Genomic DNA, 144179 nt, shown 5'->3' on the forward strand with positions numbered 1-144179 from the left:
TGGAGAAGTTTCTTCAAACCCAAGGCTAACCTAGTACAAAGGAAACCTTTGTCTGTGGCATTTCAGAAACAAATGCTTACAGCCTGAAAAAGGTGACACCCTTAAGATAACAAATAGCATGGCAGTTACAATTGCATTAATATTTTAAAGGCATTATTCTCAAGTTTTTAATGGATGGGCTTCAAGTCCACCAGAGCCCTTAAAATTAGGTGGTATTCTGAATGCAACGGGTAGTTGCATCCGATCTGCTCTAAATGAAACAACATATAAGTCTAGTTTTGTTGTAAGAGAGCTAAAGCAGCAGGGTGCAAAAGCCATCCCCCCCACCCTTTACCCTCCCCCCCGCCCCCCACCCCCGCCCCGCACCTCAGGTAGTTTGTTCTTATCCGCATCAGAGGTCTTGGGTTCCCTCTTCTCCAATCTTCCCTTGACCAGGTTCCCTGGGAATGCATGTCCACCATTAAAATATCTCTTTGCCATCCCCCTCCTTCCCTTTCTCCCCCTCTCCCTTCTTGCCTTTCTTCTTCTCACTGTCCTTGCTTAAATGGATATTCATTCATTGCAAACCCCCTGAGTCCCAAGCACGGTCCAAGGTTCTTGGGATATTGCCGCGATCCAGCTTCGGCTCTTGAGCAGCCTATCCTGTGCCACCCCCGTGAGCTTTCTTTTACAAATACCATGAAGGTGCCGAGCCTGGCATCCCTCCTACTACTTGTGAATTTGTTTATCAGATTGCTTCTCGCAATAGCACTGGTAGCTCTGTCAGGCCGGGCTCTCCCGGTGAGTGGATGGGACAGGGCATGCGTACATGTGTGCATATAGATATGTGTCTGAGAAGGAATGTGACGGGTCCAAACCGTAGCGTCCCTTGAGGATTTCCACGCGTGTCATTTGGGGACCCTCTCTGTCGTTCACAAGTGCCTAAAACAGTGTCTGGCACGGAGTAGGCAGGCAAGTAGCTGCTGAGGGCATGGAGACCGTGGGCAAAACCGTGAGGTCCGCAGCCTTCCCGAAGGACCTGTTTCTGTTCTGGTGATTTTTTTTTCATTCCAAATGCCTCAACATATATATATATCCTCAGGCCCCTCAGTTCCTCCCCCCCACTTTAATCAAGATCTACACTCGGAAATCACTTACCTTACCTCCTAAATCATCATCATAATAAAATAGTGACTGATGGATATTGTTCCCCTCCCTGAGGCATTTGCATCATAACAGGGAGGGGGGATTTTCAGAGGAAGGCTTTTTCAAAACAAGGGCCAAGAGGTGGTATTGGATGTGACCCCGCATTCCTAACTCCCCAGAGCCTCCTGGGAGAAGGTTCTCACTTGTTTCCAGTGTCTGCAGCTCAGCGCTGTAGCAACACGTCAGCCCACATGCAATTCCCAGGCTCGCAGCTAGTGGGGTTTCCACTGTGAATATTTGTATTCTTGATCCTCAGGGTCTGATTACAACTTCAGGTTTAGTCTCTCCATAACTTTGATTATACTTTCCTTCATCCTGTGTAATCAAGCTCAGATTGCTCCAGATGCACACCAGAGCGAGCACAAGGTGGGCAAGGTTAAGTGTGCAATGAAAAACTCTGCTCCCCAGACTTTGGGGCTCCTTGTTAACAACTATCTGGGGAAAAAAATAATAATTTCTCTTTTGGTACCTCAGATCAGCAGGCTGCTCCTCTCCTGCGGCCAGATGCTGCCCTATACGCCATTGTTAAATACTAATAGTGAAACTTAAAAGATGTTCTCTTGCGAGACAACAGGTGGCCACTGCACCCTCCAGCTCTGATTGGTGGAAAGACCACAGGCGCCCAGTGGCCCAGAGAAAGGGCCTCCACGTCTGCAGTTTCAAGAACCTGCTCAATGGGGTGTTGTCCTGATAATATCTCAGCTCGCTGCCAATTTGTGCAACCCGCTGGGCCATTAGGGAGCGCCGCTGGGTTGTCAACGTTAAATGGAGACCCGGGAGAGAGGACCTAAGCTTTTTCGGGAGGGGGGATTGGAGTCAACCTAGGGACAATATGAGCAGTTGTTCCTTCCCTGAATACACACCGATCTCTCGGGCAGTATCCAAACACACGTTTCGGCTAAGAGAAGTGCAAATACACAAACTTTCACCTAATTGACGTTTATTTTTCCTGCCTGGTTCCAGAAAGACAATATTGGGAGAAGGTACATACACAGGTGTCACCAAGCTGGAGAGCCTACTTTGGAGAAGGGAAGAAAGGAAAAGCAACCCATCTGATGCTTGTCTGAAAAAGTTCAGGCCCCGGGGCCAGCCAAGTGTGTTCAGGGGACGAAAGTGTTTGTGAGTGTCCGCTAAAATATTTGAAAATTTCTCCCTTCCGGTTAAAGCAGCTTCTAGATAACAGAACTGGGGAGGGGGGCAGAATCCCACCGCCTCTCCCTAACGTTCTCATCTAGCAATAAAGTCACTTCCCTTCGCCAAGGCTGAGGGCCAAATTAACCCAAAGCAATAAAGCGGGGGGGGCGGGGGGCGTGGAGGGAAGGAGGCGGAAGGCGGGGGGAGAGACAGAGACAGAGAGAGATGTAGCTTAAAGAAAGAGAAAGAAATAAAGAGGAGGTGGGTGAGTGCAGTTTGAGGAAGTTAATCACCCAGAACCTTTTAGGAAAATGGGGACATTTTCTCTCCGAGAGCAGTGAATGATCCGCCTAGATCCAGTTACTCAAATGCCTTTCGAATACAAACAAGAGCAAAGGAAATACGAAGAGAACCGACACGAGGCTTAACCCGGGAAGCTTCAAGTCTGCCTACCTGTGAAAGGTCAGGCCCCAACACCCCTTCTGGAAAATACCACAGGTGTACATGGGGTCCCGGCCCCCGGGAGGCCCTCATGCAGGTTAGCTGCTAGGTTAGGTGCCTCCAAGCAGGGGCCATTCGTGCGGGAAGGCGGAGTAGGGTAGACGGACCGGGCGACCGGCACCACGAGGGACGAATGGGGGCGAGGGGAGGAAAGCGATGGAACGAGGGGTGGCAAGGGAGCGGACGGCGTGTGGACGCCGGTGCCAGGAGCTGGAGGCCAAGGGAAGGGGGGCTCGGAAAGGGGGGGTGGGAGGGCCACACCGGGCACCGGCTGGCTGCCCGCCGGCCGAAGCGGCCGAGGGGAGGAAGGCAGCGAGGAGCGCTCCGAGGCATCGGGGACAAAGAGGACCGGAGAGGGAAGGGGGGCGAGGTGGGGAGAAGAGGGGCCCCGGGGAGGGGGAGGCCGCAGCGCGCGCGATGGGCACCGCCGGGGCTGCGCGAGGCGCGGGGTGAGCCGCGAGGGGCCGCGAGGGGCCGCGAGGGGCAGGGGCCGCGGCGGGGCGGGGCGGCGCGCCCGGGGGCGGTCCGGGCCGAGGAGCGCACCGGCGGGGCGGGCGGCGCGCCAGCTGCCCGCGGTGGGAGGGGCGGAGCGGCGGCGGCGCGGGGAGGGGACCGGCGGCGGAGGCAGGAGGGGGAGAAGGAGGGGAGGGGCCGGGCCCCTTGTCTCCGCGGCTCCTCGCCTCAGTCCGCCCGGGGAGGAGGAGGAGGAGCGGGGCCAGCCGCCGCCGCAGCCGTCCCAGCCTCGCCCCGCGCACCTGAACTCGCCGCGCCGCCCGGGCCCCCGCGCCGCGCCCCGCGCCCCGGGCGCCCGGCCCGCGCGCAGCGCTGCCTCGGTGCCCCGGCGGGGCGCGTCCCCCGGGCCGCCTCCCGCTCTCCCGCGGCTCGCGTGGCCGCGCCTTTGTGTGCGGCGGCCGCGGCTCCCGGGCTCTTCGGGCTCCGGTCGCGGCGCCCCTCTGGCCGCGAGCCCCGCGCGCCGCCCCCGGGCAACCCCGGCCGGGCGCCCCCGACGGTGGATCTAGCGGCTTCGAGGAGGCGGGCACCGGCCCCGGCGAGCCCTAGCCCCGGCCCCCGGCCCCGGGCCCGGCTCCGGCATGGATGTGAGGTTCTACCCCGCGGCGGCCGGGGACCCCGCCGGCCTGGACTTCGCGCAGTGTCTGGGGTACTACGGCTACAGCAAGGTGACCGGGCCGGGGCCGGGGCCGGGGGGCGGCGGGGCGGCGGCGCGGGGGCCACCTCCCCATCCCGGGCGCGCCCCGCGCTCCAGCTCCCCTCCCACTGCACTTTTCTCTTCCCCGCTCCACTCCTTTTCCTTTTGCGCCTTCGTCTCTGTCCAACTCTCTCACTCTACTCTTTCTGCCCCCTTCCCACACCCCTCTTTTTGTCCCTCTGCCGGCGCTCCACTTTCTCTCCCCCCCACCCCCCCTCCATCCCCGCCGACTCTCCTTTGCTGCCCCAAAGAAGCGAAGGAGCAGCCAAAGGACTGAAAGAGGGGGCACGCTTGTGATTCTTTGTTGTTATTAGTAAATACGATCGCAGCGCCCCTGAGTTGGGGGGGCATCGCAGGAGTCCCTGATCTCGTGGTCCGACGACCTCACCGCCCCCCCCCCAAGCCCCTCTTACCTTCCCCGCACACTCGAGAGCTGGACCCGGGGCCGCTCGGGGGAGGAAAGGAACAAACTTTTGAGCGTGCCCTGGATTGGGCGGGGGCGGGGGGGCGCGAAGTGTTGGGACCCCCGCAGGTGGCCTCTGTTGCCCCCTCGCTAGGGCACCTTGGACCACGGAACGGAGGTGCCGGCCCCTCCCTGGTTAGCGCAAGTGGCCTCTCATCTTTCATTTTTTGGGGAGGGGTAAGTTTTGCATTTCGGGGAGATCAGGCTTGGAGACCTCCACACCACGCCCTGGGTCACCCCATCTCCTTCCCCTCTCCCCCACCACCCCGCGCCAACTTCCAGGACCGAGCGTTTCAGGTGGGCGACGGTGGGTCTCAGACGGGCAGCTGGCGCAGCTCGGACGGGCGAGTCGGGGCTGGAGTCGCAGCCCTTGGGCCAGGGCGGCGCGGACTCCCCTTCTGCGTCCTTCTGAAGCCCCCGGGGCCAAGCTTTGGAGGAAACATCACCCCGAGGGCGACGTTCAGAGAAAGAGCTGTGCTCTGGATGGCCTGTGCCTTTTGAATGTGGTTTTTCTTTCTCCTTCCCCCTGCTCCTCCCTCCTCCCCCCCTCCCCTTTTCTTTCAAATCGTAGTTTGTTTATGATTGCTTGGATAACAGGGGAGGAAATAAGGAGCCGCTGAAAGAAAGGTGCTATACAAAACTAATGAATAAATAACAGGAAGAGGAGGAATTGTATCTAGAGTGAGGAACAGTTTGCTGTGCCCCGTGGCTGATGGAAGCTCGTGTTCCTTTCTATTTGTTTCTACTCGGTTCCCAACTCCCGTGCTGAAGTTTGTGAAAGACCTTTGGTGTCTCTCTGCCTAACCCCTGTGTCCCCGTCGCCCAGCCCCGCGCCTGGCACCGCGGGCCTCCCCACAAGTAAAGAACGAAGGGACATTATTCAGTGTGTTTTAACCCTTTGGGGTGCTGGCGGTGGTGGGCGCGGGGTTGGGGGGGGGCGTTCATGCTCTCAAAATTCCGAGAGTGGTACATTAAGCATTGAAAGGGAAGCAAGAAAAGGCCTCTGGCAGTAGCCAGGGTTAAGGTTTTGGTTTCTGTCCTCTGATTTTGGATTTACTCAGGTTATTAAATGCTTTAAAAAGTCCCCCTTGTATGCTCAGTTAGGGACTTAGGCAGCCTAATTAAGTATGTCGTGTTTCTGAGAATCCACCTAATTGTTCCAGTGGGGTATTATTTATTTCCTTACAACTTAGCCTGTGTATGCAAGCCTTGGATAACTGGGCATGCTCTTATTTTTGGAAGCCATTACCTTGCTTAATGTAACTACTTCTTTCTCTGATTTAAGATCAGCAACACTCAAATGACACCAAAATAGAAACCTTTTGTACTAATCCAGTCACTGCAATGCGTGGCAAATCTCTCTGTTCACTGGGATCCCAAGGGTACTTCAAGGGACCAGAGGAAATTGTGGGTGTTTTGTGTGTGTCTCTTTATTTTTTTGAGAAAAGCTATTTTGAGTCCATTTAAACTCAGAACATTTACTTCAGGGGCGTATAGAAAGCTCGACCTCCCCCCATTATTTATTGAGATGCTTGTTCAACTTCGAGAGTGAGGATGCAAGTTGGTTTGTTGTTATATTTTCTTAACGCAGCTTTTTGCCCAAAAAAACCTGGTTTCTTAGTAATTCAGCAATCTGGTGGTCGCAAGTGCTGTGTGTATCCAATTTACGCAAGTTAGACACAGCGCTTAATATTGGCAGAAATCAACACGAACTTCTTTTAAGGGATGTTTGCATTTAATTCCTTGCAGATAAAAATACAATAATCTTTAATTTGAGCCCCAATACTTTATCTTCCTACTCTTAATTTCAGCAGTGAAAAACCCAATTTTATTCCCAGTAATTTTTCTTTATGGGGAGAATGTAGTAGAAGAGGAAGTATTAACTTTATGGGTATAAAACAGCAAGTGCTAATTAAGGATTTATAGCATTTTGTTTCACAGCTAGCTTGTGTGTCTGAAGTGGGCCTATTCAGTACAGATTTATATTGAAATGTAAAAAGTAGCTTACAAAGACATGCATTCATTTTATACGGAAATACCTGTAATTATTAATCTCTTAAGACTTAACTCTCGGTGAGGTGTATTATCACTCTGGAGGGGAAATGATGGGTTTCAAAAAAGTATGTTTCTGCCCTTTCTTGTTTCAACGACCATCTGGGAAACTTTAGAAGAAATACAGAACCCTCTGCTCCAGGCTTAACAAGTGAAAAGTTAGTGCTTATCTTTAAATTTATTTACAAACCGTGAATAATAGGGTCTCATTCATTTCTCTCTTTAACAAACGACCAGAGTCCTTTGTATAAATTATATGTGTGTGTATTATCTTTACATTCTGTGAGTATATGGATCCTTTTTAAATGTCAGCGCTCAGAAAGTGTACTGTCTATGGAGAATGGATGAAAGAGTTTTGAGGGTTCAAAAGTCGTTGCAAGTAGGAGAATAACTTCAAATAAAATATAGCCAGGATCATTAAAATCAGTTAATAATTCATGAACCAGCCACTGATGTATAAACTACAGTCATCTCTGCTTTCTAAGGGCTAATTTCCATTTTAATTTCAAGTGGAGAATCTACTGTTTGAACATTTCTTTTTCTGATGTGGCTAACAAATTAAACTAACACCTATATTTAAAAAAAGGTGGTGGGGGGTGGGGGCTAGGCTTATGTTGCCCAAGGGCGTTAGTGATCCACTGTCTATATATCTGGAATTTTTCTTTCCCTGGGTCCTTTCACCAGTAAGAGGATAATATGCATCAGATCAATTAGCGTGTAGTTGTCAGAGGTCTGCCACCCCAAAATAAACTATTGTATTGGAGGTGGGTGTGAGCCAAGTGAAATCACACAGTGAGTTAATAATGAACTTGGACCAAACTCTAGTTACTAGCTTTTTCTGTGTATTCTTAGGTGTTTTGTTTTGTTTTTTTACCCCCCTCCTTCCAAAATCTGACTATTGACTTCTTATCTTATGCAGAATAGCCTTTTGTTGGTTTTACTCCATCATTCCCAAACCTTGCTTTCTAATTACTGTATGTGTTATCGATCACTCTGCTTAATTAAGGTGTTCTGGTGTGAGTGCCACCTCTTTGGGCCGGCCTCTACCTTGGCCAACCTGAAGAGTTAGAAGACCTGAAGAGTCGTTTGTCATTTGTCTATCTCATCGGAGACCATGGTTCAAATTGAGAACACGCTGAGAGGGGGATTTGATTGAAACTCTTCTTAAGTTGATACCTTGCACTGTCATGACAACCAGTGATTTTGTTTCCAGGGCCTGGTGTATGGGGGGGTTGAATTTTGAGAGCAGATTGAGAGATTTCCATGTGAGGTCTTCAAACAAGATAGATATTGAAGCCATGTTGTGAAAGAGATAGAAGGTTTTTCCAAGGACCTTAGACAAGGGGTCATAAACTCAATGCCTCTAGGGACAGCCAGTTAACCTACATGAAGATAGGGTTTGTGGTCAGATGGACAACATGCCCTGTTTAAAGGGGTAGCCTTGTTCAGCATCCATAGATTGTTGCCATGCCAACGTTTGGGCCCAGTATCCACATCTTGCAGTTATTTTTCCAAGAGAATGATAATCTGAGTTTTTATGTGAAATACCCTGAATTTTAAATGTTGGCAGCAAATTAACACATTATTGAAATCCTTATGTGGGACCCTTAAAACATGCTCGCGTACTGCTTCTTTGCAGGTTTTTTTTTTTTTTTTTTTTTTTTTATCTTAGATAAGCTCAGATGCAGCTGAGGTTTGAAAATCATTTTTTAGTAAGTCATTTATGGTTTATGTTCAACTCTGTGGACAGTTCCACTCTCACGTCCAACTGCGTGGACAATTCAGTTGAGTGAGTACAGGAAGTAGAATCTGACCACTTTCAACATAGTTCCGATTGGATAATTTGAATTCTGTCATTCATTAATTTTGGTCTCGAGTCAGTGGAATAGTTCTAGATCAGGGGTTGGCAAACTGTGGCCCATGGGTCACATGTGGCCCACGGGTCACATCTGGCCCACGGGTCACATCTGGCCCACTGCCTACTCCTGCTTGGTTTGTGAGTTAAGAATGGTTTTTATGTTTTTAAATGGCAGAAAAACCAAGAGAAAGACTATTCATCACTGTGAAAATTACATGATATTCACATTTGTGTCCATAAATAAAGTTTTATTAGAACGCGGCCCCACTCATTTATGTGTCATCTGTGACTGCTTGCATGCTACAGTGTTAGAGTTGAGTAGTCGTGACAGAGATTGTGTGGTTTGCGAAGCCTGAAACATTTAGTATTTGTCCCTTTACAGAAACAGTTTGCTGACCTCTGTTCTAGATAATCAGAGCACTTGATGGTCCCAGGATCTTCCTTTGTTCCAAGACTTGGCAGTAGAAAGAAAATCTAGTTAACAAGATGGTGTAACTGGGGAGATGAATATTTCAGAGACTGTTTTCAAGAATGTCTCTAAAACGGTGGGGGTTTAGCCCTGGCTATACTCTAGCTATGGTGAGTTGGGGGGAAGCTCGTGAAAGATACGCAGGCTCACAGCCTTACCCCAGTGCAGTTTAGTTAGAGCCTTTGGGGAAATGTTTTTGACGCTCCCTAGGTGATTCCAACATGCAGCCATGGTTGAAAACTTTGTTTTAGGCTGGGGATCCTCCTTTGGAGTAAGCAACCTCGAGGGGCAGTAGAACTGGGTAAAGAAGTTGGGGATAGCTATAAAGTAGACAAGACTTACAACAGAGTGATTATTGGTTCCAGGTTGGCACTCAGGGCCTTTTCTGGACCTCGGCAGGTCCTAAGCACTGTGGATCTGGCTCTCCTCCACATCATATCAGACGTTAAAATGCCGTATCCACATTCTGCATTTACTGTGCAGTTACCGAGTTGATGCTGATTAGTTGACTTATGTTCTCATGTTGTAGGCATCTGTTAGTTTTAACTTCATCGTGTGTGTGTGTGTGTGTGTGTGGTGTGGCCAATTAATTGTTTTTCCTCACATTTTAAGCATGTTTGTAGGCCCTTGAGAAGCCTGTGCTTCTAGATGTCCAATCTTCACTGACTGATGGATAAAATAGTCCTGCTGACACTAACTAAAGGTCCATGAACTTACCATTTCGCCACCCCAAACAGGGGAGTGTTGATGAATACTCTGTGCCTAGTAGCAACTGATAAGCTATGGTAAGCCACAGAGAATTTGTCGTAGTCGTTTTAGATCAAGTCAATGAATGTAGATGGCCACAACATTCAAAGTACGTGTACATATTTTAAGAACTTGCTATTTTGGGCCACAAACTGTCAGGGGGATGCTGAGTCTACCTGAGGACTTGTTTTATCTAATTTGGACCAGTAGTTTAAAAAGTTCAGTTAGTTGTCTGTGTCTAAAATCTTTGCACGTAAATCTGTATTTTCAGCTTTTTCTCCTTCCTCCCTCCCTCCCTCCCTCCTTCCTTCCTTCCTTCCTTCCTTCCTTCCTTCCTTCCTTCCTTCCTTCCTTCCCTCCCTCCCTCCCTCCCTCCCTCCCTCCCTCCTTCCTTCCTTCCTTCCTTCCTTCCTTCCTTCCTTCCTTCCTTCCTTCCTTCCTTCCTCCCTTTCTCCCTCCCTCCCTCCTTTCCTTCCTTCTTAAGACATAATCATAAATTTGGCAATCCTAGATGGCATTGTGTTCCTCTCCACTCTGACTTTCTCATACTCCGCCCTCAGTGTCCCTCTCCAGTCCCTGGAGTCTTTGAGTTTGAAAACTTTAAGAAGAGATGAAGTTAAACAAGCAACAAATGTGATGCTCAAACCTAGTGAAGTGGGGTTACCGTCACTGGAGACATACAGATCCCAGTATTCCTTAGGGTATGTAAGGTAGTAGGTGAATGGAAAAAAAAGGTAATTTGTGATCATATTACAGAGGAGTGTTTCGCGAACCTCAGCGGGCACAAAAATCACCTTGAGAGCTTTTTAAGAGCACAGACTGTTGGACCTTACTCCTAGAGATTCTGAATCCTGGGGTCTAAGTTAGGGCTCCCACGTGATGCTGATGTTGCACTGTGAGTAGCATGGCCCAGAGGACCTTCCATTGGTAAGGTAAAGAGTTTGTTCCTTGTAAGAGTTTGTCAGAGTGCTTTGGGCCGTGGGTAACAGAACACCCAGCAAACAGTGGTGTAAAGCATAAGGACATTTGTTTACTAACAAAGAAGTCTTTAGGGAGGCAGTCTCAGGCTATTTTGGGTGAAAGCAACCATGTCTTCAAGGACCCTCTTTTCTTCTTATTCTGCTATTCTTGAAGTTTCAGCAGTCTCCTCACGGTTACAGGTTGGCTGCTGTAGCTCCAGACATCACATCCTCACATGATAGCATACAAAACGGGAAGCAAGGTAGTGGTGGGGGTGGAAGTGATAGCAAAAGTTCTTCTGTATATCTCTTAATAAGAAGGAATAGCTTTCCTGGGAACAGTTCCATTGGACTCTTTTATTTATTGATCAGAAATGGATCACATGCCCACCCTGGGCCAGTCATTGACAAAGAAGAAGGAGATTGCTGTGATCAATTTAGACCAATCCCATGTCATCCCCTGGGGGCCAGGCACATCGTCACATGAGCATCAATGATCTTAATGGTCTATTAATAAGGAAGAAGGCCTTTGGAAAGACAACCGGCTCTATCACTGAGCACAGTTGAAGACTTTGGAGTGGACCAGTGGTGTGGCTGGAGTTGTACATTGTGAGGATGGATCTGACCTCTTGACTAGATTAGTGTGGAGCCTGACAAGAGGTGGGGGGACCAGGGAGGATGCCAGCACCCAGTGGAGATAAAGGTGTGAGAGGATTCGAACTAAGAATATGTGAACATGGATGGGAAGGAGGGGAGGGCACTGAATAGAGCATCTGTTACTTAGAAGGGAGACAGAGGAGGGAGGGGTGACTCAGAGTGTTTGAACTGGGGCCCTGAACAAATGGTGGGACCTGGAGCAGAAGCAGAGAGGTCAGAGGGGAAGATGGTTTTGAAGGAACGGTAAAGCTGATACTGGATATTTTGGTGCAATAGTCCCACAGAGACCTCATGTAGACACTTGCACTAAGGCACTAGAGAACACTCAGGGCTGAGGAACCACGTGGGAGTCCTGTATGCAGTAGAGTGATGGAAATGCAAGTGACTGCCCCCCAAGTTTGCAGACTCACCTCCCCAGTTGGTGAGGCAGTGTTTCAGGAAATAATGTGTGGGACTCAGAAAACTTGGAAATCCTGCTGTACCATTACAACAACAGTATAAAAGGAGTACGTGTGTGTATGTGCATGATGGTATATCCTTTTTATCTCAGTATTTGTTTGGGAAGAAACATTTTTAAATTGTTATTAAGGGGGAATGATGTAAAATTTATAATAACATAGTTTAAAACCGTATCAGCCATTTATGAATTAAAACGTTTCATGTCTTTTCTTTATGTAAGACGTTCCATTTCAAGTTGGATTTTATGACATTAGTGAAGTCATGAGTATCTTGGAGAATCTGTTTTGAGTGTGCTTAATGAGGAAGGACAGGATTTTTGCTAAGTATGCTTATAAATAAAATGTATTTGGAAGGTGGATTGAGCTCTTAAAAACAAAAAAAACACCCTGTTTAAAATAAAGTAGAGGCTTTCATTCAAGGTCTGCACGAGCCTCTGATAGGTTTTATCTTCACCCTTTGTAGTAGATTATTTTATTTTCTTTGTTTCCTGGGTTTGTATCCTTAATCCCTTCCTCAGGGAGGCCATGTTCTCTCAAATATGTTCTATGCTTGTGTGAAGCACATCAGACATTGGGAAATGGCCCTTCTCTTATGACCAACATTCTGTCTTTAATCTTAACTTGATTTTACTTCATTTATAAAAGAATAATTTGAATGTCTTGATAATCCATAAGTTAAACAAACTGGCCAATGCCAAGAAGTATTTGGATTGTGCTCTAAATACATATTTGAATGATATGGATTCCTCTTTTGGAGGAGATACTTTTAAGCTAGGCCTTTCTTTTTTTTTTTTTTTTAAGATTTTATTTATTTATTTGAGAGAGAGAATGAGATAGAGAGCATGAGAGGGGGTAGGGTCAGAGAGAGAGGCAGACTTCCCGCTGAGCAGGGAGCCCAATGCAGGACTCGATCCCGGGACTCCAGGATCATGACCTGAGCCGAAGGCAGTCGCTCAACCAACTGAGCCACCCAGGCGCCCCAAGCTAGGCCTTTCTATTCTAAATGTTGCAAGTTGAATGTGGTCATTTCTACATTGACTCAGTTGTTTATATAGAAGAACTATATTAAATATGGTGAGGGAGGTGAGTTTTTTTAAAACTACCTCAGCAACGGTACCATATTGTGAAAATTTGCAGCAATTTCCCCTCCAATTTGTAATGAGCAAGAGATTTGATGTACTAAAGAATAATAAAAGTTTTTACACTTTCTTTTAAAATCTTCTTGGTATAGGAGGTAGAAGTCCCAAATGCTGACTGACTAGAAAGCTTTTATGAAATATGTATGATTGGTTGGAAGTTGATTTTCTGGAAAAAAGATGAGTTAAACTTTACTAGAAACATTGGACACTCCAGCAGACTCAGTAGATCTTTTTTTTCTTTCTTTTTTTTTTTTTTAAGATTTTATTTATTTATTAGAGAGAGAGAGAGAGAGAGCACAAGCAGGGGAATCGGGAGAGGGGGAAGGAGGCAGAGCAGGGAGCCCAATATGGGGCTCGATCCCAGGCCTCTGGGATCATGACCTGAGCCAAAATCAGATGCTTAACCGACTGAGCCACCCGGGCATCCCTCAGTAGATCTGTCTTGCTTAAAGACACAGTAGATGTGTCTTTAATGAGAAACTCAACCCTTATTATTTGGCTTTTATATAAATTCTGATAAAAATGTTTAATGGAGAGGTAGTTAAAACTGTTGTATTAGTGAAAATTCTTTTGATTGCAAATGGGAAAAAGTCCTTAAACTTTTAATTGAATAGAAAAGGGATAGTGGGTTTTGTCTCCGGCATGGCTGGACCCAGGGTTTCCAGGGATGTTATCAACACTTCCTTCTGTTAGCTCTGCTTTCATCAGCTTGGCTTCCCTGTCAGGCTCCACTCAGTTGGGGGGAGGGTGTCCAGCAGTATCTCCAAGACCTGTCCCCACAGCTCCGCCTCCCCAGGAGGGACAGCTTCTCAGTGCTACTTGTTCGAGGAACTTCTCTGGATTGAGGCTCATTGGACAGACTTGGGTCCACTGCTCAGGCCCAAAGTTGTATACTCGTCTCAGGAGCAGGGGCAGGTGCTGCTATCCCCATGGAAACCACGTGGGCTGAGAGTCTGGAACAGGGCTTCTCCAGAGGGAGAGCAAAGTGCCGGCCTCATCTGGAGGGGAAGTGAAGGTGAGTAGGAGAAAAAGTCCATTTAAACGCTAAATGACATGAAGCCTGCCAAGTTTGAAGATTTCTGAGGACTTGAGTTGTCCGTGCTTATTTTTTTTTTTTAAGATTTTATTTATTTATTTGACAGAGAGATAGACAGAAGAGCATAAGCAGAGGGAGTGGCAGAGGGAGAGGGAGAAGCAGGCTCTGCACTGAGCAGGGAGCCCGATGCAGGACTCGATCCCAGGACCCTGAGATCATGACCTGAGCCGAAGGCAGACGCTTAACCATCTGAGCCACCCAGGCGCCCTGTCCGTCCTTATTATTATTCTTTGTGGAAACCAGAAATAGCCTGTGCTTATTGAGTAAGATACAATGATTGTCATTTTTAAAGTACTTATTGGGAACATACTTCATGTTGGGGGCTGACATGAGATGTGGTCCACCTTAAGAAACCTCTAGTTTGGTAGGGGAGCAGGTGTACGCACATGAGGATTCATGAAATACGTGTGTGTGTGTGTGTGTGTGTGTGTGTGTGTGTGTGAGAGAGAGAGAGAGAGAGAGAGAATATATGTGAACCTAAGGGAGATACTCTAGTAGGTAAAAGAACTCCAGGAACAGATTAGACAAGAGAAGTGGTTTCTGAGGGGTGGTGTGGTCAGGTACAGAAGCTCACAGAGGTTGCCAGGTTTGGAATAGACAAGTTGGAAAAATGGGATGTTAGAGGAGAGAGGGAATTCCACGCAGGGCTTCTGCATGAACATGACAGGCTAGCAAAGGTCCCACTGGAGGCCTGTGTAGGATGGTCCCATGGGACAATGTATGGAGATAGGTTTGCATCTGTGTAGAAGTTTCCTTTGGTGGGAGATGCGGGTATGGAGACGCTCGCATGTCTGGTGGAAGATGTGAGGTTTCACCCAACAGATACTAGTGAAGGATGTGTGTCTGTATGTGTGTGTGGGTGCGTCTGCTTGCGTGTATATGTATGTGTTTCCATAGGTGTGTGTTCATACGTAGAAGATGACCATTTGAACAGAGTGGGGGAGGAAAATGAGAGGATATTTTTTAGACTGTACCTGAGAATGTTTGAAGGAGAGATTAAAGACGCACAAAGAGAGAGAGTGATGTAATGATGGATGGACGGTCAGTTGATGTTGGAATGAAGGCTGTAGATAGAGGGGGATTTGCCTTGAAAGTTGGGTAACCCTTTCTCTGAGATAATTGGATAGAAAGAGAAGATGGTTGAAGATCCAGATACACATTTTAGTGGGAAAGACGGTGGGGAAGGGAGAGAGACAGAGACAGAATGAGAGGGAAGAAGGGAGGAAGAGGAGAACATGAGGAGGAATGGGTGGGGGAGTTGACTGACAAACCCAGGATCCATCCCCTGCCTATTTCTGCCTCGTTTCTGGCCCTTACTCCCTCCACCTTGGCTTTGTGTGTTTTACCACACCAGTGTGGCCTGACCACTTAAAAATATCTGAATATCTAAAATCTCTCTCCACTGCCCCCCACCAACCTCCAGTCACTGTCTCATTACTTCATTCATAGCGTGTATCCCTGTTTGAACTTCTTGTTTGTTCATTCATCCATATATTCCCTGTTTACCTCTTTCCACCAGCATGCAAAACTCTGTGAAGGTAGGGATATTTGCTGACCACTGTATGCCTAGCATCTAGAACAGTGCTTAGCATGGGAAGGAAAATGTGAAAAGGAGCGAACTAGAGATGAGGAAGAATACTGTTGAGTAGATCTGGTCGTAATTTAATCTTTGAATAAACACATGTTGGACCTACTATATGCCAGATACTTGGAGAAAGCGGGAGTGCCATGATGAGGAGTCACTTGTCCTGTTCTTGAGGAGCTGGTCTGTGGTTGTAAGGATGATCCCTCTTGGACGGTTTTAAGTTTAAATTTTATTTTAAATTTCCCCTTTTGCTATTTCATGTGCTGTTGGCAGAGAACAGAGCGATGGGTGGTGAGGACAAGGTGGTGCATCTTGCTTAGGCAGGAATGAGAGAAGAACAGGGGTTGAGAAAAGGGGAATTTGAAACGACTGTTCTCAACCCCAAGGATTCAGGCTGGCCAAGGAAGGTCAAATGGTCAAGGACAGAGAGACTTTGATAAAAGGCAAAGAAGAGTGTGTTAGTTAAGGTTGGCTGGCAGAAAAAAAATAACTTGAGTAGCAATGGTGTAAATGAGGTAGACATTCGTCTCTCTTTTCCTCGAATGATCTCCAGAGGTAAGTAGTCCAGAGGTCTTGTGGCTTCGTAGACAACTGGGAGCGAAGCTACCTCTGACTTTCATATGACCCTTGACCCTTCAGCATAGAGCTCCATCATCATCCGTGATCCAACCAGGAGGAAGGTGGTCAAGGGAAAGGGGAGGTTTCCAGGAGCTGCCATGTGACACTTGCTTATTTTTCATTGGCCAGAACTGAGACGCATGACCACACCTCTGCCTTTAAGGTATCCAGGAAATGTGGTCTGTACTGTGGCTGGCCATGTGCCCAGCATATACGCCATTGCTGTGGAAGAAGGGGTGAGTGGACAGGCAGGACAGACAAAATAGGTACTTTAGCCGGTGCATGGACGTGAATGAATGATGGGTGAGGTCCAAGAAACCCTTGTTGGGTATCTTCATGTTTGAGGTTTTTGTGTACCAAGTGTAGCACTATATTTTGGTAAACCTTATTCAGTATTTTCGTTTTCATTTGCTCTTTGGAGGGTCCCCTTTTGGCGATGCACTGTGACAAGATAGCTTTTCAGTCCTTTCCTCATTTGGGGGGTTTTATTTGGGACATGCTTAAAATACCCAGTGATTTATGTTCTTTGCAGGAACTGCAAATCCTTATGTCCTGATTTTAATTGATTACCTGTATTTCAGGCCCACATTTCTTTTCTTTTTAAAAATACCTCTTGAATTTTTATACTGCCATTTCTCCAGTCCTGACTGTTGCTAACAAAATTTTGAGTACATGTCAATCTTCAGGCAATGTTTTTTAAACTAGACTTTTTTTTTTAATTGATGCTTCTCCTTTTTGATCAAACCCAGCTTACCTCTGACTCCACTGGAACTTCATCCCTAGAAATCTGTGGTTCTTTATGCTCTTGTATGCTCTTTCCTCCTCTGTTCCTCTGCTGGCCGATTTTGTTAACCCTTGACCGTTGGGCAACCTTGGCTACAAAGACATGTCCACCGTCCTCAGTCCCACCCACCCCCTCAGTCTCCTCTCCTTTGGCTGTGTATGTTGTATCAGCCTCCAGGAAGTGGCATTTCTCAACCTGAGGGTGCCTGAACTCGGTGTCCATTGTCCTTACTAACGATGAATACTTGGGCCTTTGCTGTGTCATCCTTTTGGTCATCTGTTGATTCTCTTGGCCATTCTCCACAATGGCTAGTCCAAGACTTTTCCCGTTGTAGTCTAGCCAGCCCTACTTTCTTTCTTAGATGGGAACTCTGATCTTTCACTTTATGGGGAACGTTGATAATTTGATGTCCCTACTTGTCTGGGAAGCAGGTGTCTCATTTTTCCAGACCCAGGGGAGAGCAGTTCTACTATTTGGGGTAAATCCTTCCAACGGTGCTAATCCCTTTCTGACTGTTGCATATTCTTGGTTTTACACACAGCTCCCATCTTTCCTGTTTTGCTCCTTTGTACTTTCCACCCCTGCCCAAGTGTCTTCAGACCCCCACAAGGATTTTCCAATCTTCAGTTTGTTGAGTGTCGCCTCCCTTGTGATGACTTTTGCTCGCTCCTCATTCCATCCAAATTCTGTTACGCTTCATATTTTTTGTTTAACTCCGGGTTTTCCCTTAGATACATGTGAAATGAAGACCACCACAAATGGAAAGCCCTATCACTTTCCTTACACAGAAGAAAATCCTGAAAATAAACACAAGGGGAGTAAACACCATTATCAAAAGCTTACTGGAGACCTTGCTTGCCTAAGGCTTTGCCCTCTGTTTGTTGAAAAGGGAGATTTGCAAGCATGAGGAAGGTGTTGAAGACCCGTTAGCACCAAACTGAGACTTTGTCTTTGATTTTATCTGGGGGAGGGGGGGCAGGCTGTGGGGAGCTTGAAAGGGAATTCAAAACAGAATGACTTTCTCAAGATGTAATTAAAGGCTCTCTTGGTTTGTTGTCTCTACCTCCCAGAGCTGTGCTTCTCCTACTCATGCAAGTCAACTGGGCTCTGGATAAAATGCAGATCAGCAGGTCTGGGGTGAGCCTGAGAATTGGCATTGCTCACACGTTCCCAGGGGATGCAGCTGCTGTTGGCTGCTGGCCACTCTTGGAGCTGTAGAGTCCAAGAGAAAGGACCATGCACGTCCACACATTCGCCTGACTCCGTGGGCCCCTGTTCTAACACCTCTCTGAACAGTTCCTCAAACCAGAAATATTTACCTAGGGTTCCATGTCTTTCCCACCCAGGCCCTCCCTAACACCCTACAGGCTACTTCTATTCTATTACCGAAACTATCTTTTCGCTGTTCCCCAGGGCGCTCCACCTTGCCAGATCTGACTGTTTTCATTCATGCAAGAATATGGAGTGCCTGCTTAGGCCAGATACTGCCCTAAGGCCTGCGGTTACACTTTTCTGATGATCCCTTGAACTCTGCTCTTTCCACCCTATCCCTCTGTCTCCCCTAACTTCCCATGTCCCTGGTTCTCTACTGTTGTATATTTGGATGTTTCTGATTGCTTTTGCTCTGTCATCTTGTCTGCTCTCCCCCCTCTTCCCAAGCATAGGGGGATATCCTCCCAAAGCTTGGGTTCTTACTCTTTTGCCTCTGTATTCTTTTCACTTTGTATGTGCATCTTGTTTTCTGCCTTTAGCTGTTCCTCTTCATGGTGGGCTGTGGGTTCAAGCCCAACATCAGCCGCATGGCAACCTGCTTCCCTTTTCCTTCCAAAGTTCCTCTTCAGGTTCTCGCCATTTCTCTCAGCGCCCCCATCATTCTCAGGTACACAAAACAAATTTTGATTACTTGTCCCCTTTCGCTCCCTTCGTGCATGAGTCTTCACGTGGGCTTTGCTTTTCCTTTTAATGATCTCTTTTGTGTCTGTGTTTCCACGGATCCTAGCTTGGGCCTCTGCTAGAGCCACGGGGTCCTCACTGACTCTCTGTACTCTGGATTTCTCTCATCTCCAGTTGAATCTATGCCCCACTTCTGTTTTAATCCTTGGAAGGATATCAGTCTAAGCTGTCATTCTCCTTGTGAAAACACTTCCAGTCGCTTGTCTTTGTGCAGAGCCGTGCTTTCTCAGACTTGCCACCTCCATTTAGGCCACACCTACCTACCATGGGTATTACTATTTATTTGAATTTCTTTACATTGACTCATTTTCATTTATTTTTTATGTTTTTTAAAAGATTTATTTGAGAGAGAGAGAGAGCGAGCGGGGAGAGGGGCAGAGGGAGACGATCTCAAGCAGACTCCCTGCTGAGCACGGAGCCCAACACGGGGCTCGATCTCACGACCCTGAAATTGTGACCTGAGCCAAAACCAAGAGTTGTGCACTTAACTGACTGAGCCACCCAGGCGCCCCTACATTGACTCATTTTAAAATTTATACTACTATTGCCTAAGGCAACCTTGTATAGCTTGCAATATATAAAAATTACCTATACAATAAATGCATAACTATGAATATTTTGCAAATTTATTTATATACCAATTAAATTAGTCCAGTATGCATAATAGATATTGAGAGCACTGGCCTCCAGGATAAATTGCTGTGTCTTTAATTTGACATTGAAAACCTTCTGAATCTAGCACCAAAGTTACCACATTAAGGAAAACCAAACTTCCTTAGAAAAAACCTGGTGAATTTTCTTAAATTTTAGAGTTCTGTCAAGGTCACTGTAGTGGTTATAGATCAGCACCACAAAGTAGGATTGCCTGTCTTAATACTTTTACATATTGCATAGACATATTAGTTGTTTTGAAAATATTAATTTGAAATAGCTATTTTCTCTGTCCCCTAAAGCCCAGTTGTTCATAATAAATAACTTTCTTGGTGGCATAATAGCCTTGCTCTGTCTTCATTAATAATTTTTCAGATATCCTCTTCAATTCAGGCTTTGGCTTACCAGGGTTTCTAACTGCCAGTGGGCTAAAATCATATTCTACGTATTCCCATTTTTATGGCTTGTCTCAATCTTAGATTCCTAGAAAACTCTGTAGTTATGATACATACGGCTTTGATCATCTGAGCTTCTCTTCATAGGCACTTTGAACTTACTGGTATTTAAACAGGGGCAAGATGGTGGGTTGCCATTGCCATTCCCTTTCCTCCACATTTCTTGAGCCTGCATGCTTCTTAGGGAGAAACTTGTGGAAGCTCAAGGCAGAAACCAAGTGAAGAAACCCAAATCAAGTTAAAGGAATTCTGATAGACCAATGAGAAGAGTAAGAATAGTGATAACAGAAGACAAGAAGAGTGACAGTGGTTGAGAGTGATCTAGAAGATTCTTATGTAAGGGAGAGAGACCAAAAAACAGTATCCAGTTGTGGAGAGGAAAAAGAGATGGTAGATTTTTAAGAATTCAACCTAAAGTTAGCAGATACTGTAGATGACAGGCAACACCTCATTGCCCTCATTGCTTGATTATAGTTGCTAACTAAAATTTCCCACTGTGACATAATCCATACAGGTTAGAATTCAACTTTCTGGGAAATTGTTTTCTGATGATAAGTTTTGTCATCATACTTAACGATTGACATAGCATTTTTGTCCTTTGGTTTCTTATCAGAAATTATGGTCTTGAAGTCTGTTGCCGAATCCTTATTAAAAGCTCTGTTGTAAGAAATAATATATCTATGGAGAATGGCCTAAAGAAGATGTAGTGCTTCCATTCATCCAGAGAACCTAATCTGCTGGGAGGCTTCTGCCAGACTGAGAGCTGAATGCTCAGGATGGCGCATTGCGGTGAATGGCCCTCCACAGTTACCTTCACTAGCTGTCTGTCATGTATGGAATTAGCACACCCACTTTGCACTGAGTGGAATTATGAATAATAGTTTTGTGAACATCCTTTTTTGGGGCTCTGTTTAGAATATAGCCTGTTACATATTGGAGTGTCCATTTTTACAACGATTTACCAGAGTCTTCTTAGGTTACTGTATCAGGAGGAGCTGAAAAAAAATCACTTAGTTTTATCTTATGAGTATTATTAATCTTGTCATTCTCGTTCCCTTCTTGGCATTAGTTTCCAAGAAGCTTGGAGTCCAAACGTGACACCAACATGTAACTGATCACAGCAGTACACGCATTCCTGTGTGCTGGCCATCTTGGCTTTATTACTTTCTTAATTTTATTTTTTCTTTGCCTCAATTCTTTTAAGTATTACCCCTCCTTTTAGAATCAAAAATACTTTAAAAAGTCACCCCTAACTCCCTTGTGGAGAAAAGCAGGTTGTGAATAAATACTTAAAGTACTTAGAATTGCGATGAATATGTTTGTATAGTGTCAAGGGTACTTTGCTTATCTTTCTACAAGAGAAATTTCCACTTAAAAAAACTAAAGTCTACTTGTGCCAATATTACAGAACTAAAAAACTTAACACTTCCCCTTTTGGTCTTTTTATAAGGATGAATGTAATTCTCGACTTACAGCACTTCCTAGAATTTGTTTCTTATAGGATATTTCCCCTGGAATTATGGCATCTCTTGAAACGATGAAAATAGGGAAAACCTCAGGGAGGTTCACTCCCTGAGCCTTTCAATTAAAGTTTGAGCTCCCTTATTATTCAAAAAGTACCAATTCCTGAATGTTCACATCATGCCACAATCAGCATCTATCTTAATTGAGGAAGATGTGTGCGAAGATCAGCCTGGCATTGAGGGGTCCATTGGACCAGTTGTCAAGTGTTGACTGGTCCACACATGCATCCCATGACCCATGAGTTGGCTTCCCAGTGGTTGGAAAGAGTTTCTGCGCTCACCTGGGGCATTTGTCCTTTGAGAAAATACTGCTGACTTGGCCTGGGGAGACCTGCCTGGTGCTTTGTGAGCCCTGCCAAGATTAAAAGAAGCAGTTAACTTCTTGTAAAACCAGCCACCCTCTTAGATTGATTTCAAGTGACTCATGGCAATGCAAATGCACTTCACTATTGTCTTGGGGTCACTGTTTTGTTTAATCAGCTTCCTGAAAAGTAGAAATTTTTATTTGGTAACTTTGGAAAGCAGCCTGATTCATTCCTGCTTAGGTTGCTGTGGGTTTTATTTATCTAAGGTTAGGCCCAAGAAGTCCTTTGGATTTTGATGACTTCAAATATTGAGCAGTTGGCAGGCTGGCAGGTTGTGAGGGCAGAAGCCTGATTTGAATCCTTTTTACCACTTACTGGCGCCGTGATTTCCAGCACATTCCTGAGCCTGTCAGTGTCTTCCTCTCTTAAAATGGGCATTTTCCTCTGCTGGGTGCTTGATAAACAGTGGTGAATGAAACCAAGAAAGTCCTGCCCCAACACATTTAGATTCCGGGGACTTAGAAACCCACCTACCACATAGGGTTATTGTGGGTAATAAGTTAACTGTATAGAGACTCCTAATAGTATTTACAACATAGAGTTGTTGTAAATATTGACTATAACTCTATACGAGGTACTTTGTTAATGTTAGCTATTGTCATCATGGTTATTGTAGGATACTGTTATTATCCTAAGATCGGGTAAATCTCTTAACATATGGATAGATTGCTGACATAGACTATGGGAGAAGAATCGTGCCACAGAATATTCTGATACTTTAACAGAACTCTTTGGGGGGACTTTACACTTTGAGCATTGCTAGGTTGACCCTCCTGTTCTTCACTTAATGTATAACTTGGGTCAGGCTTCTCAGCTTGGGCACTATTGGTGTTTTGGGCCAGATGATTCTTTGATTGTGGTATGTTTAGCAGCACCCCTGGACTTTACTTACCAGACGCCAATAACACCCACAGTGACAACAACCCCAAAAGGTCTCTATATTTTGCCAGATGTTTTCTGGGTGGGAGGCATGGGGGCAAAATTGCCCCTGCTCGAGAACCACTGAGCTAGAGGAATATTTTGGAAAAGCTTTCCAGTTTGGTCATTTCGAGAGTGCTAACGGGGATGAGTTACTCCTTTGTTGCAAAGGGCATCTGTCTAAATATAGGGCAGTTATTTCTCTCCGGCCTGACGGAGCTAAAAGGAGCCTCCATCACTTGTGTGTTCTTCAGAAGGGTTATGAAGGCCAGCGTTCCATTCTGAGGAGTGGATGGCCACCAGGGAAGGAGGCTCCAGGGCCAAGTAAAGGAATCGGCACCTGCCAGCGTTCGCCTTTCATTTTTCTTCTCTCGAATCCTGTTTGGGAATCTCTCGGAGTTAGTAAAAATGTCTTTAATTTTGAAAACTGTGTGCTCTAGAGGATGGAGAAGAGAAAGCCAGCATTTTTTAGAGGAAGGAAGTGACCATCAACTAGGGAATTGGCACCATTAGGGCCTACCTGTGTCTCTAGGTGCTTGAACCAAGTCACAAAAACCATTGGGGATGAATTGCAAAAACACCGATGAGAAGCTGGTGACTAGCTCTGTGCAATGATTGTATTAGAATAATAGATAGGACCTGGCTGTCAAGAATTTCAATTTCTCATCCTGTTTCTTTTCATTTGAGGGCACGCTCAAGTTGACTATTTCAGATTTCTGGTCACTCCCAGTTTATGTGCTGCTTATTTTTGATTTGATTCGATTTGATTTTTTTTGAGTCCTGAGTCACATGGAGCCTAAGAGCAGAAGTCTTTTCTTCATCTATTCCTCAAGTATCTATGGAATGGCTACCGTGTATGGTGTGGCATGCACAGAAATTTCAGAAACAGCAGTGACCATATCTCTTTTGTTCCCTGCCCTGTCTTTAGTGACGGGCATTTTGCCTGGTGTATAGGAACATTTCAACATGTAACTCATTATAAGATTTCATGCCGCTATTCAGTGTCCCTTGCTTAAAGATTTCGTAGGCTGACTACTTTACACAATTTTTGAACCATTGGCAGGATGTCTTAAGGAAGCTGTAGCATTAGGTTTGAAAGGACAAATTCCAAGAACATGTATTGTGGTGGTCCAGCATTATTTCTCAAGCAGTAAATTGCAAAGCCTACCTGGTTGATCTTTCCCAACTCAGTTGTCGCCATGACCCTTTCCTCTCTACCATGCCTGGAATTCCCAAAGGAAAGGGGGGAGTGCTGCAGACAACAATGTCCCCTCTCTGGCTGTGATCAGAGTTTTATTGTCAGGAAATCCCCCTTTTCAGGGACTTCATTGTCCGCATCCTCTAACCAGCTCTTGCCCATCCCCCCCCCCATTCCCTGCCAGCCCACGATTTCAAGGCTTTATGGAAATGAAAAGTTGCTCTTCTTCACAAAAAAGATTGGAGGAGATAAAGTGATTAACACTTATTTTGTTCGGGAATCCATCCGAGCTACCATCCTTGAACACTCATTTGGCTTGTTGGAAGGGTAATCTCTTTCAGAAACATTGGACAGAATTGACCAATTCATTATGTATGTAAGTCTGCTTAAGAATGTTTAATTCAGTGAACCCTCGTCTTCTGGTTTCTTAATCTCCTGCCTTGGCTATTCTGTTCTCTTTGAGTTTCTGCAACTCATTTCTCCCCTGATTATTGAATCTGTCCCTGGACATTCCAGGCTTGGTAGACTCTCAATACATAGATTTATGGGGGGAAAAATTCCATACTCTTTTAGATGGTTGTCGATGACTGAATTGTTATGGGGTAATTAAATTTGGGGAACTACAAATTTAGGCAGAAAAGTAGGAGAGAATACTTAAGCCAGTGGGAATGTTGGAGAATGTTTTAGAGGCAGTGGGAAATTTTTATAAAAAGTAGCTACTTCAGACCTCAGGGGCAGTTCCTGTAGAGTCAGTTCTGGAAGATCTAAATGAAGACAAGTGAACATTTATTTCTTTATGGCAGACCAAGGTTTTTTGCTATTCAAGGGTAGGAACAAATAATTCAAATAATTTAATTTGGGGGGTATCTTTCAATGGGCTATATTACACATTTTTAAAGTTTCTCTTCCTTTTGGGTTTCCCTGGCAGGTGTGTATTACAGTGTTAATGCCCTTATCCCTAATAGAGAAGAAGGGAGTGAGCAAAACATAAAAATACTGGAAAATGTTAGGGTGCGCGCATGCGGGTGCTCAGGCACCTGCTTTCCCCATGGACTTCCCAGTGGGGGAGGGGTGGGGGGAGAGGACCAAAAGCTGGAAAGAGGTCCTCCCTTTTGTTGCTGCCTTTGTAATTCATTCCCCTACTATCTCTGATAGCAAAGAAGCAATGAGATAAATTCATAAACGTTCGACAGTAGCCACTGATTTGAAATTAGTGTTTGCCCCTCTAGGTGTAGCTGATAAAGTTACTGATGGCAGGATGCACGCTTGCTAGCAAGTGGCCGGGATGCCTGAAGTCGAATCTGATTTATTATTTTATTTTGTAGGTGCTATACTGTCTGAGTAATTTAGGTAGATACTCTGGGCTCCAGATAAGTTTTCTTTCCATTTCCTTTCCAATAGGAGGGCTGCAGGGAAAAGGACAAAAGAAAAAGAAAAGGAAGTAACAACCCTGCAAATGGGATTCAAGTGTATTACATCATACCCCATGGATAGTCCCTCCCCCAGCCATCCACCTCTGCATTCATCCAGAAGATTCTCCAGTCGCTTTATTTACTGTACCTGCGTAGGTGTGGTGGGACTGGCACACACATTCCCAGTTAGGTCCTGCAGTTTCATTTTTTAAAAAAAACACTTAAAAGACCCCCCCCAAACCTCTTTTTCCTGCTCAAATAGCTTCCTTTTTAGATGTTTGAAACTGGAATAGGACAAAGTAGAATTTTTCCTTTATCATGATCACTCCAGCTAAAGAAACTGTTTTGGGGAATTTTACCTCAGTGGAAGAACATTGGGGGACGCGTGCTGGGGAGAGGAAAAAACATCAAGCAGGGCATGGGGTCAGGAAAAGGCAAAACTGGGGATTCTCAGAGAGGAGATCCGGGGAGGAGAGTTGAGGGCAGATTTTGGAAGGTCTTAGGCTATCATGCTTCAGAGTTTGGGTTTTATCTTTTAGGTATTTCATAGCTCAATGGGCATCAAGGGACATGCTTAGATTTCTGTTTTGGAAGATCTGAACTGTCATCAAGGGGCATACCTGGGAGAGGAGGAGAGGGAGGAGTGTCTGGAGTGGCCCTGTCCTTATCCCAAGAGCTGAGTCCCCTTTCAGTCCTCTGCCAGAGGAGGAAGGGCCTGGAAGTCTTCATTCTCTTTATATCTTGTTCAGTGAATGCTGAAGTCTTCCGAAATCTCATTAGGAGACTTTGTAATCATGCACACGTACCCCTGGTGATTTGAAATCATTTGCATTTACTGCTCCATACATGTAAATCATAGTAATTTTAGGAAGAAAAAGTCGCAAACATCTAAAAAATTCATTTGAATTCATTTCTCAAATTCCATCTTTAATATACCCATTTCTTTCAGGCAATCTAATGTCCTACGAGAATTTTTTTTTTTTTAAACTGAAATAGACCACTTTTAGGCCCTATTAGATTCAGCGAGTTATTAAATTTCACATCTTCCAGGGTTTTATTTTTTCTGATGCCATAGTTCAAGATAATGTTTTTTTAATACTACATGCAGAATTCCAGAGATTCATAATAGCTTATGACATCTTAATGTCCACAGTGACATTCCACTGGTCATATCCAACTGTGATAAACAGCTCTATACTCCATAAAGACGACAGTCACTAAGTAAAATGCAGGAAGATGCAAACAGTTCCTCAATCTTATGAATAATGTTACAGATCCTGAATGTTAATTTTGAGGAAAACACATGCTTAAATTTAAAGTTTATGCCTTCAATTCATAGTCCTTTTATTCTTCCAGGAAAAAAAAAATATCAAGCAGCTATACTTTAAATGAATTTAATGAACTGCAAAGACTGACATTTTCACTATAAAAGTCACACTTCATTTAATGAGTGGTTAAATATTGATGCTATATTAAAATACAGGCAGAATAAAAATGGCACAATGGATTTCAAAATAGGAATTCAGGGTTCTTTTATGTTGAAAATTTCATGAACGGAAAAAAAAAAGTATCGTTCATCAGAATGTCTTCATAAACACAAATAGCATAGTAGCCTGCCGTACATAAATCCCAGTGGAGGAACTGAGGTCAGACCTGCTTTTCAACTGCCTGATTCTCTGTCAGTCTTTGTTGCTTAAGGACCCCATGATGTTCAATGTGGTTCCTGTTGTTGATGGGAACGATGCTGAAATTATAGAAAGGGGTAGAACCTACCTTTCTTGAACTGACTTGGATATGAAGAAAAGACAACTGTATGTTGGTGACTATTCCAGAAAAGTAATTGAGCTACTACCTACTGTCACTTTCATTGCTCCTGTGCTCAGAACTCTCCAGTGGTTCTGATTTGTTCACGGTAGGAGTCGAAGTGCACGTGCAGGTCTGCACCGCCTTAACTAGGTGACCACCATGATGTCCTTGACCATGACATTTCTAGGCATGGCTCACTCTGCTCTTGCCACACACCTGCTTCCTGGTTATCACTCAAAACTCTAGACACACCCCCCACCTTAGGGCCTTTGGTTTACCTCCCTTTGCCCCCAGCCTTCCTCAGATACTTCCAGATCTCCCTTCTTCATCTTCACAGGGTTTTTTGGGAAGCCTTGTATGACCTACCCTGTCTGAAATTGAACTGGCTTTCCTCTCCCTGATATTCTCCCCCCCCTCCCCTGCTTCATTTTTCTCCAAGTGTTGGGTCTTAAAAAATACTCTGTATTTATTTTATTGATTGCTTGTCTTCCCCCCATGTTGGACAGAACCTTGTGAGGACAGAGATCCTTGTCTCCTTTCTTCATTGCTTTACCCCTGTTGCCCAGAATGGTGAGGAGGCATTCAGGAAGTGTTTGTGGAATGTGTAGATGAATGAAGGAAAGTGTTTTTTGAGGCAGAAGTGGGATTTGCAAGGGGAACGTTCCCCATGATAGTTGGACCAGAGTGTCAGGAGAGGCCCCTGGAATATAGATCTGGTAACCCTATGCAGGGATAGGTTGCCTGCTGTGTTCCGGGTTTCCTGGGACTCTCCCATTTCAGCATGAAAGACCCATGTTCAGGGAACACCTTCGGTTTCGGGCAGGCTGGGACAGTTGGTCACCACAGGCAGAGAACATACCAGCAAATGTTCGAGTTTGCAGGAGGACAGGGCTCACAAACCCACAGGTCACAGACACCAGGAAGATGATACGTGGCGGCAGCTGACCTGCTTGCGTGTGAGGTTGGGGGCTGCGGTGAACAGGAGAACACAGGCCTCTCTGAAGTCAGTTGGTTGCAGCTCTGGGGAATTGTAGGCCACTGTTCTCTGAGCTCCTGGTTTTTCACGGGGAAAGAGAAATTTTCATTCTGGGATAGTTTTTAATTTGTAAATGTTGCCAACTAATCTGGAACTGTCTAAGGATTACATATGGCCCGTGGGCTGTCATTTGGCTACCTCTGCTGAAGTAGACCCAGACTTCAATTCATTAGGAGAGAGGGCCTATGAATCTTAATTTTTAAGTGGCAAACGAAGAGGGTGGTTATTGAATGTATTGTTTGGAGAAAATAAATGTCGTTATTAGCTGTAGGTAAAGGTTTTAGGTAGCTTCCATGGAATGATGTTAATATTTGTGGAGTATTCCCAGAATCTATTCTGAACACTGTATGTGTGTTAGTAAATTGAACCCTCAACAACTCTGAGGCAAGTTCTATTAATGTCCCAATTTGCAGATGAGAAAATAGAGGCTTGGCTAGATTAAATAACTCATTCACGGTCATAAGCTAGGAGGTGATAGATCTGGGGTTTAAACCCAACCCTTCCAGGGCCTGTGTTCCCCACTCCCCTACCCCGTCCCCTCCTCCTCCTTGTTTTTCAAATTTTAATGAACATCAGAATCACCCAGAGGGCTTGTAAAAATCCAGATTGCTGGGTCCCATGCTCAAAGGTTCTGATTCAATTGGTCTGGGGTGGGGCCCAGGAATTTGCATTTCTTTTTTTTTTTTTTTAAAGATTTTTTATTTATTTGACAGAGAGAGACACAGTGAGAGAGGGAACACAAGCAGGGGGAGTGGGAGAGGGAGAAGCAGGCTTCCCGCCGAGCAGGGAGCCCGATGCGGGGCTCGATCCCAGGACTCTGGGATCATGACCTGAGCCGAAGGCAGACGCTTAACGACTGAGCCACCCAGGCGTCCCGGAATTTGCATTTCTAACGGGTGCCCAGATGATGTCGATGCTGTTGTCCTGGGAGTGCCACTGCTCTGAACTGTCCTGAGGCCTCTGAGGGGACCAAGGACCCTTGGAGAGAATATACTGGCATCCACTGGAGCTGTGTGCACACACAGGTGTTCGCAGCTGTCATGCTTGCCTACTCTGGTGATGTTGGTGTCTTCTGTCCAAGCAGCCGTAGACAAAGGCAAAACCTATTTAACAGACATCAGGTGGGTTTTATGGGAAATGAAGCACTTCCTGGACCCTTGTGGTCTTCTATAACTTCAGTTTCCTTTCAGCGGAATACTGGAGACCTCTGTGTGTTTCCAGACATCTGACGGAGAAGGTAGGGCCGGCCAGGGTCACCAGCAAGCACTGGGATGGATGCACTGGTATAGGGCAGGAGGAAACTGGGTGGTACGAGCTTCTACCGTTTGTAGGGTGCAACTTAATTTTTAGCTACAAGGACATGTCATTGAACCATATTGAATTACATAGAATGTGTTTTCTTTCCATTTCCCTTCGAGTCTCTCTTACTACATCAATGAGAAAAATCTGTTTGGTGTCAATCTGTCTTTAACACCTAACACTTGCTAATCTCTTTTTTTCAACACAGAGTTGAGAGACAGAGGGAGAGAGAAGAAAAGGAGAGAGGGAGGGATGAGGAAGGGAGAGAGCAGGGGACTTAGTTACAGAATACTTCTGGAGCTAGAAGTTTGCTAGAATGAAATCACTTATTTTACTTTCATGGTATTTCTTTTGGTGATTATGTTCTATTTATGGCAAAGAATACAGTTTTTTTTCCCACTTAGGATATCAAGTTTCTTTTTGTTACTAAAAAACACAATTGTTTATTTTTTTATTTTTTTAAAGATTTTATTTATTTATTTGAGAGAGAGAGAGAATGAGAGACAGAGAGCACGAGAGGGAAGAGGGCAGAGGGGGAAGCAGACCCCCCGCCGAGCAGGGAGCCCGATGCGGGGCTCGATCCAGGGACTCCAGGATCATGACCTGAGCTGAAGGCAGTCGCTTAACCAACTGAGCCACCCAGGCGCCCAAAACACAATTGTTTTTATTTAAATGGCTGACTTAAGGAGAAATAAAGGTTCACAATACCTTATCCATAATTCCAAAATTCTAAAAGCTCTGTAAAACCAAGTTTTTAAAAAAATAAGTTTATGACAGCACATTTGTAGCAAAACCTGAGCTGAGCTCACGTGAGACTGTTTTCTTTCTGTATTTATCCCCCTTTGTGTGAATATCAAGACATTTTGCTGCAGAAATATTTGCGGGTTATGAGGTCCCACATCAGACCACTAGAGGTATTATATAATAGATGGACTATGCCCTGTATTACTTTTCTAAATCTTAAAAACTCTCAACTGTAAAACATATTCCAGCCCCAAAGTTTTAGGGATAAAGATGAATGTGGATCTGCTTTAAATGGCAAAATGCATAAAGGTGTTGTACGAATAGTTGAAATTTGGCAGACACTGATATAAGGTGAAGAGCTGTGATTTGAGGTGACTATATTAACATGAATGGAACAAACATGACATCTGATAGAATACTCAGCTTTTGCTTGGTCTAAACAATTGGTAGTGGTTGCATCTCTATTTGTTCTGTCTTCTGCATAAGATAAGGTGCTAGTCCTGTTGAACTGATATTAAAATAAAAACTTCTCAGGGAAATTGTAGTATAAAAGAATTACACTACTTTCAATGGAAAACTGAAGACATTCAAGAGCCAGTTTTTAAATAGATGTAGAGGTATGATCTCAAGGTTCTTTTTAATGCACTGATTGCTCTTATGGATCTATTTTTTATGCTTCGATTTTATGCACTGGTACCTCATAGCATTGAGTTTATCTGACATGCGATATCTGCATCCATGTTTCAGTTTCCATTGGCCATTGACCATTGTATTAGTAGGTCTTTTTACTACTGTCGTATTCAAGCATGTCTTCTCACCAGAGAAGAAAAATGGCTGATGGCCCAACCATCTCTTCCTGCCTTAACTTACTCAGCTAGGATTCACTTCTTTCACCCAACCCAGTCCAGCAGAGGGACAGACGAGACAGAAGTGCTAGAGAAGAAAGACTCAGATGCTCACAGAAGATACAGGGAGGGGTGATTGCCTAGCTCAGGGCACAGAGCATGTTGACATGAGGCTTGGTTACCTGATAACCACCTATCTGATAGTAAGACCTAATCTTCTGGTAAGGTTGGCTAATGGATCTTGGTGGGCCAAGTGGCAGTGTGTTTTATCAGTTTGTGTGATGAATGAACTAGCCCTTAACATTTCTAGTCTAAAGAAGATAAAAGTGATTGGGAGTCACAACGCATAAATTTCAATATAACATGCAGGAGCTAATGTCGATTTCATGGGCTTTAAACAGTTTGTAGCCTCCAAAATATTTGTAGATAACTCAAGCCCACTTAGCCCCCATCCGTTTGCCATGGAAGGTCATTTAGTGCTAGGAGAGGTTGGTTTTACATGCCTTGAGTGACACTGTTTCCCTTTGATCTTGGTGATAGTTGTCCTCACTGTGAGGAAGGGTTTCTTGATAACTGACATTTTGCCCTTCTGTACCTTCTTCCTGCTCCTAAATCCAGGCTCCGTAGTCATTGTCCTTTGTGTTTACACTCAAGTGTGAATTTTGGTAGAAAAAAATTGAAATGATTTACTCAACCACAGAATATTAATGATCATTGATATAGGATTCAAATCAGAAACATCCTACCATAGAAAGAGGATGTTTGGAAAAGCGATTCATTGTTCACCATGCTTGAAATCTGTGAGAACTATATCAGGTAAAGTAGTTGTTCTTTTAATTTCTATTGTTCAGGTGAACATTAAGCATTCTAAATTACTGTAAGATACTCTTCATCTCTGTACCATATAACATTGCTACTATTGCATTTTATCAGAGTAAATGTAGACATTTAAGAAATACGTTGCTGACAATTCTTGTAAATATTAGAATTCTGTGTGGGAATATTGATATTAAAGCTGTATTAGGACTGATACCATTAGCAGGAATATTGAGAAGATGTTTTATTAAATACTAATTTCATATGTTATTTAACAAGTAGCCGGCTTTGAACACATTAATCTCTCTTTTTAATTCAAGGTTGATGGTCTGGGTCTTACATATTGTATCCCTGAATAGGCCATTCAATAACTATGCAAAATATCTATTTCTCCCATGGGTATTTGTGCTTTGATATATTCTGATCCTTATTAAATTTAAACAGGATCAAATTTATACAGCTCTGGCAGAGATTTATTAAAATACACTGAATGGACAGCTTGTGGGAGTGCAGGGTACTGTAATAACATATGCCTTTTACCAGAGAATAGTAATTATTGAGAATCAAATAAATCTGTAGGAGGTTAAGTATATATGGAAAAGATATCAATTGCAGATCTTCAAAACTAGCTTGAAATATTACTTGAAGATGTGTTACCATGCAAAATAACGACCCTCATCCTTTTAGACTCTAAATATTTAGCAGTATTTGAAATGCAGGTTTTTAGGGCTGTTGTAAATTCCAAAAGCAGGGGGTGGGGTGGGGATCCAGAATTATCAGAGGGGTTACATGTGTTTAGCATATTCCATCTGTGGAGGCACCTGCTTTTTACTTCGCCCTACTTTTTATTAAATAAAATTGAAAGCACATGTATTATACTGTTTGTAAAAAAAACAAAACAAAACAAAAACTATTTTTTGGAAGCCGAAATGTGTGTCTCCTTTACTTGGGGGTTTGAGAGGGATTGCAGATGGACTAAATACAAATGTTTTCATACTTGCGGTAGTTTATATTTTTTCAATATAATGATATGGTTTGTTACTTTTGTGTTTTCCTGCATACTTTGAAAGTGGTCTTGATGTGTTCATTCACTCTGACTGAAAAGACCACAGTGTTCCCGATTTATTAGTTTGCGTGGTATGATGGCGCTGAAGACAGGTTTTTGTTTATTTATTTTTAAAGATTTTATTTATTGGAGAGAGAGACAGAGAGAGCACGAGCAGGTGAGGAAGGGCAGAGGGAGAGGGAGAAGCAGGCTCCTCTCTGAGCAGGGAACCAGGCCTGGGGCTCAATCCCAGGACCCTGGGATCATGACCTGAGCCGAAGGCTGAGGCTTAACCAACTGAGCCACCCACCCAGGCACCCCGACAGGTTTTTAAAGACTGAACTTGTACATAAGACACATGTAGCCTTTCTATTCTTCCAGAGCTCCCCTGGCTCTAATATTTTATCCTTCATAAATTATTTAATTTTGTTACATTAGTCATTATTAGTGCTTTTCTCTTCTGCTCTCTATTTATAGACACTCTTGGGGGCCGGCCCAGGGCACCTCCAAGGAGAAAGGAGTTATCGGTGTGGCAAGAGGAGGTTTTGCCGTAACAAACCTGGCTTCCCACTGGATCTTTTTCCTTCCAGTATTTGCATTTCTTTCTCTGCCTGATTCTTACTGGTGCAGAGGCAGAGGTATGTATAGGTGGAGGTGAGCCACTCTTCTTCCCTGGTCAAGATCATTCTGAGCGTCAAGTGAGACTAGACAGAAGTGTCTGGGAACCAGGGGAATCTTTGAGGGGTGGGTATCTTAGAGGAAGTGACTTAAGACACTTCTGGAAATTCTCCCAATTCTGCCCCTGGTTAGACTGAGTATGATTAAGGGATAGTTAGGGCAGGGGGTGGGAAATCTGTTTTCTGCTCTGTATGATGGTATCTAGCTGAATTTTTGCACTTACTATTCCTTAACGTGTAGTGTGTGTGTAGTTGTCTAGAAGAACGCTATGTACTTTACGCATGCTTTGTAGTATTATGTTGGATCATAGTATTTGTGTGCACATGATGTTCTAGATAGGTACTCCACAGAAATTATTCTTAGGAGTCATGGTACATCAGGGTTTGGGTTTTTTTTGGCGGGGGGGATTCAGATTTATTGAGATATAATTTACATACAATAAAATTTGCCAATTCTAAGCATGTAGTTTGATAAGTTTTGATAAATATGATAGTTGTGAACAATCACCCCCATGATAGTAGAACATTTCTGTCACCTCAGAAAGTTTCCTTGTGCCCCTTTGTACAACTTACCTCTAACCACTGATCTCCTTTCTGTCTATATAGTGTTTATGATATACATTTATATTTAAGGCAATTAACTTAAGCCAATAAGTATGTAAATGTTTAAATATAAATGATATACATTTATATTTAAGGCAATTAACTTAAGCCAATAAGTATGTAAATGTTTAAATATATCCATGTTTAAATATAATCCATAAGTCTCTATGGATTAGCGTATGTTTTATTTCTTCAGTCTCTTGCTACTTTTGGTCATGTTGAGTCATTATCAGAAAGAAGGAATGCCAGAAATTTTAGTGAAGAAGTTATATCAATTATAGCAAAAAAAGATTTTTAAATACCCCAAATTATTTGTTTATTGAAAAATAAATATAATTATCTCTGTTGCCAGCCTTTCTTTTTCATTGTTGCTGATGAATGAGATAGATTTTTTTTAATTTTCTTATTCTTATGTTAATCCCCATACATTACATCATTAGTTTTAGATGTAGTGTTCCATGATTCATTGTTTGTGCATAACACCCAGGATTTTTTTTTTTTTTTTTTTTAAGTAGGCTCCATGCTCACCATGGAGCCCAACATGGGGCTTGAACTCATGACCTGGAGACCAAGATTGGGATGTTTAACCGACTGAGCCACCCAGACACCCCTGAGATAGATTTTTCTATAATTTTTTTTTTTAAGATTTTATTTATTTGACAGAGAGAGAGATAGCGAGAGCAGGAACAGAAGCAGGGAGAGTGGGAGAGGGAGAAGCAGGCTTCCCGTGGAGCAGGGAGCCCGATGTGGGACTCGATCCCAGGACCCTGGGACCATGACCTGAGCCAAAGGCAGATGCTTAACGACTGAGCCACCCAGGCGCCCAGAGATAGATTTTTCTAAAAGCATTTATGTGATGCATCCAGGTCCCTTTCTCTTGCAATTGTAAATTTTCATTTATGTATTTATTTTTATACTTGGAAAATATAATTTTTCTTTCATAGTGTGTTGTACAGGGCTATAAAGATCTAGTTCCTGAAATTGGAAAACTGATAATAAGTATTAAATGAGGTGATTTTTAAATCTAAATGGATTAATGCTAATCTTTGTTTGGCTGATTTTCTTAGCTGTTATATCCATGACCATGTTACATATCTGTGTGAAATTTGAAAGTTAGTTTACATTTGAGATCATCTGCAACACTAAGAGTTTGGACCAGATTAGCTCAAATGCCTTTTCAGCTCTGAAATATATAATTCCTTGAGGGTTTTTTTTTCCCCCCAAAATAAATGTGTGCATTAGATTTGTGTGCGTGTGTGGGTGTTTAGGGGTGTGTATATACAGACCCCCTCCACACACATGAATAATAAATGAAAAGGAAAAGAGAAAAAACCCAAAGTGATTGTACTGTTGCTATTTTAGAGTTACTGGTTCAGAAGATTGATTATAAAATAATTTAAATAATTTAAAAACATTCTAGATGTTGATTGTGTTGAGGAGAAAGTGAAGAAAATGGGAAGGTAACTAATATAGTTTACTATAGCTATCCTTAATACCAAGAAAAAGGAAGTTACAAGGGCAAAAAGAAAAAAAAAATCAGCTTAAGCTGGTCTTCTGTTTTACCTCCTCCAAAATGAGAGAGTAACATGATCACTAGCTTCATGAATGCCAAGCTCTTAAATCCTTTGCAGTAACAAGGGCATGTTTTAGTGTTGTCAGGACTTTTGTTTGCACCTGGCATTACACTTGATCACTGAATAATTGAGTGATAATGACTGTTATTTTTAAACTAAAGTATAACATCAGGGGAGGATGAGAAACACAAAACGCCCAACTTCCCAAAGGGAGTAGGGAAAATATTTATAAGTGGAGCATGATAGAACTGTTGAAAGTACATGCAGCCAGCAATGGAAACTCAGAGTAGAAGTCAGGGAATGATTTGTTTGGCAGCTCAAAAAATCAGACTCTTTTATTTCATAAAGATGAAAATTCAAACAAAGAAAAACCAGTAGAATCTGGACACCAGTGTACTGGGATTAGGAAACTCATACCTAACCAAACACAACTATTCAGGACCAAGGACAAGGACACAGGCATGCCTCTCCCCACTTAAAAAAATTTTTTTATGAACTCTACATAGCTATGGTTTTAAGTTATCCATTTGCTTCATTTATTTATCCAGCAATACCTAGTTAGTATCTAATATATGACAAAACAAGACAGACCGAAACTCTGCTCTCATGGGACTGTATTCTCTCGTGTTCCTTTCTAAAGTTGGTTCCTTTCTATATATTCTTTCTCTTCCTCTGGGGCTTGGCTCTCCCAAGATAATTCCTATCTCCCATATAAATACCTGTTCTTAGATTTTCAATCTAATTGTCTTTCTCCAGTATACCCATCCTCTCATAGGCTTCTGAAGTCTTCTATTTCCAGCTCTATTGAGCTTGCTAGAACTGTTCTTATCTTTTACAACCATACTGTGAAAACAATACCCATTTCCCCCTTTTTTTAAAATGGCTGTTCCAAAGTTGAATGAAGTGTGCTATGAGTAGTTTAGGGATTAAGTATCAGTCAGGATCTTGCTGAAGACCAGTCATGTGGAATTAAATTAGAAAGCATTGGCTCTTGATTTATGGTTGCAGTGATACCCAGAAACACAAAAGAAGACATAAAGTGTTTAATAAAAAAGATATTTATTTAGGTCCCAATGATTTGGAATTTGTCAAATTTGTATATCTGAGAGGCAATCTGATATAGTGGAAAAACCTAAATTTGGAGCCTAAAAACCTTCTCTTTGACTCCCACATTGTCATTTATTGGCTTTGTGCCTGTGTTGACATTACTTAGTATCTCTGAACCATGATTTTTTCTTCAGAAATAAGAAGATTGTAATATCCACCTCAGTTCCATTGGAAGGTTTAATGTATGTAAAGCATCTAGAAAAATATATGTAAATTCCCTGCCCTTCTGCTAAGTAGTTTTAATGAATCAAATAACTCCTCCTTATTTTGAAAGTTCTGTGTTTTAGGGTTTTTTTGATCGACTTTTCCATTGCAATTCTAGATCACTCTGCTTTTACTCAGAGTTAGCTTTAGAACTAGAGTAGAAGCAATACAGAAAAAATTGGGTTGCTTTTATTTTGGAAAGGAACTAACATTTACTGAACCCTTATAGGATCTGAGGGACTCTGCTAGGAGCTTTGCATAGATTATCCTATTTTAACTGCAAGAGAAACCATTTTCAGTGTATTTTCAATTTCTTTCTCATCTAGGCTTCTGTGATTTTCACTCATGCCTTTACTCTTACAACAGCTCCAGTTTATGTGACTGTTTGGGAAGTATGGACCTGGTCCTAGATATTTCTTTGCATTGAGTGTATAAAGAGGAGATGGTTATTTATCATCCTTGTACCGAATATCCCATAAATCTCACGTTATCATAACACAGAATGTTTCTAGGACACAGGTGACATTGTGTATCTGATTGCTTGGAAGATTACTAGTAGTGATAGCTCTCAGTTGGGCATGAGTGAAAATGGAGAACCAGTTGCCTTTTCTACAGCATATGTCCTTACAAGTGTTTGTTGGATAAGGCTGTGATTTATTCAGCCTTTTGTATTGGTGTCTCCGCCTCTGTTTTTTTAAGATTTTTTTTTTTTTTTTTTTTGAGAGAGAGAGAGAGCTCACGAGCAGCAGGAAAGGGCAGAGGGAGAAGCAGACTCCCCACTGAGCAGGGAGCCCCAAATCCCAGGACTCTGGGATCATGACCTGAGCCTGGAAGCAGACGCTTAACCAACTGAGCCACCCAGGCGCCCCTCCACCTCTGTTTTCTTAAGCCCCTAAAAGAGTCTCTTGCTGTCTATATGCATTATAGCCATTCTTTCCTTTTGATCCACTGCAGTTGTACACAATGTGACATTATGTACCTATATAGTGTTTGGAATTGCAAAAAGAAAATTGATCAACTTTTGGATGTTAACAGTGATATTATTTATTCTTTTTGCTTACCTTGCTTACATTATGTTGTTTAGTTTCTTCCTTCCTGTCCAAGCTCAAGTCATAATTCTTCTTGGCTTTCACTTTGCTGAAACCATATTAGTTTGCTTGCTTACTTGCTTGCTTTTTTCTTCTCTTCTCTTCTCTTCTCTTCTCTTCTCTTCTCTTCTCTTCTCCTCTCTTCTCTTCTCTTCTCTTCTCTTCCCTTCCCTTCCCTTCCCTTCCCTTCTCCTCTCCTCTCCTCTCTTCTTCTCTTTTTCTCTTCTTCTCTTCTCTCCCTCCCCTCCTCTTCTCTCTTCTCCCCTCCTCTCTTCTTCCCTCCTCTCTTCTCTTCTCTTTTCTTCTCTTCCCTCTTTCTCCCTTTCTCAGGTACATTCATTCTTAACTCAGGGCTTTCCAACTCCTTCTTCTGCAAGGAATTCTTTCCCCGGTGCTGGGTTAAGGCTGTCTCCTCATTGTGTGTGTCTGAGCTCAAAGTATCACCTCCTCCAAGGAGCCTTTCCTGGCCCCCCTTTCAAAAGTATCCTTCTACCAACTCATTTTAAGTAATATTATCTTGTATTTTCTTCATTTGCAGTTCTTATTGATTGTCATCTATCTTTGCCTGTCCCCACTTGTCAGGCTCAGGGATCTTGTTCTCTTTTGTTGTTAGTTATGTCATAAACACATAGAATAGCACACGGCATATGTTGTATAAATGGGCATATTAAGTGGTAGCTATGCTCTAGGTAAACAGAAAACAGAGGCTCATGTTGGTTGGAATATCCCCAGAGTAAAGTTCTGGGTTATAGAGCATTTGGGGCTGGAATCATTTTGAGGACATTGACCACCATCTGTCAGCTTTGTAGTTTTTTTCTTCCAGAACCTTCCTGGCACTTTAGCAACTGTTCCTGAGGCAAGTTTTTATCCCTCTGATTCAGTCAAAAGAAAATCAACTGGAGCTAATATTTGTCTTTTCCAGAATGAGTCCTGATTTCTGAAGTATGGTAATAAAAAATGTCTTATTCTTTTAATGGTCCAACTATCTTTTAAAGATGGACCAACAAATGCAATCAAACAAATACAAGGCATAGGGATTGTCGCTTTAAATACATTATTGCACATTTGATCCTTTCATTTTCTCTGAGAGGGAGGAATGTCAGGCATTAACGTTTTTTAAGTTGGGAAATAGGCGAAGTGGTGTTTGAACCTGGAATATCTGATTCCAAGTTTGCTTCTCCACTGTGTTCTGCTGCCTCCCTGAGGATTCTGTATTCATCCAGTTAGGCAGTAGCTATTTTGCTTGCTTTTGAGTATTCTTTGAAATGATAAAGTCCAATGGGATTTTATACTGAAGAATTTTTTTTTAAGGATGCTAAATTTTTAAGTCATGAGAGTGTGGACTCAGAGTTCCCAAACTTCCTGACCCTTTAAGATCACTCTTCCAACTGTTGCTGGGATCCTTCAAGCTTTCTCGGAATGTATTTTACTTTTCTGGAACTATTTGGGTTACTCAGAGTTCCCATTTTCATTCTTCTGTACAAACACAACATAATGAAAAATGTGGATCTGTACTTTATAAAGAGGCAAATGCTTAACAGGAGAAACAGAACATCCCAATCTGAATGCTTCACCACCCATTAAAATTTATTTAAAAATATCTTCTTAGACTCACTCTTTTGTGTTACAAATAACCTTTTTTGATATACTTTACATGAACTTTCCTGTTTTAGCATCTTGAACTCAGACCTTTTTCTAAGATGCACTTGTTCTGATTAATTATACTCTATATTCTCATGTCGATTCTCAGATGGTCACAGTGTGACCTCTGGAGCTCCCTCGGTGGCCCAGTCAGCCTCAATCCCAGGCACTTCTGAAAGCATTTTTGTTTTCTGAGACCCACAAGAAGTTCCAGTCAATCTTGATTTTCTTCTGTTCCAATGCTTGGAATCCATTATTCTCCAGGGAACTCTGAATCTTTTTAGTGGTGAGTAGTATTCAAGTCTAAAGGTTGGCTACTGTTCCATTTTAAGTACTTCAGGAAGGAAGAAATGACTTCTCCATTAGGTCATTTTAAGGAGAGAGCTGAAAAGATAATTTTTGGGTTAAGGTCACGAGTTCAAATAGCTCTTTTCAATTTAAATCCAGCTTTACTAAATCCATTTTTATTTTGTTCTAATATAAATTTTTCATAAGTATTTCTGCTCAACATACCTACTCTAGATCTTTAAGGCCCTCATGCTGAGTATACTTTTGTCTGCTTGAATCTTTATGTCTTGTGCATCATTTTACTGATACAGGTATTTTGAGATTATCTAAGGTTGTCATAAGAGAAAGGGGAAAGACAAGTAAAAAAGAGCCTTGCATTTTATCTTGTAAGTGGCATCATTTTTTTTTTAACCATCTTTGTTCTTTCTCTTGGAAATGCAACATGTATTTTTTGAGGCACAAGGGGAGGAGGTGGGTTGCCAGGGGTTGGAGGAATATAGCTGATTTTGTATTTACAAGCTCCTTCCTCACCATTACCAATAGCAAATATCTCTGGTTTCTGGCAGGTAGGACTTGGGGGGTGGGGTTCCTTTAGATTTATCTCATACATACCTTGACTCACCATTATTGCATGAGCTTGAGAACCACAGCTATGGACCTTTGACTTTGGACTTGCCAGTTCACATCTAAAGGTTAATTATCTTAGTAGAACTGCTACTATCAACCATTGTGTTCAATGTATAAGAAGATGGTATGCTAACAATCTGTTTGACCGGTCCCTAGCAGTTCATGTATTTCTGTGTATTTAAGCATTCTGTGTGTGGTGCGTGCACACACATACACACACACATTAGGCCACACTGCATCCTCTGGAGGAATTGTGAGTGGGTGTGTGTGATGGGCAAGTGTGAAATTGAATTTAATATGAGAGTCTCTGTCTTAGGTAAAATATTTGAAAGAACACTGATAGCAAAAAGCTGTCTAGCTCTGGAAAAATGGCTTATGTATTTGGGGAGCAAGAGATCTGAATGTTAAAATTTCATTTAAATGGCAAAACACTTTTAGGACTAACTGAAGAATTTGGCTTTAGTGGGAAAACTTTAATTTGCTTATAACATGAGGTACAAGTTATTAATTGCACCAAAGATAACACACTAATTAAAAGGTTCATGTCTAGTTGTCAGAGGTTAACAGTGCACCCTGACAGACTTGGAATAGAAACGAATTATATTATGTTCTCTAAATGGAGTATTTTTACCCACTAATGTAGGATACCTTATTATAGTGCTGTTTTTTTCTTAGCTTGGAAAGAAATCTTTTAGATGTTCTTTGTAATAAAACTGCAATGATAAGCATTCAAACCAATATGAGGCTATATACATAGCATTGCTTGCAACATTAGCTTCAAGCATAGTTATAGAGATAATTTCAAGTAAACATTTATTCATACTTGAGGCTTAGAAGAAAGATACACAAAGTGGAACTTTCCCTTAACTTGGCTGTCCTGGGTTGGAGGAACATCACAGATTTTTGGCAATACACTAATGCTTCTTTTTGAGTTACTTGATTAATAACAGTCATCTTTTGGCTGTTCGTATGCCAGAGATTTGGGCTTATTCCCTCTTCGGTTGCATTTTAAGCCTCTTCATTGTTACATATGTCATATATACATGTATATAGAACTATACATGTGGATTTAAATAATGAAATATATTTTATATACAAGAGTATGATTGATGAGGACTTTTAAAGAATAATAGTAAAATGATCACCTCCTTACACAACACCCAACTTAATTGAAAGTTGTCAGTGATTTCGAAGCCCCACCCACCCCCGTGTCCTTTCCATTTGCTGCTCCCTCCATCCCCACCCCCTGAATTTACCATTTCCTTTTCTTTCTTTATGGTTTCACCAGCATCCAGTTATCCCTCAACTATATATTGTTCAGTTTTGCATACTTCTCATCTCTGTAACAGTGGAATTATGCTGTACATTTCCTTCTGTGGCTTGCTGTTTTCCCCCCAATTATTATCTTCGTGATACTCCTCTTGGTTGATGCACGGGGCTGTACTTTTGTTTTCACTGCTCTGTATTCCATTGTATGAATATACCACCTCTGTCAGTGGACATTTGATGTGTTCTGAACATCCCGCCATTAGGAACAGTAGCCCCACAAACATCCGAGTGTCTGCGCCCCAGTGCAACATGCAGGGGTTCCTTTTATCTCCTTACCAAGGGGTAGAACTCATGGGTTTTTAGGTAGGATAACGGGCTTGACTAGGTCACGGTGAACTGTTGTCCAGAGTGGTGGCACTAATTTACTCTCCCACCCAGAATGTATCTCTGCTGGACATCTTGTCCAAATCACTCTCCATAATAATGTCTCCAGATATTTGTAGGCTTGCTTGATCGTCTAATCAAATCAAAGGGAAACTTCTTATAAAATGGAAACTTAGAGGAGTTCTGCTTTGATAGCATATTTCTTTGCTTACCATGCTTCGTCAAAAGCGCTCAATATTTTTAATTAAATATTAAACATGTTCTGTAACCAACCTGAAACTTACAGTGTTATTGTAGGCACGCAAACTCCATAGCTCGGTTGGGATGTAGCTAAGTTATCTGATTTACTTTCTCTGTTTCCTGGGCTTTCTTCTGCCACCCAACATGGTTAGATTATTATTTTCAAATAATATAATCTAGATACCAAAAAGAGGGAAAAAAGATATTAGCCCTTGTAAAATGTAATTCAGATCATAGATAAACTGTGAAAAGTCTGGTGGATTTCATTTCTTAGTGTATGACTTCTAGACTTCAGAACTGTTTCTGGACTAACTGATCTCCTGGGTTGTCTGTGGCATTCCTTTTCTCCATTAACATGGACATATTGAGTATAGATCATTTTCCTTAAAAATAGTCTTTGACATAGTATTTCCCTAACTCTTTCCTTGTTCGTGGAGCATAAATGTTGAAATGAAGATGTCAGTGACTTCTGAAAGACCCACCTTCTTAAACTTTATCACAGAAGCACCCTGATGACAAAGAAGGTAGAGAAGTCCTATCCTTCAAAGTCACTAGCTTGCAACAACTCTTCAAAGTCCCTTGTTTTATTTTTTAATGCAGATTTTACATTCTTTTGTGTAGTGTCTCCGTGTTTGCTATAATACATAAGTCATAATTCCCTTTCTCTCCCCATGCTTTGAGTAAAATTGGTTATTTGGGAACTATCACCTTCACTCCGTAATTCTGCAAAGGTTTTGTATGTATCCCAGGTGTCTGTGTGCCCCAGTAGTGGGGCTCCAGACACCACACATTTTGATAATAAATATGAGCTGTGGGGGTCTCACCACCTTGAGAGTCAGTGACCACTTTTTTGGAAGCTTCGAACACTGAGCAGAATTCACATCTCTGTGGGTGACTCCAACTAAGGCTTCCAGCTACGTCCAGTCTCCATGATAACCTCCTTTGAGAATCTGACACAAACCATACTACATTATAAATGGTAGCACTTCTTACGTGAAGTAGGTTTAGAAGAACATTCTAAGGAAAGGCAGAGTTCTAAGGAGGGGAGTGTTAAGATGTGATTTAGTCATCTTTTTTCGTCTTTACAATGATTGTAAATAGTATCTCATCACTGGAGGCCTCTCCAGCCCTGTCCTCCTGCCCCACTAAGAGTCTTCTTTGCTGTACCTTGTCTGGAGCTTCTAAAGGGTCCTCATTACTTTATGAACCTGACCAATATGCTTCTGGTCATGAGCATCTTATGGTAGGGGGCTGGCCACCATGAGCCTGTGGTTATTCCACTGTCCAGAAACCCTCCTTCTTCAAAAGAAGGGCTATGAATTCACAAAGCCATTTGGTTGTATACAGCAGCAACTTTATATAAAGCCTCTAATCTGTCTACCAGTCCCATTGGATATATTACTTAGTGGGTTGGGTTGAGATGAAGCAGTAGTGACTTTGTGTGTTCTATCCTCTTCACCTTGGACTTGGCTTCTACCAGCTGGTGGAAAATGTTCCTCTTTATCTGTTCTGTTTGTTCTTGTCTTTTGGTAGCTGGACCTTTGGGCGCACGGGTTATTGGAGCTTAAGCATTTTGTGTGTTTCAGGCATGTGCCTAGTGAGACCTGAAACCAAGAACTTCTGATGCATTTTTTTTAGCATGAGAAGTTTTCATTACAGGGCTCCCCAAATTCTTGGATGTAAACAAAATAGCCTAAGAGTTTAATGCTGAAACTCTTCTCCTACAGTGATTGTAATTTTGACTAGAAGTGTCAATTCAGGGCTAAGTTAGTAAGTTTATCATTGAGGTTTCAAACAGGTTTAGATGAAAATTTGAGACCTTCCTAGAGATTCTGAATTCTTATCATGATATAAAATTATTAGCTCATTGAATGTGATTTTGACTGTTTTGCATTCTCCAGGAGGAACTTGGGCCTTATCCATGAGGCCATTCTCTGGACGCCAAAGCAGTTAGTGATTTTTGTGGCAAAATCCAGTCATCAGCTTCATGAAAACCCAATCTAGTTGTATTGTCTAGCATAATCTATAATTACTCCCATGCTTCCAAATTATCAATCAATTTGTTTAATGCTTAGTTTGGAGACCCTGGCATTCAGAATTTATTATAGCTAAGGAAACAAGCAAGTAAGTCATCCCTCTGAAGCAATAGATTTGCCAGATGATTGTTGTTGTTTGAGCAAGAGATTAATGAAATCAGAACTATTTGTGGCATAAATTAATCATTATATCTTAACCACATTGATGGCTAACATGACAGTAGCAAAATGGTAAGGTTCAGAGATTCCTAGCCAGGCCTTTTCTTTCCCATCTATTGCCTTCCTTACCTGATCTTCACTATCCTGCTTCTTTCGAAGTTTCTCTTCTTTTAACACATCACCAGGGACTGCTGTTCCATCGGACGTCTTTCATCTCCTCTTCCCATTTCTCTAGATCGAGCCCCTCACCCTGCCTGCCTTTCTGTCTCTCACACTTGATTCTTCACTTGGCCATCCCAGTAGATGTTTACGAGCTTCCTTTATTCCCTCGGTGAAACAAACCACATCTCTTCTCTTCTTTGAATCTCACCTGTGCTTTGAAATGTTGTCATGTGGGCAAGATAAGAGTATAGACCTGATCATGCTCTCCAGCTAATATGTGTATATGGGGGTGCACGGAGACATTTCCTCATGCTCTGCATTTTAGAATGTGAGCTCCTTCTTAAGGGGAACACGCTGGGCTTTTTCATCATTTCCCAACAACAAAAATTATAGCACAACTAGGTTGGCCTACGCTGCCCTCATGTCCAATGTTGCCAAAAGAAATGACTTAATCCCTGTATTTTCCTGACCTATTATTTGTTAAATATCTCATCTCCTACTGTCGTGAATACGAAAGTGGTGATTCTGCTGGGGGACAAATACCAGCATAGGACCACTGGATTTTGAAAACAACAATGAAGCCAACTTTGGAGCGATGTGTGATTGTCTGGTGCATTCACTCTTGGATTATTGTTGTGTGTCGTTTCTGTGAACGCATAGTTGGGTTCAAGTCATGTTGTATAATAGCAGCTCTTTTATTTTTTATGTCTTCTTTGGGAGTTCGAGAAAAACAAATTATATGGAATTCTCTCTAGAAAACCTACCAATGCAGTTTAAACATTAACGATTACTTTCTGTTGCCTTTCGCTTTTAGAAAACATTAGGAGTTTCAGGTTTTATTTTAACTTGGAAACTAAGGTCAAAATTTGCCATCTCCCTCCGTCCTTTTATTGTTTTCATTTGCTCATTCTTAGCATAGGAGTGCATCCTACTTAGTTATGTTGGCATTGTGCTGGGTGTTCTTTAATATCATCAGAGATCAACTAGAAGAAAGTTGAGCAAGTGGTGGACTCACGCTTTACGCACATTCACTTGTCTGGTCCTCAGGGTGGATGACGCTATAAAGTCAGGATGGTCATCAACTCGATTTTGTGAGTGAAGAAACCCACACTTTGAGATGGTCAGCCACTTGCTCAGAGTCCCACAACTGGCATGGAACCTCGCCCTTGTTTGATGTCATAGTCCAGTGTTCTTTCCTCATTCTGCAGTTTTATACTTTCCAAATGTCTTTAATGAACAAACATAATTTTTATGATGAAAAGAGCCTGATGAACATTAATCTTTAAAAGAAACTCAATAGATACAAATAATAATTTAAAACATGGGTCGGCCAACTATGGCCCGTGGGCTGGTTTGCCTGTTTTTGTCAATAAAATTTTATTGGAATGCAGCCACGCTCATTCATTTATGTACTGTCTTCTGTGGTTGAGTTCATGCCACCTCAGGCAGAGCCGATGGCCCACAGAACCTAAAATATTTATGATCTGGTCCTTTAAGAAAAAGTTTGCCAACCCCTGATTTAAAATAACGTGGAAAAAAATGCGTTGTTATTTTTATTGGTAGCATTAGAATTCTACCGGCAGGCTAATGTTATACTTAATGGAAGAAGCAATATTATTTGACAGTGTTTTCAAATTCCTAGAAACTGAGTTACTGAGATTAGTCTTCAGGAGGATATCATGGAATTCTCTTATGTTAGTTTCTCAAAAAAATTTTTTGTAATGATTGTAAAATACTTCCTCTGCTCTTAGTTTTGTTAAAAAGTAACATTTGAGAGATCTTTGTGGAGTTCTTCATTTTGACTACAATGTAATTTTTTTGGTCAAACTTCAATACTAAAGATTTTCTTAGAAACCTCACTGTTTTTCATTAAACATGGCAGCATGGATCTGAAAATTGTTTCCTTTTCTGGAAGGTCTGTTCTTGTAGGTTTGACTTGCATAGTATTTATTGGTGCTTATCTTACTGGAGGCTGGCTTTCTGGCTAATATTAAGGGAAGACATTTTAGAAGTAAGAATTAAACTTGAAGCATGGGAGAGTGGGGCTTTTTTCCACTAATGTCTGATTTTTCCTCCTAGTTTTGACTGTAAAATCTTGTTCCTGAATGACTATAGCTTTTATTTTTGTGTTCCTGGTACTGCACATGGGCTGGCAAACAGTGGGCACTCAAGAGATGCTTATTGTTTCTCTTATTAGAGGGTGGGAAGGAACTTTCAGGAAGAAAGGGAGTTGTAGTGTCTCAGGATACCATGTATTGATAAGCTACCTGGGGGGGGGGGCTGGTTTCCCCTTTTCCCTTATTGACACGGCCCAAGTTTTATTTGGTGGGTATTCAAGTGACAGGAAACTGTAATATTCTCCTTCCCTTTTCTGTTTCTACCTTCCCTCAAGTAATTGTACGATTTAATTGAGAAGAGTCCATGCTACCCTGGGAAGGAAGGCCAAGGGAGTTTCGTTGGTGGCATCTCGGTAGGGAAGTTTGTCAAAACAAATCTGTTTAGATTAGTGGCTTGGGGGCAGTGGTTTTCCCAGTATGGTTGCCAGAGCTCAGGGAGTGACCTTTATGGCTGAAGAAAATATTAGTAATTCTATATTTTCAGTCCTTTCTTATTATAATTTTTGATGTATTAAAATACGCATAATTTATCAGCTGGCAGCCATTGTGTATATAATTTATAAAAAAGTAAATCTACATATGTTGGGGGTGGATGCCCATTTTTTAGAGAGACAGTACAGAGGTTCAAGAGCGTGGGCTTTGGAGCCCGCTTGTCTGCATCACCATGTAGCCTTGGCCAAGGTGCTCAGTTTGTTCTCCTGTAGAATGGGTACAGTGATAGTACCAGTGTCTTAGGTGGTTGTGGCGCCTTAATGAGTTAACACATAAAAAGGGCTTTGGACTATGTTTGGCACCATGGCAAGTATTAGAAAAGTGTTAACTATGATTATTTCTATGAATATCTTTAGTAGAGGCATGTAATAAAAATAACTGGAGACTACTTATTTAGAATTTAAGATGTCAGAATCCAACCGTTCTCAGTTTGAGTCCAGATTTTCCTGGTGTGTGATTGTGGACAGGTTACCTAACCTCTCTGAACTTTGAGCCTTAGGTACAAATGGGGATAGTAATAGTAGTAGTAATAATAATAATAGTAATAATAATACCGTATTTCATTGACCTAAGCACACATTTTTTCCACGTTGTAGGATATCTGTACTTGGGTTTTATCTTACCATCAGTGGTGTCTTAGATTTTGTGAAACCTAAGATAGTTGTAAAGGAGAAATAAGACAAAGGGACGTGATTAGCATAATACCCAGCGTACGGAAGGTGCTCAGTCAATACTGTTATTAAGACACATTGGCATATGGATTATTCGAAAGCATAGTGGCACTGAGTGCAGAGGTTTGGAGATCAACACTTGGTATCTGGTAGGTGTGTCACTGTCAGCCTTCCCAAGTCTTGGAAATGCTTCTCTGGTGCCCTGCCTGAGAAACTTGGCAGCATTTTAATGTTCTGGAACCCTTTGTGAAGCATTCCAGTGTGATACCATTGGTTCATACGATCCAATGCTGCTGAGGTGGTTGGTACCAGTCCTGGTCGATGAGCAGGGTATTTGTTGATGACAAGGCTGTGTCAGGAGTTAGGGCCTGTGCTGAGGGGGTGATGTGCGTGGGATGTACCTGTTTTATTTACATAACCCTTGGTTTCTGTTCACGCTGTAGTGCTGCCTCCTTCAATGACAGATGTTGAAACACGCGAAGGAAATATGCAGACACAGAGTACAATTGGATGCAATGTGGCTTCCTCTGCCAACAGAACATTAGCAAGTTGTTCCTCTTAGGTCTCTTAAATATAGCAGCATCTCTTTTCTTTGGAGAAGAAAATCCTGTCCTACAGGTAACAGGAGATCCTTTTCCAGTTCTTCAACGCCCCGTTTTTGCCGAGGTGGAAGACTTCTGGCCTACATAAGAGTATCGCTTCTCACATTGGGTCAGAAGCAAGAATTTACAGTTGTCACTTTGGAGCTGGTGACTCTTGTGTTGAAGCCAAAGATTGATGCTTGCCATGGTTTTTGCTCATCTTAGACATCTCATACACCCTTAGTAGATGGAAGAGAACTGACGTGGAAAGAGCTTTTGTAGAGGGCCTTGCATCTTTACCTCATACCTGGGGGGGCGCCAGAGATGTTGTCCAGGGCTTCTGTACTCACGACCACTCCCTGTCCAGGCAGGTCTGTGTTTGAAGCGAGAGGGAAAGCGTATTTTCAGCTTGGTTAGCACTTCAGGCTCCAGGCATGCACTCCCTGCCTGCTGAGCGGATCCTGAGCTGGGTCTTAGATCCTTCCAGGACCGCTAGGGAGGAGATTGGTTTAGCCATGATCACGAGGTTGACATCCTTTGTATTTGGGGGTGAAGGGCAGGGATAAAAGAGGGCCTTTAACCTGAACCCTGGGGCAGTTTTACTTCTATCATTCTCTTTATTGTGGATTTTTAGAATCCGTCTGTCCCTAAAAATCTGGTTCTGGGAACAGTGATGGATTCTTCGTACTTTGCCTAGCATGCTTTCATTTCTTTGAATCAGAAAACCTTGCCTTAACACTACACTCGAACATAGCTTTAGTTAACATTATGAGTATTTGGAACACATGCCATAAAGACAGACGCAAAGGAGTGCGTCTCAGATAATTCACACGGACTGGGTTTTGTACGTCGTCCGAAGGAGACGCCGCCTGGCTTCCTTTGAGCAGTCGCCTGCCTTGCTAAGACCCGTGTGGGAACACCTAATTCTCTTCTTGCCTACTGGCTTTCTAATTTTTCCCCTGTGATCAGAGTTATAAAACCTAATTTCCAGGGGGTCTTGTGAATCATATTAGTAGCTTTGTGTTATAATAGCAATTTTATATTGCACTGGTATTCATTGTCACTATTACGGAATAATCAAATCAGCACCCCTCTTATTATGCCGTTGAAATAGAAAATAATGGGAACTGCAATGTAAAACCACTAATGTGATGACACCCACTCATTGTGCGAGGTAAGAATGTCCTCCTTTCTTGTTCCAGCTCACTTGCAACTGTGATTGAGAAAGGAAATGGAAAGCATTTCTACATCTGTGATAAAGCCCCGCGTATATCCTTCATTTGAATACCTAATTGTCTTTGTACGGCTCAGGGGGTGCGCGTTGCTCCCCCCCCCCAGGCCTCCTCTGCCACCTTGGCAATGTGCTGGCGAGCAGGGGGCTGTACAGCCCCGTTTCATACTACGCTTTCCCTTTTAATCATGAGTAACGTTTGATGTCTCTTTGCATCCAGAGGAATTGTTTGCACCCTCTTTCATGCTCATTGAGGCCTTCTTGTGGCTTCTAAAAAAAAAAAAAATGAAGAGCACATTTAGGCTATATTGTTAGAAAGTACAACAAGCCCCCCAAAGGTTCTGATTTGACAGGGATGTCGGGAGGCAGGTCAAGTGACTGCGTAATGAAGATGAATGGAGAAAATTGCTGGTACCAGGATCACGCGGGGGCCCCGGCCCAGATTGTTGCGAGTGTGATGGAATCTCATCGCTCCATTTATCAGTGTCATATTTGGGCTAAAAGTGAGCAGTATTGTTCTCATTTCTCCCAGATGGATAGGTCAACTTTAATATTTATTGCTCTTGTAGAACATTTGTTTGATGTATTTCCATTAGCTAGGCAATAATAGAAAAGCAGTGGAGAGAAACATAAAACAGTTCTCTTCCTATTCAGTTGAAATACAGTGTACACTAATGTGTAACTATGGCTTGAAGTGCCATTGACTTCCCCCCTTTTGGTTGATGACATGATTGTATATGTTAAGGATCCGCGTGAAAATAATGGGGAGGCAGCATGAATGTCATATATATTGAGAGCAGTTGGCGGGGTATAAATTGTGTTGTCTTTTGATTTTTGTGATTTGGCCATATAATTGGTGCATTTCTCTTGGCTAGATATTAAATTCTTAGCCCACTCATATTTTAGAATCGGGAATAATGTGCATTAGATCGCATCATCCTCTGGGTTCTATGGCAAATCTCAATAAAGCCAGAATTTTCTTCACATTACAGAGCAAATTGTTTTCAGTCGCTGAATAACGTTGATTTTTTCTTTATATCTTTGGAGGAGAAAACTACCTTGCGATGAAACGTACCTTCCCATATGTTTTGAATAGATTCGAGAGAAGACCCTAAACCTTCAAAAGGACTGGCTCCGCAAGGACCTCTAGCTCCCAATTTATTAGCTGATATTCACGTTTTGCAGGAATCTGAACATTGGGCTGGGATTTTATACTGTGGAGCAAACCTAGCTCGTCGTGAGGAAGGTGTTGTCTTAAGTGCAAAGCAAACATCCTAGCCATATGTTTCTATAATTTAAATTAATTTGGTACAGTCATACTGTTAATCTTTAGTGACTTGTTGATTGGCATTTTGCAGACATATTTCTGGAAGGCTCCCAATACCATTTTCTGCAGCCTTTCTAGCAGTAGCAAAGAGCAACATTTCCACAAATTGGAATCTTGTACAGCACTGGGAAGCGAGCCAAGATTTAAATTAGACAATCACCTCTGCTCTGTATATAGCTTCTATTCTTCGGCTGTAGGCAGAGTGATTTGTTTAATACAGTCAGCCCTGTAGCATATAATAGACTGATATATGAGTCACTCCTTGGCAATGTGTGTTTCTTAAATTTATATAGATTGAACAACTGGTTGGTAATGTACTTGGTTACAGTTGTACAAACAATAACTATTAGCAGGGCTGAAACCGGCCTGGAAAAGCTGAACCGGGCTGGTGTTTGTGAGCATCCTGAAGCATTGCCGAATTTCAGAATAATTCCCCTTTTGAGGCTAAGGGAGACTCTATTTCATAAACATGAGTGTGCTTTTTTAGCGAAGTAGCCATAAAAGTTTTATGGTAGAGTTTTCTGTTTCTCATTTTCTATTTGTTTAAAATTGAACTGGGGAGCCTCATTTGCTTCAAAAATTAAACTTAACGTCAGTCTGCACTTGGAGGAAGATAATGTGGTTGCCGGGTTTGTGTGTTTGTGCTTGTGTGTGTGTGTGTGTGTGTTTAATATTCGCTATTTCTTTTAAAAGGACATTGGTAGAAATACAGATTTTCCTTTTTTTTTTTAATTTTCCCAGGTTAGTTTGTGGCTGGCATTAACTGCTCCTAGGTTGAAAGAGATCTTTCTGAACAACAAAGATCTTTTCTTAAGGGAAAAGCTTGTGCTCCAAGTTCAGTTCATGTTTATTTAAAAGATTAAAATCATTAGACCAGATCTCACTTTTTTGTCCCAAGGAAAATTGATTTTGCTCCCCATAAAAGTGGGATCTGAAAGGGGATATTCAGGAATACGCAAATAGAGGCGATGTAGAAATCTGTTTGTGCAGCTGAACAAAGCAATTCTGTTTTTACCACCGAACATTTACTTAGCCTTGGTGTGAAGATTTCTGAACAGAATTGTCACCTGTCTTTAGAGAGCACTTCTTTTGTAAGGCGGAGGAGATCATTTTGATCTGAAATGTTTTAATGTCTTTTTTTTTTTTAACTTATGCCAACTCGAGCATTTATAAAATAACACACCCTGTAAATATTGAACAATACAAAGACATCTTTCAAAACAGTTTATAGTATGTTGCGTGTGCTCTGTGGGAGCCAAGCAGTAGTTAGTGGCAAATGATATGCCAATCAAAAGTTATTATTGCGAGTATAACCTGGTATAATGCGGTATCTTATCTGGAAGTGTCAACTTGATATAAGCCAACTCTTTGTCTTTTAAAGTTAAGCTCTTGTTTGCCCTCAGTTAATTCTGTTTCCCAAAGGCTCATTTGAATTGCATAAAGGATAATCTACTTGACAGTTTTATACATTTAAACAATCTTGATTATATGGTATTTTACATGTTTTCTTAAGCTCCCGGTTACTATTTTATGTAGGCTTTTAAGTCTTTAGTTAAAAAGAATGAGAAAAAACTCATAGGTAGAACTTGATACTCTTTTGTGAACAGCATTTAGTAAGACTGGATCGAGCGCCCCTTTTCACCAGCCTGTGGTTCGTGATGGTAGTATTCGATCATTGTTGATGATGGGGTGGGGGCGGCTGGCTACCTTCCTCATGTCAAAAGTCTATACTGAGAATAAATGGAAGAAAATGTGATCCTTGAGTTTCACGATACCGAAATAGGGCTTTGTGGATGACCTTCTGCTCTCCCCCACACCCCCAGGATAATTTGGAGAAGTTCTAGATGACTCTAGGGGGGGAAATTTTAGGATCCAGTGCCTTGCTCCAAGAATTTGGAGATTTTATGTGTGCCAGCTGAGCTCTGGAAGGGCCACAGTGCATATCAACATCGTGGTGGTGGTTAAGAGCGCACCATCTGGCAATGGGCAGACTGCCTTCGAATCCTGTGTCCACCCCACGTGCGTGGACTATGTGACTTTCGATCAAGATACTGGACTTCTCTGAGAATCAGCTGTGTCTGCAACCAGGGGAGACACTAATGCATCCTTGGGTCATGGTCAAGGTACAGTGTACTGAAATTTGCCAGTAAACATTGCTGTTCATACGGTCTCTCTCTTAGATGTTTCAGAGCTAGTAAGATCTGGAAAAGCTGACTCAGAGTGCTAAATTTGGGACCTAACCTTCCCTTCACTGCCAGAGCCTTTGATAATTATTAGTGAAAAGTCACATGGCTATTCTCCACATCTCCCAACGAATCTTCTCTTCGAATTCATCTTCAGTGAATTTTTGAAGAGAAGTAAGGCACCGGGGGAGTTGCCTTTTGAGGAACAGGAAGATCTTCCCTGTTTCCAAAAGCACTCATGGACTCTTTGGAAGCCGCTATTATGATGTCTTCAAGGTACACAGGGTTACATCTCTCATCAGCTGATGGAGAACAGTCCTGCAAGGCCGACTTCAGTATTAGCTCCCTTGTATACAGGAGGAAGTGGGAGCTCAGAGGATGTAAAGAACTTGTGAAGAGCTTCTATCACCCCAGCTGGTGGGTGGGATTTGAACCCATGTCCCCCAGACTGCAAACCCATGCCCTTTTCCACCACAGCAGGCACTGTTCCCATTTTTAGGGATTCTTCACAGGGGATTTATCCACCCCCCCCCTTCCTTGGAAGGTGCTAAGGAGGGTGTTGTCATAAATAAGCAAATTAAATCCTTGTGGGCCAGTTGACATAAACTCTTGTACCCACAGGCCTGTGACACAGGTGGATGATTTGTCACAGGAAATCATGCAAACGAGAAAAAACCCTTCTTCCTCCTCCAGTATCATATGAGCAGGTTGGTGGAAACTTTGCATATCTGATGTTGAGTATTGAATAAATACTTATTGAGGGAGGGATTGAAAGACTGTTGGAACCAGATGCAAGTGAGTGGTAATGTAAACAATACATGTGTCCAGAGGATGATTTTTGGTGGAAGTTTTTATTAGAGAGGTGGATCTGGTCAGAGATATGAAGGACATGAAGGACACGGGATGATCTTAGTAATGTAGAACCATGGCGATGGCCTCAAAAGCATGAGCAATATGAGGAAACAGGAGACGACAGTGGCCCAGTGAGAATAGCCTAATGGCTGTAACAAGTAGACCCCAATGGTGAAATGGGGTGTGCTTAGTAGAAGTGTATTTCTTGTTCACCTGTACAGTTCAAGGGTGATCTGGTTGGCGGTGAACCTAGGGTGATGGAGGCTCTGCCATCTTCCTTCTAAGTGCCAATAGCCAGCCGGGACAGGACGTGGGAAAGCGACACCTACTTCTCAATCGCTTGGGCCCCAAAGTGACGCCCATCCTTTCTGCTCACACTGCAGTGGTAAAAGCGTGTGCGAGAGCTGGGGGCAGGGCCACACCACAGTGCAAGGGGTTTGCCAGTCCCTGCTACCCGATGGAAAGAGGAGCCCGACTTGCAGAAAACAGTCCGCTATAGCGGCCAATGACAAGCAGATTTGTCTGCCAGGATGGGAGGATTCTTTTGGGAGTTGGAAGAAGAGCCAGGAAAATTATTCCTAAACTTATGGGTGGAACGGTTATAAGGGGAGTTTGGGATTATCAGTCAGAAACGGCCTGCTCTGCTAAGATAGAACATTCGAGCCTTTCAATATTGGTGCAGATAAATGTTTAAAGAGCACACGTCTGCAGGGAGAGTTAGAAAACACTGGAAAAGCATCTTCAAGTCCTGACGTTGAGTAGAAGGGAGTGGCAGTGATGAGCTGTCTGGGTAATTAGGCACTTAAAGGGATGGGAGTTTGGGAAATATCTACCACCTTTCTTCCAAATGAAGGGGAGGGCTTTGTAGGAATGGTGGGGGTTCAAGAGCTGGAAACAAAGGCTCTGCAGGTTTGGAGGAGAAGGCATGTTCTCCAACCAAGGCACGGTTTGTTAAAGAAGATTCTGCGAGACAGACTGGGATGAAAATACGGGGGACATTTCCTGGGGAGAAATAGAGGGGTCGAGAAGGACAAAGAGAGTATTTAGGGCTGTCAGACATTTATCACCAATTGTCTCTCTTTATTCCTGCCAGTAAGTAATTCTCTTCAGATGAGATTTGGTATAAAAAGTGCTTTATTGCTTTTCATCACCCTGTCGTTTATTTAGACGTTTATTTTTAAACCTCTCCTGGGAGCTCACCATTACTACTTTTATTTTATGGTCCAATTTATGGATATGCTGAACCTGAGTAAAGATTGTAGCTCTCACCATTCCAAAGAGCCGGTTTCTGAGAGGAAGTGGGTCGATGGGCATGTGGGCGTGAGTGAGTGAGTGAGTGAGTGTGTGTGGGGGGGAGGGAGGGGTGTGTGAATAAGGTTAAATATTTCTTAACATTTCCTTACATTTATTTCCCCCTTGCACTTTATTCTGCACGAGTTGTTTGCAGTGCTGCTTCTGAGTTCCTGTGCCCCTGTGCCCCAGGGATAAGTCACTGGTTTAGTCCCCCTTTTCCTTTGCAAGACAGGAGTCCTTTGCAGATGTGAGTATTTAACGAAGCCCAGAGAAGCACGGTTCTGTCCACCAGTTCTGTGTTCAGTGAAAGTACAAAGTACATATTTGTTTCACTTGTGAGTATAAAGGGGAAAAACCCACCTGTTTTGCCTTCAGAAAAATTCTTTTGATCTGACTGTTCTCAGAACGAAAGCTGGGTGAACTTTTTTTTTTTTTTGTCAGTTGGGTTGTCTGATCTACCTTGTGGCTCTCATGAAAACAAAACTGAGAGTTGAAAGACTCCACTCTTGAGGAAAAAAAAAAGAAGAAGAAGAAGAAGATGCTTTTCATCATTCTGCAAATCAGAAGCAAAGATACGGCCTTTTATTTTTCTTGTCATAGCCGGTAACACCTGGTAACGTTTGGAGCCCGGACTCAGTTGGGAAGGGGAAGAGGGGCTTAGCTTTGATTGGCCGTCTGTGTTGAGTCCCGGGTACCGTATATTGAAAGTGCAGCTTCTCCGGAATGTTCTACATAAAAGGCAAGCAAAGGAATGTTTTGGAAGTTTTAAAAGTGACTGGCATCAGTGGCTCTGTTAAAACATTTTCAGAATATTGCCAAAAGAATTTGATACCAAAGTTCATTGTAGAGCTCCGTTTTTCAAAATGGATGTAATGTACAAAGCCAGGAACAACTGAGGGAGTACTGTTTCAAGGTCGGCCTTTTGTCCTGTTAAGGGGGCCTATCTGAGCTGTTCAGATGGGAGTCCTTCAAAAGCCCCAACTTTCTATTGCTCCGGGCGACGTGGCATCCAGCCCTGAGCACTGCTTGGCATATGGCTGTGCGTGTCTTCTTTCATGAGAGACAAGAAGTATTCAGAAAATTTGTCAGGGGACATTGAAACCATCCTGAACCATCATCTGAGTTTTGATAGGACACCCCAGCCCAAGTGTTTGTACTTGAGTTTCCACTCTGTAAGGATGAAGATTACACTGTTAGTGACTTCCAGGGTCTGGTGTTCATTGATGCAGGAAACCTTAATTTAGCACCTACCATGCTCCACCCAGTGTGTCCAATACTCAGAACAAAATAGTGAACAGAAAGGGAAGTGGTTCCCTTATGACATTTCCATGGGGAGGGCAAGTATGTCTGGCAAATAATTATCCAAATACATATAAAATTGCAACTATGAAGTTCAGACAACATTTCACATGGTGCACACTTAACGTTCAGTAACTTTGAGCTCTTGTTATAATAGGTATTAGATAGTAAGTCCTGCACTGGAGACACTCCTGAATGAAAACCCATGGTCCCTGCTTATTTAACACAAATTTGAGGGGCTGCTGAGTCCTTAGCTATGCAAGAAGATGATGTGTCTCGTAGAGGAGCTCACAGACTAATGAGGGAGACAGACAAACAGTCACACTCAGTGTGAAAGACAGCCCAGGCATCTTGGCAGCAAGACCTGTCACCATCGGATAGTAGGAGAAGAGAGCACTTCCAGGAGAATGGCCTGAACCAAGAAGCAGAGGATCATGGGAGTAGAGGGGGTGAGGTTGACAGTGGGGGAGGGGAAGGAAAGGGAATGAGACTGTATAGATAAGGTCACGTCCATTTGTGAATGGCCTTTTTGCCCTACTGAGGAAAAGAGCTTGTAATCAGTAAGCTGTGGGCAGCTTTTGAAGGGTTTTAAGCCCCACAAGGACACGCATGGTCAGATTTCCATTTTGGAAGGCTAAACCTACTGAGCACTGATGATGTGAATTATGCCATGCCCATGCGTTGGCATACTGCGTAGCTATTAAAAGTCACATCTTAGAAGGTAGCAGTGAGGAAAATGGTTGGGGAATATCTTTAAGCTTAAAAAGGATTACATACACACTTTGGTCCCAAATTTTATTTGAGAGATTACACCATACACTGTAGAGAGGAAAGACAAAAAACGTTGGGAAAGCATTTTACAAAATACTGAATGGTGTGTCAGGTGGGGTGAGAAATGCTTTTTCTGTTCATCTACTCTTCGGTATTACCCATTTTGTTCTACAATGTGATAAAAATGTTATTTGGAAGATAAATGGAAAGACAGGTAACTCCAGACATGGATTAGAAGGATTCTAATCTGGACTGGGATCTGAGGGCTGACTGGGACTGGCAGTGCCATGAGAAGAACAATGTGAAAGAAGGTATGTGTAGCTGGCCAGGGGACTAGCTGAATGACCTTTCGTGGAAAAAGAGAGAAAGGGTCAAGGATGATGTTTCAGATGGAAAATGTAACTGATAGTGGCTGGTTCCTTGAAGGAAACTTGTCTGCAGTTGGTCAAGAAAAACAGAGGATTGGTAAAGGAAAGCTCTGCGTTGGGTTTGTTGACTTTGAGTTGTTGGTAAGACACGCAACTCAGTATAACGACTGATACTTAGACTGGAGAGTTGGTGGTGGTTGACACATCGGACGTGATGAATTATCAAAGCATGTGTTAAGAAGAAACTGAGAAATCTTCAGGGGGATGAGAAAACTAAGAGTAACTGTTTTCAAATGAAAGTACTCTTTTTCCGTGGTTGAATGTGTCAGAGGAGGAAAAGTAATCATTTGAGACCAAGACGCTGTGGGGAAGTGTCCATGGGATTTGGTAATGACAGGGGTTTATTAAATAGAGGAAGACTGATGGCAGGAGGGTTAAGGATGAATGAAAGATCAGGTGTGCGGATGGGGGAGAGAGGTGATACTAATTTGAGAGGGACTCAGTGGTCTCAGTGGTTACCCCCTCTTCCCCCAGGAATGAACAGGGTTGGAACATTTTTGTAAGTTGAGGGAGGAAGCAGTGGGGTGGGAAAAGCTGAAGAACCAAATGAGAGGTGGATTGATGGAGTCACATCTAGATGGAGGTGGGATTTAGAGTAGCAGTGGAAGAACGTGTTTTTTCTGGCAAGGGAAGGAAAAGGATGATTTCAGGTGCTGGTTTTTGGGGTGACCGGTGAAGAATTCAACTGATTGCCTGTTTCTTGGTAAGGAACAAAGTTCTTTACAGGAGGATGGGAGAGAATGCTGGAGGGGGAAGGGGGAGGGGCAGAGGTTTGATAGAGCTGCTCTAGAAAATGAATAGGAAGAGTTACTAGGGATTGCTGAGTGCTCACAGGGGCTCTGCTGAGATCAGAAACCTAATAATAAAGAGATAGATCGTGCCTTTTGGGACGTACATATTATTGGTGCTCATGTCTCCAAGGCTTATTTTAATCCTTTGTGTGTACATGTATGTGTGTGTGTGTCTATTTATATATTCCGTAATGAAGACTCAGTACACCTTTGTTGAATAAATGAGTCAAATGTTGTAGATTTGCAGACCATTTGGAGGGGGTCTATTTCCTTACACCCAGATATTATAATGTTAAGGCTTGAATCCCTTTTCCTTGTTATGTTTTACTCTTATGACCTTTGTTTTCTTTGTCTTCAGTTGGTATTTCCTCTAACACTAAAAAAAAAAAAAAAAAAGTTCATGGAAAATGAAAAGATAAATCCAAAAACTTAATTGTCTCCCTTCTGTGGATAGTTATTCCTGCAAAAGAGTCCTAGGAGACAAGATGGTCCTTGCCCTTAAGAAGCTTCCAGTGTAGTGGGGGAAGTAGGTAGTGGGGTGAAGCATAGGAAGAATTCCATATTATCAGCACATGCTGAGTGCCATAAAAGAGGTGGAAAGGAAGGGCTTTGAAGATTCTAAAGAAGGAGACGGCAACTCTGGTGGCCTGAGCTGAGAAGGGTTTCTGCCGAGGAGGTGTTTGCTCTGCATCTTGATGAATGCAAGGAATTTCGACCGGAGGCCCCCTAGCTGCCGGCAAGGGCCTGTTGGATTGGGGGTGGAAAGAAGAAGCATTTCAGTTGGAGATGGGGCACGAAGTCGGGAGACTGGGGGGTATGGTAGAGGCAGAAAATATATCCCAGCAGGTCACATATAGGGAAAGTATGTTGTCAGTTACCCAAGTTTGGGGACATGGAAGTTTTCTGCTTACTTAATAGAGCTGACAGGACCTCAGATGAACGGGGAAGGAGTCCATGTGGTCAAATTTCATTCTTTATACAATATCAGAATGGGGAAGGTGAATGGAATTCACTCTTCCCCATTAATCATTATTTTTTCTTTCAGAGTTTATTCCATATTTTCTTAATCATTATATTTTTGGTTCTAAAAATTGTAGCCTTGTAGGAATGCACTTTGCTTTGCAGTCAGTTTAAAAGACCCCCAACACCAACGTTTATCCAAACCAAATTGCTTTGTGAGGAATGGTTTCAAGTTTTACGAGAAATTTCCTCAAATGTCCAGTTACTATTTCCTGCCTTAACTTCAACTATAGATTCTAGTCTGATTCTCTTGTTTTTAAAACAATGTTGTGAAGACACACGACAGTGGCCATTTCCAGCTTACAATTGTTGTCCCAGAGACAGGCGTAATGCTTTTAATCCCATTTCTCCTAGTGGATGTCATTTTCTTCTGAACACATCTGGAAGTTCCTCCTACTTAAAGTGTGTGGGTAAATAAAGCCGGAAATTAGAGGTATTTCTTGTTCAATACGTGGATGTTTAATTTTGAATTGCCCCTAGATTAGTATTAAGTCTTGAGGGTGGAGTCAACCTGTAATACCTTTTAATATGTGACCTTTCCTAACAGTGAGAGGGTATTGAGAAAGCGGGTTTTACTCCCTTTTGTACCACTCCTGATGAAGGGGAGGTCTTTTTCTTTCTCCTTTTTTGTCACCTCTGTCTCAGCTGCTTCAGTGGCCCCTGATAATTCAGGCGATGGGGAGGGATATGAGGTAGAGGCGTGAGCACTGAGTGGCCCTCTGCTTGTCACCACCGGACACCAACAAGTTTCTGGAACATACAGCACTTACAGTTCCTAGGTGAGCAAGGCCATTTCACTAATCCCAAAAGGTACATCTCTGCATTGTTGTAAGAAAATCTTTTTTGTCCATTGATTCTAAGGAGTTTTCCTTGACAGACATTTTTAGACTCTTCTTTATCTATTGAGGGGTAATTTATATGCTATGGGCATAATGCTTACCATCTTTTCTTCCATAATAGATCAAGAACTCATGATGGGTATCCATATTTTCTTTATATAGTTGACCCTTGAACAAGGCAAGTTTGAACTGCCTGGGTCCACTTATATGTGGATGTTTTGGGTAAATACTGTACAGAACTGTAAATGTATTTTCTCTTTCTTATGATTTTCCTAATAACATTTTTGTTTCTCTAGCTTGCTGTGTATTGGAAAAATACAGTATATAATACCCACAACATACAAAATATGTGTTAATTGACTGTTTATGTTATCAGTAAGCCTTCTGGTCAACAGTAGGCTGTCAGTGGTTAAGTTTTTTGGGAATCAAAGTTATATGTGGATTTTCGACAGTGTGGAGGTTGGTGCCCCTCACCCCTACACTGTTCAGGGGTCGCCTGTATGTGTAATTTGTCCTTAGCCACAGCATGCCCTTTTGCTCCTCCTTTTGTATTCTCCCACCAAACCTGGAGTAAGTATTTGAGGGTTTTTTTGGATATGGTTCCATGTTGTTGCAAGTCTGTCTGTCTTGCCTTCACAACAACTCGAGGGCCGGGGGTCCTGTCTGTCCCTCCCTTGTATTTCTGCTCTGTGCTTTTTGTGAATGGCAAAGGGCCTGGGTGTCACTAAAACAAACAGATACACATCAGCCTCCTCGTACTACGAGTTTCTCGGTATTTACCATCGCTCATCCCTGTCTTCTTCCTGAAGCCTTCTCCTGACCTCAGGAATACTACCCTCTCTAAGCTGCCATCTATAACCCTTGCACTTTCACAGGCTCCTTTGCTGGATCTACATCCAGGTCATTAAACACTCCAGTTCCTCAAGGTTCTGCCCTTGGCCTCCTCTCTTGCCCCACTCTGTAGGTTCTCTCTCCCAAGGGCACATTCGTGTCCCTGGCTTCATTGAACATCTGCACCCATGTCTCTCACACACACACCATCTCTATTCCACACCTTTCCCTTAAACTACAGACATCTCTTGGAGCTTCAATCCCAACACATTTAAAATGCACCCATGATTCAGCCCCCCTTCCCCCAAGACTGACTCTTTTTTGCCTCCCCTAGTTCCCTGAATGACATTGTCTTGTGTCCAGTTATGCAAGCTCCAAACCTAGCTGTCTTCCTTGACAGCCCCTTCTCGCTCTCCCCTCTCAACTCACCAAATCCAGGGTCAAAATCCTGGGACTCCATCCACTTCTTAATTTTCCTCATCTCCTCACCTCCCCCCCACCCCCCACCCTCCATTACCTACTTAGTTCATGCTGTCATCATCTCTCATCTGGTCTGTTGGATTATTTTCCTAGCTGGTCTACCAGCACCCATTCTAATCCATTCTGCACCCTATGCCTTTCTTCATGGCATACTTCACAGGTGACATTTCACCATATCTTTCTTTTCTTTTTCTTCTCTTCTCTCCTCTCCTCTCCTCTCCTCTCCTCTCCTCTCCTCTCCTCTCCTCTCCTCTCCTCTCCTCTCCTCTCCTCTCCTCTCCTCTCCTCTCCTCTCCCCTCCCCTCCCCTCCCCTCCCCTCCCCTTCCCTTCCCTTCCCTTCCCTTCTTGGAGAGAGGGGGTGGGAGGGGCAGAGAGAATCTTAAGCAGACTCCATGCCCAGCACGGGGCTCAATCTCACAATTGAAATCGACCTGAGCCAAAATCAAGAGTTGGACACTTAACCAACTAAGCCACCCAGGCACCCCTCACCATATATTTCTCTAATCATGTGATTGCTCTCGTATTTCCCTGCTCAGGGCCATGTTCTCCGTGAAGGCGAGGACTTCTTGGGCTCATGTTGTATTTTCAATACTTTAGCCAACTGCCTGGCAACGTAGATGTTATCAGAATATATTTGTTGTTAGAATGAGTAAACGAATGAACAGTAAAAATTGATTATTGCTGTTTTTATTCCCAGGATTTTTATTTACTTACATGCTTTATGCAGGTAGAGATTAGGGAAATCCTTCCTGAGCAGTTCCATTGTAAATATATTTTTTTCTGAGTACAGAACTAGTAGGTACTAATTCTAGAAAGCATACAAAAATAAAAGAAGAAAAATAAAATTATATCACACTGTGTATGGTTTTGAATCATAATGTTTATACCCTGGCCATTTTCCTATGTCATTAAAACCACTTCAGAACTGTTTAAAATAAAATCAATAAATTTGAGACGTACAACCTTTCTAGAATGTTTATATTTGATGCAGTTAAGCTCTCAGAAAGACCTTGCCTTACCTTAATGAAGTTTCTTTACACTCTTGGAGTCCATAAGGTTTGATGAAAGTTAGGCTCCATTTAAAACCTATTACATTGTGTTTAGTGCCAAAGACACATTTTCTACTTCAGTACTACTGCTACTTTGTAAAACTCCGTGTTATTATCCCAGCCTTTCATCATTCACATTTCTCAAGAGCAGGGTGAGAATGCCTTGGTCAATATTCTTCACAGAGCAACACTCTATATAGTTCCAGATGACCACGTAAAGCATGAACTTCGGGGTCTGCCATTAGAAATGTAATCCTGTCTCTTTGGTAAAGTTACTTTTCTTGTATTAAAAACTGGGCGCCTGGGTGGCTCTGTTGGTTAAGCAACTGCCTTCGGCTCAGGTCATGATCCTGGAGTCCCGGGATCGAGTCCCGCATCGGGCTCCCTGCTCGGCGGGGGGTCTGCTTCTCCCTCTGACCCTCCCCCCTCTCATGCTCTGTCTCTCATTCTCTCAAATAAATAAATAAAATCTTTAAACAACAACAACAACAACAAAACTGCCCTGACTAGGAGAGGGAGCAGCTTTAAAATAAACTTTGGCCAACAGTAGATGCATCGATACGTGAGGGTTTAGCTCATTTTCGAAAGGCGTGTGAAGGGAGTTTGTCATTGTTCGATGCTGGAACGAGATGCGCACTTGGTATTTGCTCTGCTCTGCTCTAATGGTCAATGCCAGGGTCAAGAACTTTGACTTACTATAATGTCTATCCTGTTATCTGGAGGGTTTATTTTCCCATTGGGGAAATCTCATCTTTTACGTTGAACTCTCTTCTCTATGCACTTCCCCTCCCCTCGCCCTGCCCGGTTGTTCATTAGGATGTTCAGCTTCACCTCTTTATCACCTTATGAAAGTTATTAAAACATAAGAGTGAAACAGTTTGGGCAATAAGCATGGCTTTTGAGGCATGGTCTTTCTGTGAGTGCTTATTTTTGGTATGGAGTGCTTCCTCAGCCCAGTGGGGAAGGGAGGAGCTTACGCTCAGTACTAGATGGACACCCCTCATGGAATCTGTTACTTATCCCAGGGGGCCCTATTATACGGGGTTTGTTTTCAATATTAATCTTGATATGAAAGCAGCTGCAGTTCTTTAAAAAAAAAAAAGATCATATCTCTAACTTATTTTTATGATGGCCGAAGAAATTTATAGATAGGCTTTATAGACGGATCTTATTTTTTCCCTCTGTTATTAACCAGCGCTGTGAAATGTATAGCAATTTTGCTTTTGTGCCCTATGTATTCTTCCGCTAGTAGCAATGAGAAACAAAAATCTCTTTCTAGGAATAAAGGGAGTCAGTACAGGTTGGTAATGTGTATACTTGAGTCACCATAAAAAGGTGCTAACATTTTATTTTAAAGCTAAGCAGTTTGTCCTTTTGTAATAAAGTTTCTAAGCAAAAATTTCCTCCCAAATAAGGTTGCATTTTTTTTAACTGTGGTGTGTCAAGAGGGCTGGGCAGTTTTTAAAGATAGTACCCATAAACTGTCTTTAGCTCAAAAGGCAGCCTCACGAATATCTTTTTATGATTGTTTTAAGATTTTTTGCATCTGTTTTACCTTGTTTTTGGTCACTTTTGCATTTACAATTTGATACAATTGTCCTTCATATAGTTGAGTCACTCTTCTGGAATAGAATTGGGATTTTGCTGAAGTGCATAAAATTTGATATATGATTTAAGGAGAGCTGCTTACAAATTGCTGTATAATCACATCTCTTAAATTCATGCAAGGAAATGTTAAGGTAATCTTGAATGTATTAGTATACAATGACTATTTGGGCTTCCAAGAATGAAATGCCTCCTTTACTTAGGAATACTTAAATTCATGGTTATTTTGTATAAAATGCTAGAACAAGTTTGAGCTATCCACCAGATTAACATTGGCATCTTGACTGAATTCCATTATTTGTCTCCCAGATGAAAGCCAATGGCCCGTCTTTGAAGGGATTTTATTTTATGGTTATGTTTAAGAAGCCATTAGCCTCATACTCGAAGTAATTAAAGTATAGGTCTAGGGGAAAAAAAACCAAACCCTCTCTTTCAAAAGTAAACATGTTACGAAATCTTAAATCGCAGATTTTGGAATAGCTGGTTGCAAGGAACGTAATTTTCCTCCCTCCTGCCCCAAGGCCTTATCAGAAGTGGGATTTTGAGTCTTGTGTGAGCCCTTTCCTAGTCAAAGATGCTAGATTAAAAAACAAACATAACTGGTGAGATACAGGAAACTAATGAAAGCTGTACGATCACCCATCTGGTAAAAAGTTGTCCCTACAGAATTCAGGCAATCATCAAATCACAGAAAGATGTATGTAATCAAGATGTTCTTGCAGTGTGAGCAAAACTCCATGCCACTAGGTTATAAAACTCTAGCCCTGACATGTTTCAGTAGCCAGGAGTTGCTTAAATGCTCATTCTTATCAAGTAGCTGAGCCTTTTTTCTTAAACTTTTGGGAAGGATAGAGGTGAATTCATAGGTGTGAATCCTGTTTGATTTAAATGAGGATATATCTGGTTGGGATCTTCTTATCACTGATGATTTTGGAGTTAAGTAGGCTTGCAGTATTTGGTTTATCAAATATGATTGAGACTGGAAAACAAACACATGAAGTCACAATTCTTCAGGAAGAATTTATAGATTTGTTGCTCTTTTTTCAATGTTAGCCTTAGCATATCATGTTACACTATTTCTATTTCTTGATGTATTTGCAGCAAGGGGAAAAAAAGCAACTGACTATGTATGTATATGGAAAGCTTCCTAGCTGACAACCAACTAGTTGATACATATTTGAATCACATTTAAGTAATCCTTGATTGCAGTCAATAATCTTGTAAGTAGAGCTATCCAAAGTCAGCATAATGCCCACTTGATGAAGGACCACTGATTGTGTTTGGATAGTGCAGAAGCAATAATCCTGTAATATTTATTTTTGAAATACTTGGAGTATCTTTTGTTTATGCTTAATGTGTGGACTGATCTATATCAGGGTTTCTCAGTCTTGCTACTGTTGACATTTTGGACAGGATAATTCTTTATTGTGGGAGCTGTTCTGTGCATGGTAATATCTCTGGCTTTTGCCCACTAGATGCCAGAAGCACCTCCTAGTTGTGACAGCAAAAACTCTCTCCAGACATTATCAAATGTCTCTTGGGGGTAGGGGGGCAAAATTGTCCGTGGTTGAGAATTCGTGGTCTGCCTGCTTCTCTGCTTCTATCTGCATATCTACATCTCTGGCTTTATCTGCATCTCTGTATTAGCATATTTGTTCTAGGCACGTGAACACCCTACACTTTAAGAGCACTACATTTTATACTTTAGAGATCAAAGAACAGAAGACTGATAATAGGAAGTCATGGATGTTTTGAAGGAATTCATGATAAATGTTAATTACGGTGACCAACTGAAATGAGAGAGCGTGTGTTACCATTGGTTAGTAGAGTTTAGTTACGGAACTCAAGAAATGCTGTAATCGGTTAAAATGTTTTCATTTAAAAAACTGAGGGACATTTGGCTTCATATGCTGTTCCTTTTTTTACATTTGAAATTTCATATGGTATGCAAGAAGCACCGCCTAGGAGACTTACTAAGGGTATTCGGTATAAATAGGTCACATCGTGAGAGACCTTAAAGTTTGTTTTCAGTGGAAAGTCTCTGAGGCCCTTAGTCATTTGATTGCTGCATGAACCACAGAGTCTGGAAGCATGAGGAAAATAACTCCGATTTTATCTTCTCTGATTTTCCCTTTCTGTTTTGTTTTAAGGCTTGGCCGTACTCCGGCAGACCTTAACAGTGGTTCACCTGAATTCGATGTGGACTGAATCACGTGTAGAAAAAGAAATAGCTTGGTTACATGTTTTTAACCACACCGAAGCTGCCAATTGGAAGTACCCCCGAGCTTGATCCCGAGACACTGCCTGATCACTTGAGTACCTACTGTGTCCATGCAATGGTGCTCAGTGGCCAATGAGGCTCTTATATCTGCCCTCGAGGGAGACAGATGTGAAAGTAGATCACTTGAGCACAGCCCAGAGTGATGCACAGACCACCTTAGAGGAGAACTCGGTGCAGCCAGGGTTGGGCAAGGTGGTCCCAAGGAAGACTTTTCCGAGGGGCTAGTTCCTGACCATACTTGCAGATGATACCTACTGTGCGTATCAGTAGATCCATTTCCTATAAACGAATTCACACTGAAGTGCCCCTAACAGATGAGAGCTAAGTTCTTATTCCTCCCAGGGATATTAGAATCTATCACGAGACACAGCCCTTTCTAAATGTAGGTAAGGCACTGTCCTGCTAGTGATGGAAATCTGCACGTGATGGTCAAAACTTTGGGAGCCAGAGTCTTTCTGGTTCTAATCCTGACCTCAAAGAAAGTAGCCACCTTTTCCATCCAGACTAATCCCTACTCTTAGCTATCATTTCAGTGCTTTTCAAGAAACCAGAACAGACCAAGCACATCTGTTTTACAAGTCTCTGTCGTTACATAAAAGATGCCCACAGTTTGCTGGAAACAATCTGAAACACACAGAATAGACATTATCCTTACTTTCTGGAAGTTATGCTCTGAATCATGTTATCTTCTGCTTCTTGTAGGCTGCTCTTCCCCTCAGTTTGGTGTTTAGTCTTGCTGCCACCTACAAACATGTGCAAATCTCCTTTTATCCATACAGCATGTTTGAGCTAAACCTCTCCAAAATACACTCTGTACCTGCTGGCTCCTGTTTCAACCCTCCCTCTGCCCTCCCTAGCAAGAAGGCTTATATTCCCATTTATTGGTCAGCCAGGCCCACTTTTACAACTTAGGCCTTTGCCCAAGTGGTTTTCTCTATCACGATACTCTTGTCTCACCGGCAAGCTCCTACACATCCTTCAAGGCCCCACTCAGATGGCTCCTCTTCCTTGCAATCTGCTGACCTTTCACGGGGAATGCTTTGCGTATATCCAAACACAGTAGCACCTGCCATATGGAGTCTGAGTCTTACATACTTTTTACCCAATATCCACCATTATCTCTTTTATATTATAGGCACTTAATATATACTACATAAAATATTTCCATCACCCATTTATTTTTCCCAGATGAACAAAGTCCTACCTTTCCAGGCTCCTCCTCTCAGCTTTCTGACATATACCAAGTGCCTTTCCCATATAAGACCATTTGCTGGGGGGCCTTGTGTTGTCTCACTCCTTCTACAGCCCAGTCCCCCCAAAGCTCTATTCTTCTGTCCTCAGAAGTAAAGAAACAAATTCAGAGCGGTGACATGAAGCAACTTACCTGATGATCTCCAGCTTGTAAGCGATAGAACTGGGATTTGAACTTGGATCTCTCTGGCCTATTCATTCACTCACACGTTCAACAAATATTTACTGGGCACCTACATACCGTGGGCCACCCATTGTCCTCGGGCCAGAGGAGACCACATGGAGCCAATTGTGAAGCAGAAACCTACACAGAGTGAGGAGAGAGGGGAGAGTGGTTGGGTCAGGAGGACGGCAGGTGCAAAGGCCCATAGAAGAGAGTGAGGAGTAGTCAGGGCAGTGTGCAGGCCATTGTGCTTGGGGCTTAGTGAAGAGGGAGTTTGGAGAAGCAACTAGCTGCCAGATCATACAGGAACTTGGATTTTACTCTAAATATCACTGGGAAGCCATTGGAGTTCTTTGAGTAGTAAAACTCTCCTGTTCTGGTAATAGAAGCCACGACAGCATGTAAAACAGACATGCGTGGTCTGTTTTGGTGTCTTCAGGGCTCACTGAAATGTCACCTTGCCATTAGTACAATGGAAAAGGTGGCTTTTTAGGTCTATTCAATCCTCAAAACCCTGAAGCACCCAGAGGCCCAGTAGCTCGTGCACATTTCCATGGCTAGCAAGCAGATCAGCTGGGATTCGAACTTGTCCTGAAGACAAGTTCAGTAACTTGCCTACATTCCCACAGCTAGTTTGGCAGGATTGCAGTTCAAAGCCAGTTAGTGTGACTTTCAAGATGAAGTGTTCTCCATATTCGAGTCTTCCCACTCTTGCCTCTGCCCAGTCTAGACACCTACAACCTCATGCCAGTCTCGAAGTCTTCTTAACTGGTCTTGCTTCCAGTTTTTCCCAGCATTACCCTTGTCCATCTCAGACTATCCATGTGCTCAGGGGTGGGTTTTCCATCTCTCTCTACTTCTTCCTTCCAACAAAATCCTTCACAGCCCTTTGGATTTAGTGCATTTCCAAGTGTTTAGATTGGCCTTGGGGGCTCTCCAGGGCCTGGCTGCCTGCCATCTCCCCCAGCCTACCTCCCCCTCTCTCAGTAATGGGCACCTCCCTGCGGCCGCATTGGTCTCTCCATTGTTCAAGTAGGTCTGTAGCTTCGCACACTCCGTTCCCTCTGCCTGGGGACGCCCCCTCCTCCTCCCTCCTTCCTTGGTTCAAGACTTGTTCCTGAGTGGCCATTTCCTTTTGGTTCTTCTAAATGTGCATATCATTTGTCAGTGTGGCTCCCTGACTTGGCACTTAGGTTGAGAAATGTTGTTGCCTCATCTCCCTAACTGGGTTGTCATCCCTTAAAAGCAACAAGAGTATCTTCTACTTCTTGCTGTCTTCGGAAAGGTAGATATATTCCCCAGACGTATCCTTTGAGTTGGCATCTAGTAGGTATTGGGTTCAGTGTTGGTAAGGCCTTTTGGCAGGGGAGGCGAAAAAACCAGAATTACACCAAAGATGTGGCCACTTAGCCGCATACATGTTACAGTTGATTTCTTTTTGTTGGGGTGTGTTTAAGGCAAATCAGGGCTTGCTTTTCCCATTCTCTGAATATTGGTGATGCTTGCTTGCTGGGCCAGTCCCAAAGATTGCTCCATTTTTGTTAAAAAGAAAACTTGATTTGGGAAGCTTAGTATCCTCTCCTCTGCTTCTATTTGTTTTTCTGATATTAAACAAGTGCAGTTGGGTTTGAGAGGGTGTTGTGGGTTTTTTTTTCCCTTGCCACCTCTAACTAGTCCAGATGGTTATGCAATTTACAGACTCAAATGTGTCCAGATCATGCAAATCCAAAGGCCTCCGTGTTTGGGTAGAGTCCATATGTTTAGGCATTGTTGTTCCTTGTGTGGGTCCACAGAACTTGTTGAGAAATCTAATACTGGAACTTGCACTCCCTACTTGGTCCAACTTAGGATGTTCCTGTCCTTTCTTCTGCTTTGAGGGTTGAGAGAGCGGCTGATGGTCACCTCATGGGCGGTTCCATTTTCCTGTAAGTGAGGACGGTAAGAAGAGTTTGGAAATAATTGAGCCGAGCTTTTATTGCTCTAAACAAAACAGCTTGTGCTACATCAGCATTTCAATGAGATCATCATCAGATGTATGGAAAGGTTTATTAAAAAAAAAGAAATTTTCATATTCACCTAGAATGAACGAGGCTAGTCGTTTTCAAATATCAGTGTGTCCTAGAATTCCTGAGAAGCTGGTTAAACATACAGATTTGTACGGTCCCGCCACCTAGAGATTCTGATACAGTAAACTGCGGAATCGAGTAATCCGCATTTTTAACAGGCATCTGGTTAATCTGGTTAATCGGTGGTCCCTGGCGCCACACTTTGAGAAACTCTGACCTAGCTGATAAAGCGAACATTTTTTAAAAACAATATTTTAAATTAGAAAAAAAAATCAACTGTCATATTTATTACTAAATATTTAATACTCAGATTCTTGCCCCCTTGATGTTAGATTATTGGCTTTCTCTTCTCTGGATTCTCTACCTGCAGGCCAAAATCAGTGTGGTTCGCTGCGGTATATTTTCAACCACCAAGGCACACCCCCCTTCACACTCCAACCCCACCCACCCAGGCCTCTCTATCTTTTCTATAAAAGGGTTGGTGCATTTTCTAGGATAAAGCATTTTTTTTTCAAGCTAAGTATCTCTAATGTTTAAAATATTAATTTTATTAGAATATAGAACTCTTCCTTATTTCCCCTTTTTTCCATAGGTGTGGTTTGTCCAGGGACCTGTGGGGACAGATGCTTGGTTTCTCCTTTTGGCTTGAATTTCAGGTGCTTAAACCGGCCCTGGAGCGCAGTTCTGCATACCAGCCTTTCCCATCTAGAAATTAATTTTTTTGTTCATTCATTCAATACAGATTTGTTGAACACCTACTATTTATCAAGCTCTCCTTGGCACTGGGACATCAGCATAAACAGTGCAACACATGCTTATCCTCATTACATTTACATTCTAGTTGGGGGAGAAAGACAATATGTTACGTGGAAAAGTGTCGTCGGAAAAATCAGGATGGGGAAGAGGGATAGAAAGTGGTGGAGGAGGAGCAGGGCTGCAAAGACATTTTATAGCATAGTCAGGAGGTGACATTTGAGAAAAGACTCTAAGGGGAAGTGAGTGAGCCATGAGGTTCCCATGAGTGTCCCATGAGGACATTGATGGGGATGATGGTTCAGGGAGAGGAACCACCTTGCACAAAGGCCCTGAGGTCAGAATGTGTCTGGGGTCCTGGAGGAACAACAGGGAAGCCAACAGGGTTAGGGTAGGATAAGCAAGGGGGAGAGCATTGGCCAAGGGTCAGAGAAGAAACGGGGGGCCATTGTGAAGTCCTGGCTTCTTCCCTGAGGGAATAGGAAGCCATTGGAAAGTTCTATGCAGAGGAGAGATAGGATCTGACTTAGGTTTTCAAGGGATCTCTTTGGCTCTGTGTGTTGGAGCCAGCAGGACCGGCTAGGAGGTGACCGCGGTGACCCAGGAGGGGATGGGTGGCTTGGGCCAGGGTGACAAAGTGGTCAGCTGTGGGGGCATAAGGAAAGATGAGCCAACAGAATCTTTGATGATTTGATGGGGGCAGGGAGAGAGTGGATGATTTGTGGCCTGAGTCACCGGAATGAGTCATCTCCCCATCAAAGGAGATGGGGAAGGCCGCGGGTGGAGCAGGTTTGGGGAGAAGATAAGGAATTCAGCTTCGTGCATATGATCGAGCTGCCTATTGACATCCAAATGCAAATGCTGTAGGCAGTTGGATAGATGAGTCTGGCACTCGGGAGATAATTATCTAGGAGTTTTTAGCATATGGAAAGGAAGGCAAATAATACTTTTGAGAGTTTATTTTCTTAAAAAAATCGTGCTTTATATTTGAACCTGTTAATATATGTATGCATATGTATATGCACACATATGTGTGTACATCATCCTCTCTCTGTATATAACTGTATATACATAATTAGCAGAAGTGTGTGTTTGCGCACTCGTCTGTATATCTTCTCCTGCTAATTATACGTCCTGGTCCATTGTTTGCAGGTTTTGGTTTCCAGGCTACTGTTGCATGCATAACCTTTGGTCTAGGCTGTCTTTACTCCAGATCCACCCCTGATAATCACCAGTATTTATTGTCATCTGCCATACTGCGCTTGTGTTCACTCTTTGGGGCTCTCTATCTTGAAACAGATGACTGCTGGTGGAAATGGTTAAAACTTGATTATCTCGGGTAAGTCCTTTTCCAGGGGGGTAGTTAGCCGAGCCTTTGAGAGTGTGTGAACTTTGTGAGCGAGAGGCACTCTGCCTTCTCATCACGCGACCGTGCTTGGCACGCTGGGGCCATGATGGCACAGTTCATTTGTGTAAGCAACTTGACAGATGTCCTTACTGAGGCATCAAATTGGATGGTGTCTGCTAACAAATCTAATGGGAAAAAAAGAAAAGAGAATTCGAAGGATTATCTTTTTTTTCAGGATTAAATTTGTGCCATTTAGCTGTTTGATACCCTGTAGTTAATGCCGCTTTATTAGAAGCCCATACAATTCTTCACATGGGTGTCAAAATAATTTCAGTGAAAATGATGTTGTGTGGACTCATCAGGCTGAAGTATTCGTCTTGTGATTACAGATGGGTTTTTGTCTGGGCTGCTCTACTTTCTTCCAAGCCTTTTGCGGGACAAGCTAGAATTAACAATCTCCATTAATTTACTTTGGCACTTCACACGGTGAAACAGGCCATGAACACGATGGTCTCTAATAAATTTTTCTAGAAATCCTGCAATGCTCCTTTTTAATTGATGTCCTTCATAAATTGTATTTGCCGAAGCTGTAATTTTTCATCAAGCAGCAAAAGCAAATCTACCTCCAAGTACAATGAAGATGTTCTTTTGTGAAATTATTAAGATACAGAAGTTCGACATGCAGAGTAATTTAGTTCTGCTTTATAATTATATCTTTGGGGATTATATCTTTGGGGATCACATCTATTAGAGCCTATCAAAGTGGAAAGGACCGATCATCCCCAGTGTACTTCATAAATGCCCCTGCCTCGCAGTGACCATTCCCCCAATATATAATAAGCTCTTGGAAACCGTTGGAATTGGCCTATTTCTTTCATAATGTTTTTATATGCTCTTTGCAATAGTAACTCCCTGTTTGAAATTTGAAATATTTTTTGACTCCTGAAGTCACATTATAAAACCTTATATTGGTTGAGTTAGGGATCTTCCAAGGAATATGCATGGAGAGCTACCATCTAGAAAGTTTGGAAATAAGCCAATTAAGATGACCCAGGATGTGTAATTTTTAGAAATTCTTATTCAGGTGATTTTGCAAAATGGGTAAACTTTACCGTGGTACAAAATGGGGATATTAGCTTTAGTAAGGATTCAGGGAAAATAAAGAGTATTGTCAATAAAGGCTTTGGAGCAACGTTTCCCAGAGTGTTCCCAGACTGTTGTGGGGGAAACCAAAAGCAGGGTCCCATGGCAAATTTGGGGGGAGGGAGGAGATTTACTATCTTCCACTTAAAGAAACATATAAGCTCCATCCAGATAGGAACTCTGTCATCTTTCTCACCATTTTGTGGCCAGTGCCTTACACACAGGAGGAGCATAAGTAAATGAATGAGCTGCAGGACTTCTCAGGACATTTAACTTGGTGTAGCAGGCACTGTGGCTCATCAAAGAGGGGCAGTGGTCTGCAGCCTTTCTCAAACTCCTGAGCCTTGGAACTCTTTCCTTGAGGAGCATTCTCCTAGACTGAGGTACCTGGAAACCCCTCCTGGGAAATTCTAGCCCTGAGTAAGACCGATAAAAATGGAGTTTTAACCTTGAATTGATCACTGAGTGAAATGTTCAAGGTTTTGTAGCTATTGGAACGCAAGTGATACATATTGTGAGGCAAGTGGGATCCCATACTCCCATGTTTACATCTGTGATTTTGGGCATTGACCCCTAGAAGCCTCAGTCTGTTTATCTATAAAATAGGGATAATGATTTTTTTTTTCTAACTTGTTCTGGGGAAAATAAATTACATTTGGTCACACTTGGAAAAGTTAAATGAAGTAATGTATGTAGAGGGCTTGTCAGGGTAATTATTAGTATTACTGTCATTATCGTTCTCAATATCATCATAAAAAAGTAAGTGATAAAATTGCTCCAGTCAAGATGTGTGATTATGAGACACTGAAGTTAAAGAAATGTGACCGGGTCTTTCTAACCGCTCCCCCCACCCCCGACAACAAACAATGAAGTGCTTATAATATGCCGGTCATTGTTGTTGGTTTTGGGGGAGACAGTGGTGAACGCAGTGAAGGCCCTTTCCCTCATGGACCTAGGGGTTTTTTGTAATATCTTGTGTTTACTGATGTCAATGTCTCTTAGAACATAAAGTAAATTTAATCGTACACAATTCAGTTAAAGTTAATTGTTCTGAGGTCATTATATTAGAGATCTGCCCCAAAGGATCACTTTTTCTCTCAGAATCAGATCTGTTTGTACACAAAACGAGTAAAGGAGGATTCCTAGGTCACATTTTAAAATAAAACAAATTAAATTAAGCTAGTGTTACCAGATAAGGTAAATCAAATGGAAAGTGGCATCCCTTTCATCCTGATCGGTTTAACCACACTGTGGGGTGGCCAAATTTAGCAAGTAAAAACACACGATAGCCCGTTATAGCGGAATCGCAGAGAAACAGAGAATACTTTTTTAACTATTCTAAGTATATCCCAGATAGTGCGTGGGACATACTTATACTTTAAGTTCTTTATCTGAAAGCCAAATTTAACTGGATACCCTACATCTTACCCAGCTACCCTACCAGGCCAACCCAGGGGCCGAGCCACCTATTCAAGAGAAAGACAGCCCCCCACGTAAGTCAGTATTTGTGGCCATCTTTGTAGGGGAGCTATTTTTACCCCAACCTGAACAGAAACCTTTGCTTCTATTTGAAATGATTTGTAACTGTCCCCGCCTGATCGCCGAGTGTTTCCAAATTAAAAGCCATTAATTAAGGCCTTCTATAGATAACAAAAGATAGGCAAGGAGTGCTTTGTAATTCCAGCTCAGTACTTCAGGTGAGAGCTTTTCAAATTACGTGGACCGCCGGAGCCACCTGCTTGACTAAACGCAGCGCGGCGGGCGCGTGGCTCATCAGCGCACCGCGGGGCCGGTGTGGTTACTGATTTTTCTCATTTCTCCAGGGCAAATACTAATTAATGGATACAATTCACAGCTGATTAGCTGTAGTTTCTTCAGTAATTACATTCGCATACTAACTGTTCAGAAGAGGATTTCTAACCCAGTTCTTATTTCACTCTAAGCTTAATTTGTTTTTTGAATTGTTTAGGCCCTTAGTTTAATAGCCATTTTATTTTTCTTTGTTGTTTTAGGTGCTATTAGATAATAAGTGAGTTTAATCTTAAAAAAAAAAATACTCTCTGATAATGAGCTGCTTTCCTTAAATGGATTTCTAATTCCCCAACAAAAACCTGCATTTAAATAACGTTAAAGCTGGGATGCAGATTGCCGGGATGGGTGACTGGAATGCACGGCGTGACCCAGGTTCTCAGAAATACCCAAAAAGGACGTTTGGAAGGGGGGCCTGAGAGTTTGTCCAAGGATCATTAATTCGTGGAAAATTCCAAGACAGAAACCTGTGCTTTTTCTTGCATATAATTAACAGTGTAGAAAAATGGGGAAAATATGTCTGTGTCTGGGGGCGGGGTGGGGGCGGGGGGGGGGTGCAGCAGTGCATGGGCGTGGGCATCTGCTCGCATACGTACCTTTCTTAATTTTAAAATTATGTTTAAACCACTTTATTGAGATCTGATGGACATACAACAAACTGTGCCTATTTCACGTAGGTACCTTGGTGAGTCTGGAGATAAGTGTATGTGGGTGAAACCATCCCCCCATGTTTTTGATATCACGTGCCTTCAGAGAAACTAGATAAAGGTCTTTGTTGAGTGCTAACAAATATATCTTTCAGAAATCCTCATAAAGATGTTTATCCAAATGAATCTGAGGGCTCATTGTGTGAGTATGTATTTAGGGGTCGTTTTCCAGGGTGGGATTTTGCTTCTGTAGACCAGAGCAGCCCTCTGGAGCCATTGGAGCCTTTCCTGTAAATCCTGCTTGGTTTTTGGATCCCTGACATGATAAGGTGTAGCATGTCAATCCCTCTTCTGTGCACGAATCTTACAGGTTGAGAGTCAGGGGCTGAGAGCCCCCTGGAAATAAGTGTTGGGTTTGCTGAGAGGAGGATTATATGGGTCTTCCATGTCTATGTGTCTGTATTTATTGTCTATATTTATCTGTCTCTCTATCTGTACACCTCTCTCTCTCTCTCCCCTTGGGAAAGTTATGCCTTTTACCTTAAATAATTAACTAGCTCTATTTATATTAGAGAATGGATATATACATTTCACCCTTTGGAGACCAAACCTGTGTGTTATTTGATGCACTGAAGGAAGGAAATAATACACATTATAAAAAAGAAGGGCATTCTTTCACCATTTAAAGATGATGAAAATAATATAGCTCCAAGTAATTATGCTCACAGAGCCTTTCCATATTGCCAGACTGATAACGAAATGTTTAAAGCAACAAAACGTGCCTACTTACACCATCTGAACCTGAAAATACATTTCTGGCAAAATCCAAGTTTTACATTTTGATAACAGGTCTCTCACAGTAAAGAGCTTATGTCTGAAATGCTGATACAGTCTTATTTGTGACGCTATGAATAGGCTATTGTGTTAGGGAATTAAATAAAAATTGCTGTGTTCATAGGATCCCGCTTATTTTTTAAACCTCTTTGCACATAATGTTACATTGAGAGATTAAATATCACTGTTTTCAACAGCTCTGATGGACATAGATACCGTTTTCAACTCTGTTTGGAGATTTAAAAAAATACTCTTTAGTCTCATTACTTATTTATATTCACGCCACACCCCATTCACAAGAAAATAGAACTTGAGTCCCAAGAATTGAATTCCATTCCCTTTATTTCACATTGTAACCTCCTCACACTTGTGACGTCTGTTCCTGAAAAGTACGCTACGAAATCCCAACCTGCTCTAAAAATGTGTCAAGGTGATTTTCTTGGGAACTTTGCCTTCCACCCTCTGACAAATGCCAGTTCAGCAAACCACACCCACTCGTGACCAGTTGGCCAAACGTTTGTAGATTGTCTCCCTTTGCCGCCAGTCTTGATGAGAAACAACAACATGTTCTAGAATTTTCAAGTTAGCTTAACTCTGTGCTCTGTTTTCTGAGAAATGACAGCATGTAGCCCAGAGCCTCTGTCACGGTTCCCATTCGGTCTGAGGAAAACCACTCTTTTATCTCGTGACACCAGCATTCTTGCCAAATCCCACTGGAGTATTAAGTAAACCCCCAGGATTCTTTATTTTTCTGCATATTAACATAAAACAATCTGTTTTCTTTCAGTTTGGGAGTAACAATAATTACATGAACATGGCTGAGGCAAACAATGCTTTCTTTGCAGCCAGTGAGGTAGGTGGTGTCGGTCTTCATATGTCTGTTCATGTTTTGTGTGTCATTTAGATCATTTAGAAGGCTTGAAGGGAAAAGCAAAGTATCGAATTTATCTCTCTTATGTGGTGCAAGGTAACGACTCTGGAGGAGAAACGAGAAAAACCTTTTGGAAAAGAAAATGACCTGACAAGTCTGTCACTTGTCCAGAGGCTGTTTCTCACGTTAGTAATTCACACACATCTCTTGATGAAAAGAAATACGCATGCAAACGAAAGTAAATACGGAAGAAAGTACATGAAATCTATCTACCCGAATTGGTATCTGGGCAAATCAAGTGGTGATTTTGAAAACTAAGGATGGAAGTGACTTTTTGTTAGAAAATATTTCAACTTCACCTAGCTCTGGGGATAATTTCATTAAGATGCCATGGTTGGGGAAATGATGTGGCAGAAAAGTATTATAGTTTCTTGGGTATTCAGGGGGAGTGAGGGCAAGTGAGTGTTTTGTTCTCTTGTTAGATTCCCCACAGCCTGTTACGGTGCCTGGCGCATAGTAGGTGTTCAATGAATATAGATAGAATGAATGAATGAAAGGATATGCTCCAAGACTTGGCCATCGTGGGGGGAAAGCTGGATGGCCGACTCTAGAGGCAGCACCATGGGGGCTCTGGGTCTGTCTAGAACATACTGGAACAAATGGAGAAAACGTCTTCTTGTTGCTGTCTTTACTGCATTCCCTACTTACTGACCTACGGCCGTTGTCTGGGCTCACTGGCCTGCCCTCCAGAAAAACCTCGATCTTGATGAGATCAAGAAAACAGGTTCCAAAAAAAAAAAAGGGGCAAATGGTGAGATTTCAGATTTTAAAACAAGAACACACAGGTGCAAGTGGCCCAAATGGGACATTTCCTCCTGGGGTTCCCGTAATAAAAAGTCCTCATTTTCCAAATACATTCAGATATAGGAAACTGAACTAGCTTGACCCCAGAGGATGAAAATCGTAATGGCTTTGTAAATGATCTTGGTACAGGGAAGCAAGTGGGTATGAAAGAAATTAACTTGGAGAAATTGTTAGAAAAAATGGGGAATTAGGAATTAAGGGTATTCGTAGATTAATCATTTTTTACGGTGACCATCCTCTCTCTCACCAAGAATTCGACCCAGATAAGGGCTAATGTCCGGGACTGGCGGCTGTGTTGTTTGTGATAATGAACACAGACCCCATCTGTAAGGACAACATGATGTTTCATTCTGTAGGATTTTTTCCCTACGTTTGAATCAAACATTGATGAAAGCTCTACCCCCAGCAGCTGTTCAGAGACAATTTAATTCCAGCTGTGATAATTCACCGTGTCAGACATTGGCTGTTATATGTTGATACAACAGTTCTCCGGATTTGCATTTTTATCAAAAGGAACAAATGTTTTGAACATTTCAGTACAGATGGTATTTAACCATGTACATACTATTTTAACATGTTCAAGGTAAACACTTGAAGAGTCAGTGTCTGTGAAAAGGAATCGTGATAGACTCGCGTTAATGAACCTGGTGGTGGTCGTGCGGCAGAGTTGCAAAAGTCAGTGTCCTTTTTTTGTTGGTGGTGTGGCCAAAAGTGGTTATTGCATCATCTCAGACATATCCAGGATTTGCACTTGCTCTTTTCTCTAAGGAGTGCTTAACTGTATAGTTCATATATTACCTCTTTTTGAAAGTGGTTTCAGATTTTAACATTTTCTTGGTTATTTATTATAATGTCGTTTTATTGTATTGTTTTACTAGGTTATGCTATAGTAATGGACTGGATTCTTCCTTAAAATTAATTTGTTTTTTTTTTTAAAAATCACACCACAGGGACGTATTATACGTAAGACATCTCTTTGTTCTTTAACAAAAATAAAAACGAAAGCCTCCTTAATTTTGACCGCCTAGCGGAAGACATGCTTTATGTTAGAGTTTAAGCGCTAATCTGATGCAATGATTTTGCCGTACATCTTTTCTTGAACAAAAAATAATGCCCAAGTAAATGTTAATGCACCGCATTATAGCATGTGCCTAATTTCCCAATCATTGCATTAAAAGTAAATTTATTTGTTTTTTTTTTTAACATTTTAATGAGTGCAAACTAATTCAGGAAGACTTTAGGTTTGAATGCTGTAAAGTTGAAATTGTGTCTGAAACCAATTCCCTTCACATAGATATTGCCCTGTAGATAACACCACGGGGACTCGGATACTCTGAGTTTGAAATTCACACATTTGCTTTATGTTTTCTGTCTGTGTCATGATTACCCTGACCATTTTTAAAGTACTTTAAATATTTATTGAAATAATATTTCAAGTGTTAATTACAGTGGTAATGAAAACAGCCAAATGCCACATATCAAGAATGAGTGTTTATCCGTATTGTTAATGTGATATGTTAGATTTCATTAAGCAGTAATGGGGTAGCAAATGAGTCACAAATTACAGTTGCATCTGTTACTAGACCACATTAGTGCCAGAGTAATGGCAAATGCAGCTATAGGGTTATGTTCATTAGCCAACCACGTTTGTGGCCAATCCATCCCTTTGTGTTTGAGAACTCGGGGTACCGCGGTCAGACAATGACATCTTTTGGGGGGTCAGGATTAGAATAAATATGTCAAAGAATCTATTACTTCATTCTAGCTTTCAAATATGTTTTTATGCTCTCATGTTTTGCATATATTGAATCTGCCAGGAGCCTCAAGATGTTCACTTGTCCCACCATAGCCTCCCATAGCTTGTGACCTCTTTATTTCTGGGAAGATACAATTACCAGTTGACAGGTTCTATATGCAAGGAATGATTTGGTTTTGTTGTTTTGTTTTTGTTTTTCCTTGAGTTCATTTCTGTTTTCTCACAAGTGGTTATTTAGTTTGAAGAATGATGAGTTTGTAGTTCTTAATTAGTTCTCTTTTTTTTCTTTTTTTTAAAGATTTTATTTATTTATTTGACAGAGAGAGACACAGCGAGAGAGGGAACACAAGCAGGGGGAGTGGGAGAAGGAGAAGCAGGCTTTCCGCTGAGCAGAGAGCCCAATGCGGGGCTAGATCCCAGGACCCTGGGATCATGACCTGAGCTGAAGGCAGACGCTTAACGACTGAGCCACCCAGGCGCCCCCTTAATTAGTTCTCTTAACTGATTGTAGCAGATTCAAATTATCTTGCACCAGGTAATTCTTTAAAAAAAAAAAAAAAAAAAACCGCTACTAATAATGGACTATACCTTTGATCCTCTGAGCTAGGAACAAAAATATCTGACCCCTCCACCTCACCAAAACTCGTATCCTAGACCTAGCCCCCCCACCCTGACCCCACAAAATCCAAGTTCTATTTTAAGAAACGTGGTTAGCTGGGCGCCTGGGTGGCTCAGTTGGTTAAGCGACTGCCTTCGGCTCAGGTCATGATCCTGGAGTCCCGGGATCGAGCCCCGCATCGGGCTCCCTGCTCAGCGGGGAGTCTGCTTCTCCCTCTGACCCTCCTCTCTCTCATGCTCTCTGTCTCTCATTCTCTCTCTCTCAAATAAATAAATAAAATCTTTAAAAAAAAAAAAAAAGAAACATGGTTAGCTTAGTAGAACATGGCGGCCCTGATCTGCCTCCAAAGGCCCTATTTTAAAACGCAATCTTTAAGAATCTAAGTAGCAGTGAACAAAGTAGTGCATTAGTTTACTTAGGTCTTGAGAAATAACACTTGTCTAAAGTGAGCAACATCACTGGAGTTAGTACATCTCTATCCGGATATCTCTATGCTCGTTCTACAAATAGTCTCTTTTTGTTTTGTTTTGTTTTAAGTGGGCTCTACCTAGAGTGGAGCCTAATGTGGGGCTTGAACTCAAGATCCTGAGATCAAGACCTGAGCTGAGATCAAGAGCAGGATAATTAACTGACTGGCTGAGCCACCCAGGCGCCCCTAATAGTCTTTCAAAGTTGAAGACTGCCAGAAGTGTTCTGATAAATACATACTAAAAGCATCATAAAAGAAAATAACTCTCCTTATAGTTTAAATAAAAGCACCAGGACCTTCTAATAATCCTTATATAAAATTGTGTATTACAAACCGTAACAATTTCCATAGAAACATTCACTGCCCTTGGGAATATACCAATAAGGAAATGCAAAAAGCAAACCACAAATTTAATATTACTTGTTCTATATGTTGTGGCAGAAAGTAAATATGTGTAATGTTCGCTTCTGGATTAATGTTGTGTGTGTGCACCACAAAATCATCAGCATTTTATGAAGCATGTGGATAATGTAAGCAGTTTGAGCTGTTTCGCTAACATATCAATAAAGTGGCAATTTGTTATATAGCCAAATCTAATGTCGCTGATGCTCCAACTAACAACAAAGACAGATGTTGCTAATTAAGTACGCATTAAAAAACTGTTAATACTGATACTCCATTAAAACCATATGATAATGAGACTTAAATCTTTAATCAGAATGATCAGCAAAACTTTATATATGGAAATCTGTGTTTAAGATGTTTTCATTTGAGAAATAAATATTTGGCCTAGCTATACAGTGTTTTCATGCAAAATCTTTCTTTTCCCCTCCAAGGAGAAATAAGGTGCAGGAACAGAATATGAAGATGTCTCTATTTTGTTTCCTTTTAGCAGACATTTCATACGCCAAGCCTCGGGGATGAGGAGTTTGAAATCCCCCCTATCACGCCTCCTCCAGAGTCAGACCCTGCCCTGGGCATGCCTGATGTTCTTCTACCCTTTCAAGGCCTCAGCGATCCATTGCCTTCCCAGGGAAGTGAATTCACACCCCAGTTTCCCCCTCAAAGCCTGGATCTTCCTTCCATTACAATCTCAAGAAATCTCGTGGAACAAGATGGCGTGCTTCATAGCAGTGGGTTACATATGGTAGGTGCTACATTTATTGTTTGAAAGTGTTTGTTTGTTTGTTTTTTAATCTTTTGCCCTTCTCATGGTAGAGACCTGAGGATTGTTCTTCCCAGTGCCATTTAAACACAGGGACAAGAAGGTTATGGGTTGGTTGACGATCACCTGAAGGAGGATGACCCAACAAGATCCTTCTGACTTGAAATGATTTTCAACAAGTCTGATCCATTGGTTTGGAAGTAGCCAATCTTCCCTTGGCTTTGGTCTAACACAGAGAGGTACTTGAGTCGAAAGTTTGCCCAGGAGAGATTTTAGAAATGGAGGCCCTTACCGGGTACCTAGGTCTTTTGCTTTTGTTGGATTATAACATAATGTTTATGATACATGATTTGCACCTACCTCAAATGAAATCTCAAACTGTGATACAGAGAAAGGGAAAAAAAAAAATTGCTCATAGCCAGCAGAGGAAAATATAGAGTGGGTTATTGTGTGAAATATACCTAATTGTGTTATTTATTGTCATAAACATGGAATAAGGCACTCCAGAGGGCCAAAATCACTAATGCAATAATTTTAGTTCTATTTTTCTTAGTGTGCAATTATAGTCAGCAATCACCAGAGTAAATCTGCTTAAGTATTTTAAACTCTTCTGCTGGGATTGTTTTTTTTCCATCATAGTATATATAATACATTTGTGTCTATCTAGGTGAAGTACTAAGCAGACATCTTAAAACAAGATTAATAGTTTATAGGGCTTTCTTTTTTTAACCCTGCTAAAATGAAACAGATGTGTTGGTATAACAAAAAACAAATCCTATTGCTTGTTTACATATTTCTCTGCACATTAGGACCATGCCAGTGATGTTTATTGGTTTCATTGTTAATTCCCCAGATAACAACAGATGATTGCAAAATATATAGTGGATTAGCGGCGCAAAGATTCAGTGTGCTCTCTGAAATATAAGATTACTTTCCCAAATAGGATTGTGGCAACATAATTTTCTTTGCTTGTGATCTTTTGTGTTTGAGCTGAACATCAGGGTTTTTATTTTTACTTTTTTGTCAGAAAAGAATGCAGCGAACAGTCGGGAAATGGTCATTAAGTATTCATAAACGTTCCTCGCCATCGCAAATAATTGTTTCCTGTGGACTTTCTTACATTTTTGTCCCTTTGATACTGGAATGGAGGGTTCTGTCCTCTGTTCCTCTACAGTCAGGCTTGCAGTTGCTGTGCCTGGAAATCATAAAAATAAAAAGGGTGTTTAGTCACCAGGGGAGTTTACCGGGGTTCGCCATTATTCATAGATGCTCAGCGAGGCTCATTTAAGTTGCAGAAATAGTTAAAAGACCATATAATGCATGCTAAAATGTGTATTTTATTAAATTGGTAAATATTTATTAATAATATAAGAATCTGCCTTTAAATTAAACATCTGATGAATTACCTTGCCTTAAAGCTATAAAACTGTTATTGCTGCTATAAAAAAGTGTAAAGGAGGCATTTTGACTATGAAATTTCATTTCATGGTCAATTGAATTTACTATATTGGAAAGAACTAAAGATGGAATCATAAAATAATTATGATATTCACATACACTCAAAGAACAATGCTTTCACGGACTGGCCTTGGGAGAGAGGACTCAATTTTTAATGCTTCTTTTGTAATGTATTGCTAATCACTAAAGCAGTTGAATTATTTCATTGATTTTTAAAAGTAGAAGTGCCTTAGCTAAGTGCAGGCTGTTGTCATGGTATTTACATGGACCTCATCACATTTATGGAGTGCCTTTCTGAAGTTTTGCTGAACCTGAGTGATATTTATTTTGGCTTGAAACAAACTAATCTTGTTGAAAATTCTAGTAGAATTTCACCTTGAAGAAATGTCATGGGATTTTAAATCACAAATGTTGGAAAAAATAAAATGTGCTCGGACAGAATTATGATGAATACAATGTGTCGTTGGCTTTGTTCTATGTACTACCTGACATGTTCACCTATAAACTGGAATTCAGAATCGCCAGAGGCATGGTTAAAAATAGGCTATGTCAAGGTTCTTCTATATCTCCCTCCGGGTACCGAGTTGGCTGGCTACATCATAATACTCCACAGCATCTCCTTGGAGATTTCCCTTAGGAAGGTCACCAGAAAAATAATAAATAATACTTTATACATCATGCATTCGGCTTCCCAGTGTGCTTTGGATATTCCATACCTTATGCAAGTAAGAAGTTTTATTATACAAATGAGTATGGTTGTCTGTTAAGGATTGCTGCGGTGAATTAAGACTGTCCCAGAAGGAGAAAAGCCAGCTTGTTTATGTTGTATTGAACCAGCTTTTCTTCAGAGCTTCATTGGTTTTCCTTTAGAAAGACTGACAGTTCTGTCACATTACTGATTAGCTGCATTTTTGTTGGCAACAAGCACGTGTTTATCTTCCTTAAATTTATGCCCTTATATGTGAAAACAGAAAGCAGGAACAAAAAGGAGGGATTAAAAAGAGTCCAGTGATTAGGATTCACATTTCAAAATACGCAAATAATGCCCTCGTAGTCAAAAGCAAATTGTTGAAAAATTGAATGTCGATGCATTTGTGACTTCAAAGAACAACCCTGATTTGCGTGTGGTGGAGATGTCTATTTTAAAACAGGACATGGCTGGCCAGTCAAAACCAACAGTATATTCTGGTTAAAAAATCTTTACCTCTAAGCATTATTGTCAGTACAGATGATCATCTGGAAATTATTTTAATCTCCAAAAGATTGCAATTCTAAAAATCTACAACGTGAGCTCCAAAGGGTTTGGTGTTTCATTTTTTTTAACACCTCTCTATAATCTGCCCAGCCTGCTGAGTAGCATTAATATCAGTAGTACATCAATTTCAGAAAGTGGATTATTTTTACTAGACAGCTATTGTGACATATTGGGTCAGTCATAAATGAAAGATATTCATGCAAGCATGCAATACTTGTAATGAAGTCTCACTCTGACCTTCTGTATGATTGATTCTGTAATTTAGTTTTCTGAGGCAGTGCCTGAAATGAAATGAAATCATGTTGAACAAGTTTTGAATACCCACAGTGCACCAGGAGAAGAAAAATCTGCAGCCCTAGAGGCTTGAGAGAGCAGCTGAACGATTTATCTCTCTGCTATTATAGCCTTTGCCAGCATTCAACATTTCTTTCTTTCTTTTTTTTTCTTATTTGGCTTAAGTACTTAATTCTGCAGGTAGCTGTAAATGGGAAAATAAAATGCTGTTCAGATTTAAAATGACAGGACAGGAGTATGTGCAGGGGACTGATAAAATATCTTGAATAGAACTGACCTTTCATGTAGCTGAAAGTTACTGGGGGATTCATCCTCATAATTACCATATAGATTATTTTTATTTCTTTCCTGCAATGAAACATTTCAGAGAGCAGTAGTGCTGATTGAATGAAAATTGAACTTGTTAACATTCTTTTCAGCTTAGCCTGTTGTACATAACAGAAGGTTAGCTTTGATGAATTTCAAAATTCTTTTTGATATCCAAGAAACAGACAGTAAAATAATTGTCTCTAGTCTGATAGTTTGTATGCCCCCCAAAAGAGAATTTATAAAACACACTGATAATTCACATACTTTTTCTTCATACATTATATTTCGTGTTTGGAGGACTGACATTTTTCTGTTTGATATTGCTTTGGATTTAATTGTGATACCGCATATTTACAGAAAATGCTACTCTGGTAATATCAAACATAGAGTTAGGAAATTGAAAAGGCAGGAAGTGAGGGGAGGCATACTGGAGTACGGGAGTCTCTGTACCTGTTAAGGAAAAAGAAAAGGAGAGATAAAAGAAGATATGCATGCAGAGAAGAAAATTAAAAGCTTTGAAGTATTCATAAGACTCTTAAGTCACACTCTGGACAGATAACACTTTTAACCAGAGAAATGGGGCTATATCAGAATAACACATCGAAAACTACCAGGCCTATTTTCAAAGTTTTTCCCACAGTCGTTTGTTATGGCTCTGATTTCAAAGTTGAATTATTTTCGTTTTTACGAAATGACTTTCATGCCAATTTTATACTTAAAAAAAAAAATCTTACATTTAGAGAAATAGCGGACTTTCAATTAATACATTGTTTTAGCCATGTTGCTAAATGTGTTACAGATAAAACAGTTATTTCATGGGTCATTAATGTGTTTAATGCGTGGAACGTTCTATTAAGACAAGCCCTTATTATTGTTATGAACATGTTCATTGGCATTGTCAGTAGGTTTTGTAGAGCTACGTTCCACAGGACAACTGCCACGTAGCCATTGGAGGGACCGACATTCTCTCATACAGATTGAATGATTATTTCAGCTAGATATTATTTTTGGTCAAGTGATGCTCAAAAAAGTATTTTTATTCTGAGTCAACAGTAGAAAAGGCACAACTTACCTAAACAGAACACCCACTTTGAGTGGAGCGGGACCTATCTGTTTCAAGTCCAAATTATCAAATTGAGGGCGCCCGGGTGGCTCAGTTGGTTAAGCGACTGCCTTCAGCTCAGGTCATGATCCTGGAGTCCCAGGATCGAGTCCCGTGTCGGCCTCCCTGCTCAATGGGGAGTCTGCTTCACCCTCTGACCGTCTCCCCTCTCATGCTCTTTCTCACTCTCTCTCTCTAAAATAAATAAAATCTTAAAAAAAAAACAAATTATCAAATTGAAACGGTATGAACCTTTGACAGATATTTGCTGAGACCTACTAAAGTGCCATATATTGTTCTTAACAATTAGAGAGCGGTTATCCTATGGACAAAGTGGCTTTCTTGAATACCAGCGCCTCTTGCAGGTCATCCAAAAACTCGGAGTCTGGTGACTGCTTTAAAAGATGCTTCTCATCCACAGTCACTTTTAATTTAGCAGTTACTACATCTTGACCATTGCCTGCCCCAAATACACAGGCCACAGGCACTTTTATGAGCTGCGTTTTTTTTTTTTTTCTTAAAGATTTTTATTTATTTCAGAGAGAGAGAAAGAGAGAGAGACAGAGCACATGAGAGTGGGGAGGGTCAGAGGGAGAAGCAGACTCCCTGCCGAGCAGGGAGCCCGATGCGGGACTCGATCCCGGGACTCCAGGATCATGACCTGAGCCGAAGGCAGTTGCTAAACCAACTGAGCCACCCAGGCGCCCCTGAGCTGCCTCTCTTTGTAGAGCAAATAGCCTTGTACCATACACAGTTTAAAATCAATATTCTTTATTCTGTCTTTAAGGTTGAGTTAACTTTAGGGTCATCTATTTAAAGGGGAGCATGTTCCAAATTTCTGCTAGACACCAATTAGCTTGTGTGTGAAGTGTGACACGTGATCACTTGCTTGATTGATAACACACAAGGAAAAGTATTGTTAGAAAGTTACGCTGCGATTATTATATCTTGTTTTTAGCCTATATAAACTATATAATAGTTACCTACTATATGGTCATACCGCCAACACCCTGGGTCAAGGACAGGAGAGACACCATTTTAAATCCCCCAGATTGCCGAATAAAACTGGCGTGAGGCTCAAACATTTTTTTAGAGGGATGAGGGTTACTCTCTGTGCTCTTGCCCCATTTCCTTTCATCATGGCACCTGTCACTCTTTGAAATGGCCTCCTTTGCCCATGCACAGCCTGTCCCCTCCTCTCGCCTGTCTCATGGGCTGCTCGTCAGGCTTGCGCCTGGAACAGTGTCTGGGCTGGAATACACTAAGCGCTCAGTGAATATTTTACTTGTTGCATATATGAATGAATGAAAGACTATGTATTTGCTATTAAGAGCATACTTTGACTACTAAGTAAAAATGGAAGAGAGGCCGTTTGAGGTATAAACAGCTGTAAACACAGAATTCTGCTTTAAACTTTTTATTGAGGCCCGAATGAAATCAGCACGGAGCTGACTCCTTGGTAAAACAGAGGAGTTACAGGGTCTACAGGTGAAATACCATTAAGTGTTTTATGGTAAACTCTTGGAAACTTTATTTTGCTAAGAAACTATTAATTAACTTTCGGGAAGACTGTTTTTCACAAAACACTCATGTGTAGGTATGTTTGATTATAACCCTGAGGGTAGCTATTAAGTAAAAATTATCTATTTCAGTGCAGATATTTTGATGAAGTTAAGGTTGTGGTATGTAGGTCTGTAATTATCCTTGCTATGCATTGCATTTGTCATAACGGTGTTTGTTCCAGGGTTTACTGGGGTTAGTAGTACACTAGCTGTGCGTGACAGTTGATTGTTGTTCATTTGGAGACAAAATTTTAACGTTGCTGTGGGACTTAACTTAAATAATTGAGCATAAAATTACCGACCTGAATTTTATATTCGTAGTTCTCTGATCTTTATTAATACAAAGCAATTTGTATTACTGATAATTGTTTAATTGCTCCATTTCTCAAGAAATATTGATTAAAAAATCACCCCAGTGCAAATGTGTTTAGTCACACGTGCTAATATATTTGGGTTATTTGCTTCCTAATTAGATGCTATCCTCTGTTATGAAAACCTAACATTGGATCGTTACAGAGAATATTTATTTGTCAATGTGCACGGAAGGTGCACATTAGATGTTTAAAAATCCTTTATGGCAAAATCAGCCCAGGTGGAAGTAAGCAGCACCGTCGTGAGAAAAAAACAGAGTAATCATGTGTGATAGCTCAGATAAGATATCAATTTGAAAGCCTCTATCTTGCATTTGCAAAAGAAACCAAAACCCAATACTTGAGGATGTGTAATTATATACTACTAAGTGTGCAGCACAAAGATATTATAATAAATGCCAGTGAGGAGGGAAAGGGGTCCCACTCATGCACCAAGAAGGTGTCATGGAGGACCGGCCCTTGCTCCAGGCCTGATGGAATGAGTGAAAACAGATTTTAGTATGTAGAGGAGGTAGAGTTTTGTTGGCTGAGAAAGTAAGAACAAACTGCCCATTTCCCACCACCACCACCGACCGCCCCCCCACCCCCAAATTCCCACATATCTTTATGTGAAGCCTGGCCAGGGTAATACCCCATTGTAATTTACACAGTGAGGACATTTTTCACCTTGCCAATTTCTTTCAATCTTGATTAAGTGCAGGAGAAAGTCTCGGTTTGGGGCTAATAAGTCTTCCACACCTCTTTTATCCTTTTTAAATAAGACAAAGCAGAGGTCTGGCTTGGAGCCTTAGGCGGGCCCCATATTTAGAAGACTACAACGGTGTTGTTTCCTTTTCTTGGTATTTATTTGGCATTCCGTTGATCCAGGTGTCCCCAGTTTTAATTTATGCTAGTGATCCAAAGTTTGCTTTTTAATATAAAATTATTCAGATTTTAACAGTTCACTCAAATAATTAATGTTCAGGAATAGACTGGATCTCAGGCAATTTAAGAAAATGAGGGACCACTACCAGAAATATCCATTCCATGGTTTCCTGTTTTAAAAAAAAAGACAGAGGCTCTTTTATCAGGTGGAAAGAGAGGGGAACCTCAGCTGAGCACTCCCCACACCAAGACCTATGCAAACCTTCAAGGCTTTGTTGAGTTGTACTTATGGGCAAATAGAAGGCAGTGTGCGTCCTATTATCTTGTGAAGTCCATGGCCTGCCCATTCAGAAAGGCTTGGGTGCTCTTCAAAACATAGGTTAAAGTGTTAGGATATATATTTATATTTACATTATAATCAAATTGCCCACCATGGATTCAGATGGGTTGCCCCAGGAGGTGCGATCAGTTAATATCTATTGGAATAAATAACCCCGCTAGATAGATACCAAGCCTTTATACTTGCCATGACATCCGTCTACACTGTGAATAAAATGCAGACTTCCTAGAATAGACTATAAGACTTACCATTTTATGGCCATTCCTTGCCTCTCCAGTTTCATAGCCAGTCCTGCTTTTCCTGGCCTGGTCACACTGGCCTCTCCTTTACTTCCTTGTGCACCGGGCCTTTGCACATACTCTTCTCTGCCTTGGATGCTCTTCCCTCTTTTCTAGCTTAGTAGCTTCTACTCTCCCTTTACACCTTGGCTCTAGTGGGTTGCCTTCTCAGGAAGCATTCCCTGATGACCCCACCGTGCACAGTCTGGCTCAGTCCCATTTCTCCGATCCAGTGCATCTCACTCTTCACCTGGCCTAACCTGCTCCCACCTGTACTGGTATCCTTTCCATTTCTTAGGCATGCCAAGCTCTCTCCCACCTCAGAGTTTGCACATGCTGTTCCCTCTGCCTGGAACATGACTTCTTTCCCCTCCTTTCCTGGTTGGCTCCTCCTCATCCTCCACACCCAAGATGTTTTCATTATAATTGTCTAATAAAGTAGTTCTCAAACGATGGGAATTTTGCCTCCCACCCCCAGGGGACATTTGCCAATATCTAGAGACATTTTGATTGTCACAACCAGGTTGGAGAGGGGAGGATCCTGGCATCTAGTGTGTAGAAGCCAGAGATGCTGCTAAGCAGTCTACCATGCCCAAGATACTCCTCCCCCAACAAAGAATTATCCAGACCACAATGTCAATCCTGCTGAGGTTGGGAAGCTCTTATCTAATAACATCAGAGGACAGAGTGAGACCAAGAAGAGAGGAATGAGTTTTTCCCAAAGGATGCACCGCCTTGGAAATGATACAAGTGAACTCTAGATAGAAAATGTAATTGTGAAAGCTACCAGCATTCAGCTCTTACGTTGGATATAATCGTGGCAATCTGTTATAACCCACTAGTTGCTTTGCCTTTCAGTGATCATGGGTAAGTCCTTTAAGACTGAATTTTAATAAGTGAGAGGTAATGATTTTCAAAAATGCATTAAATTTCTTAGGGCTTTATCTGTGGTTATATATTTCCTTATTGTGTCGTGACTACTAGGAGAAATTGCGAGCAATTTTTGAGGAGTATATATGAATTATTCTTGCCTATGCTTTGTCAGAGTAAATCTATTAGTCCGTTCTAAATTATGTTTAACTCGGGTAGTGTTTAAAAGAATCGCGTGCTAGTTTTCAAGGATTTGAGCATTGGTATATTGGTTTCTCTGGCCTGGCACATAGCAGGTGCTCAATAAGTAACCTTTAAACTGAGCTGACATCTTTCTTTAAGTGGGAATCCTAAGATCAGAGGAAGTGTCTTTCAAAGGTTACCTTTTTTTTATGGAAAAATGATTGGAACTGTTAAGAGTCACCAACTTCCCCAAGGTAGTTGTGAATAATCGGTGGCCCTAAAGGAACTTGAATTTCTAAAAAGACCCTTTTACCATTAATCTTCCTGTACCGTAGTCCTCACGCATAGGAAGTTGTTATGGGACAGCTGTAGACCATGGCAAATGCCAGCACATTATAAGGCATCAGTGATGTGGTTCAGGAGTTACTTGAAAAGACTTTAGAGGCTCTTGGTGTATTGTCCCATGGGAGATAAGAAAGATGGGGCCAGCATGTTTGCCAGCGTGAAGGCTATGTGGATGGCTCTAAGTTTTGGCAACACCTGGGCCCCACCACCAGTGTGCTTCATGAGTGGTGTTCCCCCTGTCTCCACAGCAGAAAATCCCCATTATTTCTCTCTCTCTCTCTTTTTTTTTTGAAGTAAAATGTTCTGAGCACTCTCAATTTATAAAATAAATGAATACAGAGTGCTTTCATTGAAGGGCGGGGTGGGGGGGTGATGGTGGTAGAGAGCCTGGGGCCCCATTCATCCCTCTCCGTCGACACATGCCTCCACCGTTGGGCCATGGCTCCCTCGGACACAGTTTTCCCATCAAGCTAGCTCCGTGACATTGCAGGTAGAAGCTAGAAAGAGCTGATGAAGCCAAGAAAACTTATTTCTTGGCCTTCTGTTTGACCATGAGATCCATCTGGAATGCTATAGATGTGGGATAAGTCAATCAAGTATCTGCACGTGCTAATTTTCATAGGCATTGGAGCAATGCAACTTCTGTGTTAATGAGAAAGTTGCATCAATCAGATCATCATATTTCACGGTCATGCCAGTCAGCTAATTTATTCTTTTACAATCCAAATTAAAATACTTAATTCAAATGGACCTGGAAGTTGCTCGTAAATACTTAAAACATCTAGATTTAATTAAGTCTGAAAGGACTTTTAAAATGCATTCTGAAGAACATATATGGAGTGTAGAATAAAGAATAAGATAGCTTAAGGAGCGTCTGGCTGGCTCAGTCAGTAAAGCATGTGACTCTTGATCTCAGGGTTGTGAGTTCAAGCCCCACGTTGGGCATGGAGCCTACTTAAAAAATAATAATAAAACTTAGAAAAAGTAAAAAGAAGATAGCTTAATTGCCAGTAGTTGGAGGGTGGCAGTGATCTAAGCAAGCAATGGTGGAACTTCAAAAGAACATGGAAGAGTAAGGACGCCTGGGTGGCTCAGTCAGTTAAGCGTCTGCCTTCGGCTCAGGTCATGATCCTAGGGTCCTGGGATGGAGTCCCACATTGGGCTCCCTGCTTAGTGGAGAACCTGCTCCTCCCTCTGCCTGCCACTCCCCTTGCTTGTATGCACTCCCTCTCTCTGACAAATAAATAAAAAAAAATCTTAAAAAAGAACATGGAGGGCGCCTGGGTGGCTCAGTTGGTTGGGCGACTGCCTTCGGCTCGGGTCATGATCCTGGAGTCCCGGGATCGAGTCCCACATCGGGCTCCCTGCTCGGCGGGGAGTCTGCTTCTCCCTCTGACCCTCCTCCCTCTCATGCTCTCTGTCTCTCATTCTCTCTCTCACAAATAAATAAATAAAATCTTTAAAAAAAAAAAAAAGAACATGGAGGGCGCCTGGGTGGCTCAGATGGTTAAGCATCTGCCTTCGGCTCAGGTCATGATCCCAGGGTCCTGGGATCGAGTCCCACGTCGGGCTCCCGGCCTCAGCGGGGAGCCTGCTTCTCCCTCTGACCCTCTCCCCTCTCATGCTATTTCTCTCTCACTCGCTCTCTAAAAAATAAATAAAATCTTTAAAAAAAAAAAAAAGAACATGGAAGAGTAGACAGCTCAAATTTTTGAGGAGAAAAAGCTAACTGAGTGGTAGAATGCTAATCAAAAAAAAAAATAGGACAAACCAAAAATGTAAAATCCACTTTTGTGATTCAAGTCAGCACAGGGACACCTGCCAATAGAATGTGGTATTTTAGGAACAGTGGAAGAGGATATCGATATTGTCAATGAGACAGGGAAGAGTGGGATTGTTCTGGTACATGTGACATGTTTTTCCAGGGATGGCACAGCAATTTAAGAACTCAAATTATTAACGAATGGGAAGTTTATATATTTAAGATGAAACCCTAACAATTAGCCTATACTGTTTTAATGACTCATTGATCTTTTTAGCTTTTCCTGACTAAAGTGTGTTAGTTTTTTATTCATTTTGTGTTTTTTTTAAATGGAAACGTTTAAGATGCTCTCCTCTTTACCCTTCCAGTTCTACCCCTTATAATGTAACCATTGTTAGAAGTTTGGATACTCCATGGGCGCCTGGGTGGCTCAGTTGGTTAAGCGACTGCCTTCGGCTCAGGTCATGATCCTGGAGTCCCGGGATCGAGTCCCGTGTCGGGCTCCCTGCTCGGCAGGGAGTCTGCTTCTCCCTCTGACCCTCCTCCCTCTCATGCTCTCTGTCTCTCATTCTCTCTGTCTCAAATAAATAAATAAAATCTTAAAAAAAAAAAAAAGAAGTTTAGATAGTCCTTTAAAAAAAAAAAAGGTGGGGAGCTATCCTCTGTAATTATTTTACAACTTGTTTTTTCAATTACGATATTTTGGATATCACTGTAGGTCACTGGTTCTCAGATGGGAGAATTTTGCCCCTCAAGGGATAATGTCTGGAGATATTTTTGATTGTCATGATTGGTAGGGAGCGAGATGTTGTTACTGGCATCTAATAGAGGCCAGGGTTGCTATAAACATCCTGCAAGGCAAAGGACAGCCCCACGACAAAGAATTATCTGGTTCAAAATGTCAATAGAGCCAAGATTGGAAACCCTGTTCTAAGTCAATACACATAAATCTGATTCATTATTTTAAAAAGCCTCATAATACCTTATGGTATGGTAGATCATAATTTATTCAAATAATTTCCTGTTGATAGCTACAGCTTCTTATTTAGTGGTGTTTATATATTTAATAAGAAACCAAACGCTCCAATTTAGATATTTACAACTCATTTGTTGCTTATTTAAAGAGCAAAAATAAGTCTTATCAGAAAGACTCAAAAGAACACTTAAAAATTTGTAGGCTTGTGTATAAAATTAGATCCTGGGTCACTGTGAGTCAAGAGAATTTGGTTTGAATAAAAATCACAGACTCACACTAAATGACAAGTCTTAAAGTAAGTTGTTTCAAAGCATGTCTTCATTTCTTTGATTCTTTGGAATTAAAAAAAAGAAGCAGCAACAACTCTAAAGCCTTTTGTATGACTGCCAAAAACAGAAGGCTACTTTTGAAGGGACTGCGGTAACTTCCAGAGAAGCTAACTCTGATGATCTCTAACTCCTCCTTATACATATTTTTTTAAAAAATCCATTAGTCCATTAAGTCATGGCGGGTTGAAGGAAAGAAAACAAGGCAGGTTTAAGAAGAAGAAAGTGATATCCAATCCTAAAGACATTGAACGACTTCCAGATGCCACTGATAATGTAATTCAGAATTGGAATGACCCTCTGGTTAACCACAGAGGGTTTTATAGAAAGGGTCCCCTGAAGCAAACAGATGTGGGCTCTGTGCTTCCCTAAGCCTATCCTCTCTACATGTCAGATGCGCTTCCGGAAGGATAAAATAAAGACTGGATTTGCCTCCCCTCACAGAGCTGGGTCAAGGGGAATGGAACCAGAATGTGTGTGTAAGAAGGATGGAGGACTGGACCAAATGGTGAGCCAGAAAGGCCTGAACCTCTGCTTCAACCCTTTCCTGTCCGTTTCCTCAGTAAGAAGCAAGAGTTGGAAGTTTTCTTTCTCTGCCTATAGTCTTTTATTATTTTCTTTAAAAGTCATCCAGTGACAGTTCTCGAGCAAAATAGACTAGGCTTTGTGCTTTTGACCTTTCAGCTTTGGGGCATGAGTCCTTAGAGTTAATGAATAGGGACCATCATCCTGGAGTAGGGCAGACCTATCTAAGGAGTGAGTGCTAACGTTTTCAGCTTGTTGATACTTGGGAAAACTAAGAATCCCCCCCCCTTGTTATCTGTTGCCTTTTTAGGACCAGAGCCACACGCAAGTGCCCCAGTACCGTCAGGATCACTCGTTGATCATGAGGTCCATCGTCCACATGACTGATGCTGCTCGCTCTGGGATCATGCCTCCCACTCAGCTCACCACCATCAACCAGTCTCAGCTCAGCGCCCAGTTGGGGTTGAATTTGGGAGGTGCCAGTTTGCCACACACGTCTCCTTCGCCTCCAGCAAGCAAATCCGCGACCCCTTCCCCTTCCAGTTCCATCAATGAAGAGGATGCTGATGAATCCAACAGAGTAAGTTGACTGCTTTAGTTGTCACCCACCTGAGAATTTGGAATCACCCCATACTGTGTCTTTGAATTTCACTCATGGTATTACCTTCTTTTGGGATTTGGCTAGCATTTAAATTCATGACAGTTTAATTTTTTTCTTCACTCTTTTACTTACTCATTTTCTGTGAAAAGCGTGTATTCCACTGGAAATTGGGAGATCTGGCTTCTCCTACTGGTTATAAGGCATTGAACATGTCACCTAACTCTTGTAGGCATGATTTTCTCATTCTGCGGAAGGGAGGACTTCCACTAGATTCCCCAGGAATTCTGAAGTGCTCTGCTTCTAAGTTAATAATGTTCATGTGGATAAGTTTCATCCAGTTAGTTGGCTGAGCCACTGTCATATTTGACAGACTTGCACCTTCTCTGATGTTTATCACTTAGTAAGTTCTAATCATTCCATATCCCTGCTTTTGTCATGGGGAGTGATAATTCCAATATACATGGTTTGAAATAAAAACTTAGTTTCAGGGAGGACTTTTCTGAGTGCTTAGAAAGGTATTCTGTTTCAATAAAGTAACTTATGCTTGGTACACTTATTCGTTCCTTATTCATCATATTTTTTACACCTACTCTGTGCTTGGCCTTTTACTTAGTTCTGGTGATATAAAGATTTATAAGAGAATTGCTACCCCTGGGACTCCCCACTGGGGATGAAAAGCAATGTTTAAAACTAGCTCCAGATGTGATTAGAGGTATAATTGATATATCTGGTGTGCGAAGATTGTAGTCGATTCTGCTTGGGAGAGTGATTTGAGGAAGACTTTGTTGAGAAGGTGATATTTGAATTAGGTCTAAGAGGATACATAAAAGTTTGTGAGGCAGAAGAGAGAGGCCAGCATTCTGGTCGAGGGAGCAATGGAAGTACACGTCAATTTATGAGTTATCATGAACAGTTTGATATGGGAAGGAAAGAAATAGGAATTGAAGAAAACAGTAGCTGAAAGGTGGTAGCCTTTCTCGTGCAGGTAGCTGAGAGCTGAGTAATTATTTGCATAGAGGAGTGGCATAAGCAAATTTATGCTTTAGAAAGATGGCTTTGGCTGTATAGAGAATGCATTACAGAGGGAGGGACTGGAGGAAAGGAAACTGATCAACACTTGCTATAAAGTGTTTCCTTTCAGCAAAGGAAGGAATGGACAGGAGGTACAGATTAGTGAGACATGTGAGAGGGAGAATCCTGAAGTTTTGGTAATCCACTGGGATTTGAAGGCATAAAAGATAAATGGGGTTTTAGTATGAGAGCCAGCATGGATATTAGGAAATGAGAGAATCGGCCCAGAAAGAGGAGTGTTACTTTTTCTCCCTTGGAGGAGATGAGAGTTTGGCATGGTCTGGGTTGAATTCAAAGCACCCACGTTTGAGTCTAGAACTCAGTTCATGGGAGGTGGGAGTACAGATTTGGGGCCCATCAGCACATGGATGTGAAGACATGGAAGTAATCAGGATTTCTCAGAGTGTATAAGGAGCAAGTCAAGGCCAGAGCCCTGAGCATCATTTATTTTTAAGTAGCAAATGGAAGAAGAGGAACTAGAGAAGATTGAGAGTGAGGAAGAGGAGGGAAGGGAGGTTAGATATATTGCAGGGATTTGAAGAAGAAGGGTTTGTTCTGTCCCGACATGTTAGCACCCTATTGGACACAGATTGGGTAAATGCATTGACAGTCTCTCCACACACTCACAAGGATTTCTGTGAAGGTAAAGTGAGAAACAATGATTATAAAGAAACTCAAGAGATGTGAATAAGGCCCAGCTAAGTTACAACTGGCCAGGACACAATTCAAATGGATTCCTTTCATTTCACTCACATTTCCACAGATCTTCTACTCAACGTTTGCACCATACTGAAATTGTGCTGGCTAAGGAGAACCTTCCTTATCTGCGACACCTTGCTTACTCCATTTTAAGCAAGGGTCTAGGTTCTGTGTAAAGGCAAAGAATCCAATTTGTTATCTTTTAAGCAACTGAGCTAAGAAAGAAAGATTAAAATTATCGTTGATGGTGTCTCTTCGGGGGAAAACTACTTCTCCACCTTCCCCAATGCTCTTCAATCAATTACACACAGGTTTCTTTCAGAGAATTAATTCTGAGCTCTTGTTTAAACTGTGAGATTCTTCATTTCGGGTTTATTCTTAAAAGGTAATGATGATTAGGGCAAGTCATGGTTATCCGAGGAAGATATCAAAGGTTGTCACCATTGGAATGCTGGTTTACCGAGAGCAAGATTGAGCTGTTTTTCTTTTGGAAAGGCTACTCTGAAAATTACTCTCACCTTGTCATCAGTCAGGGCATCATTGGTACCAACAGTGCCAACTTTTCTTCCAGGAAAACAATATATAGTTGTTTGACTCAATTAGGAAAATCCTTGTCTATTTTTTCCCCCCATGGGGCTAAAGCAGTATTTTTCACTGAAGGAAAACTTGGCCCCTGCTGAAGCTCTAACTGAAAAGCATCCGAGTCTCTTACAAGTTCAGATTCATTAACTAGAGTTAAACAAGTCTCGCTTATCCTGAGAATTCAGGGAAAAAAAGACCATTGAAAATGATTGACTTAATCGTGAGTTATGGAAGATGGCATTTTGGAGAAGAGTTGAGATGATGTGGCTTACCATCATTTGAAGTGTATAAACTACTTGTATGAAGTCCCTATGTTGTTACCACTCAAGGAGGGCCACGGAGAAGTGGACTTGTGGTTTCCCCCCACCTTGAGGGTCCAGAGCTCTCAGAGACACGTTACTTAGCAGTGTTCCCCCTAAGAATTTTAGTAATCGGATTAAGTTCTAAATGCCTCTCATTCAGAAAATAATGACACTCTTGGAAAATTTGAATTTAGGGTTTGAGACTCAACGCCATTAAACACCAATCTGTTAGTAACTTGAGTCTATCTCTTTTGATCTTCCCCACGGCTGGCTTTTAAAACTGATTTTGTCACACATTTCAGCTTTCCCGATGAAGTTAACTGCAAAATGATCTTCAGTTCAGTCCTATTGTAATCTAGAGGGACACAACAAGGCTGATACATCTTTTCTCGTGCTTCTCTGATAAATGTATTATATGATCACTGAAATTAGATGATGGGAGTGGCAGGTGAATCTGGAGCTCCGTGGTATATAGATGTGGGGAGCTATACCCCTGTCATTTCTGTGGCTTTGATCTCAGCAAGTTCATATGGTAGATATGTGTCAGGTTCTCACTGTCCCTGCGGCAGCCAACTTCCTGACCAGAGTTACTTTCTGTAGGACTGTTTTCTTATTGGTCTTTTTAGCCTTGGTGATTTTAAGTATCAATTATTGTTCTCTTCTAGGTTTTTAATTTTAATAAAGAATATCAATTTCCTCTTTATCTCCAGTTAAAGGAGTTTTGACATTTTTTTATATTTCTTGTTAGCCTATTCTTTCGAAAGTTATCATGACTTAAAGAAATAAAGATGACCTTTCTCTTACTGTGCAAGCTCAGGGCTTGTAGCTAATTTCCACTGGAGTTTCTGGAGACCCGTGAGCAAGGTAACATTCTGGTAAAATAAAAGAAGCTTTGAAAAATCGATTCAGACTGATCATATATATGGCACGTGACTATGGCCAGGGACCTCATTTAAAATATCTAAATATGATCAACATCCCGAATTACTTAGATTTACTTCTAAAATCTCTGAAAATGTAAACTATTTTATGTGTACACATGTAATGTGTATATATATTGCACGTACACACACACACACACACGCACACACACTTTATTGCCTGGTACAGAGTGTTCTGTTTTTCATGACTCATAATTGCTATTTAGAGCATATGTTGTGAATGTATTGAAGATACTTCTGGGTCTCATTAATCAGTGTTCTAAATGCTAATCTCTGCTGTCCAGTTAACTCTAAGAAAGCTCACCCCTCCCCTGCTTTTGCCGGGGATTCCTCTGTCGATGAATCAGCTGAACAAAACCTTCAAAGAACAGTTGCGGACCTGGGTAGGTCTTGCCGCCTTCTCTGCGAAGACATTCTAGGCAGTGAATTTTCTTCCTGCTTTGCAGGCCATTGGAGAGAAAAGAGCTGCTCCAGATTCTGGCAAGAAGCCCAAGACTCCAAAGAAAAAGAAAAAGAAAGACCCCAACGAGCCGCAGAAACCAGTATCAGCATATGCCCTGTTTTTCAGGGACACACAGGCTGCCATTAAAGGGCAAAACCCCAATGCCACCTTTGGAGAGGTCTCAAAAATTGTGGCATCTATGTGGGACAGCCTTGGAGAAGAACAAAAGCAGGTGAGGTGAAGATCCAGCACAGCCCTATATGAAAAAGTTACCAGAGTATTTCTTAGATTTCTTTTTCTTTTCTTTTCTTTCCTTCTTTCTTTTCTTTTCTTTTCTTTTTTTTTTTTTTTAAGATTTGTGTATTTATTTGAGAGAGAGAAAGAGAGCACGGGCCAGGGTTGGGGAGCAAAGGAGAGAGGGAGAAGCAGACTCCCCGCCGAGCAGGGGCCCCCACGCGGGGCTCGATCCCAGGACCCCGGGTTCATGACCTGAGAGAAGGCAGATGCTTCACCAACTGAGCCACCCAGGCGCCCCTCTTATACCTTTTCTAAGTGAACATTCACTTAATATGACTGTTTCTCATCAAGGCCTTTCTAAGCTATGGAATTTAGAAACACAGTTGTATAAATCCAAGCCCCTCTCCCATTATATGGATTTCTCGGTCCCCCTTAAGGGTGGTGTTCAGAACCCATTCAGAGGAGAAATGGGGAAATTCAGGCAGCACCCTGCATGCATGAACTTTTGATGATCATCTTTTCATTTTAAGTGATGTGGAACTTGCCCCCTTTGTTCAGAAAGGGCACTACAGAGGGATGAGGTCCATCCCGCTTGCCTTTCCTTTGATCATCTGTCCAAACGCTTGTGCCGTCCTGGTGGGTCTCCAAACTTTGAGGCTACCTCTGCGAGTCTCATTATCGTCACCGGGCATTTGAAATTTTATTGCCAGTTCGTTGGAAAGCTCGGCCATGTGAGAGGTGGTATTGAGAGATTAGTCAAGCTGGTGGGAGATACTTCCTTAGGACCTTGACTCCTGGGCCTCCACACAAATGGAGAGGAAGAATGGCTTCCTTGCTCCTTGAGTGAAACTCCCAATGACCATTAGTAGGAATGGACGTTCCATGTTCTCAGAAGACTAGACCTCTCTTAGTAATAAAATAGAATCCCCATCTCAGGAGTGAAGACGTGAGGATAACCCTTGATTTTTTTTACACATCATGACCTCATTCCTACTAGCTCGGGACGGTGCAGCTGTAGGATTTGCCCATATGCGGTGAGTTTATTGTTGTATGTAGCACACTGATTTTCTGTCCCAGAAATGTAATCCTAAGGGGCTGGCAGACTGCTACCTCTTTTAGCTCTGGAGAAAAAGATGGTTGCGCTTTGGTCTAACCCACAGCTGTCAGGCACCCTTAAGGAAAGGAAGCGCCCATCATGTTTAATATATTGGGACTTGTTTATGTAACTCAAACGGCCTCACTAATGGAAATTTCTCATCTTTTAACTATTTCTGACCTTTTTTTTTTTTTCCTTCAAAAGAAAACCGCGGTGGTTTCATCTTTTCTCTTGTGTCTTCACAACACTGTACCCATTGTGGTTGGTTTTTGAATACTCAGATTCGGTGCCGGTTAGAAATGTGTGTGAGGGAAAGAAGGCACTGATGGAGAAATTCATTATTCCCTATAACTTGAACCCTTTGTAGCCAATTTTACTCTCCTTGCTACTGTATCTCTGCCTTAGCATGAGGCCCTCAGCTGTTTCTCTCAAAGCATCTGTCCTACAACCGGAAATCTTGTTTTCATTTATCAGCGGAAACATCAAGATTGTGTTCCAGTGAGGGAGGCAGGGTTTTGTTTTAATACTTCTGTGTGTATGTGTGTTCACATTTAAAAATCAAAGCCACAGAGACCAACTTTTTAGGTGAGTTCTGTTGTGACCTCATTTGTGCGACCGTCATTTTATGGCTGAGAAATTGTATGCTAAAGGTGATCCTAACTGTGGTCTTTTTTTTTTTTATAGGTGTATAAAAGGAAAACAGAAGCTGCCAAAAAGGAATACTTAAAGGCCTTGGCTGCATACCGGGCCAGCCTTGTTTCTAAGGTAAACCTGTGTGGGGATGGCGGGTCTCTGAGTTACACTGTTGAGAACAGCCCCCGAGCATTGAAAATGTCAAGGCAGCTCCCCTTAGAGTTGACCCAAAAAAGGCATCTTGAACAACTCATAAATGTAACTTGTTTCCATGAGAGATGACTGCAGTGATGGCCCCAAAAATAGGAGTTAATGGGAGCTTCTGAATCTGAATTTTTTCCAGAAGATTCCCTGGTCTCTCTTTCTTTTTTTTTTTTTTAAAGATTATTTATTTATTTATTTATTTGAGAGAGAGAGAGCAGGAGAGGGGGGAGGGTCAGAGGGAGAAGCAGACTCCCCGCCGAGCAGGGAGCCCTATGCGGGACTCGATCCAGGGACTCCAGGATCATGACCTGAGCCGAAGGCAGTCGCTTAACCAACTGAGCCACCCAGGCGCCCTGGTCTCTCTTTCTGTGTGTTGAAACTATTTAACAAACACAAATACGAAAGACAGATCTTTTTTTTTTTTTTTAAAGATTTTATTTATTTATTTGAGAGAGAGAGAATGAGAGAGAGAGAGAGAGCCCATGAGAGGGGGGGAGGGTCAGAGGGAGAAGCAGACTCCCTGCCAAGGAGGGAGCCCGATGCGGGACTCGATCCCGGGACTCCAGGATCATGACCTGAGCCAAAGGCAGTTGCCCAACCAACTGAGCCACCCAGGTGCCCCGAAAGACAGATCTTTAATAGCCTCTTTATCTTTGCTTTTTGTCAGGGACCGAGATCTGTGCGAATGTCCGCTATTTAAACAGGGCGGTGTTTTGGTCATATCTGGGATATCCTATTATAAATTCTCCAATGGTTATGTTTTGTAATGGGGGATTTTGCATTTTTGACCAAACTGTTCCACATCAGATAAATAAATAAACTTCATGATTATTTTAAAATAAAATTATGCTCCAAGTACTTTATATTAAAAAAAAAAGGGGACGCCTGGGTGGCTCAGATGGTTAAGCGTCTGCCTTCGGCTCAGGTCATGGTCCCAGCGTCCTGGGATCGAGTCCCGCATCGGGCTCCCTGCTCCTTGGGAGCCTGCTTCTCCCTCTGCCTCTCTCTCTCTCTCTCTCTGTCTCTCATGAATAAATAAATAAAATCTTAAAAAAAAAAAAAGACATGTATATATATTATACATAAGAGTATAAAATGGACCCTGATGTATTATAAAATGCACTGGTATCCCAAAGCAAATGTCAGTCTAGATTATTATTACCTTGATCCAAAAGGAGCGTGAGCTATTAGGTTCTGTTTTAACATTTAATTAACTTTGTCTTTAGCCTTCCTAGAATTTAGAGAGGCTTTGGGGAGAATAATTTGAACTAATGTTTTTGCTCTTGATGTATTTCCTCTGGCAATCGGGGATTCCATTCCATTGTCATGCTTGTTGCCTCAAGTACCACATAGGGCTGCAGGGCATGGTGGGCGTTGCTGGCAAAGCCATTTAGAAAGGGTTTAATTCCTTTTTTCTCTTCCTCACCTGAGCTGTTTCTTCTTTATATTAAGATCTGCCAAGTCAGATGAGGAGAGGTCCTCCCTTTTTTCCCCACTGTCAGCTGTTAGGACACCTTCCACTTCATTAGAAAGAGAAAACATTCATCAGGTCAATAGCAAAACCTTTTTCTCTGAGACGCTGCAAGACATATCATATAAGATGTACCAGTCCTGGCCTCAGATCTGCATATTGGCAGAAGACAGCTGAATGTGTGGGCTACAGATGTTAAGAATGGAGGTATAGCTGGCTAATGAGATAGGGTGACGCGAATAGAGGAACAATGCCCATGTACTTCCTAAGTGGATCATTTATTCATTCATTTACCCAGAAGCAGGAATAGGTGATCTTTGTGCATTAGAGCATGAATAATTGACCCCACATGGATTTCAGCCAAGAGCCGGTATCTCAAAAGGCATTCAGGAAACAGTCACCACGACAGGGCTCATTGAGTCAGGTAGAAGGGATACTGTGAAAGTTATACCCTGGGTTCCAGAATCGGGATTCAGAAGTATCTCCGAATGGAAGTCAGCGATTCCAAAAAACCAGTAGGATGGAATAAATCTAAAATAGTGTTTTTGTTGGGGGTTTTTTGTTTTGTTTTTTCCTTAAGTTAGTGCAGTTTGAGAGCATCCTTAATTTATATTCAGAGCCCTGGCAGGGAACTAAAATAGTCCTTGAGGTAGAAGTTCAGAATAATTTCGTCTGAACCAAAAGTATAAGATAGCTTCTAATGCAGTGATCTCACAGGAAGTAATATCCATGGTACAGCATGATGATGAGACCACATCTGAAGAATTGGTTCCGTTTTAGACCCCACAATTTAAAGAAGGAATGGTAGCCAACCGAAAGCCCATCTGGATGGTTGCCTCCAGGATGGTGAGGACTAAAAATCAGACCATATTCAAATAATTAAAAGAATCAGGGAGGCAAGGATTTGGGGGCATGTGATCTTGGTCCTCAAGTTAAAGGCCATCATGTGGGAAGCCCAAGTTTGAACTCTGTGCCCCAGATAGAAGATCTCATCCAAGGAGTGAGGTCTCATCCAAGGAGTGAGGTCACAGGCAGCAAAAATTCAGCCTTCATTAGAAATCATGAGTAGGGTCGCGTCATATATGCATTTAACTTACGCCCCTACATTCAGAGCCTGGGCCCCCTCTCTTAAGATGTGTCTCTACTGTATTACTTATAATCTTCCCAACAACCAACAAAAATTAATAGGAGCTTAGTATTAAAACCTAAGGGAGTAAACCTGGCAGGCAAACAAGATCTCTTTCATCCACTCATTTCTATTCGCCACTAGGATGGCATCTGAAAGGCACATTGGTGTGATTCCCCAGGTGTCTAAATATAGACTTCCCTGGTAGTTTCATCCTAAGACTAGCTGGGTGATTTTTAAACATTAGAGTATAGAAGAATTATTTTCATGTGTATATGTACAACACTGTATGTATTTTACCTTATGGGTGATTTAATAGTTTTTTAAAGATGATGAATGAGTCTTTGCAGGTTTCTTCTTACCCTAAGGCTTTAGAATGTGTCCTTCCAGTAGGCATGCAACGCCACCAAGCCCCTGCACAAAAGCAGAGAGTTGTCCACTGCTAGGTGGTGCTTCACAATGATAATGTGTTCAAACAGAAGCCATCAACAATGGCTTCTCCCACACTGAGTGATTTTCAATCCAAGATCACCTCTGAGGTTCCTTCTAATGGTAGATTTTTAAAATGTGAGTAATACAAATCTGGAAGTAAACATTCCATATCATTGAAGAGAGTGGTTATCAGCTCGATGCTTCCAAGGTGCTCCCACTACCCCCCTCCAGAAACACCTAATTTTGTGAAGAGTAAGAGAAAAAATAGTGAGTGCAATCATGTCAATCACTGTTGCATGAGTAAAAGTATTTATTTTTGTGGAGGTAATTATATGTGTTCAGCACAGAATGTAATAGGTCATTTCTCTCCAGAGTTGAGCCTCACATCAGATCAGTTGTTTATCTTGTGATAGGTTATTCAGTCACCTGAGTGTTGAACATTCTCGCCTCGTTTAGGACTCCTGTGATAAATTGTGGAGATCTTTGAAAATATTGGGTAAACTAAAACAATTTCTTAGGTTGTAAAATACTTGCATTTAATATCTCTGCAGAATTCAGTTGCATTTTTCTTATATTCACATGAGCACTGTCACACATCGCCATGCACGTGCAGAGCCTTGCTGTTTTCAAGTAGTGGTTTTCTAGTAATAGTAATTGTTAATTCATAAAAATCGCCCACATAGACTAAATGCTTCCATGGGCCAGACCCTATTCTAAAGGCTTAACAAATATGAGTTAGTTTAATTCTCACAACCTCAATAGAACCCCATTTTATAGGTAAGGAAACTGAGGAACAGTTGGGTGAATTTAACTTGCCCAGAGTGACAAAGTGGTTAAGTAGTAGAGTGCGATTTGAACGCAGGCAGTCAATAACTCTGCTCTTTCGATATGCTTCTTAGTGATGTGGGTTCGCTCAGACTTAACTGCTGGAGAAGAGTTCATCTTGAACGTGTGTATCAGTCACCTTTTGCTACATCGTGCTGTGTAACAACCAGCCCCAAAGCCCAGGGATTTAAACAGAGGAGTGTTTATCTCAGAGGGTGCCAGGGAACTGGCTAGTTCTGCAGTCTAGGCCCATCAGGATCCACTAGTCCTGCTCATCCGTCTGCAGTCAGCATGGAGGTTGGGGCAGGGGCTGGGCTCATTCACCTATGTGGCAGTTGCCTGGCTGGCTTTTGAGTGGTGCCTGGGCCATGTCTCCCTTATCACACACATGGTGATGGCAGATTTCCAGAGTGATTGGAAGGGCAAAGGTCCAGCCCAGATCCCAGGGGTACGGGATTTGCCTCTATCTCTGGGGAGGGGAAGCTAAAAAGTCACATGACAAGAGACTTGGGTCCAGGGAAGAATGGGTAATGGCGGTCATTTTTTTTTAAATTCCATTTTCAATACTTGAAACCAGTTAAATCTTGTCAGTCCTTGGGTATCTAAATATTTGGGGATTTTTCTCCCCCACCATGCAGGCTGCTGCTGAATCAGCAGAAGCCCAGACCATCCGCTCTGTTCAGCAGACCCTGGCGTCCACCAATCTGACATCCTCACTCCTTCTCAACCCTCCGCTGTCGCAACACGCAAGCGTGTCAGCCGCCCCTCAGACTCTCCAACAGTCGCTCCCTCGGTCGATCGCCCCCAAACCCCTAACCATGAGACTTCCCATGAACCAGATTGTCACATCGGTCACCATCGCAGCCAACATGCCATCGAACATTGGGGCCCCACTGATAAGCGCCATGGGAACGACCCTGGTGGGCTCGGCGTCGTCCACCCAAGTGAGCCCTTCCGTGCAGACCCAGCAGCAGCAGCAGATGCAGCAGCAGATGCAGCAGATGCAGCAGCAGCAGCTGCAGCAGCACCAAATGCATCAGCAGATCCAGCAGCAGATGCAGCAGCAGCATTTCCAGCACCACATGCAGCAGCACCTGCAGCAGCAGCAGCAGCACCTGCAGCAGCAGATCAGCCAGCAGCAGCTGCAGCAGCAGCTGCAGCAGCACATCCAGCTGCAGCAGCTGCAGCACATGCAGCACCCGTCCCAGCCTTCCCCGCGGCAGCACTCTCCCGCCGCCTCCCAGATGACGTCGCCCCTCCCCGCCATCGGGAGCCCCCAGCCGGCCTCCCAGCAGCACCAGTCGCAAGTACAGGCTCAGACACAGACTCAAGTACTGTCGCAGGTCAGTATTTTCTGAAGACGCCCGCGGCAGGCAGGTGCATTCGGATGTGGGCGCGCGGAGGAGCGCGGCGGAGGAGGGTCCGCCGGGCGGCCGCGGCCGCAGCTTGTAAGTTGCTGGTGGTGATGCAGGAATGTGCAACAGATCACATGGTCCTCTCAAGTGTCTATTAGATAGGCAATAAGAACACAGTGTAGCTGAGTATCATCTTCTAGCTGACTATAAATCACTTTGTTTTTAAACAAGAGAAGCTGTGCTCTTTTATGTGATGCCTTTTTTTATTTATTCAGGCTATATACCTACAATATGTGAATCAAACCGTTTAATGAATCCTGGGACATACTGATGACTGTAAACTGGCCTCTCTGAGTCATAGAAAATGGCCTTATTTCCCCCAGAAGTGAATAAACCACACTTCGAGGCTATTTGAACTTCCGGAGCCCTAAAAATAAAAAAGCACAGTCGTAATTACCTGAAATATGAAGATCCAGTTTCATACAAACGTTTGTATGACGTGAATCGTTGATGGCATTTTTTTGTCATGAAAAAAAAAATAATGTAAATCACAGACTTTTGCCAAAGCTCTTATTTTTTTTTCCTAAATCTCTCCAGAAAAGAAAAAAAAAATGCAAGTGATTAGGTTCCATTATTGACTCATTTCCACTTTTTTAACCCATGACTTCTCCAAATCAAACCACAGTATATGTTGTAACAATATCTATGGCCACTGTTAGCCCATTATACTCATTCCAATTAGAAGAAAAGAATGTGAATATTATATTCTGTGTTTTGAGTGACAAGTTTCGAAAAATAAAAACACTGTATTTTTAAAAAGGGAAATGCACTTAAATGAAAACAGTTATTACAAAAAGTTAAGATTTAAAAAAAAATGCAAGAGTTTTTATTATGATGTGATACCGGTAGAATATTTAAAAGACGCACCACATCTGAATAATCAATGTAAATATTTTCTTTCAAAGTTGTAAGTTTTCATATCATGTATTGTAAAGTTTTCATAAACGAGGCTTTAACGTAAACACTGGTGACATAAACCATTCATTGCTACGTTGCTTATTGTGTTTTTATGCTGTTTTATACTTTTTTATGAGTTACGATAGCAGCAATTAAGTTGTTTGTATTTTGCTTAACTAAAACAAAAATGCTTTTATCTTGCTATAGAATAAACACATTTCAGTAAAAACTGTGGACTGTATTTTGATGCAACAACCAGGAAAATGTTCACTTTTCAAATAAAATGATATGTCAAATTTCACTTCCGGTTCCTTGAATACGTATATGATGGGAAAGATGCCACATACCAACTTTTATTTGAGCCAAAGCATTGTCTTCTGTGTTCAGTTGGAAATAGGATATTCGTTGCTAGGAATTTGGATCATATGGTCCAAATCCAGGACCTCTTAAAAAATCGGAAATATATATATATATACATATATATATATATATATATATATTTTTTTTTAATGATCCTTTTGTTAAGATGCAAGTGGCAAGGTAAGTATAGAGGAAAAAACAATTGTCTTCTATTTGGGGCTAGAACTAGCCGGCATTGTGTTGTTATTGCTATTAAAAAGGATGGTGAAAATAAGTATTTCAGTGTTCATTTCTTCCCCCCTTTTCTTGCTCTGTAGTGGCTCCTGTTTGAGAACAGTGTGACCACTATCCCCAGTTGTCTTGCATGATTAATTACAGCATCTGTCCTGTCAGAAGCTATAATGAAGAGGTCTTGATAAAAATTGCAAATTACCACTGGCAACAGTCTTAAACTGCTTATGATAAAATGAAAATTAAAAACAGCAAGTGTCAACCCTGACCAGGATCCTAATCTGGCAAAAATGAGGGTGTAGGTTATGGTGTCCGCAGCTCAGCTCCCGTGTGCAAGACATTCGGAAATAATGGGCTATGGATTCCTCAAAGTTGTTGTTGTATTTCAAAGAATATTTACTGTATGTTGTGGGCTATGAATAATGAATTCAGCTTTCAATATTTCATAATCCTCTCGTACTCTGTATTATGTACAAATATTGAACAGCAAGAGATTCTAATTATAAATTTATAGATTTCTTGCTGTGGAAAAATTTATGTCTAAATTGAAGCTTTTCGTAAGCTGTATTAGTTGACAGGTATCAGTGTTCAAACAGTCTTAGAACGATGCCTAATCACATCTACAAGGAGGCAATTGTGTTCCACAAAGAAATGATCTGCTTGCCTCCAACCCATCAAAAGCAGAGCTGATGGTAAGAGATTTTCTGTGAATTGAAACTAACATTACATAACAATAAGAACCATTTTATATTCTGTTGTGAAACCTTTAGACAAATGTCTTCAAAATTAATTGCTAAACTACATGTGACAGTAATTGTGTATTAGTTCTGTCATTGTCATTTTGAAAACCCATGAAGTATTGCTTGAGAAAAAAAAATGTCACTAGTGATAAGACTTAATTGCAAGCGAAGTCTGTTTTCAACTGTTTGCAGTTAGAAGCAGGTGTTGTAACATCTATTAAATGATTTTGTAAATCTTGGGTTTTATCACATTTGATTAAATGCTGCTAAGCCACTGACGGTCCATTTCAAGGAGAAAAAAAAATCATTTAATTACTACAGTTTAAGGAAATTAATCATCAGGCAAAACTGTATGTTTAAAGCGTCAAAAGGCTTGAATCATGAAAAGAATTCTCCAACCTTGTCACCGGATGATTCTTCTCAGGATTCGCCAAAGCATATTATGTATCAGCTTGTATTTCAATTTATACATGTGACTGGTAACCTATTCCTGAGACGTCAGTAAGTACTTGCTGTACTTTTTCGGTTACAGGTCAGAAATAAATCAGGGTAATGAAAAATAGGCGTGAGAAATGTGGTATCTGATTAGTGGGATTTCTAAATGGTCTAACTGCCTTCCCTCTTAAGTGGTGTCGAGACATTAACGAGGCTTCTGCGCACCACCACCCCCCCACACACACACCATGCACCCCCCACCTCTGTCACGCACACCTTTTCTCTCCCCCTGCCGGGTGCGCATGATTTCATCACTCCGGCTAGACACGTTCCCTTTTTCGCATTAACCTGTACCGCCTTATGATGGAGGAGCATAAGGAGTTTTCATTTTTAGCTGACATGGGGTCATTAGTTCTCAACTCAGAGAACAAAAGCTTAAATGCCTTCGTGCAGCATAATTTCTGCCATATATTACCACCTGACGGAGGTCTGAAGGCGTTCTAGACAGATGGATTAATATCTCAAGTTTAAGTAGAAGTCCTCCGCTGTGTCCATTCAGCAGGCTTCAGACCTCTGAATGGTTTCTTTCCCGTAACTCACTTCATGGAGCATTTTTCAGCACTGGACTTCAATCTAACCTTTCCTCCCACCCACCCCCACCCCCTTTGTTTGGCTTTTGTTTTGCAACAGCTGTTATTATCGGTTTTGGTCAGCTGTGATTGCTGGAGGCAAAATAGGACCAGATGGTGTTTTGCTATGCATGAATGGCGAGTTAGAGGCGTTGAGATTGAATAGGCCAAGTTTGAATGGTGTCTGCGCACCACCTGCCTGCCTGAGCTGCGGCGTACACATCACAGCAGCATGATCCGCCACCGATCTACTAGAGTCGGATGGGAAAGTGGGGCGTTGAGGTGGATTTTCCCCATATTTATTGATCTTCCATGCACTCACAGAATAATGCACTGTACAGTCAATTTGAGTTAATTGGATATGACACAGCATGGGCATGTAATCTATCACTCTAGAATTCTGGTTCGCTTTCAGGATTTCATTGCTCACACACACACACAGTAATAGCAGAAATTAATGGGCTAAGTAGACACAAGTTTAAAAAAAGAAAAAGCCTGTCTAAAATTATAGACTGAAGAGTCAGAGGTTAGGTTTGGGGAAGGAGAGGACATCTCATGATGATACTGTGTCAGCTAACAGTGCAAGGTAAAGACAAGCTATGATCCCGGTACGTTCGGACAGCCCTCCTATTTGTCAGTTACCCATCAAACATTGCACATTTATAAGAGACGTGCCTTACTGGGAAAAGCACACAGACTCACAACCAGATTAGTATTCTCTTAGAAAATAGTCCCGGATAAAATTTTCTCCCCGTCCCCTCAAACAGAGTTAGCTTTGCCGACTATCTGAAGGAACCTTCAGGATTAAACACGTCCCCTGAATTTTAAAGTCCGTGAACGGTCCAACCCATGTTGATTGTGATCCTGCAGGTGTGAAGGCTACGTGTATGCCAGCATGGGATGGAGAGGGGGAAAGCTTAACCCCCCACAAAACGTGGAGTGAGATGTGCAGACAGGCGGCTCCATTTGCCTACCACCCTAATTACTTAAATTTACCTCTGCTACATGCAAAACACTGTGATGGGTCCCCAAGGAGATGCAAAAATAAATAAGACCTGTTTACTTTGTATATGTTTGAAACTTTCCATAATAAAGGTTTAAAAAATAATAAAATAATAAGCCATCTTCAACGTCAGGAGCTTTTATTTATTTATTTATTTTTATCGTGGCAGAGAAATGTACCCACCGGACAGAATGATGAGTGTGCCAACAAGAGACATAAATTGTTCTGGGTGGGGTTGTTTTTTGGTTTTGGGTTTTTTTTTTTTTTCCTTTTTTTTGTAATCTAAGAAATTGAATATTTTTTTAGAAAGGGAAGAGATTGCAATTGGTTAGGGGTATTAGGGAAGGCTGCATGGGATCATTAGCATTTAAGGTGCACCCCGAAGTTTGGGTGGGATTTCAGTGGGCCAGGATGGAAGTCATATCCTGGTACAAACAGGAAACGTCTCCAGACAAGGGGAGCAGGAGAAAAGCCATTCATGTCGATAGCACAAACACCATCAAAACAGCAGTAGACAGTATAACAAACTGGACACACAGTGCTTCTGGGGAGGGGAGCAGGAGAAAGTACTAGAAAGGAAATTAGGAGTTAGATTTGTCGAAGGTCTGGGTAAGCCCAGCGAGGGACTTGGGCTTAACTCAAAAAGCACTGAAGTCCAAATGAGAAAGGTATGATCAAGATTGATTAAATGCATGAAGGGCTTTATCAACTGACTTCCGAAAAGGGAGTATCCAGTTGGTGTTGAAGCAGAAAGAAAAATGGAACAAGATTGCCGCTTTAAAACGTACCTCAATATTCGAATTATTCACATACCTCAATAAAGCTGTCACTTCGTGCTCTCTCGCCTCACCCCACTCCTACCTTCCTGGTGCAAGAACACACCAACGGCACAGCCAAAGTAAGGCGTTTTGGGCGACTGACTGTAGAATAAGGCTTATCCCTCCACGAGCATCAAGAGGGAGGTGATTTTTCTGTGTTTCTGCTGTGAAAAGAAAACTATTTTCACCACTGGTTAAAAGTACCTCTCGGTGCTTGAACTCAAATGTGATGAATGATGAAAAGAAGCCCGTGCTTTGTTGCTGAGTAAAACCTCAGGCAGGCAGCCCTGGGAGGGATGTTGGTTATGGTCTCAATTTAATTTCAAAGAAGAACCTTCACAGATAGAAAACGTGAATGTGGATGTACACTTCTTAGCAGAGGAATAATGCTCTTTTGTAAAACATCTCATTATCCCGAGCATGTGTATAGTGTTCTGCCCTTTTCAAAGCAGTTCCCTCTCTAGATAGGGCAGGTGTTAACCTCCTGTAACAAATTCGGAAACTGAGGCACAGAGAGAGTTGTAACGTGTTCCAGTAGCTCTGCTTAGAAGAGGCACAGTCGGAACTGGGATGGAAATATTCTCATTGTAGCATGCCTGTTATTTCATCTTCTAATACTTGTATATGAATGGCATATCTAGGACATATATTTATATCTGTTATATATTGGTATACAGGATATGTAAATAAATACGTGTGTGAATAGATGATGGATGTAGAGAGATAACAGATGATAGATAGATGCATAGATGACAGAAATCCATCAATACAAAAGAGAATAATAACCCGGGTTTTCCTTAGGGCTGGACAGGCAGTAAACCAGAGTGCACGCCACTTCTGTGTTCTCCAACAGGAGAACAGCTTTGACCTGTGGTGTTCGAGGGGGTTAGGGCTAGAGGTACCCCAGAAATGCCAAAGCATGATACCGCACCATCTGAGTAAAAAAGAAGGGGAAAAAAATCGGGTTTTAAGGAAGATTGAGATGGGCGAACGTCAGGTAGATGTGCATTGTTATGCATTATTTAAGGCATCCAGTGAATCAATACTGAGCATGGGAAGTCAGTGACTATATAGGGAAGGCATCTCCTTAGGGACTGTGTGGTTAGCGACCCTGCCTACTGCTTTATGAGTTACCACTCCATCTCTGAGACCACGGCCCCCTGGCTGAGTGGGGTGTGCTCTACCCCAGGCCACCACTTGTTAAAGGAAATACAGAGGTGAGGACCTCGCTAATCCTTTGTCCCCTGTCTGCAAGATTTTATTATTGCCATAACCTTAAATGAACCGAGCTCTAAAGCTACCTTGCAGACAGTCACTTGCTAAGATCGAATAGAAATGAATGACAATTCTAACATCTTCACCCGGAACACCAGGCATGAGCATTCTGGTGAATGAATATTCAGGGGGGCTTTGTTTGAGTGACTTATACTGAGTCCACGGAGTCCTGGTTATTTTGAGACCCACCTCTGACGCTTATTTTCAGATTTTTGGCCTACTTTTTCTTTCTGGTCGGTTGCCTCGCATCCAAGGATCTATTGTTACCAGGTAAGATTCTTTTTGATGACAGTCCTCGTTATATGTCGTCCCTCTGACACGCAGAGAGAGTCTTAATTTTCACTTTGTCACAATGAGAGAAAATGATGCCATGTTCTAAACCTGCCTTAATTGGTAATTTGCAAATTTGATACAAGATCTTAGTCCAAATCATTCAGGCCTGCTGTTCCACCCTCACCCTCTCTGCTCATTCTTAATCCTCTCCTCTGTAATTGCTATTGAGTATGTAGAATCCCAGGGGACAAATAATAGCATCTGAGGAAATTACCTACATGTAGTCCGACCTCGGGTGTGCTTTTTTGGATGCCAAATTAAGACATCCATCTTTGGATGTTTGGACAGTTACCTGGAAGGACTGGCACCATTTTCTCCATAATAACATTTTTATAAATTGTGTCCAAATGCTGGCATACTTAGCACGGGACTTTTTAATGATGTTCAGAATATTTTGGCCAACAATTGTGAGGAGAGCTATAGTTCTGTTTAAAGCAGAACGTAATTCCATGGGGGAACTGCGCTAGCCTTTCATATGCAGAAAATAAAATCGTTGCTTAAGCTATTTGGAGGTAGACATTTCTTACCCTGAAAAAAAATAAAATGTGTTTTCTCACAGTTTAAATCCTAAAATCTGAGTTAGCAAGAAGATTGGGATGATTACCAGGGAAAATTTTCAGGATTGAAATACACTAAGAAAAGGTGGCAATGATACTTGCTTCTAGATCACTGAGAGCCCCAAAATGTGCTGCTTGGCTTCAGTCAACCAGTAGAAACAAGCAACCAGTCAGAGCAGAGTGACTTTTTAAAATGGGTGCAAATGATCTTTTTTGGATTGGGTTTACTTCTCTGAAGACATTTATTTCTAGGTTGTGCCTGAAGTTTGTTTATTGCTGAGGAACGTATTATTTCTCTTTTGGGGACAAAATATGTGCTTTGTTCATATTTTGGACAAAATAGGGAAGTGAGGCTCTTGAGAAGGTAACTTTCCACAGAGGTTTAAATTCTTGAACCAAGGGGCGCCTGGGTGGTTCAGTCGGTTAAGCGTCTGCCTCCGGCTCAGGTCATGATCTCAAGGTCCTGGGATCGAGCCCCGCATCGGGCTCCCTGCTCAGCGGGGAGTCTGCTTCTCCCTCTCCCTCTGCCTGCCGCTCCCCCTGCTTGTACTCTCTCTCTCTGGCAGATAAATGAATAAAATCTTAAAAAAAAAAAAAATTCTTGAACCAAAACTGTTCCAAGATCAGAGTCACATTTTTTAAAGTTGTTCTCTGTAATTGCTAAAAATTTTTACAAAGTGAGGGGCCTCTTCCTGGGTAACCTTCATTTGGGGATTTCTGGAGGCGAAGGCCGCCACCCCAAGATGGCACAGCATGTCCCCAAGGGAAACTCACAAAGCACCATTTGGTCAACTTCAAGTGCCTCCATCACTGGCTCTCCTGCAGGAAATGGACACAGCTCTCCAGAGCATATTAAGCATGCTCAGTGCTACACAAAATCTCTGCAGAATTGTGTCAGGGGTCTGCACGCGTTGGCCGCGATTCCTGCAAAAAGCCTTACAGGTAGGTAGGCTGTACGTCAATGAAACAGAATGCAGCCCAGGAAGGAGGGGATCATTGGATTCCTGGGGTTTCTGGGGGCCTGGGCAACAGCCCTGAAACTGCTTGGCCCCAGAACTAATAAGCTGCATTTTGTAAGCCTGTATTCTTAGAACAACTAAGAGTTTTATGTTTGATACAGATGGTGTTTATGTGGAGTATACGAGCTCAGCGTGAGAAGTAGTCATAAAACAGACTGGGGTTTGGTATAATTATTCACAATTACTATTGTATAATTGGATGCCATAACTATTATATAAAAAATATTTTAAGAAGTAGACTCTGCTCATACTTTCATAATAGTTCTTAACAATAAGAGACATATGCTGTAAACATCGTAACATTTTATGGTGTTTACAAACATCTACAAGTTTTGGAAAAGTTGCAAATATAAAAGGCCAGGTTCTCTTTCTTGCATCCTTGGGAGAACCAGTTGCCCTTACTTGGCTTCCAGTAGCAAGCGACCTGGGACTTGAGGAGCCCACTGCTGTAGGCCACTGAAATGAATGGAGAGTTGTGGATAGATCACTATTTTAGCAGTTAAAAAAAAAAAAAGAAAAAAACGGGTCTGTGCTATTGAAAGCACCAGGTTCTTCAGTTTTTTCCAAGCAAAGTTCAGTTACGCCACGTTGTGACAACTGGCGCATCAGCCTAATGCTTATTTTAATGTTTCTGGATGGAATTAGTGAATCTACAGACATCAGATCATTATACACATAAACTCTTATGTCTTCTAATAGGAAGAAAAGATGAGCCTATGTCCCTATCACCCCCAAGCTACAAAACAAGCACAAAGAAAATTCATTAGCGTTTTAAGCGAAACTTCATTTCCTTTTAATTGCATTTACAAAGCAGGTCTGTGTCCATGAGCGCAGCCACTCTTCTCCCCGGGAACAGTAGAGCATGGGAAGTAAATTTCAGAACAAATGACTTCAGTGAGAGGCTTGTTTTCCAATGCATGTGTAATGGACATTGAAATCAATGCAGCTCTCTCCAGTCGCCCCCCTCACTCCTACTCATGGGTGGCATCCACTGCTGAACTTTTGCCTGATTCTTGAGGGTAATTACTGCACTCTGATGACCAGAGTCTTTATTACGGCAGCATCGGGGGTTGCCAACGTTCCTGTGTTATCATCAAGAAGTCAGAATCAGGGCGCCTGGGTGGCTCAGTTGGTTAAGCGACTGCCTTCGGCTCAGGTCATGATCCTGGAGTCCCGGGATCGAGTCCCGCATCGGGCTCCCTGCTCGGCGGGGAGCCTGCTTCTCCCTCTGACCCTCCCCCCTCTCACGTGCTCTCTCTCTCTCTGTCTCAAATAAATAAATAAAATCTTTAAAAAAAAAAAAAAAAAAAAAAAAAAAAGAAGTCAGAATCATCTTTACCGTCTGGACCCCTCTCTAATGTCCGTGATTCCTAATGCAGAGGAGTGGGTGCCAGGCTGGAGACTATTACTCACATAAGCTCGCCCCCATCATGGCTCCAATGACGGTGCCCTTGAATATTTATCTGCCAGGTGACAACAAACATGATGTCTTCTGCCCTAGCAGCCAGGAAGAGTGAGAGATAGCTCCCTTGTCATGACAGAGGCCAGTGCTGAATGTTGCAAGCCTAGATTGAAACAACCTGTATTAGGCATGGTTTCCAAGAGGGAGGACTGCTCCTGGTTGTCCTCGTTGGCCCTGGAGGAGGGACGCAGTGAAGCATGGCTTTGGTACCCTGCTGCATTACGCCTGGGTGTGCGGCGGGCTCCAGCCTTCCAGAGATTCTCAACTGTCCTGCTATTCTCTGCACCAGGAAGATGGCCAAGAATGTTCCTGACTCAGTGAGAACAGCAGCATGTATAATGAACTCTGGGATCAGGTTCTCCTGCAAAAGAGAATATGAATGCTCAGTAAACAAGGATGCTCAGGATTTTGCCTACTTGGATCTGCACTGGCACACCCTATTTTTTTTTTAAAGAGATCAGACAAACATGCATATGCATTTATGGACTGCTAAGCTTAACCAAACCAATGTTTGCCTATATGGTACCCCTTTTTACCAACCTGGCTTAATTCTATAGTACAAGCAGCCCAAAGGACTCTTAATGAAAGAGAGCAATTGTCCCTTTTTTTTTTTTTTAAGATTTATTTATTTATTTATCAGTCAGAGAGACAGAGAGAGAGCACAAGCTGGGGGAGCGGCAGGCAGAGGGAGAAGCAGACTCCCTGCTGAGCTAGGAGCCTGATTCGGGACTTGATCCCAGCATCCCGGGATCATGACCTGAGCTGAAGGCAGACGCTTAACAGACTGAACCACCCAGGCGTCCCACAATTATTCCTTCTGATGTTAGCCTCAGAGCTTAGGATTTTATTTCCAACACCCTAGCTTCCATTCATGGCTCACTGTGAATGTGCTACTAATTAATTATTCTCACCTTTTCATGTTTACAAATTTTACGATTTTTCTCTGAGCTTTTTGAAATGGAGTACCTATTGACTTGACTTCTTATGCTTTATCCCATCATCTTATTGGCTCATGTGTAGGCATAATATTAATAATAGTATTCTCATTCATTCATGCATTTGTTCAGCAAATATTTACGTGGTGCATTTGCTCATGGAGCACTTGAGTTAATACACAAATAAGCACTTAATGATTATCTACTTTGCTGTGTAGGTTGCTACTGATTTTAAAGCTCATGGAACGCAGGGTCTTACATAGAAGCATTCATATTCCCTCACCACCAAGGAGAGTGCTAGGTCCACAATGGATGCTTAAAGATGTTGGTTGACTGATTTTCAGATAATTGTCATGTGAAATCAGTAAGAGGACTTTATTGATTTTAAATAAAAGAGTTCTTCACTTTTAATCAATATTGACTTTATTAATAATTCTTTAGTTTAAGAGTTGTGCATTAATAGCCTTTATTGCAGGGGCATGGCAAGATGACTTCAAATGATCTGACCTAGCCTCTGGAGCACTGGGATAGTCCCCCAAATCCAGCCTCACAAAGAGCACGTGAGAAGGGGAAGTTGAATTGGTTGGATTTTCCCGTGGCCTGTAAGAAGATCCCAAAGTTGACCATGACTCTTAGTGCTATTTCAAGCTTAAGCCCTTTGGCCCAGGCCCATCTGGCTAAGAGGGGAGAAATGCCAAATTGACACTGAGCCAGCTTATCTCATCTCCAAGAAAATATGACTTCTGCCTTCCACATTGATCTTTCTCTTTGCATCACCCCAACCTTTTTGTATATCATTCGATTCACAAAACTTAACGCTTTTGTTTTAAGTAGAAGTGATTCTGTACCTCATGGGCGTATGAACATTGTCTCTCTGGCGACTAAGCAACTTTTGGTGGAAGGACAATGCCTTCTACTTCTTTAGAAGCCCCACAGCAGGTGCTCAATAGATAGTTTTTAAAGAAATAGACTTAACAAAATGCATTATTGTGTTCATTCCTGTTTTAATTAGGACTCTCAATTGTGGGAGATTAAAAACCCAAATCAAATTGGCTTAGGGGAAATAAGGGAATTTATTTGCTCACATAACTGAAAAGTCCAGGGACAGAACTGGCTTCAGGCACAGCTGGTGCCAAGAGCACAGACAAGTCATTAGGGCTCATTTTCTCTGTCCTCTACTGTGTTTTCTCCATCCTCTGGTTCCACTCATTGACTCCTGGAAGTACTGTCTTACAATATCCTTAACGGCTGGCGTTCCCAGCAGAAAGGAGAATGCACTCTCTCACCAACCCAGTAAAATCTTTGTGTTAGGCTGGTTTTGATTGGGTCTTGCGCTCAAGCATAACCAATCAAGGTGGACTAGGGTAATGTGTCACTCCTATTGGCTAGGCTCAAGTCACCTGTTCATCCCTGGAGAGGATCGATTTAGCTCCACTAGAAGTCCATGGAGTAAGAAGAGGGAGAGGTTGTTCCCCTCTGGAAAATTAGAGAATTGTCGCCAAAAGAAGAGCGAGTGGATTCTAGGTGGCATTAACAGCGCATGTAACATACTTTCTGCAAAGGAAAGTCCTCTCATAGAGTTGGCTGATGCAAAGCATCTAACAGGAGTCTGGGAAAAGGGTAAACTTGCCTTTGGTGTGTGCCAACATAATTAGTTTTGTGGCTTTAGGAATGTGTTCGCTCTTGCTGTCAGCCTGCCTTTTAAGTGAGGACATTGCCTGGAGTCAAACCCGTATAGTCCATCCCGTAAAGTGAGGCGGAATGACCTGCCTACTGTTCAGAATCCCTGTGCGTGGTTTTATGTATATAAAATAAGGAGAGAGATTCTTCTCCGCAAAACCCACCAAAACATCCAAGCTCACTTGCCTCCTCTCTTTAGTTTCCCTGTGTGACTGTTGAATAAATGATTGAACATGGGACAGCACTTACCTTCCTAACAATAGCCCTGCAAACATCCAACACTGTCAGATGCTTTTCTGGCATTTGAAAGTACGCCTGCAGCAAAACCATCTATTCAATGTTCACTGTGACTAAGACCTCGTGGACAAAGAAGGCTTTCTATACAGCTGCCATTATTTGGCAAAATCCCTCTCTGTGGGGCCTCCTGGGGGAAGAGGAGCAGAAAACATGGTAGGTAACCCCCCAAAGCTAGCCAAGAATGGGGTGCTGGGGATTTCCCAGGCTTTTATACTGACTTGATGCTTTGCATTGAGCACGACTGGGATGGACCCCAATTTGAGGACATTTCAGGGTGCGGGCCTGGGAGTTGGGAAGCAGCATTGGCCCTCCACAGTCTAAATGATGTCCCAGAGGTTGCATTTGTCACTGTAAGGCTCTGTGTCTTGACTTCTTTCCACTTCATGCAAACCCCTGATCCAGACTGGATTTGCCAGTGGGACATTGCCTCTAATTTTTCAGTACAGCTATGTTTCCTAATTTTAAAAACTGTTGATATTGTGTTTCAGAACTCTAAATGAATTGTAAAGAGCTGATAATGAATTCTCCACAGCTTTGGCTTATTTTACTGGTAACAGGCACCACTTAGTGATGGTTTCCCTGCTCTTTGTGATTTCTCCTTGTCTGGCACTGTCTCCTGATACATTGGACAGGGTTCTCTGACACAGCCTTTCTGGCCAGAGCTGATGGACCAGGGACACCTGTCCTTCAGTAAGCCAATCAGATTAGCCCTTCCCAGAACTTGCCAATTGGAGCAGAGCCTGAGGGCCAGTGGAGTGGAATTAATGTTAGCACTTTGCGGTATTTCTCAGTCTTTTCTGTTAAGTATGCAGATTCTAGGCTACTCCCTGAAAAACTCTGATTCAGTAAGTTTGGACTGGAACCAGGAATCAGTTTTAGCAAACAGTCCTAGGTGATTCTTACCCTCACGTTGATTTGGAAAATACTTGTTGGAAGTCTAGGAATTTTCCCTCTGTTACGTTCTCCATGGAAGGTTGGATCTTCCTTCCCAAGTTCTTGAGAGTGTTCAACTGTTTATTCTATAAATAAACTTAACACATTCTCTTTTGTCTTTTAAATTGGCCAGAGTTAGTTTCCCTTGCTTACAACGAGAGACTACAAATTTGGAAATATACCATGTCTCAAGGGACCAGCCAAAGGGCATTACATTTTGAAATCGGAAGGAGCTACAGATGAATATGGAAGAAGTGGATGAGCTAATTAAATAAAACTGCTAACTGGTTGAAGATAATTCCATACTATGGTATGCCCTACATTCATTTGTCCCGGGAAAGAGAAAACTATAGTAAATGAAGGATTCTGACCCTTTGAGCAAACGAACAAACTGTAGCTATTGCTTTTGAAGACTTCTGTGACCTATTATTAGATGTCTGATGCCTTCTTTTGCTTCCTATCATTTTATTTTCAGAAAGTGCCAACACCCCCAGGCTTTCCTGGGCAATATCCCCTTTGTGTGAGAATTAAGTGTTCATCTTCAGATCTAACATTGATATATGAGATGAACATGTGGCTAAATTGGAAAAACACCATGATGCCCCGTTTGACAGCTGGATCAAGAAAGGCCAGTAGGCCAAATGCTTTTTCCTTGAGCACATAGTCAGTGAGTTCTTCTATTTTTGTACAAAGTCTCTTAATTCCCAGGCAAGGGTAGGTAGCTTCCGCCCACTTAAGCGAGGCGAGTCTGTTAAATGCACATGGATGTTCTTGTCAAAGGGCCAAAGTCTAGCGGTCATGTTACGTGGCTAGTTTTTTACTTAGCCAGAAATGTCTTAACTAAACTTTAGTCTTAAGCACTAGGAGATTTGCAGCTCAGGGCTCTCCAAATTAATAGCAATGCAACAAGCAAAGTTTCCAAAGTGGGTGTTCTTCATAGAAGGAATGTCTTTTTATGAGGGATGTATGTATGCGTATTTTACGGCCCCAGAGTGAGGGATATGTGCAAAGAAGACATCTATTTCTTGAGTTCTACAGTATTAGCATACTGTCTCTTTCCTCTGTTCCTGAGAGCCAAACCTTGCAAATAGCTTTCATCACCCCTTCTCCAAAATGTGGTACGTGGATGGGACCCTAAGTCACTCTAGATTTCCCTAAAAGTACCGGGTTGGACTTGTCTGACAATGTGACTCTAGGCAGTCCAAGATCATTTGATACAGAGTAGCAGTGTCCACTATAATCTATCAAACCCTTCTTCTTATTTCTCAATCTTGAACTGCCTTTTTGTCTCCTCACACTGACAGCTTGCTATCAATTCCAGCCGGGAGAACACAGCCTGGATATTTGGCAGGTAATTAGTTGGCTATATATCAGCAAGAGCTGGTTATTTTATTAAGCATGTTCACATCTTGTTAGCAGTTCCTCACCAGGGCCCATCAGCACTGTGGCAGCTTTAGTCTGCTCATCTAATATTAAGTCCCCTGGGTAATGAAGAATTGAGAAAGAACATTCCAACGGAGCAGTGTTTGGTGTTCTTATTTTGGCCTTGCACCTCAGGATCTAATATCAGCTGTATGACCCCACCATCAGGAAGAAGTGCCATCTTATTTTGAGTCCCTACCCTACCCCCAATAAAAGTGTCATCAATTAAAGTTGCTCACAAAATGCCAGAGTGGAATTGACACCATGACTTCTGAAAATCTTCAAACCTTCTTTGATTCCTCCTCTGCTATAGTGAGACCACCTTTAGGTCCATGCTTATGGCTTCCCCCAGTTTTGGGGCTGCTTTTCCAAGGTTGATACGTGCCTTAAAGTTTGTTGAGACTTATCTATTGCTCATGTGTTAAATAATGATTTCACTGATGGACAAGGCTAGCCTAAATTTTGGGGTCCAACTTCTACTCTTCCCCATATTCATAGTGAAGTAGAATCTGTAGAGTTGCTTGCTTGCCTAGTATCTCAACCTCTTCTCTTGGGATCTGAATCCTGGTTCTCCTTTATCTATGTGTGGCATGGGTGTTGCTGACTCCATTCTTGGCCCAAAGTTGGACATGTGAACCAGGCCTGGCCAATTAGAGCATCACATCTCACGGACCACAGGAATAGACTTAGTCACTGTCTAGATCGCTAGGGAAGGGGAAAATCTCTATTTGTTACTTAGCTTGTTCAGGAGCAAATAAGGTTATTGCAACCAACTCTAGGAGAGACACTCCCATCACTGAAAATGGCATCCAACAGAGGAAGGTGAAGCCAAGAGATGCAGGAGTAAACCTGAGTGTGGGAACATGATTGAGGCCCCTGGACCCAGTTGTGCCTGCGGCATAAATGGGACTTCTCAATTATTCACGCCAGTAAATTCCCTTTTCTACCTAAGTCACAGAGTTGGGATTTTGTCACTGGTAGCATGAGTCCTGACTAATACTCATACCTCTTTTCATCCTATTTCATATGCCTGTTTCTCCTTCCTTTTCCCACTCCATTATATGCATCTCTGACAAAATCTGCTCATCCTCTCACATGTCCCTGCTTCCAAAACTGATTCCTGATACTCACCCCAGTCAAAATGAATTGCTCGCTTCTCTCTTTTTCCACCTAAAATTCCCTATGGCATTTTGCATATTCACAATTCACATACACATGTCCATTTATTGCAAGCTTTCTGGTGGTACTGTGTCCTGCACATTTTATTCAGTAAGGTATGGAACTGAAATTAGTTCCTTTGGAGGTTGTGAGAACTTTTACCTTCTTAGGAAACATTAAGTGATTAGTGATGAGTCCTCAAAACAGCATTTCCCAAACTGATCTGTGCAGTACTGATGTACTTTAAGATACTTGAGTAACAGGTGCTCATCTATAGACATGGCTCATGGTTCAATAAAACCTGGAAAACTCAGTTGAACAAAATTGAAATTTGGAGCCTTTATCACACTAGTGAACAATATGACACTCCAGGCACGACATAAGGGATGTGGATATAAAATGGTAGAAGTACCAGGGTCCAGACAGGAGACAGAAGTCATATAGTAATTCAAACTGGGAAAACTTAATGTAAAAAAATAATAATTATTTTGTTTATTTATTTATTTGAGAGAGAGAGAGCATGAGTGGGAAGGGCAAAGGGAGAGGAAGAGAGAATCTTAAGCAGACTCCCTGCTGAGTGCAGAGCCAGGCTTAATCTCACAACCCTGAGATCACGACTTGAGCTGAAACCAAGAGTTGGACGCTTAGCCGACTGTGCCACCCAGGTGTCCCAATGTAAAATAATTATTAACTAGTATCAGGGGACTGGCTACCAAGGGATAGAGAGAACTCTAAAGAATCCAGGAAGGAGTAAATTTGGGAGAGAGCTCCCCTAGGACTGAGATTCACACCTCACTGCAGAGGGGACAGCTCAGCCCACTGGATGAAAGAGAAGTTCACTGAGGCTCCACAGCCCAAGGCTGCAAGCAGGAAACCACCCACTGAGATGCCAACAAACATTTCCTGGAAGGTGCTCAGTGGGTAGTCTTGAACTTGTACCTCAGATCTCCTGTCTGAGGGAAAGAGCTCTTTTATAGTCTTACTTTGAAAATGGACATGTCTTAATCTTTCTTGTTTCAGATGTACGGGCATTGACAACCACCAGTGAATATTTTAAGTTGCCTGAAGGTAGACACATGTCTTATTTTTTTTCTCTCTGGGTCTCACAGTGCCGTGAAGAGTGCCTTGTATATCTTTTCTTCTTTTCCAACGTTACACTGAGTTAGTTCCATTTCTTTAAGACACTTATTATAGTTTATCTTGCATGAATTATGTTAGAAGTTCAACAAAAATTCTAGCTTAAATGCTATATATTCTACTAAGACTTCCAAGACTTACCCAGCTGGACATTTTATTTCTCACTCGTGATTAACTTTTACAGTCTTTATTTAAATGTCATTGCTATGTGTATACATTCCTTAGCCTCCTGTTCTAAGGCAGTCATGGGAGCATCTGACTGACTTGACATCTTGGTATCTTCATGGTGTCTGAACGATCACAGATGAAACTTGGAGAAAATTCTTGCTTCTACTATGTAATAAGAAGTCTGCAGGTCAGTGGTTCCACGGTTAGCTTGGCTGTTCAGTTCTGTTCACTTATTCCATCATCTACAGTTTCTTGGTTTTCATACTCAGACTTATCACCTCAAATTCACAGATGACTATTCTAGCCTAAGGATTGAGTCTTAACATGAGACTAGCCAAAGAAGGAAAGGTGGGAAAAATGAATGTCTCTCATCTCAGATCCAGATCACATGATCATGCCCAGCTGCCTTGGAACCTGGGAGAATAGGGAATGGGCATGTGTAGCTCTGTCATCAGAAGTGGTGGGGGGGCAGATTGCAACACCTCTTGAAAGGCAACCTATGGTGTCCGCTAGAGTAGATGCTCATTAAACATTTGCTGAGTGAATGAATGTTTTTAGTGTGCACTTGTTTTTTATTGAACTATAGTTGACATACAATGTTATACATTAGTTTCAGGTGTACAACAGAGTGATTTGACAGTTCTTTTTTTAAATTTAATTTTATTTAAATTCAATTAATTAACATATAGTGTATTATTAGTTTCAGAAGTAGAGGTCAGTGATTCATAGGTTGCATGTAACACCCAGTGCTCATTACATCAAGCGCCCTCCTTAATGCCCGTCACCCAGTTACCCCATCCCCCCACCCCCTCCCCCTCCAGCAACCCTCACTTTATTTCCTAGAGTTAAGAGTCTCTTATGGTTTGTCTCCCTCTCTGATTTCGTCTTATTTTATTTTTCCCTCCCTTCCCCTATGATCCTCTGTTTTGATTCTTAAATTCTACATATGAGTGAAATCATATGATAAATATCTTTCTCTGATTGACTTATTTCGCTTAGCATAATACCCTCTAGTTCCATCCATGTCATTGCAAATGGTAAGATTTCAATTTTTTGATGCCTGAGTAATATTCTGTTGTATATATATATCACCTCTTCTTTATCCATTCATCTGTCGATGGACATCTGGGCTCTTTCCATAGTTTGGCTGTTGTGGACATTGCTGCTATAAACATTGGGCTGCAGGTGCCCCTTCGGGTGATTTGACAACTCTATGCATTACACTATGTAACTCACCATGATACGTGTAGTTACCATCTGTCACTGTAGGAAGTTATTACAATATTATTGACTGTAATTCCTATGCTGTACTTTTCATTCCTGTAACTTATTTATCTTATGAGTGGAAGTTTGTACCTTTTAATCCTTTCACCTATTTCACCCATTTCCCTCCCCTGGTAACTTCCAGTTTGTTCTCTGTAGTTATGAGTCTGTTTCTGTTTTTGTTAGTTTCTTTTTTTATTTTGCTTTTTAAATTCCACACATAAATGAAATCATACGGTATTTGTCTTTCTCTGCCTGACTTATTTCATAGAGTGGAATACCCTTTTAGGGCCATCCATATTGTCATGATGGCAAGATTTCATTCTTCTGTGTGGCCGAGTAATATCCCATCACACACACACACACAGACACACCTTCTTTATTCCTCCATCAGTGGACACTTAGTTTGCTTCCATATCGTAGTTCTTGTAAATAATGCTGCAATAGACATAGGGTGCATATATATTTTCAAATTAGTGTTTTCATTTTCTTCTGGTGAATACCCAGCAGTGGAATTACTAGAAGGTGTACATTTCTTACACTCTTATTATTCACAGATTCTCTGCTCTAAGTAAGATGAGCAAGATGTGGGTCCTGCTCTCCAGTTTCTTGTTCTTTAGCAAGTTGTTGTCTTTGCTTGTTTTCTTATTTTTCTGTCACTGAAACATGATGCTGGAAATATTTACCTGGGTATGAGTAATAGAGGCAACAATGGGAAACCTGATCTAGTTAAAAATGTTTTACTGTCGTGGTGCCTGGGTGGCTCAGTCGTTAATTGTCTGCCTTCGGCTCAGGTCGTGATCCCAGGGTTCTGGGATCGAGCCCCGCATTGGGCTCCCTGCTCAGTGGGAAGCCTGCTTCTCCCTCTGCCCACTCCCCCTGCTTGTGTTCCTTCCCTGGCTGTCTTTCTCTCTGTCAAATAAATTAAAAAATCTTTAAAAAAATGTTTTACTGTCTTCTCTCACTTATGTGCTATGCCAAGCTCTTCATTTTTATGCCTGTGAGATTCTTTATTTTCTCACTATTTGAAGCAACTCACAAAACTCTTTATTCTCTGTACGTTACCTGGTTCTTATTCGCATTATTATTTTTCACAAATATTCACTGGGTTGATGTGGGAAAACTTATAAATTAGTCTTGCTCTGTGTTATGAATATTCCACCCCTACCAGGAGAGGATTTTTGGTACTGTGGTTTATTTTAATTTACTTGTGTTCTTTAAAACTTTTATTCTCATTAGTTTTGCCTGTGATATTTAACATATACATATATATATATATATACATATATATATATATATATTTTTTTTTTTTTCCATAGAAATGGCAACAAGGGAGGATCATAAGCACTGTGGAAAGCTTTGGGGAAAAGTAATTTGGGTTTTATTATGCAACATAGATAATGACTCCATTAGAATGTAAGCCTCATAAAAAGAGGAATTTTTGCTGTTCTATCCACCACTGTTTCCCTAGTACCTGCAACCAGAGTGACCACCCAATAAATCTCTGAGTGGATACATGAGTAGATAACTGTTTGACAACTAAGGGCATCTAGGAATGCAGTTCCCAGGGAGAATTAGTAAGAAGTAGCCTCAAACAATTATTAAGCAGAAAAAAAAGGGGGGTTCAAAAATGTACACACACATTTGATGTAGACCTTATGAATTACCCCACTATCCACTATTGATAAACCTTCTTATGTGTTCGTTGGAGGTAACAATATGGTATATGTGTATATTAGTCCCTTTAATATTTCTGGGAAAATAAGAAAATGCAGATGATAGGACTCAGTATAGAGTAGTGGGCGGTTTCTGACTTTGGAACTAGAGGCAGTGAAGTTAAAATCTGAACCTTGCCTTCATTACTTACTAGGTCTGTGATCTTGCTGAGAGCTTATTTCCTTATCTTTCAAAGGCAATGATAATATTTTCTTTGCAAGGAGATTGTACAATAATGGAAATGTAGTGTATCAGAGACAATGTTTTGCTTATGGACCCTTGGTCTCATTATTTTAATGAGATTGAGTCTTCCTTCTGCTAAACCTCATGTAGCCTAACACTCCCAATTCCTTATAATGACCTAAAACACTTTATACAATCTGGCCCCTGACTACCTCTCTATCCTGACTTATTCTCCCTCTCTTCTTACTCACTAAAGGGGCCATGTTGGCCTACTTTTTATTCTTCCCGTATGCTAAGCTGGTCCCTGCCTCAGGGCCTTTGCACTTGCTACTCCCTCTGCATATTGTGCTCTTTAAAAACTGGCTCCTGGGCGCCTGGGTGGCTCAGTTGTTAAGCGTCTGCCTTCGGCTCAGGTCATGATCCCGGGGTCCTGGGATCGAGTCCCACATCGGGCTCCCTGCTCGGCGGGAGGCCTGCTTCTCCCTCTCCCACTCCCCCTGCTTGTGTTCCTGCTCTTGCTGTCTCTCTCTCTGTCAAATAAATAAATAAAATCTTTAAAAAAAAAAAAAAGAAAAAGAAAAACTGGCTCCTATTCAACTAAAATGTCATCTCCTTAAAGAGGCCTTCCTTGACTTCTCAAATGAAATCCCCATCCCACATCACTTCATATTAAATCACTGTATTTTATTTTCTTCATGCAACTTAGCACTCTCTGAAATAATCTCATTCATTTATTTGTTCACTTGGATATTGCCTGTCTCTTTCCACTAAAATGTGAGCTCCCCCCAAACTTAAACTATATTCGTTTTAGTTTCTGCTGAAGCCCTAATATGTAGAATATCACCTGGCAGATAATAGGCCCAGGAAGTATTTGTGCAGTGGATGAATTTTAGTCATTATTTTCCCTTTCTGACTATGTGAACAAACATAACTAAATCAGTCTCAGTTTTTCATTGAGATTTGAGTGTAATATGGAGAGTTTTGCAATGCCCACCTGATTAAACTGAAAATTAAAGAGCGAGAGATGCTCAGAAAGAGGGAAAGTCTTGAAGAAAAAAAAAATCCCCAAACTCTTTTTTCCCCCAAAGTAGTGCAACTGATTTTCAATGTTTACTTCGGGGTCTCTTTTTGGCATTCATTTTTTTTCCCCTCCATCATCAATCATTGTCAATTTGAAAAAGTACAATACTTAGGGTCATTTATCTAGACCTATTGGAGTCTAAAATTATGCGGCTTCAGTCAAATATATGTGAATAAAGACTGTCATTTCTGATTAATGACATGTGACTTGAATGTCTCACAAAAATCATTTGTGCCATCCAAGCTTTACAGAAAGGTTATTATGTAAGGTCTTCCCCTCATGTTTCTGCTTTTCCCTCTAAGAATCCTAGAGGATCCAATTTCTCAGTAGGAGGAAAAGCAAATGTTTAATGATTTCAGTTGTAATTGTTACCCTGGTCCTTGGTTTGCTGGACCAACAGTATTTTTCAAGTTGAAAATTCTCTTCCACTGGATGGTTAGGCAAGCTTATGATGTTGCTGTTTTGCAATTTTTGTTGCCAACATAGCCTTCTCTATTATTGAAAAAATAATCCATGTAAGACACTAATCTTATTCAGTTGATGCAGAAAAGAGAAGAGTTGAAAAACATGCCAATTCTTTGTCGATTATACTTTCCATGATTCATCAACTCTCTTCTTGAAGCATAAAATTCCACTTCAGCATAGACCCAAAAACATGGAAAAGAAAGATTTCAAAAGCAAACTTTGAAGGAGAAAAAGCCAGGACTGAAATAATTAAAACAGAGAGAAAGAGAAAATTTTCCTCTAAAGTGACACTGTGTCTACTTCTCCTCAATGGTATCACCCAGTGGCTGAGACTATTTCCACAAAATCTCTTTGGGAATTCTTTTCTTTTTCTTTTTTTTTTTAAAAGAGTTTATTTATTTATTTGAGAGAGAGAGAATGAGAGAGAGCACATGAGAGGGGGGAGGGTCAGAGGGAGAAGCAGACTCTCCGCCGAGCAGGGAGCCCATGTGGGACTCGATCCAGGGACTCCAGGATCATGACCTGAGCTGAAGGCAGTCGCTTTAACCAACTGAGCCACCCAGGCGCCCCTGGGAATTCTTTTCTATCACTAGGAGTGTAAGAGAAGACCATTAGCAACGATCAGTCATATGCTCCTAAGGTTTGACCAAGGCAAGTGGCTAGGATCACGTGTTGAGGGACGGGAATGCCTCTTCCCTGCCCTTGACCTTTCCCCTGAGGTGGAGGGAACACCTCAGATGTGGCATTTCTGGTTTTCTTCTCCTCATCCTTTCCTTGGGGAGTTAGAGTGACATATTTGTTTGTAAATGGGGGGTGGGGATAACGGAGTATGGGAGGCTCAGATCTGACCTTACTTCTCTTGGGAGTGATCTGTCCACAAGGATCATGATTTCTCTGCTTCCCCTTTCACTCTGGGGGAAGCATCTCTGGTCCAGTGCTGCTGAGACTAGGTAATTACCCCTTCCTGACGTGGGCTCCGGTATTAGTGCTCATCTTCCAACTTGATTCCTATTAATGTAATAAGTCGGCTTTGGCCTTCATCTTTTTTCTTTCTTTTTTTTTTTATTCTTATGTTAATCCCCATACATTACATCATTAGTTTTAGATGTAGTGTTCCATGATTCATTGTTTGTGCATAACACCCAGTGCTCCATGCAGAACGTGCCCTCCTCAATACCCACCACCAGGCCAACCCATCCTCCCACCCCCCTCCCCTCTAGAACCCTCAGTTTGTTTTTCAGAGTCCATCATCTCTCATGATTCGTCTACCCCTCCGATTTCCCCTGCTTCATTCTTCCTCCCCTGCTACCTTCTTCTTTTTTTTCTTAACATATATTGCATTATTTGTTTCAGAGGTACAGATCTGAGATTCAACAGTCTTGCACAATTCACAGCGCTTATCAGAGCACATACCCTCCCCAGTGTCTATCACCCAGTCACCCCATCCCTCCCACCCCACCCCCCACTCCAGCAACCCTCAGTTTGTTTCCTGCGATTAAGAATTCCTCATATCAGTGAGGTCATATGATACATGTCTTTCTCTGTTTGACTTATTTCGCTCAACATAATACCCTCCAGTTCCATCCACGTCGTTGCAAATGGCAAGATCTCATTCCTTTTGATGGCTGCATAATATTCCATTGTGTATATATACCACCTCTTCTTTATCCATTCATCTGTCAATGGACATCTTGGCTCTTTCCACAGTTTGGCTATTGTGGACATTGCTGCTGTAAACATCGGGGTGCACATACCCCTTCGGATCCCTACTTTTGTATCTTTGGGGTAAATACCCAGTAGTGCAATTGCTGGATCATATGGTAGCTCTATTTTCAACTTTTTGAGGAACCTCCATACTGTTTTCCAGAGTGGCTGCACCAGCTTCCATTCCCACCAACAGTGCAGGAGGGTTCCCCTTTCTCCGCATCCCCGCCAACATCTGTCGTTTCCTGACTTGTTAATTTTAGCCATTCTGACTGGTGTGAGGTGGTATCTCATTGAGGTTTTGATTTGGATTTCTCTGATGCCGAGTGATATTGAGCACTTGTTCATGTGTCTGTTGGCCATTTGGATGTCTTCTTTGGAAAAACGTCTGTTCATGTCTTCTGCCCATTTCTTGATTGGATTCTTTGTTCTTTGGGTGTTGAGTTTGATGAGTTCTTTATATTTTGGATACTAGCCCTTTATCTGATATGTCATTTGCAAATATCTTCTCCCATTCTGTCGGTTGTCTTTTGGTTTTGTTGACTGTTTCATTTGCTTTGCAAAAGCTTTTTATCTTGATGAAGTCCCAATAGTTCATTTTTGCCCTTGCTTCCCTTGCCTTTGGCGATGTTTCTAGGAAGAAGTTGCTTTGGCTGAGGTCAAAGAGGTTGCTGCCTGTGTTCTCCTTTAGGATTTTGATGGACTCCTGTCTCACACTGAGGTCTTTCAACCATTTGGAGTCTATTTTTGTGTGTGGTGTAAGGAAATGGTCCAGTTTCATTCTTCTGCATGCGGCTATCCAATTTTCCCAACACCATTTGTTGAAGAGACTGTCTTTTTTCCATTGGACATTCTTTCCTGCTTTGTCGAAGATGAGTTGACCATAGAGTTGAGGGTCCATTTCTGGGCTCTCCATTCTGTTCCATTGATCTATGTGTCTGTTTTTGTGCCAGTACCATACTGTCTTGATGATGACAGCTTTGTAATAGAGCTGGAAGTCTGGAATTGTGATGCTGCCAGCTTTGCTTTTCTTTTTCAACATTCCTCTGGCTATGCGGGGTCTTTTCTGGTTCCATATAAATTTTAGGATTATTTGTTCCATTTCTTTGAAAAAAGTGGATGGTATTTTGATGGGGATTGCAATGAATGTGTAGATTGCTCTAGGTAGTATTGACATCTTCACAATATTTGTTCTTCCAATCCATGAGCATGGAACGTTTTTCCATTTCTTTGTGTCTTCCTCAATTTCTTTCATGAGTATTTTATAGTTTTCTGAGTACAGATCCTTTGTCTCTTTGGTTAGATTTATTCCTAGGTATCTTATGGTTTTGGGTGCAATTGTAAATGGGATCGACTCCTTAATTTCTCTTTCTTCTGTCTTGTTGTTGGTGTATAGGAATGCCACTGACTTCTGTGCATTGATTTTATATCCTGCCACTTTACTGAATTCCTGTATGAGTTCTAGCAGTTTGGGGGTGGAGTTTTGGGGTTTTCCACATAAAGTATCATATCATCTGCAAAGAGTGAGAGTTTGACTTCTTCTTTGCTGATTTGGATGCCTTTGATTTCTTTTTGTTGTCTGATTGCTGTGGCTAGGACTTCCAATACTATGTTGAATAGCAGTGGTGATAGTGGACATCCCTGCCGCGTTCCTGACCTTAGGGGGAAAGCTCTCAGTTTTTCCCCATTGAGAATGATATTCGCTGTAGGTTTTTCATAGATGGCTTTTATGATATTGAGGTATGTACCCTCTATGCCTATACTCTGAAGAGTTTTGATCAAGAAAGGATGCTGTACTTTGTCAAATGCTTTTTCTGCATCTATTGAGAGGATCATATGATTCTTGTTCTTTCTTTTGTTAATGTATTGTATCACATTGATTGATTTGAGGATGTTGAACCAACCTTGCAGCCCAGGGATAAATCCAACTTGGTCATGGTGAATAATCCTTTTAATGTACTGTTGGATCCTACTGGCTAGTATTTTGGTGAGAATTTTTGCATCCATGTTCATCAGGGATATTGGTCTGTAATTCTCCTTTTTGATGGGGTCTTTGTCTGGTTTTGGGATCAAGGTAATGCTGGCCTCATAAAATGAGTTTGGAAGTTTTCCTTCCATTTCTATTTTTTGGAACAGTTTCAGAAGAATAGGTATTAATTCTTCTTGAAATGTTTGGTAGAATTCCCCTGGGAAGCCATCTGGCCCTGGGCTTTTGTTTGTTGGGAGATTTTTGATGACTGCTTCAATTTCCTTAGTGGTTATAGGTCTGTTCAGGTTTTCTATTTCTTCCTGGTTCAGTTTTGGTAGTTGATACATCTCTAGGAATGCATCCATTTCTTCCAGGTTATCTCATTTGCTGGCATAGAGTTGCTCATAATATGTTCTTATAATTGTTTGTATTTCTTTGGTATTGGTTGTGATCTCTCCTCTTTCATTCATGATTTTGTTGATTTGGGTCATTTCTCTTCTCTTTTTGATAAGTCTGGCCAGGGGTTTATCAATCTTGTTAATTCTTTCAAAGAACCAGCTCCTAGTTTCGTTGATCTGTTCTACCATTCTTTTAGTTTCTATTTCATTGATTTCTGCTCTGATCTTTATTATTTCTCTTCTCCTGCTGGGTTTAGGCTTTATTTGCTGTTCTTTCTCCAGCTCCTTTAGGTGTGGGGTTAGGTTGTGTACTTAACCAACTGAGCCACCCAGGCGCCCTTAGGTTGTGTACTTGAGACCTTTCTTGTTTCTTGAGAAAGGCTTGTATTGCTATATACTTTCCTCTTAGGACTGCCTTTGCTGCATCCCAAAGATTTTGAACAGTTGTGTTTTCATTTTCATTGGTTTCCATGTATTTTTTAAATTCTTCTTTAATTTCCTGGTTGACCCATTCATTCTTCAGTAGGATGCTCTTTAGCCTCCATGTATTTGAGTTCTTTCTGACTTTCCCCTTGTAATTGAGTTCTAGTTTCAAAGCATTGTGGTCTGAAAATAGGCAGGGAATGATCCCAATCTTTTGGTACCGGTTGAGACCTGATTTATGACCTAGGATGTGATCTATTCTGGAGAATGTTCCATGGGGACTAGAGAAGAATGTGCATTCCGTTGCTTTGGGATGGAATGTTCTGAATATGTCTGTGAAGTCCATTTGGTCCAGTGTGTCATTTAAAGTCTTTATTTCCTTGTTGATCTTTTGCTTAGACGATCTGTCCATTTCAGTGAGGGGGGTGTTAAAGTCCCCCACTATTATTGTATTGTTGTCAATGTGTTTCTTTGCTTTTGTTATTAATTGCCTTATATAATTGGCTGCTCCCATGTTAGGGGCATAGATATTTACAATTGTTAGATCTTCTTGTTGGATAGACCCTTTAAGTAGGATATAATGTCCTTCCTCATCTCTTATTACAGTCTTTGGTTTAAAATCTAATTTGTCTGATATAAGGATTGCCACCCAGCTTTCTTTTGGTGTCCATTAGCATGGTAAATGGTTTTCCACCCCCTCACTTTCAATCTGGGGGTGTCTTTGGTTCTAAAATGAGTCTCTTGCAGACAGCATATCGATGGGTCTTGTTTTTTAATCCAGTCTGATAGCCTGTGTCTTTTGATTGGGGCATTTAGCCCATTTACATTCAGGGTAACTTTTGAAAGATAGGAATTTAGTGCCATTGTATTGCCTGTAAGGTGACTGTTACCGTATATTGTCTGTGTTCCTTTCTGGTCTATGTTGCTTTTAGGCTCTCTCTTTGCTTAGAGGACCCCTTTCAAGATTTCCTGTAGGGCTGGTTTTGTGTTTGCAAATTCCTTTAGTTTTTGTTTGTCCTGGAAGCTTTTTATCTCTCCTTCAATTTTCAATGAAAGCCTAGCTGGATAGAGTATTCTTGGCTGCATATTTTTCTCATTTAGTGCCGTGAATATATCCTGCCAGTCCTTTCTGGCCTGCCAGGTCTCTGTGGATAGGTCTGTTGCCAATCTAATGTTTCTACCATTGTAGGTTACATATCTCTTCTCCCGAGCTGCTTTCAGGATTTTCTCTTTGTCTATGAGACTCGTAAGTTTTACTATTAGATGTCGGGGTGTTGACCTATTTTTATTGATTTTGAGGGGGGTTCTCTGTGCTTCCTAGATTTTGATGCCTGTTTCCTTCCCCAAATTAGGGAAGTTCTCTGCTATAATTTGCTCCATTATACCTTCTGCCCCTCTCTCTCTTTCTTCTTCTTCTGGGATCCCAATTATTCTAATATTGTTTCGTATTATGGTATCGCTTATCTCTCGAATTCTGCCCTCATGATCCAGTAGTTGTTTATCTCTCTTTTTCTCAGCTTCTTTATTTTCCATCATTTGGTCTTCTATATTACTGATTCTCTCTTCTGCCTCATTTATCCTAGCAGTTAGCGCCCCCATTTTTGATTGCACCTCATTAATAGCCTTTTTGATTTCTACTTGGTTAGATTTTAGCTCTTTTACTTCTCCAGAAAGGGTTTCTCTAATAACTCCCATATTTTTTTCAAGCCCAGCTAGTATCTTAAAGTGATGATTCTGAACTCTCGATCTGACATTGTACTAATGTCCGTATTGAGTAGGTCCCTGGCAGTCGGTACTACCTCTTGTTCTTTTTGTTGAGGTGATTTTTTCCGTCTTGTCATTTTGTGCAGAGGAGAATAGATTAATGAGAGAACAAAATGCTAGCAGAGTAACCACGTCCCCAGAAAATATACTCTAAACAAATCAGAAAAGACCTAAAGCAGTGGAAAAAGAAACGGTCTCCCATCTAAGTACTAACCAGGCCCGACCCTGCTTAGGGTAAAAGAAACGGAAAGAGAGAAAAAAGAAAAAGAAAAAAAAGAAAAAGATAAAGATAAAAACATACAAAAACAAACAAAACAAAACAACAACAACAAAAAAACCAGAATGTGATCAAATATGATCAGGCTGGTATATAGATCAGTGCCACACACTAGATTTGGGGTGTATTTTGGTCTGTTAGAAGAAAGTGCCTCCCAAAATTTTAAAGAAAGAAAAACTTATATATGTACAAAAATAAGGGTTGTATGATGAAAGGATGGAATATGACTGTAAAGATGGAAATTATAAAAAATTTTATAAAAGGAATTGATAAGAAGTTGTTTGAAAAAAGAAAGAAGAGGATTTACAAAAAGAAAAAAGAAAAAAAAAAGGGAGAGAATGTGATCAGGCAGGGGAGTAGAAAAAACCATATACTAGAGATTTAAGGTATATTTTAATCTGTTAGAAGAAACTATCTCAAAATTTTAAAAAGAGAACAACTTATATATATATGCCAAAAATACAGGTAACTAGTATGAAGGGATAGAATATGACTCTAAAAATGAAAAATAAAATTTTTTTTAAAAAAAAGGGATTGATAAGATGTTGGTTGAAAAAGGGAAAAAGAAAAATTCAAAAAAACCCCAAAACAACAGTTAAAAAAAAAGTTAACTTTGAACTACTAAAGAATCATGGTAAAAAAGCCGTGAATTCTATGTGCAGTATTCCCCTAGCGCTGGAGTTCTGCCGTTCTCATTGATCGGTAAACTTGGTCTTGGCTGGCTGTTCTCGCTGATCTTCTGGGGAGGGGCCTGTTGCCGTGGTTTCCAAATGTCTCTGCCGGAGGCGGAATAGCCCCGCCCTTGCCCCCTCCCGGCTAAGTCATCTGCTCGGGTTTGCTCTCCGGGGCTTTTGTTCCCTGCGAGCTTTCCGTACAGCTTTGGAGGCGGAGAGTGAAAATGGCAGCCTCCCAATCTCTGCTCCAGAGGAGCCGAGAACTCGGGGCCCCGCTCCTCAGTGAGCCCCCAGAGAAAAGCCGTCAGTCACTCCCGTCTCCCTGGTCTCCGGCCGCACCCCGTGCTCGCCCGGCCTGTGACCTCGCCTCTGTCTCTGGCACCCGACCCCGCGTGCAGTCTCCAAACCCAGCCGATCCCTGCGGTGCACTCCCGCGCGGCTCCTCCCGGGGGAGGAAGGTGAGTCTCCCCGGATCTGCCGCTTGTTGGGTCCCTGCTGGAGGAGCAGGGGCCCGACTGGGCTGCGGATCACGGTTTATGGCGACCCCGAGCTGAGAGTCCTTGCCTGGGCTCCACCTCTGCAGCCGGCTTCCCTGCTCCATTACCTGGGAGCTCTGCCACACTCCGGCACCCCCGGTCTTTCTGTGACCCCGAGGGTCCTGAGACCACACTGTCCCGGAGGGTTCCACCCCCCGCTTAGCCACCAGAGTGACGTCCCTCGGCGGAGCAGACTTTTAAAAGTTCCGATTTTGTGCTCCGCGGCTCTATCACTTGCCAGAAGCGGCCGATTGAGGCCCCTCCCCCGCCGTCTATCCTCCCGAATATCGCCTCGGATTCACTTCTCCGCACGTCCTACCTTCCAGAAAGTGGTCGCTTTTCTGTTCAGAGAGTTGTTGCTCTTCTTTTCTTCGATCTCCTGTTGGGTTTGTAGGTGTTCCGAATGGTTTGATCCCTATCCAGCTGAATTCCTGAGAGGAGACGAAATCCAGGTCTCCTACTCCTCTGCCATCTTGCTCCACCCCTGGCCTTCATCTTTTTTCTTTGTTTCTTCTTCGTACATAGAAGCCAGCTCTGGCTGGGCGGCTCTGTTTTCAAGGACCTCCCTCAGAGACTGGAATAGGGTGTGACCTCTTGGGTCATAGCAGGAAAATGACAGAAACTCACAGCATTGTATTTGAAAAGCCCAATAACATCTTGGTCCCTTCTTCAGTACCCTCTGTATAATAAGCATCTTTAATTTTTTTTTTTTTTTGAGAACTGTCATACAATAAATTAGGGAGTCCCTACTATGTGCTAAGCTCTGTTTCAGGTCTTGATATGAATGCAAAAGACCCATGAAACATGGCCTTTGGCTGCAATATTATACTTTGGGTTAAAACTCATTAAAAAAAGGCACAATAGGCTATAAACAGATGAAACTGCTTATGGTTTGGGTGCAAAGAGAGGGAAAAAAGTGAAGACTATGGCAGATGGAGAAGACTTCTTGGAAGAGACGGCCCTGAGCCTTTAAGGAAGAACAGAATCAGAATAGTGGAGGAGCCGCATTAGCGATGGTTCTCTTGGTTGCAAGGGACAAAATCAAATTCAAACTGGTGTGAATAAAAAAGGGAATGCCTTCGTTCACATCTGAAAAGCCCAGAGGTAGCATTGTGTTTGGACATAGCTGGATCCAGGGAGTCTGATGGTATTCTCTGAGTTTGGTCTTATCTGCTCCATCTCTTGATTTATATCTGCTTTACTTTAGGCTGGCTTCATTCCCAGGCAGGCTGTCTCTTTGGTAGCGAGAGGTCTACCAGGATTTCCAGATTTACATCCCATCAGCAACCCCAACAAAAAGCAAATTCTTTCTGCCAAAGAGTTCCCAAAGTCCTGGAATTCAGCACCAAGGGCTCTGACTGGGTCATATGTGCATCCCTAAAATAGTCATCGTGGCTGTCTGGTCCTGTTAAGCAGAAAGTAGAGTCATGTGGTTTGCAAATGGGAGGGGTATTTCTTCCTGGAAATTTGGGGTGCCGTCTGCAAGATGCATGGGCAAATAGGTGTTAGGTAGACAAATTTAAGACATGGCTGTAAGAGGGAAACCGAGAAGTGTATGGGGGAAATGCTGTTTAAAAAATGTCCTATGGGGGCGCCCAGGTGACTCAGATGGTTAAGCATCTGCCTTCAGCTCGGGTCATGATCCCAGGGTCCTGGGATCAAGTCCCGCATCAGGCTCTCTGCTCGGTGGGGAGCCTGCTTCTCCCTCTCCCTCTGCTGTTCCCTCCACTTGTGCTCTCTGGCTCTCTCTCTCTGTCAAATAAATAAATAAAATCTTTAAAAATAAATAAATAAAAAAAAATATCCTATAAATATGAGGAAGTATGGGGGTTGGTCATGGAGTGGGAGTTGAAGCAAACCTTGATTTTTTTTTTTTTAAACCTTGATTAGAAGGACATCATGAGAGGCGAAAATACTGTGTTCATGGAAGAAGGGAGAATAAAGACTGACAAGAACATAAAATTATCTCAGAAATGGCGAGTAACTAAAGCTAGAGAGGCAGAGTGGACCAAAAGATCGAGGGACTAGAAGTTATCTAGAGCTAGCTTCCATGCAGTATGTGAAAGCTACTAGCCATCGAGAGATGTTAAATATATCTTCTTTAAACACTGCACACATTACTTGCCATGTCAGCCTACTAAAAAGATCTCCCTGTCTGTTTTCCGTTTTGGAGCGAAAGGCAGTTGACTCACCAGCATGCATTCCTCTCGAGGAGCTTGGTGTAAACCAACCAGGCTAAGCCCTTTTCCTTGTCCAGGGACTGGGTCAGAGGTAGGCATGGGATCCAACTCATCTTCTGCGAGGTGAAAAGTCTACTGGAGGAATTTCTGCAGAAAGCGTTTTCTTTCCCTAGAAAGGGACTATTCTTGTTCCCCAGTCCGAGGGTGAAGTTTACTCTGGGAAGATGTGAGAACCTAGATCTTTGACGTCACTTTCGGGCTGGCTGAAGTCCTGCGGTATACTCTATTCTGGGCCTTCTGTTATGGGGCATGATAAATATCTTTGTGGTTTTAGCCAATTCCAGTTGGGTTTTCTGTTATTTTCAGCCAAAAGCAACCTGAAGTATACTTTTTATACTGAAAACATGGACATGGAAACTTATTATAAGTCATGTATTTATTCCTGCGTTATCCACACAAAATCCTCATTAAAATACAAAAGAAAAAGTTTCACTATCATGCACAGGATTGTAGAGATGTCCATGAGACACAGGCTCATGGAGAAAAAGACTAGAAGGAAATTGACCAAAATCTTAACAAATCCCTTTTAGGGACATAAGTATGGATAGTGTGATTTTTTTTTTCTTTCTGTTCTTTTTTTTTTCTTCAAATGTTATATCAGAAAACTTGTTACTTTTATAAAAATTAAGAAATGTAAGTTTTTTCCCCATGACCAACCCAAATTCAATTAATCTGAATTTTGAGCAATGGACTATTTTTGATATTTTAATTTTTGAGCACTTCAGAAGCCTTCTGATTTCAAAAGGTTGTGATTAGAAATCATTCAGAAATGTATGAGTCACTTTTCTCTCTTTTAATGTGTAGTAACCGGAATGGAATTTTTCTTTACTGATGGCAAATGTCTCAGACTTCAGGTCATTTTTCTGAAGGTCAAGGCCTGGAGATACAGGCTGAGCTGGTGTTGGAAATTAAGCTTAATCTATACTGACTGGGTACTGCCCTGGAAATTGCCTTCCTGCCCTGGCCTGTATGTGAGTTCCTCAGGGTCATTTGTACTCTATTATTTGAATGATTTCGTATTTCTTTTTAAATTGGTTTACTTTCTTTTTAGGAAAAAATAATTAAAAAGAAAATTTATATCACTGTCATACTACGAAAACTGTTGTCATTTGGGATAAATAGAAAGCAACCCATAGGGATAACCCAGATAAAACTGAATGATATTAATCATATTCTATCTTGATACTGTTAAATGCTAAAGGTTCTAAGCTTGGATCCTGCTCCGTCTTTATTTAAAAGGGAGATTATTACAAGTTAAAGAGATGGTGGAAAGTCTATTAGTCTAAATAAAGTCTATTAGTACTAAACTGAGTCTTCTTGAGAAGTGAGAAGGGGTGAAAAGGATTAACTTTCTCACTAGGAGATCCAGTATGATTTAAAAGTGCATTCCAGTGCCATTTAAAATCACATTCTCCAGACCACCCAAAGTGAGTCATCTACCACTTAGTATTTGTGCGTCACCAGTCCTGTCTGCTGCATGCCACATTTTAGGAAACAACGTACATTGGAGGATGCATATTAAAAGCAGCCAGAGGGGACTCCTGCGTGCGTGCCCGCACACACATGGTTCTCAAACCTGAGTGTGCAACAGATTCCCTTGTAGGGCTTGTTGAACAACGCAGTTTCTGATTCACCAGGTTGGGCACAGAGCCTCAACATTTGCATTTCTAATGAGATCCCAGGTGACACGAACACTGCCGCCAGAGACCACACCTGGAGGACCCATGCGCTCAGTGACAGAAGAGCCACCAACCCATCACTAACTTCAAAACAATGTTGCCTCCTCCCTTTTGTTGAAGCCAATACACGCGGGGTCTGTAGAGTAAGCAGAAGAATCGAGCAGAGCCGCAATCCAGATGAATTAAGATGCACACAGTTTTTAACCTTTACTCCAGCTAGGAGTACATCAGTTCCTACAAGTTGATCTGCCCCATAAAGTAAATAGATGTGCTCGGAGGAAAGGTCAGTACACATGTTCTGCTACAATGTAATTTCAGTCTATTGCCCTGTGCCCTATTACTCACTCTGGTGCAAGAGATACAATGGTGAAAAGCTTGCATTTAATTGTCTCTTCTCTACTAAAAGCCTCTCGGCTCACAGAATATTCACGCGAGCTAAGAAGATGAGCTAAGGAAGACAAGCCTGTCCGGCCGGAGGATCACACACAGCGCTTCTCCCAGGCTGCTGCTTCTCTAGTTCCTGAGCGGGGTTTGGGAGAGGGCTCCTTTCACACCCTCAAGCAGTCCCCGACTCTGTTCTCCTGCCTCTTCCTCACTGCAAGCCATTCCCAAGAAGCAGATCCTAGGAATTCTTTCAGAAGGATGCTCTGAACCCTTCTTCCTGCGGGGTGCTAGCTATTTGCCAATGCGTCCGCCAATTATGGGACTGTGTTTAGTTTCTATAACTTAATAATTACGTTAATTTCACGTCCTACTGTTCTGAAGAACTCTTTTTGAATGAAGGACACTCAGCATACTCCTAGCGCTCGCCCAGAACAGACCCAGCTAATCAGAATATGTAGAATTAAATAAAAGAGCAATTATGGGAGGCTGTGATGTGTTATAACGGATGTACCAAACAAGACTGGATCAACTCATTGCTTGGAAGAGAAATATTGTATTAAGGCAGCTTCAGCACAGATCTTGCAAGCGCAAGTGGGAGCATTTCACAGGGTAGAGGAGGAGAAAAAAACCTAAAGATGTGAAGCATGGGATTTCATCAGATGATTCCAGATATTTCATTTATCCTGTGTACTGATTTCCATTCAGGTCTCCAGTGTTCAGTCTGGTCTTGAATGATCTGTCCACGGGAACTAGGTCCCTCCTTGATTCAGATGACCATGAAGGAAAGGTCGCTAAGGATAGAGTCGAGTCCCCTGGGAGATAGCCCCAACCTTAAGATCTGGGGTAAGCCTCTGGTCAACCAAGTTACTCACCTCTCCCTGTCTTTTGGGGGTGACTCATGGTGTGCTGGTTGGGAAACCCTAGGTGCCATTGGCAGCAGCCTGAATTTATGGCATCTTGTTTCCCCAGTTGTTCTCAGGGCCCCATCTACTTCTAAGTTATGCCAGCCTCTCAGGGAATGTTTTCCCTAAACACTGCATGGTTAAAGCAGCTGGGTACTTAGAGCTCATTAGCTAAATTAGATTTATTTCGATACCAGTTTTATAGGACTTAGCTTTTGCTCTGGATGCACACTCTTGCTTGGCAATGTGAGGAGAGGAAGAAAAGGTAGAAAACAAGTTTTATGTCCTCCAGAGGCTTATGATTAACTAATAAAGACAAGACAAGCCCAAGCACTTCCAAATTTGAGGAGAGTTGCAGTACGTCACTAATTGCTATTTAAAAAAAAGAAAGGTCTAATTGTTCATGAACACCCTAAAGGGTAGCAATTGCGATGCTTTTAGGAGGACGCAGGTCTTGACCTGGTCTTGGGAAAACCCTGAACTTCAAGCGATTTGCTATCATCTGACAGGTGTGATTCGGCAACAACAAAAGATGCCATCTTTTCTTTGAAGCCTTTCTCCATTTACCTCTGTACAATTTGTATGGTATTTTACCACAGATTGTGACGGCCACCTGCTCATCCATTTTGTCTCAAGCTCTTTTATCTGTATATCTATCTATCATTCTATCTAAATTTTTATACAATTTATAATTGGGGCACCCGGCTGGCTCAGTCAGAAGAAAGTGCAACTCTTGATCCTAGTGAGTTCGAGCCCCACATTAGGTGGAGAGATTACTTAAATAAATAAATACATCCGTAAACTTTTTAAAAAAAAATTACGATTACAAAATTACCATTTTTATAAAATTTGCGAAAACATATGTCATTTTTTCCCTCCAGTTTGTCCTGCATCCACAACTAGGCATCACGCTTTTTGGAGATGAGCAAGATTCCTCCTTCCTCTGTGTCCCTTACAAGGGTGTTTAGGATAATGTTTCTTCCATAGAAACACTAAGTCTGCTGATGGACTATAATGGAATAGAATGGCCTTGGTTGTCTAGGTCAGAAGTAGCACAAATCTCAAGTATGGATAATGAGCAAAGGCTTCTTTCATTTATTTTTTTCTTCTTTTTAATAGTCGGACTGGCGCAGAATGAGGTCAGAGGGTATGTGAGGCATGTAACGGTTGTAAGCTGAGTCAAGACACAGCAAGCCAC

The 144179-nt window shown here is 41.9% G+C and overlaps 1 protein-coding gene across 1 annotated transcript; it reads left to right on the plus strand.

The window, feature by feature from the left end:
• The first annotated feature begins 3639 nt into the window (after positions 1–3639).
• On the plus strand, positions 3640–108986 carry TOX3 (TOX high mobility group box family member 3). The gene is made up of 7 exons (XM_045891129.2): positions 3640–3998; positions 77981–78046; positions 82665–82919; positions 96068–96337; positions 100400–100627; positions 102413–102493; positions 107058–108986. The coding sequence occupies exons 1-7, from the start codon at positions 3912–3914 to the stop codon at positions 107775–107777; spliced, it is 1707 nt and encodes a 568-aa protein (XP_045747085.1). The 5' UTR covers positions 3640–3911; the 3' UTR covers positions 107778–108986.
• The last annotated feature ends 35193 nt before the right edge of the window (positions 108987–144179 follow it).

This window comes from Mirounga angustirostris, unplaced genomic scaffold (genome assembly GCF_029215605.1).
Source record: "Mirounga angustirostris isolate CCGP_5_RB_7025 unplaced genomic scaffold, mMirAng1.0.hap1 SCAF_16, whole genome shotgun sequence".
Taxonomy (NCBI): domain Eukaryota; kingdom Metazoa; phylum Chordata; class Mammalia; order Carnivora; family Phocidae; genus Mirounga; species Mirounga angustirostris.

Coding starts and splice junctions, on each gene's coding strand:
- TOX3 (XM_045891129.2), top strand. CDS start 3,912: ATGGATGTGAGGTTCTACCCCGCGGCGGCCGGGGACCCCGCCGGCCTG. Junction 96,338..100,399: donor ATGCTGATGAATCCAACAGA/GTAAGTTGACTG, acceptor CCTGCTTTGCAG/GCCATTGGAGAGAAAAGAGC. Junction 100,628..102,412: donor TTGGAGAAGAACAAAAGCAG/GTGAGGTGAAGA, acceptor TTTTTTTTATAG/GTGTATAAAAGGAAAACAGA.